The sequence below is a fragment of the Melospiza georgiana genome, chromosome 7 (genome assembly GCF_028018845.1).
Source record: "Melospiza georgiana isolate bMelGeo1 chromosome 7, bMelGeo1.pri, whole genome shotgun sequence".
In the NCBI taxonomy this organism is placed as follows: domain Eukaryota; kingdom Metazoa; phylum Chordata; class Aves; order Passeriformes; family Passerellidae; genus Melospiza; species Melospiza georgiana.
The window spans coordinates 5,155,751-5,267,309 of record NC_080436.1 but is presented as its reverse complement, the minus strand read 5'-3'; the positions used below and the strand labels follow the sequence as shown (position 1 = coordinate 5,267,309).

General features: G+C 47.5%; 1 protein-coding gene across 1 annotated transcript; it reads left to right on the top strand.

Annotated features, from left to right (window-relative positions):
* Positions 1 to 4,901: 4,901 nt before the first annotated feature.
* On the top strand, positions 4,902 to 62,272 carry COL6A3 (collagen type VI alpha 3 chain). The gene is made up of 46 exons (XM_058028233.1): positions 4,902 to 4,984; positions 13,468 to 13,615; positions 18,866 to 19,468; positions 23,410 to 24,012; positions 26,236 to 26,835; positions 28,084 to 28,650; positions 31,416 to 32,011; positions 33,002 to 33,008; positions 33,180 to 33,794; positions 34,374 to 34,976; positions 35,370 to 35,972; positions 37,615 to 37,961; positions 38,440 to 38,518; positions 38,858 to 39,003; positions 40,218 to 40,310; positions 40,707 to 40,760; positions 41,685 to 41,756; positions 42,641 to 42,667; positions 42,784 to 42,828; positions 42,936 to 42,989; positions 43,155 to 43,217; positions 43,623 to 43,688; positions 44,373 to 44,426; positions 45,198 to 45,233; positions 45,748 to 45,810; positions 46,092 to 46,154; positions 46,845 to 46,907; positions 47,359 to 47,421; positions 47,594 to 47,644; positions 47,767 to 47,802; positions 47,899 to 47,961; positions 48,097 to 48,159; positions 48,788 to 48,820; positions 48,913 to 48,949; positions 49,063 to 49,074; positions 49,221 to 49,714; positions 50,245 to 50,344; positions 50,841 to 51,539; positions 52,612 to 52,720; positions 53,441 to 53,721; positions 55,050 to 55,304; positions 56,776 to 56,850; positions 58,314 to 58,493; positions 58,609 to 58,662; positions 61,470 to 61,640; positions 61,750 to 62,272. Exons 2-46 carry the CDS (start codon positions 13,528 to 13,530, stop codon positions 61,788 to 61,790), a joined length of 9,027 nt encoding a protein of 3,008 aa, XP_057884216.1. The 5' UTR covers positions 4,902 to 4,984; positions 13,468 to 13,527; the 3' UTR covers positions 61,791 to 62,272.
* The last annotated feature ends 49,287 nt before the right edge of the window (positions 62,273 to 111,559 follow it).

Genomic DNA, 111,559 nt, shown 5'->3' with positions numbered 1-111,559 from the left:
AGACTCCAGCATTGCTGATCCCCAGCTTCCATCTCACCCTACTAACGGGCAAGAAAATCCATGGAATATTCTATCATGTAAAAAAAATAAGACAAAAGATAAAAAATGTATTTTTTTATTTCTTTATTGGGGAACAACTCCCTGGGCTCTGCATTTCCTGGGCTCTCCTCTCCCTTTTGCCATTACACATGATTTTTTCTCTTCAGCGCTGGGACACAATGACCACAGGTTTCCAAGGAACTGCCTACAGCAAACCCCCCCAGGTCTATTTTTCCCCTCTGCACCTTCCCAAATAACACAACACTCATTCATGGGTATGAATAATTCCTTACAATTCCTCCTGGAGTACAAATAATTCCCTGTAACTCCTCTTCGGCTCGTCTGCTGTTACATCATCCTGTCCGTGTGGGCAGTGAGTATTTCTGGCCTCTCCGTTTTTCTGACTCCAGCTCTTTTCAAGCCACCTCACCTCTCTCCCTGTAGTTAGTAACAGCCTTTTCCATCACAAAAGTTGGAATTTTCGTTGAACTGTTGAAATCCAGCCCATTCCTAACAGTTCTTTTTGTGCAGCACAAGTTGCCACAGGACACTGAGGCCGAGACTTGGAAAGGTTTTTTCACTCCCTGGAAGGGTCTAAAACAAGAAAACAGGAGTAACCCAAAGCAAAGGCTGGCAAGGTCTGTGTTGACCAAAATGCATTTCGTGCTCCCTGAGTTATCTTTTACTCTGAAAAAGAGCTGAGCTATCTTTCCTAGAAGCCAAGCATCACAGTTCACATTAGAGTTTACTGACCTACAGGCTGTGCATTGTGTTAGAGGGGAAAATATCCACATTATTTACATACTTGAGCATAGTTTGTTCCCTGTAATCACTGAAAATCCCTTCTAGCAGGAGGGCTTTTTGCAGGATGTGGTTGGTTTGAGCTCCAAGCTTCACCTTCTGAATTATGATCTCTTTTGCAGGCTGTGGATTAAGTGTGTGTATATACACTCAGATAATGCACACAGCCTGGTGTGGGCTTGTTTTTGTTGCTGAGATTTTTTTTATGAGAGGGAGAAAAAAAACCCCCACAGAATCAAAAAATCACAGAATAGTTTGGGTTGGGAAGGACTTGGAAGTTCATCTTGTTCCAACTACCTGACATGGACAGGGACACTTTCCACTAGACCAGGTTGCTCCAAGGCCCATCTAACCCAGCCTTGAGCACTCCCAGGGATGGAAGATGGGAGATTTTGCAGAGATGTTTTAAATTCTTGGCCAGTGCTGCAGGATGGGAAGGGCACATCCAAGTGTCTCTTATCTTTTCTTAATTCCCACTCTGACCTGCCCATCTAGAGATGCTCTTGCCCCTTTCCCTGACTGTTCCAAAGCCATTTGATGAGACAAAAAACCATCAAGAAATATTTGCATGAAGGCAGACAGACCAACAGAAAGCACAGGAGAAGAGCAGAACCAAGAGAACTTCAGGAAAATATTTCCTGGACCACTTCCTAACCAGGGTGCTGGGGAGGCATTTGGATAAAAGCAATAGCAAATCCTTTGGAGCTAATGAAAACCATCTATTGCAAGCAAAATTAAAATGCAATCTGCAGCCCTGCCCTCTGTCCCAGCAGAGCTGCTCTTTGCCTTCACTTCCAAGCAGCACAAAGAGTTTGTTCTTTAAAATAGGGCTGTGAGAGGTGGGATCCTGCACCCCTGATCTGCTGTGCAGATGGGAAAGTAGTGCAGCAAGCCTGGGGTTTGGTGGTACTCCCTGATTTCAGAGTAAGAAGCTTCTCTCTCTGCAGGAGCAGCTTTTATTTGAGGGGGAAAAGGTGACTTTGGGTTTTGCAGATGCCCAAGGAGTCCCTGGAGGAAAAGCCAGTAGATGGTGCTCAAGGATGGAGCCAGGATGTTCCTGGGTGTCACCATGTGTCCCCAGGGACCCGCAGCCAGCCAAGCAAAATCCTCAGAGGTTTCCTAAGTCAGGGTGGAAATTGCCCAGCTGAGGCACATCGGAAAAGAACTGCGAAATTTAACCTCTCTCTGCCAGTTTCATTGGATGTTCTTTTAAGCTGGGACCCTCCTTCTGGCAGTGGGAGGACATCAAAGCCACCTTTGCATCCTGGGGATGATGTAGCACACAGGGCTTTTAATTTTTTTTCATGGGTAGAAAGAGAATTCCTCAAAACCCTCTTCCTGACTCATAGCATTAATCACGTCTAGTTACTAATGCACCAGGGAGGAAATATTACTGAACTTAGTCCCAGATGCCTCTAGAAATTACCAGTGGGATGTGATCCAGTCTTCAACTAATTGTCAGAGGGTTTGTTTGGTGTCTGGGGGTGGAAAGTAGACTGTCCCTGCAGATGTCACCCTCTTCCCAGGGGTGTCACCCACCCCCAAAATGCCACAGCAGCCACAGCCCAGGTTCCCATGCTGGATGGGAATCATTTCTCTAGGAGTCACCAACACAAATTGTAAGGGAACTGCTAAAGGAAGGCTTGTAAAGGGTTGTGAGTGAAAGGGGGGGAAAAAATAACCCCACCCCAAAATGCCCTGAGCATCCTATCTGGCTGCTCCCCTGCTATGTGTCAGTGATAAAGCCCCTTTTTGGAAAGGAAAATCTTCCAGCTTGGTTATTACAGCCATGAGGCAGTCAGATGGGAATTGAAGAGCTCTTGCAGCCTCATTTAATTACTGGAGCACTTGGTAAAAGTCACTTCAATATTGAAACCATGTTAAGTCAAAGGAAAAAACAAAAAAAGAAATGCTAACAGCACGAAAAGAAATCAATCTAACTCCCCAGTTAATCGTGTTCTCAATTGAGCTGTGATAGGCACATTACACTGCTCACACACATTTTCACCAGTGTTGTTACATTATTTATCTGGAATTCTCTGACTTGGCTGTTTTTCACCACTGTTCTGGGGGTGCGTGGAGCTTTCCTGTGGTTTGTTCTTTTTTTTTTTTTTTTTTTTTTTTTTTCAGCCAATAAAGTGTTCCCCTGCACTCCCTCACTGCCACGCAGAAAACTCTGGTTTTCCAGGCAGATCTGAAGAAAAGGCCACGCAGATCCCAGCTGCATACTGGTTACCACTGGTGAATATAATTCTTCATTGCAATAGCAACTGTAGCCTCAAGTTCTTGCTTTGCTGAATCTCAGAATAGCCTGGGTTGGAAGGGATGTTGAAGACCACCTTGTTCTATCCCCCTGCAATGGGCAGGGACATCTTCCACTAGGCTTGGTTGCTCCAAGCCCTGTCCAAGCTGGCCAGGAACACTTCTAGGGATGGGGCATCCAAGCTGAGCTCTGCCTGACAGCTGAAATCACCTGGAAAGGCCTTTGGTTTGGATCCTTCTGCCTACATAATGCTCCTCCATCACATGTGTTTTATTTTTTAGCAGCTGTCCCTCACCCTGGGTGAAAATAAAAATAAAAATTTTTTAAAAATTAAATAAAAATAAAATAAAATAAAATAAGCTTATTGTCATGGCTTTCCAGCAGTTCCTGTTTCCACCACCCCCAGTTCAGTGCCCGCTGACACCCAGTGAGGAGCTGCAGCTCCCTTTGGCCAGGCTCATTTGTTATTTGGGAACTCCCTGCCTGTAAGCTGCAGCCTGACAGATTTTGGAGGGGTGGCATAATGCCCTGCTTGCCTTTGGCCACAAGGCTGGGGAGTTTCTCCACTCTGTCTCCAGCCTCTGCCAGCACCAAGCCAAGCACAATTTCTAAAAGGAGTTATTGCCTCAGTCCAAGGTCTCAGCACTTCCCTGAAGCATTCCAGCTATTTCTTTATGTGGCTGCTCTTTCAAACAGCACCAACCCAAGAGCAAACATCATAAATCCCCCATTTGAAAAGAAAAGAACTTGACTGTTTGGTTCCAGGGACTCCATCTCCACTCCAGCCTTATATGGAACCGAGCAAGAACAAGAGATAAGAGTTAAAGTTTCCATACCAGTGCTTATTGCAAAACACAGCCCAGCCCAGCCTGAAATCTTTGACTTTGGCCAGTGGTCCTGCTAGAATACAGGAACAGAAAACAGGATTAAATTAGCCCCAAATTTATTAGGCTCTGCTTAATGAAAGGTTAAAGTATTCTTTCACTTCACATGTGTGAAAAAATTTTAAAAAAATTTAAAAAAAACAGCCAGTCAGGAACTTGCAGACTGGATTGGCTGCCTTTTAAACTTATATATATTTTAAAATACATATCCTTATGCTAAGGTGTTCTAAGTTATGAATAACATAAATCCTCCACTTCTGCCTGCCCATCTGGGGATGTATAAATGCTTTATCCAGCCTCTCTCCCCTTGTGCTGGTGTTAGAACCATTCAGGCAGAGATGCTGTGCTTTACCCAGCCTCGAGCATCTCCGAGCGGCGCTGCTCCGTCGGGATGGTCCTTGGCACATCCCTGCTCCTGCAAACATCCAGCACCCAAAGACATGGTTCAATCAGCTTCCTCCAATCCCACAGGGCTGTTTTTTAAAAATCTTTCCTCCTTCTTTTTTTTTTTTCTGTTTGTTTTTTAAATTTTAATATCTATTTCCCACCAACGAGGGAGGAGCAGCGCTTCGAACGCGGCAGGGCCAGCGCGGCGAGGGGGAAGCCGCAGATTGCGGAGGCGTCCCCCGAAGAGAGAAGGGGGGGAATGACTTTGTGTGTGTGTGTGTGTGTGTGTGTGTGTGATGAGCAGCTCTGACCTCAGCCCCGGGAACGCCAGCACCAACCATCTGGATCCCATTTGCGACGCCCGGCCCCCCGGCATTGCCGAGCCAGCCGCCTCCTCCGGCCGCGCTCAGACCCACGGCAGCCGCCGCGCAGGGACCAGCGTCCCTCCAGAGCCCTGTCCCGCCGCTGCTCCCTCATCCCAGCGCCGCCTGCACCCCGCCAGAGGGGACCGGGGAGGCTGAGCAGCGCCGCACGCCATGAAGCAGCGGTGAGAGGCGCTCCGGAGAGGAAAATCCTGGAGTAAGGAGCTCTTCTGGAGGTTCACTCAGGGGTAAGTGCTGCTTACCCCTCGGCAGCTGCTAAGGCATGGCTCTTCTCCTTGGTGGGGTGGTATATCTGGCGGTTTTTCAGCCACCCCCTGGTCTCCATCACTCTCAGGAAAGCTGCCGGCTCGCTCAGCCCGTGAGCTCCTCCTGGAGCTGATGCACCGCAGGTGTGTGGGAGCACTCCTGTCCCCACCACTGCAGGGGAACTGAACCCATTCAAGGCTATTTCCCCCGTTGCCTCAGCGTGGGTTTTGGATTTGGTGCCTCGGAATTGCTGCAGCAGCAGAGTGATGGGATGGGATGGGATGGGAGCAGGATGACAGGGGAAGCAGTGCCCCAAGGAGGGCATGTGGTGGTTTTTGGGAAGATGTATCAGGACAGGGAGGTGGAGGCGTCAATGGGACCTTGCAAGGAACGTGCTGAGGGGGTATCTCAGTGCCCCTTTCCTGCTCCCAGGGCTAGGGGATGTTGGATAGCTGCCCTCACCCCTCCTGCCCCGAGGTGAGGTAGGATGAACCCAGCAGAGGTGTTCAGCTGTGCCAACTCAGGTTCTGCTGCCAGGCGTGTCCCCACTGCTCTGGGGTGGGCCAGCATATGGCTCCAAGGATAATCCTCATCCTCTTGTGGTCATCCACAGAGAGGGAAATTACCCAAACAGCAGCTTTTCCCCTAAGGGAAAGGGCTCTCCAGCCATGCATGGAGCTACTGTCCCCCTCCACAGCTCCCTCTGCTCTCCCTCCTGCCTTCCCCAGCCCTTTCCCCCTGCAGCCCCAGTTGCCCTGAGCCTCCTGGGACGTGCTGAGGGGGCGGCTATGACTAATCTGGAGACACCCTGCCACCATCCCTTCCCAAGCAGAGCTGGGGCGAGAGATGCTTGTGGCCAAACTGGTTTCCTGACCAAGCAGAAGGACCAAAAGTGGCTGGAATGGGGGTAGCCAAAGCCCCTCTGGTTCCAGTGAGTGCAATGGGAAACTCTCTGCTCATTTCTGGTTGCTGTGATGATTCATGTGCATGCTCTTGGGGGAGAGGAATCTTTCCGCTGTTTTTCAAAATTTTGGTTTTGCCCCATTTCTTGCTGGTTTAGGGAAAAAAGAATCAGTATTTGTGGTTGTGTAATTATGGTGCTTATATAGTGATATGTATTATGTTTGTTCTGGGGCACAAATGCCCAGTTTAGGAGGTTTGTAGGGAGATGCCTCCAGACTAATGCTGTTGCAGGGAGCTGGAGAATTCCTTCAAGGTCATGTAAGAATGCAGTGGTGGCAGAGGAGAGACTCAACTCCACTTCTCCCTGGCACCATCCCTTCAGTCAGAGCTCAGGCAAACAGGCTTTTCATCCCCAAAATTTCTCTGTCTTTGCAGAGGGGCTGACCGTGAGCAGGGCTGTGCCAGTGTTTAAGACAGGAGTGCAGGGCTGTGTGCTTGCTGCCACCACACCACGGTTCATTCATTCCCTCTCCAGTTTCCAGCACCCTCCCCAGTCCCCTTTCTGGTTTTTCAAACATCTCTACGACTTTCCATTCAAACTCAGTAACTTTCCCTGATGCCAGGGTGAGCTAAACCAGCCCCTGCTTTATTCCCACATGTCAAGGAGGGGGGAAAAATTAAAAAAAAAAAAAAATCACGTTCCTCCTCTACTTTTGCTACGTGCCTGTCCAGGAACAGGAGAGAACATCCTATTCCTTCCACCAGCGCAAGCTGTGGTAAGTGCACAGCCTTGCCAGCCTTGGATTGTGCTCCCCACAGGATTTGCAGCAGAGGGGTGAGCCTGCCCTGTGCTGGGCGTGCACGGCGCCGGGTGGCACTGTGTGCCTGCTCCCTGCCCTGAATCACAGCCAGCCTTACTTACCCCTCCACATGCCCATCACTTTTTCCACCTTTTTTAAGTGATCTGTGTTCCACATTAAGGAGCTGATTTGTTTGGGTGGGGAGGCTCCGGGAGGCTCTGGTTACTATACATAAAGAGTCATTGATCTTCAAGGGTGTTTCCTCTTTTTTTTTTTTTTTTTTTTATTTTAGCAAATACTCCCTTTCCTCTTATTAACGACTCTATTTTGGTCTCAGTCTTTGGATGGAGAAAACAACTGGATTTTAAGCCAACAGCATGCTTAGAAGGACAGCAATGAATATGTGATTCATATTAAATTCTAGCACCCAGGGAACTTGCCTGGGTAGGACATGGAAGCACCATAACTCTATTGCTTTGCTGAACACTGGTTTTAAAAAAATCAAAGCTCCAGTGGCTTGCAAAAGCAGGGAGATTTTTTTTTTCCATCCTTTCTGTCTTCTTTTTTTTTTTTTTTTTTAATGTCCAGGTCTGCCTTGGTAGGAATAAATTTTTTCAGGGGCAGCCCTCAACCCCACAAGCCTCACCTTCCCAGTAGCACTTGGCAGCAACATTTACACTTCAAAAGAGATGAGACAAATCTTAATGTCTCCACCTGGAGCCATGAATAAATCCAGGATCTGTCCTGTTCAGCCCATCCTGAGTCTCTAGAACCAGCTTTGCTTCTCCCAAGGGCTGTGGAACCAGGCAGAAAAGTGTTCTATTCTTCTGTGATGAAGGGGTGGACAGGCATGGGACACTTTTGTCCCTTGAAAAGGTGACCAAGCTTCTTTTTTTTTTTTTTTTTTTTTTTTTTTCACGGAAAAACTCATGGCATTCAGCCTCAGAATCCGGGAGTGGCTTTTGGCTAACGTTTTCCCCAGCTCAGGGAAATATGAGGGGGAATTCGTCCAGGCGAGAGAGGAGCATGCCTCGCCTCCAGAGGGCAATCTGCAGCTCCCTGGCTCCATCCACATCAGGAGTTTGGGAGCTGCTTCTCCCAGCTGCTCACTCCACAGCCATGACTGCAATCTTATCCCCACTGCTGGGGATGCAAAATAAATTTAGTTGTTCTGGGTGCCTGGTGTCCACTTCCAAGCCACTGGCAGGGCTTACAGCTGCTGTGGATGCAGCAGAGAGCAGCCAAGCCAAGGGAATTTGAGGCTGAGCAGTTTGGTTGGGAAAATCCCCTCAAAGCAAATGCTGGTGAAGGCAGAAACCTCTTTTTTTTCGGCTCTGACATCCCCGTGAGAGACTTCTGGAGAAATCTAGAGTATTCTCACAGCATCCTGCACCAGCTGTGGAATGATGCTTTGCTCTCCCAGTCCCCCTTTCAGAAAAGCTGTTGAGACCCAGCTGCAAATGCACCTCTTTTTCCATGAGAAAAGCACAATCCACCCCACAAGCACAAGGGAATTTAAGAGCTGCCATTGCTCCTCAGGTTTTTTAGTCAATATATTTTTTGGGGATGCTGCATGGCTGGGCAGGAAAACTGGAGCAGATATCCTGTGATTTGGGGTAGTGGGACATCCCAAATGTCCCTGGGCGTGCCAGCTGGGAAAGCTGCACAAGGCCAAGCCCAAATCCAGGCCATTTGTCCCCAGAAAATGTGCCAGCTGTGGCTCTGCCTACCATGCTTGCCATGCTCTGCTCCTTCCCAGAGGCTGCTCAGCTTTCCAGCAGGAATGTGTCACAGGAACAGGGAGATTATGGGAGCAAATGTCATAAATGCAATCACAAAATGGTTTGGGCTGGAAGGGACATTAAAAAGCATTTTGTTCCAGTCCCTTTCAACACTTGCAGGGATGGGGAAGCCACAACTTCTCTGGGAACTCTGTGCCAGGGCCTCAGCACCCTCACAGGGAAGAATTTCTTCCCATTATCCCATCTATTCTATCTTAACTACACTCTAGTGAAAAAACCCACCCCAACACAAGCAAACAAGAGCTTAGCAAGTGAATTTAAAACATCCACTCAAAGGAAAAAAAATATGTAAAAAGTCAAGTTTTATGCGCAGAGAAGTATGCAATATATGCAAAAAATAGCTGCTGGGGAAAATATTTAAGGAAATCACTTCATTGTGTCGGAGGTAGAAATGATTGCTTTTTGAGAGTAGTATTAGGAACAGATGTATTGCTTCTGATGAAATACTGTAATATTAAGAGGTCAGCACAGACTATATAAACTCTAGACAGACATAAAACTTTCAGATTATTGAAGGCTACAGGAGTTAATCTCTTAGCACATGAATCATGAAGAAATTGGCTCCCCAGGCTTTGGTGCTAACTTAATTCAGGAAAACTCTTTCCTCTCCTAAAGGAAAGGAGTCAGGTTTTTCAGCATATTTTTCCCAGCTTGAAATGGATATAGCAAAAGCTTCACCAGAGCTTTCACCCCACAGGACTGCAAGGAACTTTTCATTTAAAAAATGAAATAAATCCACAATTAAATTGCCTTGTTGAAAATACATTATTGAAAACGCAACAATGCCAGAGAATAAAGTTGCAACACAAATACTTACCTTAACCAAGTATTAAAATGATTTCACATCTCTGGTTTTATCATCCATCCTCTGCAAGCTGGTGCCACCTCCAGCTCCTGTGACTGGTGGTGATTTGGGACGCAAAGCAAGAACACATTGAGCAACGGAAATTACTTCTTGTGCCTCGCTGAGGCAAGCCAAGCAATAAAAATCACATTATTCATTGTTTCAAACCCACTTTTCTCACTGAGCCAGAGACTTAGACCACTCAAAACAGAGCTGAGTGGAGTTTTGGGTGAACTCCCCCATCCAAGGAAAGAAAATACAAATTACCCCCACCCACCCAACCCGCACTAAATTACCTTTGCAAAAAAAAGTTGCTGTCTTGCTGCATCTTCTTCTACAGGAAAATCATCTCCTTGCCCACCCCTTTCTGCAAGCACTGAACTCTTCCTCATTAGCTAATGAGGGGGCTATAAGAGAAAACCCTGCTCAGGAGCAACTCTTCTTAAAAGCTTCTATTTTCCTTAACTTGTCAGTCTCTAAGAGACATCCATCATTTCTTCCTGCAAGACTTTGCTGCCTTTTTCCTTCTGATGGCTAATCCTGGCTCCTGTGACTTTGGGATGGTTTTGTGTGATGCTAAAACTCATCTCTTGTTGATGGACAAGTCCCCCTGCTTGCACAGAACTATAAATACCGTGATGGGGGTCACAGAGAAAGCTGGAGATAGATCTGGAGTGCTCCTAAAAGAGAAAATGGGGAATGAGGTGAAATCCCTGGAGGTGTCCAAGGAACACCTGGATGTGGCACTCAGTGCTCTGGGCGGGGTGACAAGGTGAGAACCAGTCCCCGGGTTGGACTCGGACTTGGAGGTCTTTTCCAACCTAAGAAATTCTGTGGAAAATCTCAGCTTCCCACTGCTGTGGGAGTTCATGGGTGATCCTGTGGGCAGGGGGGATTCCACAGCCTCAGGGAGTTTCCCTTTTCCCTTTGGCTGCATCTCGTGGCTGTAAACAGGCTCCGAGCAGCTGCTCGACATTAAGACCAAAAAAGCCCCCAAATGTTTGCTTCAGTCCTGTCACTTTTTAGCCAGCAAGACATCAATTTTCACTGGTTTATCTTGGTGCTCTGCTCATCCCCAGCTGTTGTGTCTGAAGAGGGATTGGCTGCCAGCAGCTAATAAACAGGATGATAACATAACTTCCTGCATTTTGGGAAAGAAATATGAGCAGCTTTACAGCACACAATTACTTTAGTGGGCTGTTTTCCTTAGCACACATTTTATTTCATGTTCTCCATTCAGTTCTAGCAGCCTTTTCACTCTGTGACATCCCACCCTTAAGGGAAAGGGGGCTCCCAAGGTTTGTAGGTGCTTGTGGCTGAAGGAAAAGACAGAAGTGAGAGGGCTTGCAAAAGCTTACAAAGTTTTATTAACAAATTACACACTTGGCAAGGAATTGGGTGTGTTAATCACTGATCTCCCTGATTTCAGTATAAGCACGTGGCAGTGGCTTTTGGATAAAGGACAGAGTGAAAGGGAAAAGAGGGAGGGTGATGGATTAGAGAGGGAGAGATAGAGATTAAAGGAAGGGAGAGAGAGAGATCACCATTCCTGACTCCAGCATTGATCCAGCTGACAGGGTATCCAGGGGCACAGATGCACTTGGGCTACATGGCTGTACCTTTTATAGTTGCATTTCCCCCTCCCTGGAGAAAAATTCTCACTTTTTATGTAAATTAGCCAACAAGTTTTTCCTAGTTTTCCCATTTCTTGAAATGGGTCAAGGGGCTCCGGAGGCCTTCCTGCTTCTCAACACCGTCCCTGTGCTGTGCTTATCCTCCCTAGCCAGAATAAGGAAGTTTATCCCATAAAATGCTGCCCTATCTCCATGTGGCCTCTTCTCCAGCCACATCCTGCCCTTTCCCAGGGTGGGCTACTGCCAACAATCCTTGGTTGTTATCACCAGCAATCCTTGGTTGGCTGCACAGCTGTGAGGATTTGAGACGTACACATCTTGAATCAGAGAGCCATGGGATATCCTGAGCTGGAAGGAAGCCACAAGGATCATCTAAATCCAAGTCCTGGCCCTGCACAGGACACCCCAACAACCCCACCCTATGCCTGAGAGTGTTGTCCAGCACTTTGGGCTTTTCTAGGCTTCTATACAATCCCAAAGGATGCTGCAAGCGAATCCCACTCAAAAACTTGCAGCTCTTCCGTAAATTTCTTCCCAGAGGGAAGACTCTCCCATGGGGTTGGGTGGGTGGTTGTCATGAGCTTGGTGCTTTTTGCAGAAAAAAAAGGTCTAGGACCTACAGACCCTTCTGTGTTTGAAACTATTTTTTGGGTGAAACCATTATTTCTGGGAGCAAGATGCCCACCAGGGACACAATCCATCTGAGCAGGTTTGCTCCTGCTGGAGGCACTGGGAGGTTTGGCTTGCACTGGCACATCCAGGGGGATGGATGGCTGCCAGCTCACAAAGGTGATGGTTTAATCTCTTCAGGAATGACAGTGATACCTCTGGGCTGCTGCAGCTGCCTCTATAAACTGAGGGGTTGCCAATAATAGGGAAGACTTTGCCATGTCTTGATTAACATTGTGCGCTGGCTCTGGGGGCCTGTTCAATGTCTCTCCATTTATTATTATTATTATTATTATTATTATTATTATTATTATTATTATTATCATTATCATCATCATCATCATCATCATCATCATCATCATTACTATTACTATTACTATTACTATTACTATTACTATTACTATTACTATTACTATTACTATTACTATTATTTTGGGGAAAAGGCAGAGGAGAGCTTTTCCCGGACTCATGCTATAGGGCAGTCATAAATTCCACCTGGAGCACAGGAAAGACCAAATGCTGCAAATCTCTTCTCCCAAAAGAGGCCAGACCCCAGCCCAGCTGTGACACACAGGGAGCCAGAGGAAGTGTCAGGATCACATTGGATTTCAGGAAACCAGGTGGAAGTTGTTCCTTCCTTTCCACAGAGCTGCCCTCTGATATCCCTGAGGAGTGTCTCTACAGCAGAAGTGGGATTAGCTCCTTATGTCCAGATGTTCCCATATTCCCAACTCTTTCTTCTGTTTCCTGCCATACCATCAATAACCATCAGTGTAATTACCACAGTTTTCCTCAAAAATAATAGTTACTCTTCCCTTTAGCCCTTTTAGGCTCTTGTTTTGGTTGTAACTGTCTGGATTGATGGAATTGGCAAGGATGCTAACAAGAAAATGGAATCACTTTTTTTTTTTTCCCTTTTATGATGACCTGGTTAGCAGTTTGATGTATTGGAGTAACTTTTGGCTGATTTGAGTGATTGATCCCCTCTGGGGAACGAAAGGTATTAAATCACTGTGTTCCCTTTTGGGAGGATATTTTCCCAGTTAAGCAAGCCTTGCTGCTTTCTGCTCTGTGGGCTTGGAAATGAAGATTAAATAATAAATTGGTCATCTCTATGACAACAGAAACACAGCCTTCATGGCGGAGACGTTGTTTCAGAAGGCTTGCCAGGTGGATCACAGATAAGAAACTTGCTTAAATTATATTTTTGGCTCCAGAAGATAAAATATTATTCTTGGTGCCTTTCCAAAATATGATCAGCCCAGCGCAGGCTATTCCACAACCGGGGCTCTGAGCCTGGGGGAGTCCAAGGGCTTTTTGCTGTGCAGCCAGATCATGTGGCTCACTTGGGTCTAGAGTGCTTAAATTTCCATTTGTATGTTTGGGACAGCTGAAAAGGTGAGCTGAGGCAAGGGGGGATGTTCAGGGCAGTTATTGTGGTGTTTGGAAGAAATAAAGTGAGAAAAGGCAACAGCAAGAGGAAGTGTGTTGGCAGAGATGCATCAGCTGGTCATCCATGGATGGGGAGGGCAGGTGGGAGGCCACTGTGTATTTTGGTAGAGAAACCTAAGCATTTTCCTACGTATTACATATTGCCTGGGACAGCACAGGTAAAAAAAAAAAATCATCTAATTCCACAGAGGTGATTGAAGGTCAGTTATGTGAATTGTCACTCTACCCAGCAGCAAAGAAAATTTTCCTGCCAAAGTGCCACAAAAGCCTTGTAAAACCACATGGTTTGGCTTTTCTATGTTGTGCTTCATCTGGCCAGCACTGCTGCTATTTCTCACTCTCCCTGTTTTCCTCCCTCAGGTCTCACGTCAGGTGCTTTGAAACAAAAGAGAATAAAAGGAAAACTCCTAAAAGGGCAAAATGAGGAAACATCGGCATTTGCCCCTGGTGGCAATGTTCTGCCTCCTGCTCTCAGGCTTTGGCTCGGTTGGTGCTCAGCAGCAAGCAGGTAAGAGCCCAGGCTGCTTCACCTGACTTTGGCCCTGTACAAGCACTCCCTGGCACTGTTTGGTGTTTGACGTGCATGTCCGTGGGATGTTGTGGATGGATGTGTTCTGCTCCTCAGCTCCCACCTTGCTGAGGCTCCTTGGGACACGGGCCTTGGCCAACACTCACGGTGCCTCCCCAAGCATGACACTGGCTGGTGCTGTGCCATGGAGGATGCTCTGCAGGGCACCAGGGTGTGGGACCTGCACTCAGGGTGGTCCTGAGAGGGTCTTCTGGGCAGAGCTGTTCTGCCCTCCCTGCATGTGTAAAGGAGTTTTTAGCAGTGAGAAGAGCACTGCCACTGACCTGCAGAAAGGCTGTTTAGAGAGGTGGTGCTGGCGCCTTTGAGACCAGACCTGGTGTCACCAAGTGTGACAGCAGGAAAAATGCAGGAAACTCATGCCAGCACCCAGGCTGCTTAAACCAAGCTGTCCTTCCTTCCTTGAGCATTACCATGGAGCCAGCAAAAACCATGCAAGAGACACGGGCAGCTGGAGGCTGAATGAGCCTGAACTAACAGGTGGAGCTGCCAGTGTCTCTGTCTGGCTCAGGGCTGGTGTCCAAACCCATGGGTGAGAGTGTAGGAGGGCAGGAGCACCTCAGCTCCCTCTCTCTGGGCAGGGCAGGTGGCATGCTGTCCCCCAGCACCTGCGGGGCTCTGGTGGCTGCGTGGTTGTTCTCCAGCGCTTCTCATTTTGCTGCGGGCGATAAGGGGAAGCTGAGCTTCACTTTCACCGTGCCAAGGAGGCTGTTGGTTGTTTGGGTGAGGAGGAGGAGGAGGATGAGGAGGAGGCATGCTTGTGCTGACCGATAGAAAATCCTAAACCCCCATCTGTTTTTTTAAAGCTGTCAAAACCATTGCCGCGGCTGATATAATATTTCTAGTGGATTCCTCCTGGAGCGTTGGGAAGGAACACTTCCAACTCGTTCGAGAGTTTCTGTATGATGTTGTAAAGGCTTTAGATGTGGGAGGAAATGATTTTCGCTTTGCCCTGGTCCAGTTCAGCGGAAACCCCCGCACAGAGTTCCAGTTAAATACCTTCCCCTCCACCCAGGACGTCCTGTCCCATATTGCCAACATGACTTACGTGGGGGGAGGCGCCGAGCCCGGAAAAGGATTAGAGTACCTAATCGAGAAGCACCTCACTAAAGCTGCGGGAAGCAGAGCCAGTGAAGGCGTGCCCCAGGTTATTGTAGTGCTGACAGACGGACAGCCCCGGGGTGATGTGGCTCTGCCCTCATCTCTCCTTAACTCGGCCCGTGTAAACCTGTTTGCGGTCGGCGTTGAGGAGCCGGTGGAAGGGCAGTTGCGGGAAGTAGCGAGCGGACCCCTCGATGCGCACCGCTTCAACCTGGAGAATTTTACCGCTCTCCACGGCATAGTTGGGGACTTAGTGGCGAGTGTCCGCTCCTCCATGACTCCAGAAAAGGCTGGGGCCAAAGGACTGGTTAAAGACATCACAGGTAATGCCTGGCTGGCTGGTGGTATCTGCTGGCGCTGCGCTGTTTGGCATTGCCACTCTGGAGGGGCAAGACTGAGATGGACGTTCAGAGGTGTAAAAATAAAGGTTTGAAGTGTGTGGCCCCGTGTTTGCAGCTGCTGAGGTGCTGTTTGCAGACTGAGCCAGGGCTGCCAGGAGCCAGGGCAGGAATCCTTGAATGGGCAGTGGCACCTTGTGGCCATCCTCTGGCACATATGGCATGGAAGTTCAAGGGTAGGGAGCTCTGCAGAGTTAGCAAATTGCCATGTCCTGTTTACTTCTAAAGTGGGGAAACAGAGGGTGAGCACACCAGACCTGGTGGTGACCCTGACTGAAAATCCTGTGGAGACTGAGAAGGTTGCTGCTGGTTTCGGGACAGCATGATGGATGTCCCCTTAGAACCAGGTAGGGGGACAGGGAGATGTGCAGTGTGCCATTCCAGAAAGTCACACTCTTGGCCAGTGTGCCATTCTAGAAAGTCACATTCTTGGTGAAGACAGCAAAAGAAGCTGGGTGGGGAATTTCTCTGCTGAAAGCCCACCTCTGAGCTGTCCCTTAACCTCTCTCCTCATGCACCTGGAGAAGGTGTGTTGTTGAAAAGTCTTCTCTACAAGCCCATGGCTTCCACCTGCTGGAGCACTGGACCCTTCCCATAACTGAAACCTCCCTGCAAACCACGTTGGCTTCAATGGATCTGCACTGACTGCAACACAGGGCCCAATTTCCCTGAAAAAAAAAAAACCCCAAAACAATCTTCCTCTGTCCCTCCTCTGTTTATGAAATTCCAGCATGGCAAGAGCCTTCTGAGCAGCTTTGTTGTTTTTCAAAACAGAAGTCCTGGGGATCAAACCTTTCTTTTTATTCCTGAGGCTCCATCTGAAGGTCGAGAGCTTGTGGGGCGACGTAAGGCCACAGCAGTGTGATGAGGCAGTGTGACATTAATCCCCCTGTGTTGTCTTGCCTGATTAACCCTCACGCCAGTGCCACTGGGTGCTCTCCATCACTGCATGGCACCGAGCAACACCAAGAGGCCGTGCTCATGTGTGTTTTTTGTCGTGCAAAGCGCTTGACAGGGCAAATATCCAGGTCACAGGAAAGCCACAGGGGAGTAGCTGCCCCACAAACGCAACAAAAGGCTCTCCAGTGCTGAGGAGATGACACCAATATTGGTGGAAAATCAACCTGCTGGCAGCACTCTGGTGGCTGTTGGGCATCTTAGTCGTGAAGGAACCCAGTGAAATTCCCTGTTGAAATCAATTGGGAAATTGGTCTCTGGAAGCTGGCTGTCCTCCTCTGGGCCATGCCAGCAGGTAACCCCATTGAATGGAAACATCTGGAACCACAGACATTCCCTTAAAAGCTTTAAAGCCAAATTCCTGCTTTGTGTATTTTGTGCATTTACAAGTTTGTTTCTGATTAAAGGTATTTTTTGCAAGCATTTCCTTCCCATCCTATAACACAAATTTAAGTTAATCCTACTGTTGTAGTGTTGTCCCTGTGTGACTTGCATGGGTGATATACAGAGTATTGTTAAACATGGGAAAAGATGTTACAGGTCCTAAACCTTGGATGATAACAATGTGCAAAACATGGTACAAATATCTGCATAAGAGTTTAAAAAATAATTTATTCATCTGATTCCTACATGTGGCATTAAAATGTCTAAAACTGCCATTGATGCTATGTTAGAAAAGAGCCCTAATATGAAATGGAAGTGTAAAAAAGCCCCAGTCCTGTAGTGGTTCTAGTAAAGAGAACCAGAACTGCTGGTCTGTGGCAGTCCCTGGAGCTGACTCACGTAAGTACAACAGTCAGCCCCGAGTTTGCCCTGAAGTATTTGTTAAATCTGACCTGTCTGTCTCATCTGACCCTCCTCGCTTAGTTGTGTAACCAGCATGCTTTTTATTTGTTCTCCACACCAGCTTGTTCCATAAATGTGCACTGAAGTACAAGGGATTTTTTACAGTGATGACAAATTATCCAACGCATCTGTTTCATATCTATTTTCTCTTCCGTGGGAGCAACCCATTAGTGCCTGGAATCTTGTTCCTCCAAAAAAGATATCCAGGATTATCTAAAGCATCCCTGGGTAAAACCACTGTGAGGTTTCCCTTTCATTTTTACGATGAAATGGAATGTGTACATCCCAACTGATAATGGCTCAGTAAAACCAAGCCTAAGCAGCCCTAAATTTTGCCTCCATGGAAAAATAAATCCTGGAGCTCCTTGAAATTCTGTACCCTGGTGATTTCCTCTGAGCCAACACTGGCCATTGAGTTGGCCCAGGGGAGTGATGGTGACTTGGACAGCTTCTCCTTTGTCACTGGAATTGCAGCATTATCTTAATCTCCTGGTTTATGAAAACATGTACTAGAAACACAACTAAATTGGCAATAAATAAATATTTTACTGGCAGTGCTGATTAATAGCAAAGATCTCAAGTTTATTCCTAGCCTTGCTAAACCACACGCCAGCTTTGCTGTTGGTTTCACCTTTGGCTTTCCAAAGTTGAGAGCTGACAGAGAGATTTCCGAATGTTCCTTGTCAGCCATTTGCAAATAGTCTGAAATTTGAGTTCTTAATGTGAGTGGAGAGTACCAGCATGGAAACATCTGAGCATGCTTTGGGGTTTTTCCCCCCACTCCTCTTTTTTGCATGCATAGAGCTCTTGATGATGTTGATGGTAACATTAGTTGAGCAAAAGGAGTAAGAGCAGACACCAGGGCATTTTGGGTCTCAAAAATACTGCCATTCAAAACCAGGTTCAAACCATGTGCAAGCTTTGTTTGATGTGTGTATATCTCAGCAAATGTTGTGATCATCTGGGTAGGGTCAAACAACTAGAGTTGGATAATTTTGTCATGACTGATGTCATCACCCTATTTTAACCTGATTCTGCATTCCTTGATTGAATACCCAGATTCCATATGAAAAGTACAGACCAGACCCCTCTGGCAATGATCAACCCGTCTTTGTGCAAAATGTTTAAAGTGACGCAATTTTTGCGTGGCCTGGGTTGAGAACTGTGTGGGTCAGCCTGCTAGAGACATAACTTCAGGTGGATGCTGGCGACTGGTAAAAGAGTTACAGTCAAGGAAAAGTAATGATAACCTTTTCAATTGTTTCTAACAAATGTGTTTTAAATAATATTTATTCATGGTGGGAGAAGCCCATAGATTCAGCTTCTGTGTTTAACCAGCAAAAGAGCAGAATCGTGACAGAGAAGCTGAAATTTTCCCTGCATCCAGTAAATGCTGGCTTTTTTCCTTCCAAAAAATAGAAGGCAGCAATGATGAAAACCTCCTCACCCTCTACCTTCACCGTGAATTGCCACCAAATTCCACCTTTTTCTTTTTGCTCTGTCTAAATATTTGGACAGTACAGGCCACTGATGGAATGTACCTAGATTTCCAAAAACTGTATTTTGCTGAGGTTTCTCCTTGCATGCCAGTAATGCTGACCCCATGTTACTACAGCCACTGGCTCGTGTTGTGTCCACTCAAGCCCGCCCTTGATGGGCTGTGGATGCTGCTGGGAAGGGCTTGAGAGCTCATATTCAATCAGAATGCAGAACTAAGAGGCAAAAGTCATCTCCTCAGTGATCATGTTGTTTTGTTTTCTCATTTTCGTGTTTCTCACTGGTTTTCCAAGAAACATGTCAGAACACTGTTACAACTGCATGTAATCACCCATTTTAATGCTTTCACCTTTTGCATTTCTTTTTTTTAAAGCTCAAGAGTCCGCTGACCTAATTTTCCTTATTGACGGATCAAACAACATCGGAGGTGTCAATTTTCCAGCCATACGCGATTTCCTTGTAAATTTGATTGAGACCCTCAGAGTTGGAGCTCAGCAGATACACATTGGGGTGGTGCAGTATAGTGATCAACCCAGAACCGAGTTCTCTTTGAGCAGCTACTCCACAAAGGCGGATGTCCTGGATGCCGTGAAGGCACTCGGATTCCGCGGGGGCGAGGAGGCGAACACCGGTGCGGCACTGGAGTTCGTGGTGGAGAACCTCTTCACCCAGGCGGGAGGCAGCAGGATAGAGGAAGCGGTGCCTCAGATTTTAGTGCTGATAAGTGGTGGAGAGTCTAGTGATGATATCCGAGAGGGCTTGTTAGCGGTGAAGCAAGCTGGTATATTTTCGTTTAGCATTGGGGTCCTGAATGCTGACAGTGCAGAGCTGCAGCAGATTGCTACTGATGGAAGCTTCGCCTATACTGCCCTGGATATCCGTAACCTTGATGCTCTTCAAGAATTATTACTGCCCAACATTGTTGGAGTGGCCCAAAGACTCATTTTGTTAGCGGCCCCAACCATTGTGACTGAAGGTATGTATGCCTTTCTAGACCCTTGCATTTCGGTGAATCCATGAATGATTAAGCTTTTGCACAATTTACAAGCATATTTAAAGCTTTAATTATTCTTTTTTTTTTTTTTTTTTTCAATTAATCTCTCTGGTCTGGTTATGGAGAAGCAGTGTTTCTGTGCAGAAACTCACTAACCCACTGAGTTATCTCTCAAAAACCATGAGATCTTGTTGCAATAACTGGCATGATATATGGGGTGTTTTAAAAGACAGGAGCAGAGTATAAAAAAAAGGAGTATAATAAAAAAACTCACATAATCCTTATTGAGGTATCTAAGCACCCTGGGAGTAAACACTGCAGCACTGCCAGTTGTAAAAATATTTATGCCATGTAAGCTTACATTATATGTCAGTTGGAAGTGTCATGACCATAAAATGTGGCTAAGGAAGGCATCAGGAATGCTAAATGGATCCCTATGTACCAGAGTTGAAATTATCTCCTTGCTAAAACAGTAAAATTCTACAACTCACTGAAGCTCTGGGCTGCTCTTGGTAAAAGGGTGGCATTCCTGTTTGTTGAACTTAAAAATCTGAACAGCCCTTCGTTCTTCTGAGTGAAATCCCTACTTTTGATCCATCATCTAAGTTTACTGTTTCCATGAGGCTGTGGGAATTAAAAATGCAGGTGTTAATATTCCACTTAGGTTACTTTGTCACCCATAAGTCCCATTTGCATTATTTCTGGACTAGCATCAGCTCAGGTGTGGTAGAATAATGAATATCTGGATTTATGGGGCTAATAGGTGACTTATGAAAGACACAACATGCCATATTGCAGAGGCCCCTGGAAGGGGCCAGCCTGGAGCTGCTGCACTTAATTAACAGGATGCTTAACGCAAGCAGCACTTGTGGGATCCCCTTGTCAGTCTGGAGTTCTGTACACACTGTTCCTCATAGTGTATGTTGACATATAAAACTGCATTCCAGATGTCTTTGCTGATCCATGCCTAAACATGGTTGCTGTCCTGTGGCTCAAATCAAAGGGAGGAATTTGCCTTAAAGATCATTTTATGACCTTGCCTTGATTATTCCAGGAAAGAACATGAAGAACTTCTTGTAGCACCCTACAAGAGCCATATTTAGCCAAATAATATGAAGTCAGCATGTGTAGCTAAAATGTGAATACTGGGATCCATGCAACTCAGTGGAAAATCTCTCTTTCCTCTTGTCTGATTTTTAACAGTTTGAATGGTAAAATTAAAAAATTTTGGTACCTTTTTTTTTCATCTCCACTTGTATATTTTTCACTTCAAGTTCCAGCTCATTTGTGGAAGGTGCTAGGTCAGCCTGCACAGTTACATACAGATGGATGTTAAATGGGGAAGTAGATTATTTCCAAAGGATCTTTAGGGAATTTCCTTCCCCTGACACCCATGGAAATAAATTTTGACTGGTTTGCTTGATTGACATCGACAACTTGGAAGGCTGCAGTGCAAAGCAGTTTGGGAGACACTGCAGCCCAAAAGGGATGCCAAACCCTCTGAGGTGCCAAGTGCTCCTATGAAGTGCTGAAGTCATCTCGCTTCACTTTAGCTTGCCATCTGTTCATCCTGGGCTGAAGGGGTGTTCCAAAGTGGCTTTCTGCTCCTTCACCCGCTGGGGAACCTGGATGATGGAGTTAGATGAGGAGCTTCACCAGACAGCTGACATGGCAACGAGGATGGAACTATGCAGGGCTGGGTTCAGCGCTGACACCCTCCAACTTTCCCAGCTTTGAGAGTCAAAGATACAGTGCTTTGATCCCAAATCCTTTGAAATTCTTGGGAGGCTTGCCATCAGATTTACAGGGCTTTGGATTAAACCCTATGAGATGTGCACAGCCCTGCTCAAAGGCTTTTGCATTAATTGTGTCCATGCAAACCATAACTGTGGGTTGTTTCTTCCTGTGTGTTTTGGGTTTGATTCTTGCATTCCTCTGAGGGAAAAGTACTGCAGGATTTGAGAGCTGCAACAGGAATGAGAAGCTGAGAGAACTCTTCCTTCCCAGCCTCCCTCATCTTTCCAAAGCCCCTTTGATGTTTCCCCCAAAAGTCAAAAGTTTTCAGGCTCTCCACTTTTGTGTTTCTAGCTGCTGGGATGTGCTTTGGACATTTCTCCTGGGTCACACAAAGCAGAGATTTCAGCCCTTGCTATCCATTTGGAAAGTTTCCTGTTTTCAGCCCTCTCCTCCTTGGAGTAACTGAGGAGGAAAAAAATCTGCCTGGAGGGATCAATTCTGGAAATCATGGCTCCGGGAAAGGGATCATTTACACAAACCCTCGTTGCTTTGTGTGTAGCTCTGTTCTGACAGCCTGGGCAGCCAGTTGCAGACCACTGTCAGCTCACTTGAGGTTGTGGCTTGAGGAGGGCACCACCACGTTTGCTTTGTGCATGTCCTCATCATTTTATGCCTGACAGCACCATGGCAGGCAATTTTAAACTTCCATTTTTTACAATTGGTGCCTTATTATACTATTTCTAGCATGACTCCATGAGAGGGGTATTTGCAAAGATGCTGCAAGGCTGGCAGATCTTTCAGGATCTGGGGGCAGAGGGGCAGCTGAGTCACAAATGTCAGCCCCAGCTCCAAGTCACCCCTCGGGGCAGCCCAGTCTCGTGGCACTCACCCCTAGTGAGAAACCTGACAGCACCCAGCCTTTGGGAGCACGGCTATCCATGGCCAGCTGGTGGCTGGCCAAGGAGGACTGCAGCCAAAGTTTTGTTCTTTGTTGAAATCCAAAGTAAACAGACTCCATGCAGAGGAGCCCTGATGGGCTGGGGGCTGCTTTGCTCCATCCAGGCAGGGCAAGGCAATGTTTGCTACCGCTTGCCCTAGGGGTGTGAGATCCCCGTGGGAGCAGGCAGTAAGCCTGGGAGGCGATGAACCTGCCTCCTTGGATCCTGAACCCATCTCAGGAGCCCTTAGATGGGTGGGTGATCTAAGGATACCCCAAATCTAACATAACACCATGATTCATCGTGCTCCAGCATTACTTGGAAGCAGCACAAAGTTTCCTTTCTCACGTCAATAGCATGAAATCAGGGAGGTGATGATGTGAGAGGATTTGTCTAAAAGATGGTATCAAGGTTAGGCATCATGATAATCATGTATAATGCTGTTATCACAATCATTTTGGTCTTGTTAATATCTACCTTTTAAGAAAATATATTTGCTGTATTAAATATCACGATGCTTTGGTTCCAATGCCACAAAACAGGGTTTTTTTCCTCCCTGACTATATCTTTCTTCAAACTTAGCAAGGGCACTGGAAAGTTGGTTGTGCCTTTTCTGTGTCCTGTGCCATCATCAATAATAAAGTTTTGGAAGTTACAAGCCAGGAAACCTGTTTGTTAAAGACATGGCCACCAGAACATAATCCAGCTCATCCATGACTGGGCCAGCCGTGCCAAGAAATAACAAACTTATTTTTGTTAGAAAAGGAATAAGATTTAGGATGCAAAGACCCAAAATCCAGGTATGTTGAGTAGGTGGAGACTACTTGTGTCATTGTTCTCAGGAACCTAATCCTTCTCACACCAAACCACCACCATTAAGGTGGTTCCTCTGCAGATGGAAGGAGCATAACCTGCTTATTTTATCTCATGTGCCCTCTGAGTGCCTAGATTTTTCCTTCCTGCTTTCCATTTATGCTTTGACATGTACATATATTTTAATATTCAAGTGTGTAAAAAAATCACAGTTTTCACAACTCTCCAAATCTTTGGTGTTTTAGAAAGGGGAAACAGTCAGATTTACTATTAGTCCTCTGCTGGAGTCTAAAAAAGTAATCTAGGCCTTTTTAAAGGCGTTGAGAGTAACAGTACTCCACGTAAACAGGACGTCTTGAACATTGCTGAGCTGTTGGCACAGAACTGATGCAGAGTGTTTTGAAGGCTAACATGATGTTCATGTGTTACTTGCAGTGATTGAAGTGAACAAGAAGGATATAGTCTTCCTGATAGATGGCTCAACTGCTTTGGGGGCCGCCCCCTTTAACGCAATCCGTGATTTCGTTGCCAAAATTGTCCAAAGGCTGGAGGTTGGACCCGACCTGATCCAAGTGGCCGTGGCACAGTACGCAGACACTGTGAAGCCAGAGTTTTATTTTAACACCTACCAGACCAGGAAGGATGTGATGGCCAATGTGAGGAAGATGAAGCTCATGGGTGGCACGACACTCAATACTGGCTCAGCACTGGACTTTGTGAGGACCAACTTCTTCACCAGTGCTGCTGGGTGCCGGGTGGAGGAAGGGGTGCTCCCCATGCTGGTGCTCATCACTGGGGGTAAGTCCAGGGATGCTGTTGACCAAGCTGCAGCAGAGCTGAAGAGGAACAGGATAGTGACCCTTGCCGTTGGGTCGAGAAACGCTGACCTGGCAGAGCTTCAAGAAATTGCTCATGAACAAGATTTTGTGTTCAACCCGAACGACTTCCGCCTCCAGTTCATGCAAGCCATTCTTCCTGAAGTACTGTCACCTATCCGGACACTCTCTGGAGGACTGCTCGTCCCAGAGCCACCCTCAGGTAATTACAGGCCTTTTTCTAATTAAGGAGGTGTGGTTTATAAGTTTGCCAATTCTTATTCTGTGACATGTACAGATAATGGGGAAAACCATACCAAATGCATGTTCCAGCATGGGTAAATGTGAGTGCATGAACAGGTCAGTGAACTCAGTAGCATGGTTGTTGTTACAGATTTATGGTTCCTTCCTAGAGATTTTTGTCCTGTTCTCATTTTGTCACCAACATTTAAAGGCCTGGATGATGTGGAAGATGTGCTTTAGTAGTTAGGTACCCAAATTGTTCAGTGGAGGGCTTTGCTCCTCTTAGGGTTTGTGTAGCCTATGAATGGGAAACCTGTGAGCGTTAAAGTCTCTTCCTCAGTTTGGGAATTACCCATAGTGGGTGTTTGCTCAGGAAAGTAGAGGTTTCTTTGGAGTGTAAAAACAGAAGCCAGTTTGTTTGTGGAGATGTTCAGAGCTAACGTTGGACGGAAACTCATCCTTTAAGAACATATTTCATTTTCTTATTATTTACTCAGCTCAAGCCCCAAGAGGCACGCAAAGATGTTTCAGAGTTGATTTTCATTTAATCTGCTTGGAAGATGATCCAAAGCTCCACAAAGTCAGTGGACTCTTTTTAGTTGTCCTTGCCATTGACATCAGTAGACTTTGGAAGAAGCCAACTGATAGGGTCACGGCTTTTGAGGAAGTTCCCCCTGCATTTCAAGAGTTGTTTTAGGTGCACAAAGATTTTATATCAAATTTATCAGGATTTCTTCACAATACAGATGCTTGAGGTGAAATCCATGTTGCACTAGACCATATTTGAGCCTTGTATTTTTGTCTCATGGCATGTGAGCATTAGAAAACCAGGATTTCTTCCAGCCCCCAGTAAGATCAATAGTGAGGTTCCCACTGGCTTAAGTAGCTGTTGAATTGTGTCCATCTTTTTTCTAGTTTCTCACGTAATTTAAAATTATAAACCGCAGTGGAAAAGAAACAGAATGTTTGGAAAGAATCCTGAAAGAATTAAAGCATGTGTCTGATTTACATGAAAAGAAGACATTTTGAAATCAGTTTGCCAATACTTGTCCTTAATGAAGATGAATATCACAGGACCTATAATTTAATAAGCTTTGTTTTAGAGTGTGTCTCCAGCTAATACAGTTTTGCATGGCTATACACCAATGCTGATGTGCTTATTTTTCAATGTAAATTAAAAATGTTCCTGTGTTTTCTTGTTCTTCGAAAGTCATTCATGCAGCTTCTCTATTTTTCCAGTACTTTTTTTGTGCTTACAGCTATTCACACACACAATAAGCAAGGGATCGTATCCTGCCCCTACAAATTATTATTGGTAGCAACAAAACTGATTTTGACACTGGCCAGTTTTAACTGGCTATTGTCTCATCATGGGCCTCGAATGGCACTTTTCTGGGAAAAATTTAAAATACAGAAAGCCAAGACAATCTGTAAAATCTGAGAGCAATCCCTGTATTCCGAAGAGCCCTTTATTTCCTTTTTGTTCTGAATAGCTCAGTATTTATATATTTTATATACAGGACAGCAAGCTTACAGGGACAAGGCAAGCTAGAGGGTGGATGAATCTAGCCAGAAATGCTTTAAACATAAATATAATGGGCAGAATTAGCAATGGGCATAAATAAATTCTTGAATAATTCATTTGGAGGAAGGCATCTGGGGGGATGTCTTGGATGACATCAGTTCTCCAAGATTTTATTTAAAAGGTTGGCATTCTGGTCTGTAATCTGGACATGTTTAGAGCAAAAAAAGAGCACAGGGTGATGACCCTGTGGTGTCTTTGGGGTGTAGACCTACATCCTGGAGCTCAGATGCCTGGAGATAGCTCAGGAAGGATTTAACCTTAAAAATGGAACTAAGAGCTGCCAAAAGTGGGAAATTTCTCCCCCTTCAACCTCCGCAAAACAGATGTCTGTAACAACAGACAGTAAAGTGCAGCGCTCAAGTAGGCAGGTATCCTCAGGTAGCTGTTGAGCCTGACATTTAAAAGGGTTGCTGATCCTTCCCTGCTCAATTCAGTCATTTCCAGCAAGGCCCTTGTTACTTCTGTGCTGATCACACCTTTGCTCCTCTCTCTCTCTCTCCACCCTAACACGGTCCACATGCGTGTACGGCATATGCTGCATGCACACATGATAAAAATACAATTTTCCATTTTTCGTTTTGTGCCATGTCTCATGTTGTTTTCTGTGCTCTACCGCAGTTCAAGTAACCAAAAGGGATATCATCTTTCTTTTGGACGGATCACTCAACGTCGGAAATGCCAACTTCCCCTTTGTGCGGGACTTTGTGGCCGCCCTAGTTAACTACCTTGATGTCGGCAGCGACAAAACGCGAGTGGGCTTAGTGCAATTTAGCGACACCCCCCAAACCGAGTTCTCCCTGTACTCCTACCAGACCAAAGCTGACATAATCCAGCGCCTGGGGCAGCTGAGGCCCAGGGGGGGCTCGGTGCTCAACACCGGCTCCGCGCTGAACTTTGTGCTCTCGAGTCACTTCACGGAGGCCGGTGGGAGCAGGATAAATGAACAAGTGCCCCAGGTGCTGGTCCTGGTGGCGGCAGGGAGCTCTGCCGATCCCTTCCTCCAAGTTTCCAATGAATTAGCTCGGGCCGGAGTGCTGACCTTTGCTGTGGGCGTTAGGAATGCGGATAAGGCAGAACTTGAGCAGATTGCCTTTAATCCAAGAATGGTGTATTTTGTGGATGATTTCAGTGCCCTGGCAGCTTTACCCCAGGAGTTAAATAAGCCCATAACAACATATGTTAGTGGAGGTGTGGAAGAGGTTCCACTCGCCCCAACAGGTAATGCCTACCTTCCTGCATGCTGACTGCATGAAGTTGATCTTGTTTAAGTGAATTTCTTGTTTCCACAGTACAAGTGTCCAAGACCTGAGTCATCAAAGTGGCAATGGCTGTGCTTAACTTGATGATCTTTAAGGTCCCTTCCAAACCAAACCATTCTGTGATTCTATGAATACATGGCTTGACACTGGCAGCACTTAATTTTGTTCAAGTCATTGCTACCACACCTTAAAAGCACAGTTTTAAGTCTTTTGGTAGGTCAGGACCAAAGGAGGACCTGAGTGAGTCTCTGCCCACCAGTCACTGGCTCTGGTGTTCCCTTGCTGTTCCCGTAAGAGGGCCACAACCTGTAAATGCATCATGTGCACTAAATCAGGCAATGGGAGCATGAGATTTTGACCACAAGAAGTGGCGTGGAAAAGTTAAAATCATGCCAAAGAGCACACAGGAGCAGAGGTCTAGCCAGGAACAGGTGGACAAATCCATCCCCACTTGGTCAAAGTGATGTTATCAGGCTGTCACAGAGGCTGGATTTGATTCCAGAAATTCAAAGCTATCCTCCAATATTAAACCCAAAGGCTTTTGGCAAGTTTAACCCTTTTTAAGCAGGTCTTTTCTCACAAATTCCATTATTATGGCTATGTGCCCAGGAAGACCTAGGAACAACTGGGATGGGTTAGTATGGAAAGGAGACCATTAAGATTAATGTGAAAGTACAAGAGGCTTGGGTTTGCCTTTGGTATTCAATGAGATCTAAAGGGCATCAAACTGAAACAGGTGAAAGGCCTTTATGGATTTAGATGCTCCTTGTGATGCAAATGGGAGAAGATCCAGAAAATGCTTTGTGTCTATGTGCATGAACTGTCTATTTGTTGTCTACTGAGCCTTTCAATAGGAAAAAAACCCCAACCAATCCTCCTCTGCTGCTTTACTTCATGTCTGTATTGTCAACATATTGCTAGAGCTTAAACATCACTGAACCAGCCAATTCATGATGTGATACAATATATGATATTTCTGTCTGGTGCCTGAATTTATTGAGTCTTAGGATAGACATGTGCTTGCTTTCCCTTCTTCCTCAGATGCTGTATAGTTCTGCAGACTTTGAATACTTTGGTAAATAAGAATACTGAAAGAATGAAACCCAGCTAACTTGCAGACAATTTTCTAGGATGGCATACGAGAAGAAAAACCCTTTCATTTCTTTTTTTCCCTCCCCTCCCCTTTTCATTTGTGAATTTATTCTAGAAAGCAAGAAGGATGTTTTATTCCTGATTGATGGCTCAGCCAACCTCTTGGGCATCTTCCCTGCCGTCCGGGATTTTGTACACAAAGTAATTTCTGACCTGAACGTGGGTCCCGACGCCACGCGAGTCGCCGTCGCGCAGTTCAGCGACACCATCCAAATTGAATTTGACTTTGACGACTACTCATCCAAACAAGATATGCTTACCAAAGTGAAAAGGATGAAGATTAAAACTGGGAAGCAGCTGAACATCGGAGCTGCACTCGATGAGGCTGTAAGGAGGCTGTTTGTGAGGGAAGGTGGAAGCAGGATCGAAGAAGGGGTTCCTCAGTTTTTGGTCCTCCTCGTTGCTGGGAGATCGACCGACAATGTGGAGGATCCATCAGATGTTCTGAAGCATGCTGGAGTGGTAACCTTTGGTATCAGGGCCAAAAATGCTGACCCTGTAGAGCTGGAAAGGATTGTTTACGCCCCACAATTCCTTCTGAACGTCGAATCCCTCCAGCGGATTTCAGAGCTTCAGCCAAGCATAGTCAACCTGCTGAGAACAGTCCAGCTTCAGCCAGCAGGTACAGGGAGCCTCGGGGTTTCCAAGAGACTGAAAGACATGGCTTACATGCCCTGCTCAATTGGTAACTGGAGCATCTGGGTCTGGTGGTGTTTAAAATGATTGTGTAGAAACTGCTGTTGTACTTGGAGTTTCCTCTGCTCACACTCTGATCCGGCAAAGCATTAAGTGCCAAACCAAATTTTGATGATGAGTGGGGAAAATGCTTTTGTTCAGCTGCAAGAGCTGTAGCTGATGCTGTTTCCAGTGTGTAGAACACAGGACAAACCTGAAATAACAGGACATTGTTGCCCCAGAGATGTTGCAATAATTGATGTGCAATGCTGGGTGAGAGATAAAAGAAGCAAATACTGGCTTGTCTCAATTTCTCTTTCCATCTTCCCTCTTCTGGAGGAGTGGATTCCAGCACACTGGATTCACTCTTGCTCTGCTATCTCTTCCAGGATATGATGGCAGTTTCTACATTTTCTACATACACACCAATAAATCAGATGCTCTTGACTCAGTTACCATTCAAACTCAGTAGATGAGATGGATTCATTGAAGAATAATTTTTAAAAGGTCTTCAAAAGAATTACATGGCCACAACAACAAATTCACACTGCAGTACTGGAAATCATGCATGTCCAGCTGTGTGATTTCCTGAGGCAGCCCTAACTGAAGCATTAGCTCGTCTCCCAACAGGAGATGGAAACAAGGAAAAGTGTGATAACGTCCATCTCTTCTCTTCCTAAGGGGGCAGATGGACTTAGAATCATAGAAACATGAGAAAGAAATAGGGCTGGAAGGAATCTCGGGGTGCCATCTGCTACACGCCCTTGTCCCCAGCAGGATCTTTCTGTCCAGAACTGTATGACATTGATCTAATCTGTTCTGGAAACCCTTTGGGGGAGACTTCCCAGATTCCATAGCCAATCTGCTCAGTTGCTTTTTTCACGTCACACTTCTGTCTCTCTAGTCACAGTTCAAGTCTTCTACATCTCCTTCAACCTGAGGAGGACACAGATGTCAGCTTGCTCCCTAATGTTCATCTTTTCATCTCCTTTAGATAGATGAAAATATTTTAGATTTTTCTGCAGCCTTTTCATCTACTTTAGGCTTGACATGTAGGTCTTGTTTCGGTCCTTGTGTACTATCTGTGTACCCAGGTCATTCAATCCTTCCTTGTAGGTCTTGTAGGTTTTCTTCTACATTTTCACCCTTGCCTCCCCAACATCAGCCTGCTCCAAATGTTCAGAGCGTGACAACGGCATCCCCTGGTCATCTCTTACCCCATCCTTTCCATGAGGATTCATGACCCTTCCCATATTTGTGCAGCTTCTGTCTCTTGTCTCTTGCAAGACTTGTGCAATCAGAGCTCTTGAATTCCGTCCTCCCTTTTAAAACCATTTCTGTCTTGTCCAGACCCGTTTGGAATTCCTTTGGCCACCAAGGACTATTAATAATTGTGCTATTTGCTCAGGGACAGCAGTATCCACCCAGTTTTCCTAGTATTCTTGGCTAAAAGACATCCATTCCATAGGAGCAACTGTATTCTTTTCCTTCTTTACATTTTTTTATCTTCTTATTTTATCTTATCTTTATCTTATTTTTCTTCTTTACTTTTTTTCTTCTTTATCTGCTACACAGGGATTTTTAATAGGACTTTGCCATTGTTCCTGAACTTTAGAGGAAGTATATGAAACTGGGAAACACCAGGCAATGTCTGTTCCCTCTTCCCACCTATATTAATATTCCTCTCCTCTGCAGGTTTCCAGCAATCCTCTTAAGAAATATATTTGATCTGAAGTCTGCATTAAGAGTTCAACTGCCCTTGTTAACTCTTTACATGGCTAAGCATTCATAAGTAGATAATTAATATTTTCTTCAGAGGGGCAGATCGTGCTCCTGCTTGTCCCACTCGACCTTGCTCTAAGCAAGCCAAGAGTACTTTTTGGGATGTCATCCAGCAGTTGCTGTGTTTGAGAGGCAGTGATGTTTTCTGCTTGGCCTAGCCAAAACTTTGCAATTCTATTGGTCAATAGGATAACAGGTCAAAGTTCTCTGATCTTTGACACTTCATGGTCTTGATTTTGAGATTTTTTTGTTTGTTTCTTTGTGGTTTTTGTTTGTTTGGGTTTGTTTTTTTTTTTGAGAAGAAGTGTCTGGCCGCAATTAGCATGTTTTTTTCCTGCCTGAAGATAGTAAAGAAAAAAAACCCCCAGAGATCAGTATCTAGCATTTTAGAAGAGCATTTCAGCATTTTCAGCTGGACGTCCACTCCAGCAATTTCTTAATTTCTTTTCAGAAATATTTATTTCTAAGTTCAGAAAAGCTTTTCTCTCCCTCTCTTCACCATCTCCCTGTGAGCACTCCCTGTATGCCATTTCATCCAGGAACTCTTTGTTTCTTGGGAACATTATATCCCTGGCTCCTGTTGCATGCTGCAAAGTCAAATGCCAGCTTCCCATGGCCCTTGGGAGCTCAGGTAGGAGATGGCACCCAGAAATCCCTTGGCACCCCATTTCCCATGGGTCTGTGATTCTATGACTTGGTGGGTAAGGCACGGAATGCACTGCACTCCAATTTCCACCGGCTTTCACCCATCTGCCCCCTCAGCAGGGGTTGCATCCAGTGGCAAAGGAACCGAACCACCTTTCCTGACACCTCGCCCTCCCCTCCCCGAGCTTTATTCTCCTTGGGTTCAATGTACGAGGAGAACATTAACCACTGCAAAAGAGAATCTCACTTCTCGTCCCCCATTCCCTTACTTGTCTCAAACTGTAGTTGAGAGAGGTGAGAAGAAGGATGTGGTGTTTCTGATCGATGGCTCGGACGGTGTCAGAAGAGGTTTCCCTCTCCTGAAGACGTTTGTCCAAAGAGTTGTGGAGAGCCTGGACATCGGCCGCGACAAGGTGCGCGTGGCCGTGGCGCAGTACAGCAACACCATCCAGCCCGAGTTCCTGCTGGACACCCACGAGGACAAAGCAGATCTCATCAGTGCCATCCAGCAGCTGAAGCTCATGGGAGGGTCTCCTCTGAACACAGGGGCAGCCCTTGACTATCTCATCAAGAACGTGTTCACGGTGTCAAGCGGCAGCAGGATAGCGGAGGGCGTCCCGCAGTTCCTGATCCTGCTGACTGCTGACCGGTCCCAGGACGATGTCAGGAGGCCCTCAGTGGTCCTGAAGACAAGCGGCACGGTGCCCTTTGGCATTGGGATTGGAAATGCTGACCTCACAGAGCTGCAGACCATTTCCTTCCTCCCAGATTTTGCTATCTCTGTGCCGGACTTCAGCCAGCTGGACTCAGTGCAGCAGGTCGTCTCCAACAGAGTCATCCGGCTGACCAAGCAAGAGATACAATCTCTGGCTCCTGACCTGGTTTTCACATCACCCAGCCCAGGTGAGAAGATGTTTGTGTCTGCACCGAGAGCCAGTGGCAAAATATGATGTTTAGAAACATCATGGCTGCAACACAAACTGAGAAAAGCAAAGATGGTCATGGCTAAGACTCCAATTCTGAATTCTAGAATTCAGAATTAGATAGAATTCTGTCATGGTCTCCCTGTTGGTGCACTCAGGGTTGGTAGGAGCTATGCAGTTAAACTGAGCCACCTTTAAGCCCAGCCCCTCAAGGTGGTCCATGCTGCATTCACGTGGAAGACCCACAAAGTGAATGTTATCACCTTAATCTTATTTTAAGTGGATGGATTTTAAGTCCGTGCGGTTCCTTCTGGAATGGAAATTGTGTCCTTTAGATGCTACAGGGGCACCTTCACACCAATAAAAATCAAGGTCAGCTTTCTGCTAAATGTAAGACATGCTGATTTTTCCTACTTTTGCCTCCCTCATTCACTGGGGAAAGGGAAATTGGAGGCAGGCATCAGGAGAAGGATCAGATCTTAAATTTCTGGTCTCCCTTGGAATGAAATCCAGCCAGCATATGCCTGGGATGAAGAGTATCTACCCCAGAGAAGTCCCTTAGAAATTCGCTGTCCTACTCTGTTCATTCCCTTCTAAACCAGACCACTTTCCTCCATCCCCATTTATCAGTGTGATGTTCTGTGATAATTCAGGCTCTGAATTACCTGAATTACCACTGCAGAAAATACTTTTTAGGAATCAAAAAATCCTCCTGGAAAGGCAGAAGCTGAGAGAATAATAGGATTGAATCTTTCCTAGAGGGCAAAGCCAAAGAAGGAGGGGTCGTTCTGAATGTAAAGCAATTTGCCCTGAGTAAGGACTACCACCAAGCTACATTTTCTTGGGTGGAGATCTCACAAGGAATTACTGTTCCTGGTGTCCTATTGCTCCCTCTCACTTCCTTTGCTCTGGAATCTACTGTTCTTACACCCCCTGGGATGTGCCTAGCAGCCTGGTCGTGTCTCTGGGTTGAACCCAGAGCTTCCTGCTGAGGCTCCTAGGAGTTATCCCAGGCAGGGAAAACAAGGAGCACCATCCCCATGGCCAGAGGCATGGGTTTAGTGGTGTAGATGATGAGCTTAGCTGCTCTCCATGAGCAATTCCTGGTGCTTCTTCCTGACCAAAGCCTTCTCTCCAGCAGCGGGCGTGAAGAGGGACATCGTGTTCCTGGTTGACGGCTCCCGCTACGCCGCCCAGGAGTTCTACCTCGTCCGTGACCTCATCGGGAGGATCGTCAACAACCTGGACGTGGGCATCGACACCACCAGGATCTCGGTGGTGCAGTTCAGCGAGCACCCCCACGTGGAGTTCCTGCTCAACACCCACTCCACCAAGGACGAGGTGCAGAGCGCCGTGAGGCAGCTGCGGTCCAAAGGCGGCCAGCTGGTGAACGTGGGGGAGGCCCTGGAGTTTGTGGCCAAGACCATCTTCACCCGGCCCTCCGGGAGCCGCATCGAGGAGGGCGTCCCGCAGTTCCTGGTCATCCTCTCCTCCCGCAAGTCTGACGACGACTTTGAGTACCCATCCCTCCAAGTCAAGCAAGTGGGGGTGGCACCTATGATGATAGCCAAGAACGTGGATACTGAGGAGATGATACAGATTTCCCTCAGCCCTGAATATGTATTCCAAGTCTCCAGCTTCCAGGAGCTGCCCAGCCTCGAGCAGAAGCTGCTGACTCCAATTGAAACCCTGACTGTGGACCAAATCAGGCGGCTGCTGGGAGATGTGCAGCCCCCCATAGGTAAGACACTGGCTCTGTCTGGGCTGCCACTCAAACAAATGTTGCCCAAAAGACCTTCTCTTTAAGTCAAGATTTTCCTTAGTTAAAACCAAAGTGATAGCACATGTACAATTTTAGAAAGAAAGCTTTAGACAGATGGCAGTTCTACCCAAGTACCTAAATACATTATAGCCTATGATTTTCAAGTCAAGTACTTTAAACATGACACCTGTTTGGGTCAATTTCAATTCAAATACACAATGTATGCTATTGCCTGTTCTCGCTTAGCAGCTCTCTAGGAAACAGGCATAAATCGGGGCAAAAGAAAGCTGGAAACATTGACAAATCCAGAGAAGAGTATTAATGAATAAGACAGATAAGGCTGTGAGTAATGCATGCTTCGAATTCTAGGCAGACACACATTCCCACTTGTACACAGGCCCTTTTGGAGAGGCTCCCTGAAGCACTGTGCCTAAAAGTTGGCCAAAATATGCCACATGGTTCTGCCTCACATGACAGGAGATCGCACAGAAATCCTCCAGCAAAGCTTAAGCAAAGCATGGCACCCCAATAATTTCCTCTCTTCTTGCTTCCCCACAGATGATTCTGGAGATGAAAAGGACATAGTCTTCCTCATTGACAGCTCTGACAGCGTCCGGCCGGATGGGCTCGCTCACATTCGGGATTTCATCAGCAGAATTGTCCAGCAGCTGGAAGTGGGGCCGAACAAAGTGCGGATCGGGGTGGTGCAGTTCAGCAATAGCGTCTTCCCCGAGTTCTACTTGAAGACCCACAAGTCCAAAAATGCCGTCCTGGAAGCCATCCGCCGCTTGAGGCTTAGAGGTGGGTCCCCCCTGAACGCTGGCAAAGCCCTGGACTTCGTGGTGAAGAACTACTTCATCAAGTCTGCGGGGAGCAGGATAGAAGATGGAGTGCCCCAGCACCTGGTGGTCATCCTTGGAGACCGGTCCCAGGATGATGTGGACAGACCCGCCAGAGTGATCACTTCCACAAGCATCAAACCTCTGGGTGTCGGAGCCAGGAATGTGGACAGGGACCAGCTGCAGGTCATTACCAACGATCCTGGGCGCGTGCTTGTGGTGCAGGACTTCACGGGGCTCTCAACCTTAGAAAAGAGGGTGCAGAACATTCTAGATGAGCTCCCAATACCTACAACGGACTCACCCGGACCAATCCTACCTGGTAAGGCTGCTATTCATCCTGAAGACTTTCCTGAACAGAGTACAGATGGTATTTGTATAAAGTGAAAATGATGCTGTAATAACACCTTTCGATTCTCAAACCTCTAGTTGCATTGATTAAAAGAACTCTTTGAAGTTGTTGAGTTAGGAAAGAATATAATTAAATCTGAAAGGAGATGAGGGTGACTATCAAAAGTAATGCTGTATGAAATATTGTACAAAAATTTTCTTGTATGGATGTAAAATCCTGCCAAGGGTCAATGAAATTAAAATGGTAGAAACGGGAGAGAAATTTCATTTGCAAAATGCTACTTCACGAAGCCCTGAGCAGCTTAAAAGCTATAGGTGCTGCATGCAATTACTAACAACTGTGTTTTCTTTGTAATATTTTCAGGAGGCAAGAAGCAGGCTGACATTGTGTTTTTGCTGGATGGCTCCATCAATCTGGGGAGAGATAACTTCCAAGAAGTCCTCCAGTTTGTCTACTCCGTGGTGGATGCCATTTACAGGGATGGCGACTCTATCCAGGTAGGGCTGGCCCAGTACAACTCGGATGTCACTGATGAGTTTTTCCTCAAGGACCACTCCACCAAAGCTCAGATTTTAGACGCTATCAACAAAGTCATCTACAAAGGCGGGCGGGTGGCGAACACCGGCGCGGCCATCAAGCACATCCAGGAGAGGCACTTTGTGAAGGAGGCCGGCAGCAGGATTGACCAGAGGGTGCCCCAGATCGCCTTCATCGTCACGGGTGGGAAGTCTACGGATGATGGGCCGAGGGCATCCGTGGAAATCACGCAGAAAGGCGTCAAGGTGTTCGCGGTCGGAGTGAGGAACATCGACCTGAAGGAAGTCAGCCTGCTGGCCAGTGAGAGCGCCATGAGTTTCAGAGCAGCCACGGCCCAGGAGCTGTCAGAGCTGAATGAGCAGGTCCTGGTTACGCTGGAAGCTGCCATGGAGGAGAGATTGTGCCCAGGAACAACAGATGTGACAAGAGGTAAGGACAATCCCTTCATGACGTTCTCAGGGCTTTTAATGTCCAGTGTGTTTTGTTGGACTTGTCTGTCTTACTCTTGTACTTTGCCTATGGCCTGAGGTGCAGGATGGGCTCATTTCTCCTCCAGGAGTCTGATGGAGGCTGCAAACTTTTGGTACAAGAGCTGCCTGTCCGTGGCCTTCAGCCCGTGAATGACTGGAGTAACATCACCACAGAGGTGCCACCATGGTGGAACTCATTTCAGATGCGACAGCCAGGCACTAAATCACTGGCCTCCTACCACCACATTTAGCCTTTGGACTAAATCTTACTTTGGACTTTCTCACAGGGACATGATACCAGTATTCTCTTGACAGACCAACTTGTTTCTTTGCCAAAATGAAAAATGATGGCCCTTGTTTCCCCTCCCTGTGTCTATTACAATATAATTGGAATTTTTGGCCATCCAGGCATGCATGGTATGCTGGAAATCACAGAATCATAGAATTCTAGTATAGTTTGAGTTGGAGGGCACCCCAAATACCATCTCATTTCAACTTCCCTGCCATGAAACACCTCCCACTATCTCAGGTTGCTCCAAGCCCTGTCTAACCTGGCCTTGAACACTTCCAGGGAATGGGGCTGCCACAGCTTCTCTGGGCAACCACTGCCAGGGCCTGCCCACCCTGATATCTAAGAATTTCTTCCCAATATCCCTTCTAACCCTGCCCTCCGGCAGTGGGAAGCCATTTCCCCTGCTGTCACTCCAGGATCTTGTCCAAATCCTATGTCCAGCTCTCTTATAACCCCTTTAGACAGTGGAGGGGAAAACCAGGGAATTTCCCTTGCCAGATCATCCAGGATGCCCACCTTATCTCATGACAGGTATATGAGGAAAAACCAGGGCACGAGTGGTTGTAGTTCAAGGTAAAATTGCCTTAAGAAGGAATCCCATGATTTGGCTACTTCAGAAGCCAAGCAGGGGAATTGTGGTGAGTAAGTGAGCTGGTATTGCTGTCGGATCAGGCTCCCAGCAGCTGGTTTTACTTACTACATTGCAGCCAGTCCTACTCCCAGCACAGCTGATCATGCCTCAGCCCTCTGACTTTAAGCAGAGGCGTCTCCTAAACCTCTGGAGAAATGGAAAGATAGGCACAACAGCCCTGAGCTGAGCAGCAGCTCCAGCTGGGAAGAAAAACTGAGTGCTGGGAAAAGCAAACCACTGCTGGTGGTATTAGCTTATCTCGAGTGTGGTTAAGATATTAACCAGGCTAATACCAAAGAGAATCCAAACCACTCCCTGTGATTCTCTGAGTGTCACTTCCAGCACAGGCAGAAGGTGCACAATGTACAACTACTGACAGGTTTCCATGTGCTGGAGAGAGAGAAAAGCAGTCTTAGCTGCCTGATGAAAATGCAAATTTCTCTTGGACTTGGTTTAGGCAGCCCGTCCCAGTGCTAAAATTAAATAAAGAAAATTAATGAAACGCAAGTTTTCCCAGGTTGTCACTGCTATGGTGAAAGGAAACAGAAGGCACTTGTGCAGCAAGTGGTGTCAGTTCTTGTTGCAGTGTCCTCATTAACTGCTAAAAGAGTAATTAGAAATTGAAAACCAATAATTGCATTGCTCCATGATGCTCTTCTCTCTGTCTTCCCCTTTCAGACTGTGACCTAGAAGTGATAATTGGCTTCGATGTCAGTGATGTTGGGCCCGGCCAGAGCATCTTCACTTCCCAGCGAGCCCTGGAGTCCAGAGTGGAGTCTGTGCTGAACAGGATAACACAGATGCAGAAGATCAGCTGCACTGGCAACCAGGCACCCAATGTCAGGGTGGCCATCATGGCCCAGGCCCAGGGGGGACCCGTGGAGGGGCTGGATTTCTCTGAGTACCGGCCCGAGCTCTTGGAGAGGTTCCTGGACATGAGGACCCGCGGGCCCTACTACCTCAGGGCAGACACACTGAGGTCCTACCTGAGCAAATTCCGCTCCTCACCCGCTGGCAGCACCAAGGTGAGCCAGGGCCAAGGCCTCTGGGGTGGTACTGGCCAGCAAAGCTGGCTTCTGGTGTCCTTTAGTTGGTAAAGAAACTCTGAATTAATAATAATTTTTAAAAAATTAAATTGAATTTATTCACCATAAATGTAGTCACTTAACCCTACTTGCTTGCAGCAATCTCCCTGCATTGCCAAGGTCCTGACAATTGATGAGCATCACTGCAGCCAGTTCCCACAATCACTGCTTAGCTGCAAATTATTGCTCTCCAGATATTTCCTGTGTTGTTCTCTAGCAACACCTGCATGATGTACAGGAATGGGAAGGTACAGGAATCTGGCACAGGAATGCAGAGCTTCATTGCCTGGAAAAGGTGTAAAAGTCCCCTCACCTTCTCTCAGATGAAGCATTGGAAAAAGGCCCTTCAGGTTGCATGCTGATTGTGTTTCACACCTGAAGTATTCTGGGTCCTGACAGAAATTTGTTTCTCTCCCAGGTCATAATCCATTTTACTGATGGTGTAGATGGGCCAATAAGTCAGCTGGAGGCTGCTTCGTCTGCTTTACACTCAGAAGGTAACTTTTTTTGCTCTTCCAGGCAGTGATTATAGTCCATGTTAACATGTAGCCCATTTTACCATCACTTCTCCTAAATCCATCTGCTTTTGATAGTAAGAGCTATGGATTTTGTGAGCTCTACATGCACCTGCTATTCTTCATTGCCTTCCTGTGATGTTTTACCTGCCTGCTGCCACCTAAGCATGTGGGCAACTTACACTGGATGTGTCTGAAGAAGCTTGTTCTCTATTGAAAAGGAGAAATCAAAGATGTGGGTGTGGATATCACAGGGGAGGGTGACAACACACGGTTAGCACCTCTCCCCATCACAAAACCCCCTCTGCTTCTCCCTGCCAGGAGTCAACGCTCTCATCTTCGTCGGGCTGGAGCGAGTGGCCAACTTTGACAGAGTGATGCAGCTGGAGTTTGGCCGTGGCTTCACCTACAACAGGCCACTCAGAGTTAATCTGCTGGACCTGGACTTTGAGCTGGCAGAGCAGCTTGTAAGTAACTTGGCACGGGCAGTGCTGCCTTGTAATGCTGGAGGGGAGCCCACGGCTGGACGTCCTGCGGGGCTGAGCCGTGGCTGGATTACACCCTCTTGGCTCTGCTCCTCTCCCCTCCCTGCCTCACGTCAGCTCCTTTCACGGATGCCACAGCAAACAAAGTGCAGAGCAGATCACGGTCTCTTCCCACTCCTGAAGAAACCCTTCTCCAGCCAAGGCTTTAGGTCAAATGGGATGGGATCAGATGCCATCAAAAGCTGCAGTGCCAAAAACCCGCCCTCTGCTTGTGCTTACACTGTTGGTTTTTTCAGCCTTACAGTAATGCCCTGTCATGCCTGGTCAGTGCTAAACCTCTTGTAGAAGCCTTGCTTTCGAGGTTTCTTTCGCTGATCTCATGCACTGCCTGTATTTTAGACATGCTTTTAAGAAGTGTAGGAGTTACCCTCTAAGTCCCTTCCAACCTAACCCATTCCATGATTCTTTCCTCTTCATAGATTTACTTCTTTCCCAATGCATAGTCCCTCTCGAGTGTTGGGTTAATTTGCTGTCAGCCTCAGTATGTCCAGTTCCTCCCAACTTCTCAGCTGCTACCAGCACTATTGAGCTCCTTTTCCAGTAGATTTAATAAGATTGGGTTTAACCACTGCTCCCTGTGGTAGCCTTGCTGGGCCCTTCCCCACAAATCAAAGTGCAGCCCCTTGTGAGTGAGCCTTGGGTTTTGGGATAAGAGTTGGTCCTCAGCCCCTCCCCAGGTAATTCAGCCCAGAAAAATCCTTCCAAAATGTAAATGTGCAAAGCTGGCAGGAAACATTTGCAGCCAACAATGTACTTGGCAATGAAAGTGATTTTTTTACCTCTTTTTTCTGTTGGATGATGTAAAACCAAGCTGTGGTTTCTCTGAGTCCATATAATTCTTTTTAACCTTTTTTTTTCCTCCTTTACTGTGTGCTTGCAAATCGTTCTCAGCCTGTAGGTTGCTGCTGAGCTGCTCATTGCAGCGACTTCCTCATGGCCTGCTCCACAGCCTGGATCTTTTCCTTTGGAGATGGGATTTCTCTCTTCAGTGACAGGCACAGCTCTGGGGACTGATGTCCTACTACGTGCACTCCTGCCCCACGCATTTTCTGTTTAAACCCTTCCCTCTGATGTCCAAATCAGCTGTTGGGACTCTGGCAGGTTTCTAACGCTTTCATTTCCCATTTTTCCTGCAGGACAACATCGCAGAGAGGACGTGCTGCAAGGTCCCCTGCAAGTGCTCAGGACAGAGAGGGGACAGAGGTGTGCCAGGCCCTATAGGACCAAAGGTTTGTCACTCCATCTGGGGATGAGGGCTCCCTGTGCACAGGAACCTGCTGGTGATGTGCAGGTCCTGTAGTTGCAGTGGATGATGTTAATGGGGAGATCAGCTCCATTTACTCTGCCTCCCTTTGAAAACTGATCCTGGGACATGCAGAGCAATTGAAGGCTGCTCTTCTTCCCTTTCCCCACAGCCTCAGTGCTGCAAAACATCCAGGAGGGCAGGGATAAACATCTGGAAAGACAGGGTGAAACATCCTGTGAAACAATTTAGGGACATCAAAAGATTATATCTCTCATTAACACATATGACCAAGCAGCTGCTTTGTCCTTATCTAAGAAAACCTTGTATATCAATCACAGAACTATGAAGGGAGTTAATAATTTTCTTTGTTGTCTTCTAGGGTGTCACAGGGGATCTTGGCTATGGAGGCTACCCTGGTGATGAAGGAGGACCGGTGAGTGACTGCCCCTGTTCCAATGGGAACCTCACCATAGTCAAGTGTTTGGAGGTGTTTCCACTAAATGAAAAGCCTCCAAACGTTTTTTCCTGCTGGGAATGTGGATGTGGGTTAGAAGAGGCAGCAGAACTCTGAGTTTCCCACACCTGACATGCTGAGTTGCTGGTCCCAGCTTCTCCTGAGGGAAAGTCAGTAGGGAGCTTCTCGAGAGCTGGAGAAGGATAATGAGGGAATAACTCCCATTATTTGATGTGACCCATCTCTGTGCTATTCCCAAGGCAAATAAAATCCTCAACTTCATCAAATCTGCAGGCTATGCCAAAGTTATCCACACCACCTGCAGCTGGAAGATTTGAGCTAGTCCAAAAGTGGAACCAAGAGTGATGTTCCTACCCCTCACCCGGCTGACAGTGTGAATCCCATGAATTCTTACCAGCACTCTTCATCCAAACTCTGCATGAATCCCACGTCAGCCCTGGAATAAACATCCCTGCATGCATCACTCCCAAGGGCTGAAGCTGAGGCCAAGGGGCTGACAGAGCTCATAGCTTTTCCAACAGCACAGGCAGGGGCCAAAGGCTGCTGTGAGACATCCCGTGCCAGGCAATGCTTTCCTGGGGCTTGAAGGTCAGGATGGGATTAGACATCTGTGCAGAGCTCTGAGGGCTTCATCTTGTCATTTTGGTTTTGGAAGAGAAGCTTCACAAAGCTCTTTCACAGCTGAGGGACTGGGAAGGACGTTTCTCTCGATGATGATGAAGACTTGCAGTTGGTCTCTACATGAGGAATGTTGTAGTGATGGTGGGGCGGCCAGACAAAACCTGCTGCTCCTGTGCCTCCAAGCCACCTCCTGTGGCAGGCAGCTACAGAAACAGGCTTAGCAGGCAACTCCTGACTTGTTTTTTCCCCTCTATGCACCAGGGTGAGCGTGGACCACCGGGTGCGAATGGGACACAAGGTTTCCAGGGATGCCCCGGGCACAGAGGCACAAAGGTATGTGTGGAACAAGCCTGCAAAGAGCAGACCCAGAGTCCAGGGGTTGGGAGTCCCCCAGGGGTAACTCCTGCTGCTTCAGGGAATCACACTTGAGTGGTTGTGTCCACCTGGCCAGGCACCAGGGCTTTCAGAGGCTGCTGTGGCTTTGGTGCTGCTGTGAAGAGCAAAAAGGCAGCCCAGAGAGCCAGGCTCAATCCACAGACGAGGATGATCTATCCTCTGCAGTCTGGCTCTGGGGGAAAGGTTTGGGAAGGGATGGATGTGCGTGTCTTGGCACAGGGCTGGGACAGTGAGTGGGTGGAACTCTGCTGCTGGGGAACAGGGAGACAAGTGAGCCATGGCTGGGGCTTTGAAGAGGAACCTTGAGCTAATGCTCCAGGACAGCAGCTGCACCCCATGCCAGAAAAGGTGGTGAAACATATAATGGGAAGTACTGAAATTAAGGGGATGTTTCCTACCATTTGCTCTGACTACATGATCCTCTGGCAGGGAGAAAAGGAATGCATGAACCAAGCCCATTAGCTGAGATACTGAGTTTCATTAAAAATCTGTTCAGCCTTGGACAAAGGCACTAAGTCTGGCTCTGGATTAACATAAAAATGGGTGCAGGGAGAAATGAAAGTCAGTGAAGGAAGAGTTGTGGCTGAGGAGTGAGATATTTTATTGGATCAGCTGGATTAACTCCCATGCCCCACATATTTTATCTTGGCACAGGTGTTGGGGAGGCAGCTGAAGACAAACATTGACATAGGAGAAATTAGGGAAAGTCCTGTCCTGGTCATGGCTCTGGGTCTGCCACCAAGCCCAGCCCTCCTTCTCCACTGCTCCCTATGGCAGTGAGCTGGACGAAAGTGGAGTAACTCTCTTTTTTATCTCCTCAGGGTTCTCGGGGATTCCCAGGAGAGAAGGTAGGGAGCCATTTCCTCATGCCACAGCAGTGGATAAGAGTGTGTGGCACATCAGTATCCCCCTCCCCATTCCCCTTCCTCTCAGTGAGCATTTGCCCCTTGCCTCCCTTCCACAGGGTGAACTGGGAGAAATGGGTCTGGATGGCATTGATGGAGAAGAGGTCAGTAATTTTAATTGTTTTTCTCTTAATGACTTGATGCTTCAGTCAAGTGTCTAAAAAGCACCTTGGAAGTGGCAAATATTCTAAAATATTTTTCTTTTTTTTAGGGAGACAAGGGTTTGCCTGGCTCCTCTGGAGAGAAGGGATATTCTGGCAGGAGGGTAAGATTTAATCTCTTTTACAGTGGAGCTAAATGATGGTGTAGTTGTGGATTTGGGCCAGGGGAGGGTGGAAAACCATTGTGCTCCCCTCAGGGCTGAGGGCTGGGCAGAGATGCTTTCCACAAGCAAGAGTTGCTCTTCCTAACTCTCCACCTCTTCCCACAGGGAGATAAGGGAGTCAAGGGAGAACGAGGGGAACGAGGCGACCGCGGGCTCCGTGGAGATCCGGTAAATACTGCTCAGGCATCTCCTTGATTTTCCACCCACTTCCCACTGATCCTGGGCTCATCACAGAGGGGGGCTCTGGCCTATTAAATGCTGTTTGACAGTGGCAGGCCCCATGACAGAGCAAGGACTCAGAGTTGACACATGAGTACCATGTTATACCAATCCATCAATCACTGCTTTGCCATATTAAAATTCCCCTTCCTCTTCTTCTTTAGTATTACTTCTCAGTTGAAAAGCTGTGTCTGTCTGAAAACACCAGCAATACTCGATCTATTTCAGTCAAAAAAGGGAAAAAAATAAAAGAAAAGTTGGTTCTCAGCTCTAGCTGAGAACTCTCTCAGTTTATGAGATTTGATTTTCATGTCCCACTTACACAGATGTTTCTCATTGCTCTGTTGCTTTCAGGGAGATTCAGGAGCTGATAATACTCAACGGGGCCCCAGAGGACAAAAGGGTGAAATTGGACCAATGGTAAAATTTCTTTGTTGTCTTTGTGTTGTTTTTTGGTTTTTACAGCAGAATGGGCCAAAGAATGGGAGAAAAAGGGATGCTGCCAAAAAGATGCAAGTTCCTTAAACTCATTGTGCCTTGTCAGATGGAATATTTTTTTCCACTAGAAAATGTTGTTGATTTGGGACCAAAACTTTCTCTGGGAAGATGTCAGTTTAGAAGATGTTTTGTGTAAAAAGCACCTTTTAAATTTTTTTTTTATTATTTTACAATGCCTTTTTGGGATATTGCCTCTGAAAAGAACTTGGAAATTACCTTTGTAAGTACTCATGGGTCATATACAAAAGCAGAGAACTGATTAGATTACACCAAATCTAAACCTCCTGATGCACCTGAAACCTTTTCAAGGAAAAAAACCCCACACACTCCTTGGAAAATTTCAAACCCCATCTGTTTTTGCGTCAGCTGACAATAAAAAATGCACTTAATTTGTCACAAGGCATTTCCCAAAGAATAGGAATGTTGACTTCTGCTGGCTCAGGAACTTGATGGAAAGTCTCTGTGAGTTGTTAGAAGGATTCCCACCAAAGGCAGGACTTGTAACTTGTGTGGAAGCATGAAAGGAGCCATTTTTTGTGAACTGAATCTCTTTTCCCAGTGCCTGCCCATCTCAGGGCTCTCACTTGAGTTTTGTTTTTCCCTTAGGGAGATCCTGGACCGGCAGGGCCGGCGGGCCAAAACGGTGAAGCGGGGAGGAGTGTGAGTAGAGTTGCCAGACCTCCAGTCAGCAAGGCCCAAGCTTAGATTGACCATAACTTTTCCCCTCCTTCCTTTCCATGTATTTTGATTCAAACAAACAGCAGGAATTCAACTTCAAAACCCAACAAGCCACCCCCCCCCAACAACAAGGAAAAAAAAATCTCAAAAGGAAGATGCCTCCTGGCTTGCTGGCTTGTTGTAGAGACTTTAAAAGTCAAATTTATTCCCATGCAAACAACTCAGTGCTCAGATCAGTGGAATTACACATGGTTTATATATAAGGCCAGGTTGGATGGTGCTTGGAACGACCTGGTCTGGTGGAAGGTGTCCTTGCTCATGGCAGGAGGTTGGAATTAGGTGGTCTTGAAGGTCCCTTCAATTCCAAACCAGTCTGTGATTCCATTATATGCATTTGCATTTGGCTGCTGGTTTTGGAAAGGAAAAAAGGCAAAGGCATCTGGAGCAGGGATGTCTGGGATATGTTCCCTGTTGCGTGTCCCTCCTGTCCCAGGGATGGTGACACACTTCTGACATGCTTGAGGGAGCAGCTCACCTACGTGGGAGATGTGAGGTGGGAGAAAACATGCCCAAGTCTGATTTAAGAGATCTGACCACGTGGATTTCCCTCTCTCTTTCCCCCGGTAGTTTAAAACAGCCAAATGTAATTTTTGGACTATAAGAAGCATTGATAAGAAGTATTTATCTAAAAGTAATAGGGAAAGGTGTACTTAGATATTAGATCAACAAGCCTCATTGTTCCTTCCTTTGCAGGGCATGGCAGGACGAAGGGGGCCCATAGGAGTAAAGGTAGGTGGTGATGGGACAGCACATGGGGCTCCTGCCACACCATGGGCCAGGCAGCCTCAGCACCCAGAGGGATGTGCCAGGAGAAGGCAAATGCAGGCTCTGCTTGATCCTCTCTGCCTCCTCTCTCCTCCAAATTTCCCAACTCCTCCTCAGGCTCATCTCCCTGTATGCTCCTTGCTGGACTTGGTGCAGAACCAGCTGTCCACGTGCCTGCCTGTCTCCCACAGCATTCCCTGGTGAAATGTTTTGTCCCTGTGTGCTGCTGGAGCAGTGTAACAGGGCCAATGAATGATGGTTGATGGCCATCAATTGCAGGAGGCAAATTGCCCCCACCATCACTGTGCTTATTGTCTGCTATCACCATATCTTGGAAAAAAAACAAAACAAGGAAAAAGCCTGACTGAAAATCCATTCTTCCCTGCTCTTTGTGCAGCTGTGGATGCCCTGATCTCCCCTTTCCCTTCCCATGGTGCTGACCACATCTAACCTGCCCTGTGCTGTTTTGTACTTGCAGGGCACCAAGGGCGCGCCCGGCCAGCCAGGGCCAGCTGGAGAACAAGGCATGCGAGGGCCACAGGTCAGTGAGGGCACAGCAGAGGGAAGGCCTTGCCTCATGGTGCTGGGTGTTACCTCGTCACAGCCACTTCCCCAGAGACCCTCACCCACAAAGGCTGTTGGGATTTGGGTATTTCTGGGTGTGCTGTGGCCTGGCTGTCCTGCCTGCCACTGTGTTCACACCAGCCAAGGTGTGACGTGTTTGCGGAGCATCCCTCAGACACTGCAGAATTTGCTCCCCCTTGGATCTTGGTATGTTTCTGCCCACGTGTGCTGACAGCCTTCTCTTTTCTTCCCACACAGGGTCCCCCTGGCCAGGTTGGCACACCAGGCATCAGAGGAGAGCAGGGTGTCCCTGGACCCAGGGTAATCCTTCTGCTGCTTCCCAGACATTGGCCCAACTAAGCTGTTGTTGAACTAATAAGATTCCAATGTGTCTTCACATTCCCCTCTCCTAGGGCTCCAGCTCTGCTCTAATCTCTTTTAACACTCTCTTCCAGCATGATTCTCCTCTCAACTTATGCTTAGGACTTCTTGATGAAGAGTTACAGAAGAGAAAGAGCTAAAAGCAACCACAGAGGGGTCAGGAATTCAGTGTTTGGCTCATTATTGCAATTTTAGTTAAAGGGGATCCCTGAGTGACTGGTGGGGCATCTCTGTGACGTTTCATCCTCTGAAGCCAGAGCATGACCATCTCACATGCCTGCAGGGGCCACCCCATGTATTTATTTCTCCCTCCTGCTGCATTCCTCAGCCACATCCTTTGACACAAAACCACATTGCATTTCCCCACCCTCAGCATGATTTTCCCCCTCCTGCTTTCCTGTGGGTGTTCTCTTAGGGACAATATAAATTGCTGCTGGCATTTGCACTGAACTGAGCTGGACCTCCAGCTCCTCCCAAACATGAAGCAGACTTCTGAATTTCCTGAGGTGTTTTGAGAGACACCAGCCCAAGTAGTCAGTACATGATTTCTATGGTCATCCAGTTCCCTAGTTCCAGGCACCTGGATTTCCCTGAATGTTTCCAACATGCCTCTCCCCGTTTCCATTCCAGGCTGGGAGTGGACCTCCAGGACCCCCAGGAGACCGTGGCAGGATTGGTCCTCTGGGAAGGAAGGTATGTCTTCAGGAGCACTGGGCACCAGCAACTAAAGCTGCATTGAAAAGCTGCTGGATTTTGCATGGGCTTAAAGAAACACATGAGGTGAACCTCTTGGGCTTGCAGTGTGGGCAGAAGCAACTCAGTGCTCATTCTCTCATGAGGCTCCCATTTCAGTGAACAGAAAGGCAAAAGTAGCTGAGTAACTGAGATTCCCAATGAACTTTCCTGGGCAGATTCTCAGAAAATGCCCATGTGGGAAAGTTTTATCTTTCCTGAAATCACCAAAGGTCCCACTAAAGAGTATGCACGTGGCAGCATTTCGGGCTGTGTAGGTCCAGTCATGCCTTTCTGCCACAAGGAGGGCTGCAGACTGCTCTGTGAGAGGAAACCAGTGTTGATGGGGTGGGGAAGGCTCAGAGCAGCCTGGATTTTCAGAACATGCTTTAACAGATGCTCCTGTTTTTAGGGTGAGCCTGGAGACCCTGGACCCAAAGGGCCGAACGGACAGCCAGGCCCACGAGGAGAGATGGTGAGTGTGGCCATGCCCTCCCACCTCTAAGGACACTTCAGGAATTTTAAGGAACATTTAAGAGTTTCACAAAGCCCTGTGGCTTCAGTGGGTTCTTTCTATTGGTGCTGCTGGACCTGTGGGGCTTAAGTTATTCATTTTCATATTCATGACTCTGGCTTTCCAATTTTAGGGTGATGATGGACGAGATGGAATTGGTGGCCCAGGTCCTAAAGGCAGGAAGGTAGGTGTATGCTCAGCATTCCCACCTCCTCAACAAGGACAAGGAAGAACCCAATATCTCCAGCACAAATGGATGAGGGAATTTTCTAGAACATATCCAAATTAACCTTTCTGTTGTTTCAGGGAGAACGTGGCTTCGTAGGTTATGCAGGGCCAAAGGTAGGTGCAGCCCATGAGCTGTGCATTTATTTTCCAAGCAATTTTCCATGGGCCTGTGCAGGTTTAGAGCTGCTGTTTGTGGTTTTCCCCTCCTAGGGTGGACCTGGTGACCGTGGTGTTGCTGGAGGCCCTGGCCCCAAAGGAAACAGAGGCCGCAGAGTAAGTTGGACCGTGGTACAAATTTTCCCTTCTGCATGAATGCCCTGAAAGATGGACACATCTCTTCCTCCAAGTGTTCCTGGGAGTCCTCCTGCAGATGTTCATGGAGGGGATTTCTCTGCTCTCTCTTTCCAGGGAGATGCAGGAGTACCTGGGATACCCGGTCAGAAAGGAGAGATTGGATACCCTGGGCCATCTGTAAGTGTTCATTGCATTGCTGATTGGCTTCATGTAATGGTCCCTGTGGGTGCCAGGGGTTGAAAACCAAGTCCATCACTGTCTCCTGCTGATTTCAAGTTGAGGAAATCCCTCCTTATTTGTGTTGGATGTGTCTCCATAAATTTTTAAGCAGCTGTTTATCGCTGACAAATATTTACCCTTCCTCAAACCAAAGGAAAAACTCAAGGGACATGCTCTTACGAGTTCCCCATGGCAATATGCCCCTTAAAATTCCTTCTAGGAGATTCTCATCTCTTTATCATTCACCACCCCATTCAGGATAGGGCCATGACCAAATCTGGCTGGCAGAAGGCTTCCTAGAAAGGCCAAGGTGGCTGGGCTTGCTTTGCATGTGAACCTGGAGCACCATAACTCATGGAATGGTTTGGGTTGGGAGGGACCCTAAAGACCATCCAGTTCCAACCTCCCTTTTGGGTTTGGCCTCAGCTAGGTTTGCTCCTCACACAGAAGAGGCCTGCACTCTGTTGCTGGAAACACAGCTGAAAACAGACAGATTTCCCCGTGGCTCAGTAGTTGTTCTGACAGGTTTCATAAGGCACCCTGGAGATACACTTTGCACTCAACTTCTCTTCCTTCTTTGAAACAGGGCCTTAAAGGCGAGAAAGGAGAATCCAGAGATGTAAGTGTGGCACAATTTCACTCTTATTTTGAAACACCCCTGGGTTGACTGTGTGACATATCTCTCTCCCCCCCTTTCTTTATCTCCTTAAGCAATGTGCGCTGGTGCGGAACATCAAAGACAAATGCCGTGAGTACCTCCTCAGTGCCTTGCTGAGCCCCCCTCTCTCTACCCTTATTTGCCCATCATGTTACAAGAATGGCACTGACCAAGCTGTCCTTTTCTGTCCATCTTTTCCACAGCTTGCTGCTATGGTAAGTCTCATTCAGTCCTTTAAACCCCAGGGTGGCTGCATGTTGGTCTCCCCATGTATGGATGATTTACCCCTGCTGAGGACATTGTCCCTGCATCCTGACAGCTGCTTGAGGCATGACTTGTTCCCAATGCCCATTCCCAACAGGTCCCAAGGAGTGCCCTGTCTTCCCAACCGAGCTGGCCTTTGCTATTGACACCTCCTCGGGCGTCGTGAGGGAGGTTTTCAACAGGATGAAGCAAACTGTGCTCAGAGTGGTCAACAACTTGACCATTGCTGAGAGCAACTGTCCCCGGGGGGCACGGGTGGCCCTGGTCACCTACAACAACGAGGTCACCACCGAGATCCGCTTTGCTGACGCCAGGAAGAAATCCAGCCTCCTGCAGCAGATCCAAAACTTCCAGGCAACGCTGACCACGAAGCCGCGCAGCCTGGAGACCGCCATGTCCTTTGTGGCCAGGAACACCTTCAAGCGTGCCCGCAGTGGCTTCCTGATGAGGAAGGTGGCTGTCTTCTTCAGCAACGGGGACACCAGGGCGTCCCCACAGCTCAACGATGCAGTGCTGAAGCTCTACGACGCCGGGGTTGTGCCGGTGTTCCTCACCAGCAGGCAGGATGCAGTGCTTACCAGAGCTCTGGAGGTTGGGCTCCTTCACCCTTTCTTTATTTTCTGCTCGTGCCCTCGGTCTGGTTTCATGGTGTTGGATGCCACAAGCATTTGAAGCTTGGCTTTCAAAGGCCTCTCATATGTGGAAGGCTGGCCAAAGTCATCCATCTGTTAGGAGAGAAACACTAATTTTGTAATCCCCACAGCACATGCTGGGAAATGCTAGTGAGACCACTCCTTTCCCAGGCCATGGCTCCAGTGTGGGATGAAACAGAAGGAAAAGTCTGACAGAAAGGCAAAGGGTGGGAAGGTGGGAGTACATTAGTTTTGCTGGCAGAGGGAGAGTGGACAGACAGCCGGGAAAAAGCCCTAGATAAACTCCCTGAGCACTGGTTCAAGTGGTCCCTTTTCTTGGAGTTTATGGCTCTAAACTGAAATCGGGGACACGAGGCTCCTCCAAAAGGGATCACCAAGAGCATTGCGCTGAGCAGAGAATTCCTCAGAGCTGAGAGCAGCAGAAGGCAGTGTTACTGACTCTGTGTCTTTCTGTTTCCATCTCACCAGATCAACAACACGGCGGTCGGTCACGCCATTGTTCTTCCAACCAGCGGCGGTCAGCTGAATCAAACCATTCAGAGGCTTTTGACTTGTCACATTTGTTTGGGTAAGCATCCAATTTCTCCTCTAGACAGTTCCAAATCCTTCTGGCCAGGCAGCAGTGGCTTGTAAGAAGGGAAGCCCAACTTGGGAGTCAGCCCTTCTGTTGATGGATACAAGGGATTCTTGGGTTGAGCGGAAAACATTGGCATTGTGAATGCTGTTTGCTGGGCGTACTCCACTTTGTAAAGAGAAGCTCCTTTTTTTGTCTGGTTGCCACTTTTACAGCCCAGATACTGATAGCTAAGTGCTCTAAAAATGGCCTTCTGCCACTTATGACAGAGTGCTTCAGGGATCCCCTTGGACAAAGGAATACATTAAAAAATACTGAACACATAACTGAATGTGTTGTGGGATGAAATTACTTTGGTATCCAGTAATGGGACCAGTGAATTTCCAGGGCTTGATGGTATTTCATGTGACACAGGAGATGTTTACAGTGATGAGGGAGGGCTGTGTTTGGGTCCTGCAGGTGAAACCAACCCCCTGTGTTTCTTCCCCAGATGTGTGCGACCCAGATCCCAGATGTGCTGGAACTGGCCAGAGACCTTCCTTCCGAGACAGAAGGGCAGCCCCCACTGACGTGGACACAGACATAGCCTTCATCCTGGACAGCTCCGAGTCCACCACCCCCCTGCAGTTCAGCGAGATGAAAAAATACATTTCCCACATTGTAACCAACCTGGAAATCAGCTCAGAGCCAAAAGTATCCCAGCACCATGCCAGAGTGGCCGTTCTCCAGCAAGCTCCTTACGAACACGAAATCAACTCAAGCTTCCCACCAGTGAAAACTGAGTTCTCACTAACTGATTATGCATCCAAAGAGAAGATAATTAATTACCTCCACAACCAAATGACCCAGCTGCATGGCACGAGGGCTCTGGGAAGTGCAATTGAACACACAATCGCTCATGTCTTTGAAAGCGTGCCAAGCCCTCGGGATCTAAAAGTCATCGTTCTGATGATGACTGGAAAAGTGAACAAAAGAGAACTCGAGCACCTGCAGAGGGCTGTCATCAGTGCAAAATGCAAAGGGTACTTCTTTGTTATCTTGGGCATTGGCAGGAAGGTGAATGCCAAGAACATCTACAGCCTCGCCAGCGAGCCCAACGACGTGTTCTTCAAGCTGGTTGATAAACCAGGAGAGCTCCATGAAGAGCCCTTGCTGCGTTTTGGGACACTGCTGCCATCCTTCATCAGAAGTAAGTGCAACATCCTAGCAGCCCAAGTGTCATGGAAGGGGCAACACATGGCCTCTGAAAGGTTTTTAGCAGCAGCACCCACTGAAGTTAGACTATTTTTTGTTTGGTGCAATTTGGGCTGCTCATACTTTACCTAGTTGAGTATCTCTGGGTTTTCTTCACTTTGGCCTCCCCATCCCCTTCCATGTTATCCACCAAGTAGAGTTTGCACTTCAGTGTGCTTTGCCTTGGTCTCCATGGGCTCACCTGTGGGTTCTGATCTCATCCCACCTGGCTTGCCTCTCACATAGATCCCACTGAGGCCCTTTGCAGCACTTCCTTGGAGCTGCTTCAAAACCCAGCAGATCTTTCTTCCCAACTTCACCATAAACATCATGTCCAGCAGGCCCTTGGCTGGCTCAGGCTGAAATCTGGAGTTTCTCTATGCAGATTGAAGGACCAGATGTACAGGATTCTTTGCTCAGGGATAAATAAAGCTGCTGTACTTGGGATGTGCCGACTGTGCCTCGAAAATCTACATCTCAGCTTATCTAGAGAACCCTGGCTGGACCTCCAGATCCTAAACACACCCATCCAGCAAGGATAAGAAGTAGAACTTCTTAGGAAATCTAGTTTTTAGCAAAAATTCCTGAAAACCAGATTAATGGGCTGATATACCACAGATTCAGGAATGTCTTGCACTAAATAGAAAGCAAACATCTGAAAATAAATGTTTAGGTTATCTCAGTTTGCTTTTTCCATTTACTGCTTACAGCAGTCCTGGAAATTTCTAACTCTTGATTACCTGTGTGGTTGGAAGTGTCCTGTTACAAGAAATGTGTTTATAAGTGACAGACTCAGGCAAACAGCCCTCTTGTAGTTAAGGCCCTTGTGTTTGTAGACTGCAATAACAAATCTCCCAGCCCAGGATGTTGCAGTAACTAAACATCAAACAAGAAAAGGAAATTAATTTCCTTTTTTTTGGTTTTAGTTTTTTTGTTTCTTTTTAATTAAGAAGACATAAATGTAATATGTTGGCGGTGGGTATGAACCATCCTCAGCTCCAGTATTTAATGTCTCTCTCCATCTCCAGGTGAATATGCGTTCTACCTGTCTCCAGAGATAAGGAAACAGTGTGAGTGGCTCCAGAATGGTCAGCAAGTCCAGGGTCAGCACCCCGTGCTCGTTGGGCAGAAAGCAGTGTGAGTAATGCTTTGGGGAAAAGGAAAGAAAAAGCAACTTCACTTTCAAAAATCAGGATTGTCTTTTAATTAATATAATTCTAATAGTATTTCAATTAATATTACTGGTTCCCTCAGTGCTGTGTGTCAAAAGAGCAACAGAGATATCTTATAGAGAAGGGATGATGTATAAGTTTAAATTTGGGGTAAATTCCGTATTTATATATGCTTAAAAATATGAAGGAGATATATGTTGACTTTGATTGTGTAGGTCAGAAATTCCAGAAATTACTATGAATTTGGGGCTTTCTGCTTCAAACATTATTTTCAGAGGCTGGGCTGCCCTGGGTTATCTGATACACAGAACCCAGCACAGCAGCCATGCTAATATTTTCTGAAGAGAAGTGAAAGCCTGTTATCACCCAGACACACTGGTGGCACAGAGCTGTGCTGGCTTTAGAAGGCCAAGCCCCTTGAAATCAGGCACGATGCAGATCTGTCTGAGTTCGCTTTTTTCAGAAAATCACAGAACAGTTTGGGTTGGAAGGAACCTTAAAGAACATCTTCCAACCCCTCGCCACGGGCAGGGACACCTCTACTAGGAACACATTTCACTGCTTGGATCTAAGCACTTTTCACTCACTCTGGGCAAATCTAAAGCTGACAAAGACTCTCGACCTCAGGTGGGTTCCTGCCAGTGGTTTTTACACCAACTCACCTCCATTTCCAAATTCTGCCCAGGTTTGTGGCTCCCAACGCGACTTCCAGCCGCGCCTTCCCTGCCAGCACCACGGTCAGCGCCACCATCAAGCCAGCGGCCAGTGCCCAAGCCAGAACCACTCCTGCCAGCACCACGGCCCAGGCCAGAGCCCCCGAGACCACCCCAGCCAGCTCTGTGGCCCAGGGGAACGCCACAGCCCAGGGAACAGCCAGTGCCACCACCAGCCACAGCAAAGCCAGCGGCCGGGCTGCCACCACCAACGCCACAGGCACCGCGGCCGGCGGCAGGAGGAGACACAGCGGTATGTGAGCAGCTCTTCCCGTGTGGGCAGGGCTGAACCACAGCAGGCTGTGGCTCTTCTTCCCCCTGAGAGGATTATTCCTGTGGGAAATGTCGCCCAGAGGGCAAATTTCGGTTTTAGGTATAAATCAGGAAGGCTGTGTTGGGGCATTGCCAACTTGTGTTAAGAATTGTGTGCAAAAATGGGTGCTCCTAGGCAAAACACAAGCAGGAACAATCCATCGAGCTACAGAGAGCTTCTCTCTCTAGTGACTCACTCTAGTGGCTCATTTGTTTCCATGATTTCCTTGGAGCGTTGCCCCTTGGCCAAGTTTTGCTACTGATGGTGGTTCATATAATGGCATTGTTTGAGCTCGCAGCTAATAGGAATTGTTAGTTCATCAATGGATCAGTGTGTGGAGACCTGTTTGGGAACACCAAGCCTCTTTCATGTGGGCACAGTTCATAAAAAGGGATATTTTTGCAAGGGGGTACAGGCAGATCTGCACTAGCCGAGCAAGGATCAAAAAATGTGTTCAAAAAAATGTGTCAAAAAATCAAAAAAGCACAGGGAAGCTCATCCAGTCACTGATGGCAAGTCCCCGCATAAATAAGAAGCAAAAAGCAATAAATAAAAGCAACCAGCTTTTGCAAGGCTAATGCTCTTATCAGCTTGAGGGGAAAAAACTTTTCTGGGTGTTTCTTGCCCCACCAGTGCTTCAAACAGTGTTTATAAAGGTCTCATCCAGTGATCTGCCAGAGTAGGAAAACCTTTCCATAACAACTTCTTTGACCTGTTAAGGTTATCATCCCTGCAAGTGTTCAAGACCAGGGCTTGGAGCAACCTGGTGTAGGGGAAGGTGTCCCTGCCCACGGCATGGAGGTTGGAATGAGATGGTCTTGAAGGTCTCTTCCAGCCCAAACCAGTCTGTGATTTTATGTTCACTCTTAGGCAGGCTTGGCGTGAAAATCTTCAGCAGCTCAGTGAATCCATTGCACCCTAGAGAAGGAAGGATACGACTGGGCACATTTACAGTTGTTGGGAAAGTACTGGGAATTTCAAGCTGTGAGAATCTTGGGGAAAAAAAGTCTTTGATTTGCTAGATTGCAACAGATTATTAAAGATAAATAAACCACTTGGTGAATCATCTGAGCTATGGAAAACAAAGCCTCCCCTGCAGGGGCATTTGAGACAGCCAAGTGCCAGCCTGGCTTGCACTTGCTGTGGAAAGAAGATTCTGCAGCACTGAGGCACTTCTTCCTTGAGATCTTTTCCCTCTTCACCCACTGCCTGGTGTCCCTTCTGAATCTGATTCTGATTCTGATTCTGATTCTGATTCTGCCCTGCAGCAAAGACCCACGACATCCAGATCACAGATGTCACTGAGAGCAGTGCCAGGCTGCGCTGGGCCAGCCCTGAGCCCCACGGCACCTTTGATGTCACTGTCACCTTGGCACAGGACCACTCCCTCGTGCAGAGGCAAAACCTGACCGGCACCGAGCACGTCATCCGGGGGCTCCGGAGTGGGCAGAAATACGCTGTTGTCATCACTGGCTCCCAAAAATCCCAGCACAAAGTAACCTACACAGGGTCATTCAGCACGAGTAAGTGGCTCTCAGAAACACGTGGGCATTTATTTTGTTTCATTAAGTGGGCACAAAAAGTGGGAGGGGAAAAAACAATGTAGGGATCGGGAATAAGTTGGTACTAGCAATCCCAGCGTGGCGAATGTGTTTCTTTGAAAAATGGGAGTTTGCACTTCAGTGGGGTTAAATCAGCACAGAATGTGGGATAATTAAAGGCAGTCCCAGAGCGGGTTTGTTACATGCTGGAGGGTTTGTACATCGGTGCAAAAGGTCTTGGTGGGGGCCCAGCCTGCACTATTGCAATTAATAATGAGTCAAACTGGTAAACTCAGTCCAGCCTGATTTCAAAATAAGCAAGAAAAGCTGCTTTCCTAATAGCCAGTTCCATGGCTACTGATCTGCTTCCCACACTACCCAGAAAAACCCACAAAGAGGAGATGAAAGGGAAGGTTTAGTCCCTTGGGGATCCAAACTCCATGTGTGCACATCCATCACCAAACTCACTGCCATGGCCAAAAGTTGCTAAGACACAGCCAATGTTTTTTTTAATACAGTTGGCACAGAGGTGACTTGGCTTGGTGGTGTGAAGTTTGTGCTGGTCCTGCCAGTGCCGTGTCTGGCTTCCTCTGGCACTTCCAAGACAATTCCAGTGCCCATGGAGAGCCTTTCCTTTGGCTTCAGTGGGTTTGGACCAGTCCCTCACCTTCACAAGCAATTAACATGCCCACAAAAATGTTGAGAAAAGACATCAGTGGGTAGAAGTAACATTTGCATGTGATGAATTGGAGCTCCCAATGCCCAGAGAAGCTGCTTTTCCCATGGAACAAACCTTGAATGGGAATAAATGGAGTAGGCAGTGGTGGCAAGCTGTGACCTGGACACTGAGTAGGATTGTCCCCTTTAGCCACACCCAAACCATGCACTAAAGAAAAGCAAATCCAGCACTTCCCATAGCTGCAGACCCCTCCATGGAATATTTTTCACCTGTGACAATCCTCACCATAGAGGGACGTGAGGCCTGATGGGAGGAGTGTGCTCCAAGAGACCCCTTGGGGGAACAAGAGAGTACAGATCCATCATGGATTGGCTCCATGGGGGGATGCCATTGTTGTTCTGCCATCTCCAAGGCCAGGAGACCAAAGCTAAAGTGGCTCCAGAGAGGCCACATCCAGCATCCCTGTCGATGCTGTGGGGTGAGTGGGGCCATCCAAAGCAGCCCCATGGGGCCCTGAGGATGCTCCTCTGTGGTGATCCCCGAGGATGAGCTCAAGCAGAGACACTGGGGAGGGAAGACAATCCCACCCTAGCACAGCCAGGCATTTGGGGATTGCTCCTCCCATCAGCTGCCTCCAATAAGCATTTCTCCTCTGTGTGTGCTGGGCTAAACACAGACCTGGCCCCTGTGCTGTGGCTGGGGGTTGTTTGTGACTGTCCTGAGGGTGCTGCTGCTGCTCCCTCCCCCTGAGTGCCCCTCTGCCTCTCCCCACAGAGACCCAGGCGCAGGCCCAGGTGTCCCTGGCCAACATGATGCTCAACACTGAGCCACTGGAAGGGCCTGAGAGTGGTGAGTGTGGGGGGATTGCTGGGCTGGGGGCTCTCACAGTGCCACTAACACCAAGGGATCTGAGCATGGCCCTGGTGACACCCTTGCCAGAGCCCTGCAGTGGGGTCTCTGCCTCTTTTCGTGGCTTTGGGTGACACCAAGCTGATCACACCAGTGCTGTCACACACCATCGGTGCCACAACCCCTCCTCCAAGGGCCTGGAAGGGCTCTCAGCCTTCACCCAGCAGCACAGCCACTGCAGCCACACCAACAATGGCTCTGCAATCATCGTTCCTGTGTTTTCCTTCAGACATTCTGCTTGTGCTGGGGCTCATTTTCTTCACAGAGTGGTCTGAGAGCACAGGGAAATCACAGGGAAATGCAGCCAGGAGCTGTGGAGCTGCTGTGGAGCTCTGGCTGCTGCTGGTGTTGAGTGGGATGAGCATGGATCTCAGTCATGCCTGGCTGGTGGCACCACTGGAGCTTTGTGCAGCAGAGGGGCCAAGGGCTTGTGCTGGACCAGCTCGTTTCTCCTTCCTGCATGATCCATCATCCTTCTCTTCCCGTGTCATTTGGCCCCTTTTCCCTGCCACTGCCATCCCCCTCATCCCTCCTTGTTCCCACCAGGTGACAAGCACCCCCTGCCTTTGTTTAACCCCTTGTTTAACCCCTTGTCTAACCCCCTGGCACCAGCCCTTGGCAAACCAGGTGTGTGGGCTTCTCCTGCCCCAGGGAAAAGGGATGTGCTGAGTGCTTTGCTCTGCACCTCCACACAGACCTCTCCATCTCAGCTCCATTTGCAGCAAACACCTCTGCCTGAGGATTTATGGCAGCCAGCGATCTGGGGGGGGCATTCCCCAAGGATGCTCATCCAAAGGTTTTTAACGGGATGAAGACTATCAAAAGGGCAGGGAATTGGGGATGGGTTTAGCTGAGCCTCCTCTAGTTCATGGGAGATGCCCATGTGCAAATCTTCAGAGAGATTTTGGAGTAAACCCCACACTCTGCCCTCCTTGTATGGGTAAAATAGCATGGATGGCCCAGCACAGCTAATAAAAACTCTGTGATTTGGACCTAAATTATCATTTTTGGGGCAGGAAAGGAACATATGTTTAAGTGTTCATTGAGCCTTCACATATGCCAGGTGCAACTTGCTTTTAGAGATAAACACGCTTAGGGACTAGAAGTCACTGCCAAGATGAAGAGCTTCTAAAAGAGGGTGGGGGGATTTGTGTGGGGAGTAAGGGGTTCCCACTATGCTGCTCCAAGGATCTGGGGTTTGAATCTGTGACAAAACCAAAGCAAGAAGAGGTAAACTGGAGGCTGAGGAAGGTTTGCATCCAGAAAAACACACGAGAGGGAAATGCCACCAGTCCTGAACCAGACTTTATTTTTCCTTTTCCCCCCCCTCTTTTCAATCTCTTTGCTTTTTCAGCTTTTAACCCCCTCAGGATCACTTAACCTTTGCACCTTTTGCCATGCAGATTGGCCAGACCCTTGCTTGCTGGATTTTGACATGGGCATGCAGTGCAAGGACTATCAGATTGTGTGGTTCTTTGACTCCAAACACAAGTTCTGCAGCCAGGGTTGGTATGGTGGCTGTGGAGGTAATGCCAATAGATTTGAGACCGAAGCTGAGTGCTATAACAAATGCTTAAAGCCATGTAAGTACCCCATGAGGATTCACCCTTTTGCATTTTGTCCTACTGTCAAATGATGTTTGGATCAGAGGGAAAACACCATTTAAAATCCAAACCCGTGCGCTTTTTCCTCCTCCAGCAGCAGATGAGAAAGCCATGCAGCAGCCACCCCTTGAGAAAAGATTCTCATCAGGTAACACACCCCCCCCCCCAAAAAAAAAATGAATCATCACAAACAAAGCAAACCCATTCTTCCACCCTGACCATTTCACAGCATGCATCCAAGCCTGTCCAGCCCCAGACCAAAAGTAGCACAGATTTAGTTTTCACTTGCTCCTTCACACCACCATGCCCTTCCATCTGCTTTGCATGAGCCAGTCACTTTGCATGTGTGTTGTCCCACCAGGATGTGCTGTGCTGGCACAGCCTGGGTGGCAGAGCTCCCTGGATTTCACCAGGGACCTGGGGTTGCTGAACTGGAGCCTGGCATGGTCCCAAACCTGTTTGTGTTATCTCTGTGTGACCATGAAGTGCCACCCCTCTGCTGGAATGCAGAGAATTCCCAACATTTCACTGCCTGGAACCAAAACACCTGATGGAAAGTGACTCCATGGGGCTTGGGCATTGCATGGAGACGTTTTGCTTCATCACCAAAAGAGAAAAGCCAAGCATGAGGGGGGAGCCTGTGGGAAAATGGAGATGCCCTCCTCTCCTCAAGGATTTTCTGAGGTTAAGGGGTTATGTTTGCAAACCTCTTTAAGACCTGGGAAGGGAGAAAAGGCTTGAAATCACCTGTGTTGGTTCAGCCAGGGGTTGGGATGGGAACAGAGCCCAGAAAATCCTTATCAGAGCAACCTCCCCCTCCCAGAGGTGCTTTAGGGCCCTTTGTGTAGCTGGGAGGGAAACCAAGGAGTGAAGACAGCTCTGGTACCTAGAGGCAGGGCTTTAGTCCTTGCAGTGGCATGGCAGGGTTTGAAAAGGCAAATTACAGGCCCTTCCACCTCATTTGACTTTCTTAGGTTCATTTTAGGATCCTTAAATGTATTTGGGAATTTTTGTCTCTGGCAAAGATGCGCAGGCAAGGGGGAGGCGGCCACCACCAGCCACAGAGATGCCTGGGGTGGCCAAAGGGGATTTCAAGGTGCTTTGGGGATGCAAATGGGCACCATGGCTCCTCTGGCTGTAGTCTGAGCACTTTGCTGCCAGAGGAAGCAGCTCACAGCTTCACTCCAGAGCAGGATTCCTCCTTGGGAGAGCAGAGAAGCCTCCCTGATGAGGATTTCTCTGGAGGGCAGGAGTTTCTGCTACCCCTGTCCCACAGGCCAGCCCCTTCTGATCTCTGTCACATGCTTTGATGATGTTTCCAGCAACTGTTTATGAGGCTAAAGTGGTATTTCATCAACTTGGCACTGCTCTGCCCTGGGCACAGAGTCAAGGAAAGCAGCCTTGGGTCCCTGGAGGGATGTTCAGGTCTCTGCCCGCTGCGCTCTGCTCACTTTATTCCCTTTCCATTTTCTGCAAAGCCAGAGCTGGAATCCACATGGAAAATGGACACAGGACTTCAGGGCAGCTCAGATTTTGAGGTGCTCAGGCTCTGGGTTCAGTCCTCAGCAGGTGCAACAATGAGAAATTAGTTGAGCTCCCAAACTTTAAGGCACTTTGGGTGCAAAAACGTGCACCAGACCCATTTCCCTTTGGAAGCCTTTCAAATGCTGTGATCCCCTTTAATTAAGGACTTTTTATAGATCATTTTTCATGTGTAGATGTGGAACATGAGGCATAGTTTAGTGGTGGGCTTGGCAGTGCTGGGCTCAAGGGTCTTAGAGGACTTTTCCAGCCTTAATGGTTCTATGGTTTTATTTTTTAATTGTTAAAAACTTTTTCACCATGACAAAAGTAACTCTCAAATGTAACTAAGGAGCCCAGGCATACATTTTCTCTGTGGGATGTCTTAAAACCCTGTCTCTCCCCATCTTTTCAACCTCCTACAGCTTAAAACATATTTTAACTCCCTAGTTCTTGCTCTCCATCAATTCTTGGAAAATTTTGGGGAAGATTTGTTTCATTTCAGACTGAAAGCGGGGCAAATTAGGTTATATACACAAAAGAAATCCTTCTGTTTTGATTAGTGTTTGGATTTCATTCTTGTGCAGGGTTTGGGGAAGAGTCATTCCTGTGTTCACATCTGCTAGATTTCAGTGTTTTGGAAAGTGGGGAAGAAAGGAGATGTCTTTGGAAAAAGAAAATCTGAATATAAAAAAGGCAAAGAGCTTGCCCAAGGCGTGGGGAAGCTTTAGGCTGTAGGAACCCAAAAGCAAAGCTGAACTGGAAGGTCAATACTGATTTCTGACTCCCCCTTATCTGTGGTGTTTAGGCTGTGCTGAGCAGAGGTGGCATAAGCTCCTTCTCCTTTCCTGTGTGAAGGGAGGCGTGTGACCTGATGGCAAATCAGTGGCTGATATCAGATATTTTTTAAATTTTATTTTTTAAAAATTATTTAAAAAATAATGTGGCGATTTCGTTTTGCCACAATCCAAGCGCTCTGTTGTTTTGTCCCCCGCTCACCCAGCCAGGGATGCAAGATGCAGTGTGGTGCACCCAGGAGCATCTTCACGTGGAAAATTTCTCTTTTAAGTGAAGTCAGTCATTCTGGTGGTGCCAGTACTTCTTGCCTTGCAGCCCAGCCAGTCCTCTCCCAGTTCTGAGACTGCCAGCTGATTTCCTACAGATCCAAAGGATTTGCAGACAACCACTGCCATGCATCACTCCTCCTTCATCACTCCTGGATGCATGGCAGCAGCACAGGAGACAAACAAACTGGTGACCTCCAGGGAAAGAGGTTCTCTTTGCAAAGAAGGAGATGGGATTTAGTCATCTAAATCAGGAGACTGCGCACTCTGAGCTGCGGATGCCCTTTCCCAGCCTGCAGACACACTGAGAAAAGGCAGTGCTCCACCCAGGAGTGCCACTGACCCCTGTTGCTCCTGGTTTTCCCCACAGTGATGGATGTCTGCCGGCTGCAGAAGGACGAGGGCACCTGCAGGAACTTTGTGCTCAAGTGGTACTACGACCCCGAGACCAAGAGCTGCGCCCGCTTCTGGTACGGCGGCTGCGGCGGCAACGACAACAGGTTCAACACGCAGAAAGAATGTGAAAAACTCTGCACCCCTGGTAAGAGAGCCAGCCACATCCCTGGCATCCCCCCTCTGCTGCTCCTGGCTGTTTATCTTCCTTTAAAATCTTGCATCAAAACCTTATTTGTTCCTTCTTCCCCCTCCAGGAGCCATCAACCCCGGCGCGGTGACGGCGATGGGGACATAGAGCCAGGGGCCGGCCAACACTTACCTCTGAGACAGCATCACCTTTGCCACCTTGCCCCTATAGAAGCTAAGGGTATAGACAACCTTGCACTGTAATATTTCATGCTTTTAACTCCCAGGCAAACCCCGAGGAGAGGGTTTTGCTGCATGACCTATCAATATGGTGCTAAACTGTTTGTGGACTGAGTGCTACACGTGCCCGGGTTATATTGTATAGCTTCAACATTGCCAAATATTTACCCAAGTGCAGATTGTTATTGTCTCTCAACATGTCTTCTAAATTAGCCTTTTTTCCCCCCAATTCTGGCTGTCTGCCTATACAAGGCATCACAAAAATGAGTCAAAAAAAATCAAATCATAATAATTTCACTGCAACTTGTTACCTGCTTGCTTTTATCCTTCTCATAACTGAGTGTAACTTTACAGGGGAAGCCTTTTTGTAAGAGAGTGGCTGATTCTGATAAAAAATTGGTTCCATTTCCACTCTTCCTCTTTTTTTTTTTTTCTCCTTTTGCTGGATTCAGTCTCAGACTACATCTCTTGTATGCATTTGTACCACATGTGGCCAACCGAACTAGCAAGGAAAAGGAAGCAAAGTTTCCAAATGCAAATGCACTGCTGGGACCAAGGCCTCAGTTAACAAATCTTTAAATTGTGGTGTAGGATGCCTCTGGCATTCTTCTGATGTTGTATGTTTTATAAAATACAAAGCAAAGCAGTCTGGGGAGGGGGAGCAGTGGAAGGGAGGGGGGGGTTTATTTTTATTGTGGATTCTGTGTCAGGAAGTCTATACAAAGAACTTTTAAATAAAGTCTAATGGAGGTTTTGAGAAACTTGTGGGTTTGTCTTTGTTAAAGCCAGTGTGGGCATCAATGGAATAATTTTCCAGGGTCTGGAAAGCAATTATTTGGGCGGGGGGGAAATCCCACTGTTCCTCAAAGGGAGGATAAATGTAGTAAGGGTATTCAGGGGGACAGCACTGAGAGGCTGCTGGCAACCTGGAGATTTCCAGCGTGGAAAAAAGGTGGAAACAGAGATGTCTTGGTTGTCAAATCTCCATCCTGAAGGAATTTAAACTGAGCTGGACATGGCCTTTAGCAACTTGGCCTCAGCCAGCCCTGGGTGTCCCTGTGTATTATTATTATTATTATTATTATTATGTGTATTATGGCACAATGACCATAAGTATTTTCATCTGTCTCCTTCGCTTTCCACAGCCATGAGTTTTACCCTTCCTCTCCTTCTCTGAGCTCACCCAAGGAAGATAAAATTCCCAGAAACAATGCACATTTCCCTGCCCCTCCAAAAATCCCCCCTGAAAGCAGAAAGCAGATAAAAGCGGCCATCCCAGGGCACAGGGCAGCTCTGGGTTTTGGGGCTCCGTTGCTGTCCCCAGGCAGGGATTGATAACACTTCCCATGGCCTGCTGGAGATGCCTGGAAGGAAAAGGGGAGCCTTGCCATGGAGAGGGCAGCTGGAACACCAAACCCAGGGCATTGCTGAGGGAGAACTGGGAGAGGGCACTGACTCCTGGAGAATTGGGCAGGATTGGTTAAACCTTGGAAAGGAGACCCTTGCCATTCAGAGCTTATCCAGGTGTTCTTCCAGGGGTCAGGATGGGGCTGGCATGAGGACAAGGCCACCTGGTACTGTCCTGCTGCTTGCTGAAGCACTTCAGGCAGGTCCCCATGAGTCGTGACAGGAGTTATTCCACATGTGCTGCACACACAACAACAATTCCTTCAGAGGTGTCTCCCAGGAGGATCTGCCCTTCACCACATCATTTCCAAGACTGAATTATCGCACCCCCTTGGATCCAGGGGGTTCCAGGGGCGCAAGAAGAGCCCACAGGGCTGCTCTGGGCTTTGTCCTAGCGGGGATTCACAGTTCAGGCATCCCATTCCTGGCAGGAGGAGCAGCCCAGAGCCCAAAACTTCCCGCCAGCACCGAGCCGCTTGCGTGGGGACAGAGCGGGGACAGCTCGGCTGGGGACGAGCCAGGCCGTGGCAGCTGAGCTGGGGAAGCTGAGCTGTTTGTTTGGCACCTTCCCCTTAGAGCACACCACTTCATTAGAAAAAGAGGGGGACTGGTCGATTCCGCTTATTTGTTATTTATTATTGTAACTGGCTCTTGCAGCGGCTCTGGGGGACTCTCGGCATCTCACTGCCAACCGCGCACGGCCAAGCCCCTCACTTTCTGCTCCCAAAAGCTGCACTTGGGTTAAAGCGATCCCTCCCTCCGTCCTCCCAGCCCTCTGCAGCACGGGAGAGCTTTTCCCGATGCCTGCGCCGCCTGCGTTTCCCGGGGCAGCTGCTTTCCATGGAGCGCTCCAGGATGCCGGGGCGCGTCCCGGGATGTCACAGCGCGCCGGGGGGAGAAGCAGCAGCTCGGGCAGGGGCCCCTCATCCCCTCCATCCCCTCCCATGCCGGGGGCGTTGCAGGCGCCTCCCGAGCCTTTTAAGGAAGCGAGCTACGCCCCGGGCCCCCGGCCAGGGCCACGAGGGGCTGCACATGGAAGTCATCTGCAGCCGGGAGCGCATCTGCCAGCGTGGCTGCGGCAGTAAAAATAGCCCGAGCCACGCGTGCCGCTCCCGCTGCCGCTGGGGAGCCCCCAGAGCCGCGCCCTGCTGCTTTTGGGGTGGCCCCAGACCCACCTCTAAGCAGGGTTTCTTCTGCAGACATCACCTCCTGCATCAGACACGCCCCTGGAGTTGGTTCAGAAGGTCAGTCTTACAGCCCTGCCCCGGGCCAGAATTTCCCTTCAAGCTGAGGGCACGTTGTGAGATGGAAGTGTGTCCCTGGAATTGCTCTAAATCTCCGGAGGTTTCCAGGATTGGGGCAGGGAAACCTTCACAGGGCTGTTGTAGGTTGAGGTGACCATGCCTAAAGTCCAGGTGAGCCTCGAATGTGATGCTGTGTCCTCAAATCTGAGTGCTGATTCTGTCCCAAGGAAAGAACCACAGAATGGTCTGGGTTGGGAGGGACCTTAGAGCTCATCTTGTTCCACCCCCTTTCATGGCAGGGACAGCTTCTACTAGCCCAGGTTGCTCCAAGCCCCATCCAGCCTGGCCTTGGACACTTCCAGGGATGCAGGAACAGCCACAGCTTCTCTGGGCACCCTGTGCCAGGGCCTCCCTACCCTCACAGGGAACAATCCTTCCCAATATCCCATCTAAACCCTTAGCTGGAATTCATACCCCCTCGTCCTGTCACTACATCTTTCTTGCACTGCCCCTTCAGGTCCTGCAAGGAGATGGGTGAGGCAAAATCAGCAGAGCCACCAGCCCTTATTGTACCAGGGAATTTCCTCATGGAGCATTTCCCAGTCGGGCTGCCCAGAAGAAGCCACAAAATCCTACACTTGCTCCTTCACCCACACTTCATCCTTAAAGAGTGATAGTGGACAGCCCCTGGGACAAACTACTCCAAAAAGTCACTGTCAAATCTCACTTTTCCCAGTTGAAATCCAGAGGGTTCTGGATGACTCTGCTGCCCTTGGAGACCAGAAGGCTACGAGCCTGCTGGTGAGAACTCCAGGGTTCAACCCTAGAGCACAGACATAACCACTTATGGTACCAGTGGTGTCATAAAAACCAAGAGCAGGACGTGTCCTAGAGTTCAACACTGAGGCCAGACCCTTAAATTTAGGACAGCATCAGCATTTAATGCTTGGTTGGGTTCCCTCAACGCTGCAGCTTTGCATTTAATCACAGCCTTCCAGGGAGACCTTTACAAGGAGAGGCAAAGTGGCTCTGACACATTTTATTAGCCACTATTAAATTTATTGCATCGCTAAAAGAAGCCAGTCTAGAAGTCCATGGATGCTCAGATGTACCTGCCCAGATCCTTCCTGGGTTTCCCAGCAATGCCAGTGTTGACATTCCAAGGTCAGGAGTTCAAGGAAAACGACATCCTGCCATGCTGGGCATTCCTGGAAATTAGGAATGTATCCAAGTGCTTCAGCAGAGATGCAGATAAACCTGGAGCAGCTGAGCCTGCAGCAAAGGATCTTTGGGAAACAGGGACAGGAGTGTGGGCATTTCCTTGGCCAGGAGTCTGCAGCTTGTGGGATCGAAATACTGCAGCCCCCAACCCCAAAATCACTGCAGTAAGGTGGAGATGATCAGGTAAAATGAGGGCATCTGGAAGATCCTAGATTTTCTAGGTGCTCCATTGGTTTTTGACAATGTTTTGCAGCCCCACAAGTGTTTTGGGGGCAGAATAGTTGGAATGTCCTGGGCAGCAGCACCTGGCAGGGCAAGCTCCATTCCCCTGAGCCAAGCTGAGCATCCCGGGTGGTTCTAAATCCCAAAAAACTTTGATCCACGGCAACTTTAACCTTGCCAGACCCTGCCCAGAGGCCGGGGATCACTCAGAAGGGCAGCAGCAGCTCTGGGGAAGCGCAGCCTTCCCAAAGCCGCCCCCAGGGCTCAGCGGGACGTGGCGGGACAAACAGCCCCGGCGAGGGCCGGGAGTGCGCTCCAGCTGCGGCAGGATTTATGGGACAGCAGCAGCAGCACGGCTTTTTTGGTGTTTTTTTTTTTTTTTTTTTTTTGTTTTGGTTAAACAGAGCAGATCCGAACCAGATGTGTAACCTTTATCTCCATCGCTGCGCGGAGAGACGGGGGAGCAGACAGGGGAGAGGGAAAGACGTTTGAGTTTCCATGAGCCCCGCATGCTCCCAGAGCCAGCTCACCAAGAAAAATGAGCCCCGGCAGCCAGGAAACTTCAGCAGCCAGGCTGCTCCAGCCCCGTGTTTTGTTTCCTCCCTCCGTTGCCGCGGAGAAATAAAAGCGCTGCTGCCGGCTGCGATGAGCTCACCGTAAAACCCGATATTGTAAAGATGTGACCCGGCAGGGGCTGGGGATGAGCCCAGGGCTCCGCTCCTGGGAAGGGCAGGAGGCTCAGACATCCATATTTTGGGGGTTTTCCCTCCCAGGCAGCAAGGTGCAGGGGGCAAGGGATGTGGGAGAGTGGTGGGGGCTGCCTGGGGATGCCAGGGGAGAAGGGTCCCTGAGGGAAAAGCACAAAATGGGGAATTCTGTATTGGATTTATGATGGCCCCAGACGCAGGGAAGAATGATGTGCATTTGATTTTATGATATCAGAAGATTAATTATTCCATTCCATTCCATTCCATTCCATTCCATTCCATTCCATTCCATTCCATTCCATTTTACACTGTATTGTACTAACAAGAAGTACCTCAAACTGAAGAAACTTGTGGCTGACTGCTGACTGTCCCCACACCCACGCGTGGATCCAACTGGTTAATGAATTAAAACACTCTCACCAGAATCTAATTAAGTGACCACCTTGGGTGGACAACCTTCCAACACAATGCCACATGTCCACGTTTTGAAAAAACACAGGAGTAGCAGATGAGATAAGAATTGTTTTGTTTGCTCTTTTCCTTTTCCTTTTCCTTTTCCTTTTCCTTTTCCTTTTCCTTTTCCTCTTTCCTTTTCCTTTCTTTCTTTTTCTTTTCCTTTCTTTTCCCCTTTCCTATCCTTCCTTTCCTTTCCTTTCCTTTCCTTTCTTTCCTTTCCTTTCTTTCCTTTTTTCTTTCCTTTCTTTCCTTCCTTCCTTTCCTTCCTTTTTCCTTTCCTTTCCTTTCCTTTCCTTTCCTTTCCTTTCCTTTCCTTTCCTTTTCCTTTCCTTTCCTTTCCTTTCCTTTTCCTTTTTTTCCTTTCCTTTTTTTCCTTTCCTTTCCTTTCCTTTCCTTTTCCTTTCCTTTCCCTTTCCTTTTCCTTTCCTTTCCCTTTTCCTTTCCTTTCTTTCCTTTTCCTTTTCCTTTCCCTTTCTTTCCTTTTCTTCCTTTCCTTTCCTTTCCTTTCCCACGTGAGTACCCCAGTTCTGTGTCCAGATCTGGGGTCCCCAGGACAGGAAGATCAGAGGGATGGAGCAGCTCTGCTGTGAGGAAAGGCCGGCAGAAATTGGGATTGCTCAGCCTGGAGAAGGCTCTGAGGCAACCAAACTGTGTCCATCCAGTACCTGAAGGGAGCTTGCAGGAAGCACAGAGAGAAATTTGTTATGAGGGGCCTGGCGTGACAGTACAAAGGGAATGGCTTCAAACTGACATGGAATGAGCTCAAACTGAAAGAGATTAGATCTACTTTAGTTATTAGGAAAGAATTGCTCCCTGTGAGGGTGGGCAGGTCCTGGCACAGGGTGCCCAGAGCAGCTGTGGCTGCCCCTGGATCCCTGGCAGTGCCCAAGACTGGGTTGGATGGGCTTGGAGCAGCCTGGGACAGAGGAAGTTGTCCCTGTCCATGGCACAGGGCGGAACCAAGATGATCTTCAAGGTCCCTTCCAACCTGAACCATTCCATGTTTTTTTCTGATTTCCAAAACTCAGCCCCATGCCTTGCAGCCAGGGAAGCACTCCTAGGAATAACACCCAGCTCTCACTCCCCAAAAATTAGCTTCCAAACCTGGGATGAAAGCACTCCAAAGTGCTGCTGGGGATCTCCTCTGAGATGGGGAGTGGGCAAAGGCCAAATAAGCCATTGCTCTAGAAAAAAAGGCAGAAATTATTTAAGTGGGTGAAAGTTAATATAAATATTATATTATGTATTATGTATTATATATATGTATTATGTATAATATATTTTATATTATATATTATATAGTATATATTATGTATTAATATATTACTATATAATATATAATATATAATTTATAATATATTATATATTATATATTATATATTATATATTATATATTATATATTATATATTATATTATATATATATACTATATATTATATATTATATATTATATATAATATTTAATTTAATATATATTACATGTATTTTATAGATATAATAATATATATTATTATACATTATTATATATTATACATATCTAATAATATATTTAATATAATTAATATAGTTTATATATAATTAAATATAATAAAATATATATTATATATTATATATTATATATGATATATGATATATGATATATGATATATGATATATGATATATGATATATTATATATAATATATAATATATTATATATTATATATCATATATCATATATTATATTATTATATTATTATATTTATGCCTTACAAATGGGCTCTGCAAAAGCATGCTCAATGAACTGGAGTGGAACAGAAAGGCCTGAAGAAAAAAAAATTGGGGGTTGTTAGGACAGAATCAGTAGTTTGTTATTTCTAAAATACTCCAGCAGTGATTAATTCAGCAGATGGGAGGTTGCGTTGGAGGTCAATGAAACAAAATGAGCATTGCATTAGATTGACTGGAATATTGCAGGGGCCATGACACAGCTGCCTTTGGAAATCAGTGCAGCACTGTGGCTGCCCCTCTGCAGGGTTTGGATTCCAAGCTCCTCTGCTGCTCCCCTGTTGCTCCATCCCTCAGAACATCCCTCCCTTTACTGGTGGTGAATCTGGGGTGGCAGCATTGCCACCCACTGTCCTGCAGCTGACAGCCTCAGCTGGTGCCACTGGGGAGGGCAAGCCAATATTCTCACTCACTGCTCACATATTTATGCCTGATTTTAGGGGCAAGGATGGTTTTCTAAGTAAAAAGTGTTAAAAGAGGAGTTTTGCAGTAGGAGGGTTACATACAGTGAGCCTGACCTTTCCCACAGCTCTCATGGCATTGCATTATGCTCCAGTTCTTTTTTTCTTTTTAAGCTGCTAAAAATGAGAAATTACTTTGGAAAAGCCAAAATGCTGCCCTGGGTGCTGGGGTCCCTACATGGCTTGCTGGGTGAAACATCCAGATCCCTGGATGTTTGGAGTGATGAAGGGATGGATTTTGGACTGAACACCCAGCAAAAAGTCAGAGATCCAGAAGCTTTTTCCAGAACAATCACTCAAAATCCCCACTTGCACCATAATTCTCCTTCTTTTCTCTGTGCTTTCTCATCTCCCATCCCTTTTTTCCCTGGGCTTGTTAAGCAGCTCAGCTCTGCAATGGATGCAGGTGGCCCAGAATGTCAGGGGCTTTACATTTAATGCTATTTCTCCCTCAGGATGGACCGTGGAATGTTTTTTCTCCCCCAGGATGTATCATGGAATGCTGTTTCTCCCCCAGTTTGGAAACAGCCATGGGAGGAAGGCAGAAGGGCACCCCTAGAGCTGCCTGGAGGCTGCACCCCCTTTTCCTACCTTCAAAGCCTGCAGGTTGTAGGTGTCAATCTGGGATCAAAAGCAGCAAGTTGGGCAACGGGAAACTTACATATGGAAATGTTGCCCTGAAAATCCACAGGGGACAAGCCCCTGGGTGTCTGGGGACAGCCACAGATTGTCACACAGGGGTAAGACACAGACTAAGCAAGGAGAATTAGAATTCTCTCCTCACTGTGGGATTATTTCTTGAAGTTGGCCAAGCCAGAGCATCCTCCCAGTGCAGCCCAGAGCCCCTTTTTGCCCTGCAGGACAAGGCAGGTGAGCCAGGTTTGACACCCAAGTGCAAAGGCCTTGTTAAGTGCTAGAAAAATACAGGCAGCTTGGAGGAGCTTAAGGAGACCTGAAGTGTTTGGGATTGAAGCCAGCTCCACCCTGGAAGTGGGAGCTGAGGGAGGAAGGGAGCCAGGTGCTGGCTGTGCAGGGCAGGGGCTGCAGGGATGGGGTTAATCTCAGATTCAACAGCCTGGGGAGGAGATTGGGGTCAGATCTCCCAGGGGACAGCTCCAATCTCTGCTCCCTGTGACAGGGACAGCACACAGGGAATGGCTGGGGCTGGGCCAGGGGATGTTTAGGTTGGATTTTAGGAAAAGGTTCTTCCCCCAGAGGGTGCTGGGCACTGCCCAGGCTCCCCAGGGAAGGGGCACAAGCCCAAGCACATCCAGAGCCCAAGGAACAATTGGACAATGCTCCCAGGGATGCACAGAGTGGGGTTCTTGGGGTGTTGGACTCCATGATCCTCGTGGATTCTTTCCACTCTGGATGTTCTGTGATTTGACCATTCTGGCTTGAGGGTTACCTCCCAATTTTAGCATTTTCTCCCCTAATCTGGCCTAAGCAGCCACATCTGCCCCATTTTCCTGCCCCAGCTGCCTTGGGAAGGGCTGTGGGCATAGGGAAAGGGATGGTGACTCTCCCTAAGCAGGGCTTGCAGCTCCCCATCTCTTTGGGAACCAGCAACCATCCCCTGCACACCTGCATTAACATTCCAGAAAGTTTTTTTCTGCTTTTCAACAGCTTTTTTTAACCCCTCCCTTTGACCCCTCTCCATTCAAAGCCCCCACTTTGAGCCCCCAGTTCTGCCCCAGGAGTTTGGGCATTGCTGGGTTGGGAAAACTGAAAACTGCTCATCCTTTCCACCCCTCCTCTCCTGCTGCTGCAACAGGCAGCAGCTGGAAGGCTGCCTCCCTTTTATAATCTTATTTTTGGGAATAAAAAGGCAGTTTTACTTGCAGCCTGCAGCCAAGCTCTTTGCAAAAGAGCAGGCTGTGCTCTGGTCAGCCCCGTGCGTCGTCCCCACAGCTGTGTCCCATCCTGGGAACATCTGATGCTGGTGGTCACGTAAGGATGGGGAGGAGAACATCCTCCCTGCACGTTTCCTTTGGCAGGGAATGCTTTTCCAAGGGGGCTGTGCTGATCCCTGGATGCCCACGAGGCAGTGTGGGCTCAGATCTTTTCCCAGATGGGTTTCCCTATGCAGGGGCAGCTCATCCTGACTCACAGGATCACAGGAGGCTTTGGCTTGGAAGGGACCTTGGAGATCTTCTAATTCCATTCTAATTTCCCTTCCTACACACCCCAGAACTGTGCATCCCACCAGGCTCCTCCAGGCATGCCAGAGGTGGACGTGATGAGTTTTCCCAGCATCAGCAGCAGCATGGGAGAAGCCCACTGCCAAAATCCACCACCTCCCCAGGAGTTTTCATCGTGCCTTTGCTCCCTTGGTATTTCCAGCAGGCAGGGAGAGCTCCAAGCCACATTTCCAACCTGCCAGAGGCACAAAACAGCCAACAAAAAGTTGGTGCAGCAGCGAATGCTTGAGCCTTCCCTTGGGTCTGGGGTACCACAGGGTGAAAAACCCTTTGGTGAGCAGAAAGGATTCATTTCTGTGGAAAATGCACCTCCTGAAGGGCTGCCTCCTCCTTCCCTACGTGTCCATCCACAGCAGAAATCTCAGGAATTTCCATGGCAGCGCTCTCAGGAAATCTCCGCGTTTCTCCCAGACATGTCTACGATGGGACACGGATTGCACAAGAAGCTCTGAGAGCTGGGCAAGGTTGAGTCTAGAAAAAAAAAAAAAGGAGAGGCAGAAATCCTGAACAACAAAAAAGCAGCTTGGAAAAAGCAGTCAGAGGTTTGAAGCACATCCAGACCACTGCTCTGGAAATCAGGCTGAACAGTCTTGTGACATCAGGCTCTCTCAGGAGGTCGCTGCTATTTCCCAGCTGTAAAGGCCTGGGAATGCTGCTAGCAGCCCATGCTTGACTCTGGAAGAGCTGGAAAGGACAATCCTGCAGTGGCCAAGCAGCAAATCATAGAATCACTAAGGCTGGCAAAAGTCATGAAGGTTGGAAAAGAACTCCAAGACCATGGAGTCCAACCTTGAGGCCCACCTTGTCCCCAGCCCAGAGCGCTGAATGCCACGTCCAGGCCTTCCTAGGACACCTCCAGGGATGTGGGATCCACCACCTCCCTGGGACCCCTTTTTCAATGCCTGACCACTCTTTCCATGAAGAAATTCTTCCTGATGCCCATCCTGAACCTCTCCTGGCACAGCCTGAGGCCCTTTCCTCTTGTCCTGTCCCTTGTTCCCTGTGGGAAGAGGGCAACCCTGCCCTGGCTCCTCCATGCTGCCAGGGATTTCAGGCTGGCAATGAGCTTCCCATGGACTGGCAAGCTCAGAACTGGGAAGCACAGACCACGAACATTCTCCACAGCTCCTGGATTTGCCCTGAAGGTCCAACAGGCCCCTCAGTGCAGTTTCACCCGCTCTGGCCTCAGCAGAGAGCTCCAGGGGAGCTTTTGATCTCAGACACGACCGGCTCCTGTGAGTTTCATGTTTGAGGAGATAAATATTTGGGCACACACTCATTCCAAGGGGCATTGCTGGAAGTTTATAATGTTGGATAAGTTGGATATGTTGGATAGTTGGATATGTTGGAAAGCCACTTGCAAATGGATTGGGATGGTTATCCCAAATGAGGCAGCACAACCTCTTTGCTTTTCCCCTGCGCTCCTCCATCCAGAGAAGCTGGGTCTGACCCCAAGCTCAGAGTGCAGCCATCCCTTCCCAGAGGCACGAGGAGCACTTGGATGTCGGGATCAGCCCCCACAGACCCCAAACGTGGCCAGCCCTGGGCCGAGCAGCCTCCCTGCCTCCCACGCAGATCCGGGATCCAGCCGGGAGCTGCGTGAGCTCATGGCTGGGGCGGCGCCAGCTGCAGGGAAGGGACAGACAGGGAAAAGGGAAGGGAAAACCAGAAAAAGGAGGATTGGAGAGGAAAAAAGAGGGGGAAAAGAAAAAAAGGAGTAAAGGAAAAAGGGAAATGTATGTGTATTTAAATAAGGTGTATGAAAGGGAAAGGGGAAAAGGAAAGAGGAAACAAAAAAAAAGGGAAATGGGAAATGTATGTGGGTATAAAAGGAAGGAAAAGGGTAGGAAAGAACGGAAGAAGGGAAAAGGGAAAAGGGAGAATGGACAAAGGAGAAGGAAAAAGGGGAAAGGGAGAATGGAGAAGGGAGAAGGAAAAAGATAAAGAAGAAAGGGAGAAGGGAGAATGGGGAAGGGAGAAGGAAAGGGAGAAAGGGGAAAGGGAAAAGGGAGAAGGGAGAAGGAAAAAGAGAAAAGGGAGAGTGGAGAAGGGAGAAAGGAGAAGAAAAAAGAGAAAGGGGAAAGGGAGAATGGAGAAAGAAGGAAAAAGAGAAAGGGGAAAGGGAGAACGGAGAAGGGAGAAGGTGAAAGAGAAAGGGAAAAGGGAGAATGGAGAAAGGAGAAGGAAAAAGGGAAAGAAAAAAGGGGAAAGGGAAAATGATAAAAAAACCAAAAACAAAACAAAAAAACACACACACACACAAAACCCCAAACAAGCAAACAAACAAAAAAAAAACAAAAAACAAAAAACAAAACAAAAAACCACACACACACAAAAAAAACCCCAAGCAAACAAACAAACAAAAAAATAAAAAGAAAAGAAAAAAGAAAAAAAATTTAAAAAAAAAGGAAAAGAACATCAGGAAAAAGGAGCAAGATAAAACAGAAGAAAAATTTAAAAGAAAAAAAAGAAAAAGAAAGAAATATCTTGAGGCCAAGTCCACACGGATCAACATCAGCTCCCAGAGGGGACAACGAGAGGGATGGGGACAGGGCAGGGCAAAAGCAGCCTGTTCTCTGCTGAAAACAGTTCCTTTGCCAACTCCACAAACTGGGGGGAAAATCATCTTAACTCCATGCCTTTTGAGCCCCTATGAATGCTGTGAGCCCTGTGTGTACTGAACACAAGGATGAGCAGGGAAATCCCTGTGCAAGGGGCCGGGAAGTGACTTCTGGGATTTCAGGGATCTCTCTGCTCACTGGTGGGGGGGCAACAACAGCAGCACCAGCTCAGATCGTGAGGAATGCAAGGAAATAACCCATCAGTGGAGAGCCAAGTGTTTTTAGAGACCCTGCATGGCTGGGCTGCCCTCTGGGCTGGTTAAGACAAGGGGATGATTTGTGGCTGTGAATCCCTGTGTGAGAGATGGATGAGGTCCCTCGCTGATGTTATGGCTGCTGTCCCTGCTCTGGTGGAGAAAAAAGAGACTTTTGTCAACAGCCCCAACAAGTTTAGCCCTCCTGAGATCACCGCCGTCTGCTCTGGTTCCTGCACGCTTGGGATGGCATCATGGAGCAGGATCCCACGGGAAAGCTGATGGGGCAGCTCATCCTCTACCTCTCCACGTCACAGCCAGGCCATCCAGGGAAAAACACCATTACATTTTCCATAAAACTTCTCCAGATTTGGCAGAAATGTGGTTTTAGTGAGCTCAGCCACCAAAACCCCACCTACCCCACCTTGGTACTCCAGCAGTCCTCCCCCCACCTCAGGATAGACATCAAACATCCCCTGGGAATTGGGAAAACAGCTGCAAGACAGGATTTTATCTGTACTGTCCCTGTGGGAGCCAGCTCAGAGGACACCCATCGAGGGGATTGTACACCCAAAGCTGGTGATGCCAACACAGGGGGACTGAGAAGAACCCAACCCTGGTGTAGCCACATCCCAGCTGCACTGTGATTTTTCTGGAATGATTTTATGAGCGAGGCAGGGTGGAAAAGGAGATCTTTCTCCCCAAAGGAAGCCCTGTTAATATCTTGAAAAATGGGTGAGAAGTGAGGCTGAAGCCTGTTTGGAGCCATCTGCCATGAGGGTGGGAATCAGGGATGTGCTGTGGGGAGCTTGGGGTGGGGTAGGGGGCTGTTTCCCCATTCATCCCCTGCAGGCTTTTTGATCCTGAAGTGTGAGACTGGCACAGGGATGGGGCTTTTCCATCCTCCTTCCCTTGACTTTGCAGCTTTCTCCCCATGCCTTTTTAACTCCCAGTGTTCCCACACTCTCCCAGTCCTTAACCAGGCTGCTAAATGAGCTTTGATTCCCTTGCAACCCTACCAACGTGGCCAATCCTCAGGAAACAATCCAGGAATTCCTCCAGCACTCCGAGCCCTTGGCTCTGCTCGTTTCCAGAAGTGCAGGGGTTGGTACCGGCTGATCCAAGGCAGAAATTTGAGTAATTTCCTCCAATTAGTTTCTTTTTCCTTTACTTCAGTGACACAATTTTCTGCAGAGAGCTTTTCTGCAGCATGTGGTGTCTCGTGTTTTTGAAACACCTTCTTGAAACAGCCCAAGCTGGGCTTAAAGAAACTCAGCACTTTCTAGTAATACTTAAACCTAATAATACCTTAATATGGGAAAAACCTCAAGCTTTAATTTAACTCTGCACCCTCTGATTCCCTGGGAGAAAGGGAGAAAACTGCCTGTCCAGAATTCCTCCTCCATCTCCCGGTGGCACAGGGCTGGCTCAAAGCGTGTCCTCAAAAGCTTTGCTCTTTGGCTGCTGTCCCTGTCATTTCTTCAGATGAAACAACATTCTGCAGCAAATCAAAGCCAGGCGTGAGAGCCCGAGTTTCCTGGCAGTCACTTGGGGCGTGAAGCTGGCAGGTAGCTGCACACTCTGCTGGGCTGTGCTGGATAAAGCACCCCTGTCCCGCTCCTGATCCCACCCAGCGCTGAAAAACGGGATCAGCCCTCCCCTAGCAGGCAGGAATAAACAAGTTTTGCCATGAAATACAGCTTTAAAGCAAGCAAATCAGGGGGGCCATGCTTCTCAGGGGGGCAGGAAGATTCCCAAACCATGAGGAGGCAGGGGAGATGCCAATCCCATAACGGCCAAAGATAAGAGTCAGGCAATCCCCAGGGATGTGTTAGCAAGGCCAGACTGATGGGTGAAGGAGCCAAACATGCTGCACAGGGGGATGGCATGGCTTGGAAGCTGTCACTGTGGGTCTCAATGTCACCCTGATCCAGACCTCTCTTCCCACCCATGCAAAAGATCCTGTTTCACACCACTGCAAAAGTGAGCTTGCATTCTCTGGTGGCTGGAACAGACTTGTGCAGCTCAGCTTTAATGTTGCCAGGTGTGTGGCAACACAACAGTCCTGCAAAGGTCTTTAAAATGCATTAATTTAAATTTCATTAATTTAAAATTCATTAATTTAAAATTCATTAATTTAAAATTCATTAAAACCCTGCTCCTGCCCGGAGCCACGTGGGTGCTGCTCGGTTCCACGTTCGCTGGGCACCAACTAAAGCAGGGCTGCCAAGCGTTGCTGAAACACACCAGCTCTGCCCCAAAATGCTGTGTGAGAGCCAAAGCCTCTCTCCTGGCTCCTTATCATCCTGCTGTCCCATAAATGCAGCAGCTGGCCCTTCGCTTCCACTATCACCAAACAGCAGCAGGGATCAGAAGGAATTTATTTCCATGGGAGCCTGATCCTATCCTGGCAATCACTGGGTAGAAAAGAAAGACCCCAGGGAGGGGTGATGGTATTTAGTGATTAAAGGTGCTCCACCATCCAGTGCAGAGCAGCAATGCCACCTCCTTGCTTTAGAGCACCTTCTGTCAAAGCTGCTTTTATAGCACTCAACTGCTTTCCTCACTTATTTTTCTGCTGGGATTATGTTATTGAGTGGTTTATTTGCCTGGCACAAAATGCTCACACAAAGTAAAAAAAAACCCAAACAACACAAGCCAAAACTAATTTTTTCTATTTCTGTGTTTGCTTTTTGGCCACGTGCTTCCAAAATAAGAGTTTTGGACACCTTGGGTGGGGACTGTTGGCTGTGACAGGTTTGTTCAGCCCCGAGGGCACGCAGGGACATCCTGCCCCATGGCTGGCAGCACCAACAAATCCCTGCCACCAAGGGGGAGAAGATGGCCCAGCTTGATCAGGGTGAGGGGCACAACTCCCTGAGATGAGGGGCAGCTGGGTGGGTTCCAAAAGGGATTCCAAAAGGGTGGGAGGTGGATGGTGAGAGGCACAGATGGTGCTGCTGATGGGGCAGTGACTATCTAAGCATGGCAAGAAAGCTTCCCCCAGCTCAGCCTCCCCACGTGAGGGATTGGCAGCAGGCAGAGAGGTGTCCAGGCAGTGGGGTGACATGGATTTTTTGGGTCCCCATTTGGGGATTTTCTGGGTCCCCATTTGGGACCGTGCTACTAAACTAAGAGGAGGCGATGCTTGGCCTTCCTCTGACTGGTTTTTGCCTTTTCTCTCAGCACATTCCAGAGCTTTCTGCAGTGTTTGCTGAGGCCTGAGCTGGAGCCAAGCCACTGGGAGATGCAGAGGTGGGACTTGGTTTAACATGGAAGTGCCAGGATGGTGGTTTTAGAAGCCTTCCATTGGTTTTTAGGGAAACATGGACAAAAGGCAGGCCCTGGGCTGGCATCAAGGGATGCTGGCACATTCCTCAAGCCACTCCCAAAGCTCTCTGGAAGAGCTCAGAGGAACTCAGCCCCAGGAGGGCCAGGATGTGCTACTTACAAGCAAGGTCAGGTTTGTCTCAATGCCTTGGCATTCCCCAGCATCACCAGGGAGAAGGGACAGAGGGATATTTCTAATAAGCACTGACTGCAGGAGTTTAGAGCAGGGGCTCTCTAGAGTCACTAAGCAGTGCAGAAGTGAGGTACCTACTTTATAATGCCTGTGACTTTGCTATCAATGCCAGCCTTTTCTTAATTTTTTCTTAATTTTCTTTATTTTCAGGTTGCTGCTAGGAGATCTTGCACCAGCAGTTTCCATTGGATCCAGCTTTTTTCCCCTTTGAATTTACCCTTTGCTCTTGCTGCTCCTTCTGACCAGTACTGGGAAGGGCTGGGTGGTTTTTGTCCCCTGAATTTTGCCTGAGGTTGCTCTTTTTCATCCCCTCCTTTTTCATGTGAGAGGCCTCAGCGTTTCCTTCGGCCCCTGAACCTCTCACATGGTTGCACTGGCACAGAAACCAGAAAAGTTTAGTCATGGCCTCTGTCCATCCTGTGCCAAGGAGGACAGAAATGAAAACAACCCCATTCAGAGCCCCTTGAGGGAATGAATCCCAGCCCAGGGCTAACGAGCTACGGGCACAATTAGCCCAGGAATCCCATTAGCCACACTTTCAGTTAAATAAAAGCAACCTCCAATTCAAAAAACCTGAAGTTTTAGGGCAATGATCAAAGCAAAAAACCCACAAGTTGAGGACTTTTAAAAGAAGTTTGTGTTATTGAGTATTTCCCAGTTTTCCCAATTTCTGTGAGTTCTGCCTCAAGGAAATGGCAATGATCCTCCCTCCCTGCAGCAGCTGATGCTGGGGATCTCATCTCCCCCTGGTCTCCTGCTCCAGCCTTGCCCCTGCCCCTCAGGGAGCTGTGCTTCCACCTCTGCCTCAGCTCTTACAGAATAAAACAAGTCAAACCTCAGCAAAATCCTGATGTTGCCTTGAAAATAGGAGCTTTAAAGAAAAATTGATGTCATCTTCGTTCTGCTTATTCCTGTGAGTGTTGGGGGATTCATGCTGAAACTCACCTGTGAATCCTTCCCCAGGAGGGCTGGAAATTCCCCACAAGCTGGGATTTCAGGGAATCCTTCCCCAGGAGGGCTGGGAACTCCCCACAAGCTGGGATTTCAGGGCAGATCCCAGAGCTCTGTGTGAAAAGCAGGCAGCTCCACAACCTGTGGCTGCTGCGGCTTTCGCTCTCGTTTTTCTTGTTTCTGACAGAAGAAACAGAGCAAAAGAAAAACCAATTAAATGTTTCCCTTGGTTTTCAAGCAGGAATTCCTACTTTGGTGACACCACCTGAGCCAGTCACTGCTGAAAGAGGGCTGAAATGAAGTCTTGCCATGCAGCAAAGGCAGGCAAAATTCAGGTTTCCCAACCCCTCCAGCCGCATGCCCAGCTCATTGTGCTGGAGGGCAAGGCTGCAAATGTCCACTGCATGAACAGCTGTGGGCTGGAGGTAATTTTCATCAATTCTGTGTAAAAAAACCACTGCTTTTTGAATGTCTTGAGGAGCTCCAGTGAGCCACTTGGAGGGTGCAGGAGATGTAAGAGCTGGGGGGACTGACATGGATAAAATGCCAATCTGAGCTAGGCTGTAGGGGCAAGCCATGAATCTCTCACAAAAGAGAGGAGTTTGGCTCCAACAAGAGGTTCACAGAGGTTCTTCAAGGATCTTTCAGGGAGAAAATGAGCAAGAGAGAAAATTCTGGAGTGTTAAATGGACAAGTCATGGTCGGAGAGAACAGATGAATGTGGGGAGAAGTTCACTGCAAAACAAGAGCTTGCATTGGTCAAAACGATGGGGAAACTCACATGGAAGGAGAAGCAATCCAAATCCCGAGCCCTTAAATGGATAAAAATGCTGGGATGCATTGGAAGCAACATCAGGACAGATGCTGTCCACAAGCTCTGGCAAGGCAGAGAGCACAGGATTGATGAGCTGTGGGCAAGACACTCTGCTCCTCCAAGGACATCTGGGAGGAACTGGTGTCCAGAGCTACTGCTAAACAAACATGCCATCTGGATAAATAACTCCTCTGGAAAAACCTTCAGGACACAATCCAGCTGTGGCCATTTAAGGGGAAAAAGAAAAAAGAAGAAGAGGTAAAAAATGTGGGAGCAGAACACGAGCAGCACCTCAGGAAGGTCACAAAGCTTTTGTGACAGGGCTAAATGGTGAGTGTAGTTAAAACTAGAATCAAAATAAACCTGCAACCTTAGAATGCCAGGCTGCATGCTCCTTTGGATGGAATGATGGCTCATTCCCAGGGTGAGGAGTCCCATGGTATATTTGGGGTTCCTCCACTGGCACCTACCAGTTGTTTCCCCCACTCTCCATGGATGGACCTTGACTGCTCTCTCCCCTTTCGAGGAACAGCCTTTCGCTGCTCAACTGTGCAAATAAACCCCAAATACAGGATTTTACAAGCTCCCATTTTAACTTGCTGTGCTAGCAACATGCCTGAAACATTCAAGCCCCAGGGAATCTAACCAGAAGAGGCTGGATCCCAGAGAACAGCATCTCCTTTTCAAGGAGGATGCATTATTTAGGTTTAAAGTGACATCAGGGGGATTTTATAGGGTGCAAAGTGCCCTGGCATTGTCAGATCCGTGTCAAACAGTGCTGTTCCCCTTCCCTTGGGCACTGTGGGGGCTTTGCAGCCACTGCCACCCCCTTGCTGCTCTTGCCCCCAGCCCTCAGCCAGGAGCAGGATACAGGGATATTCCCATGCTAGGAAGTGAGCTGTTAATTCACTTCTTCTGGCCAACATTGATTTGTGCAATTTGACACTGATGAGGGACCGAGCCCTTGCACAACACGCTCCACTGTCTGCAGCACTTTCAGTTTTCAGCAGATCTTCCTCTCCCTTTGTGCTCAATGATGGTCAGAATACTTAGCAAGGCAAGATGCCAGGACTGGTTTTAGTGGGAAGTGTGCCTGATCATGCTTGGAACAAGAGGGTTTTTAAGAAGGAACTTTTTAAGAAGGAACCTTCCAACCCAAATGACTGTGATCCTATAATTTCAGAACCATCCTCTGAAAAAGCACTGTGGGGATGTAAAATACTGCTTTGAAGCGTTTCCTCACTGGAAAAGGACATGGCTTTGATGTGGGCTGCATCACAAGCCAACCCTGAGGGCCAGCGGAGCTGGAGGAGCCTTCCCAAGTGGATTCTTCTATCTTCCTAACACCGTGTCCCAAGGCCACCCCCCAGCACTTGCCTGCACAGAGGCACCTCAGAGGAGTGGCAGCAGAGGCCATGTGCTGTGGTGGGACCATCAGAGATGTGCTGCTCTCCTTGCCCCCAGCGTGGAAGGAGAATTGCTTCCATCACCCGCAGTACTCCGGCAGCGGATGTGGCTTCCAGGCCACCGGCACCACGGAGCTCGGGAGGGATTGTCCATCCCTTAAACTGCCCATAATGAGCTCCAGAGGGCCTGTGCTCAGCCCCAGGCATGCCAGGAGGGAGGGACAAAGGGCTGGGAGCTCTGGGATCAGGCTCTTTGGAGGTAGGACATGCACGCTTGGCCCGCTTTGATCTCTCTGTGAGCGCATTAATGTGCGGGGAGGAAATGTCTGGTGGTCAGCTGGGACAACACACAGCACAGCTGGGGACCCTGGAGGAATCTCGGGCTTTCTGAACTCCTCTGAACACTTCCTTCTTCCCCCCCCCTCCATACTCCATTTGCTTTTTTCCTAAAAAGTGTTTCTTTTCCCAGGGAGAGATATCAAGTTCATGATGTAATAGCTTTGTGGTGAGGGCTGTTCTTTAAGTCAGAGAAATATGAAAAACCCTGCAAAAAGTACCTTTAGTAAAATCAGCCTCCTCTCAGCTCAGCACACAGAGCTGGTCTTTAAATCCAAGCTCTGCCTTCAGATCCATTAACCCCAAATTTGCAAACATCATTGGTATGCGCGCAGATAATTGTGCCTGGCTTAAAACAAGAAGTTCTGCATGTTTTGCTCTATTTACTGCATTTCTGGAGAAATCCTTCCCTGTGAGGGTGGGCAGGCCCTGGGACAGTGTGCCCACAGAAGCTGTGGCTGTCCCTGGAGCCCTGGAATTGTCCAAGGCCAGGCTGGATGGGGTTTGGAGCAACCTGGCATAGTGGAAGGTGTCCCTGCCCATGGCAGGGAATGAGATGAGCTTTGGGGTCTCTTCCAACCCAAACCATCTATAATTTTGTGATTCGTTTTATGATGAAAGCACAAGTCAGCTGCCCAGGAGCTGGGCTGGCCATTACCAACCTGAAAAGAGAAACTGAGATACCACAGAGCCCTTCAAAGATCGTGGCAGTGAAATGCCCATCTAAGCTACATGTGCAGGACTCTGCGACTGAAGGAAAGAGACACAGGGTGAGTCAGTCTCTCCAAAGATAGGTGGAAGGAATGCATACTTGAGCCAGCCTGCCATTCCCTTAGGAAGACAAACCCCACTTTGCAATATTTTACATTTTATCCCAACAATACAGTAATTTCCAGGAACCTTTTGCCTTTTTTTTTTTTAAATTTTTTTTGCAACATCTGCAATGTCTTTGGGAGCCTTCTGGAAGAAAGGGCCTCGTATCCCTGAGTCATTTGGAGGAAAGGGAAGCCCCTTGGACATCATGGGGATGTGGCTGGTTCACAGGGCTGCTTGGAAATCTGGAGAAGCCATGGATGGGCAGCTGTGGGCATGGAAATCCATGCAGGGACTGGGAACAGTGATCCTGAGCCAAACCAGGGCAAGATTTTTGCCCAGTGACTCTGAGGAGCCAAGGGGAGGGGGAATTTGACAGGAATGTCACCAGCATGACAGCCATGGAAATTGCTGGCAAAAGGCACAGAGCCAAAAGGAGTGGGAAGAAGGGAGAAAGTCCCCACAGAGTCTATCCCATGTACTCCCTTCCCATCAGGATATTAAATGTCCTTCCCAAGTGGGTATTTAACAGGCTGGGGCTTTTCCAACCTACCTCTTTTCATCTCTTGGAGAATACCACAGGCTTTTCTTAATTCAAGCTTTCCTGACAGAAATCACAAGTTCAGGTTACATGGGAACATGGGGACTGAGGTTTCAGGGCACCCAGAATCTTGCACAAAATACAGATTTTGCCAGGCTGGAGACCCACAGTGCCTGTGCCAAGGTATTTCAGTTACACACAAGATTTGGGAGAGAAAGCCAGATTTTTTTTTTTTTGGCTTAAGTTCTTGCATTTCTGAAGGCCTGAAAAACCTGCAGATGGCCTCTACAAGGTCACTTCTGGACACTGGGAGAGGAAGTGGCCAGGAGCAGTGGCTGCCCCGGGTTTGTGGCTACATGAAAACGATATTTTCCCAGAGATGAGCACATCCCTCCATCACTGCTGGTGGTCCCCACCCCGACAAGCAGCTCGAGGCTATTGAATGACAAGAGGTGGAGAGGCAAACCACAGGGCTGGCTGGGCCATCTGAAATGAGATTTTCAGCCATCCTTACCTCTGGTTCCTCATCCTGGGGAAAACAAGGATGTGGCAGCACCAGGAAAGGCTTTCAATGCCGGGGAACTTCCATATAAAGTGTCTGGGGCATACATTTTCTGCAAGATGTGGTGTTTGGCATCTCAGTGATGTGAAGAGGAGGTTGGAAAGTCAGATAAAAGCACTGGGCCATGTGCAAAAGAAAGCAGGAACATGGATTTCTCTCCGGGGAGAAGGAAAACCCCAACAAAACCCAGCAGGTCTCAGAAATAGAGGTAAAGACAGCTCTGGCCAGCTGATATCCTGTGCAAACCTTTACCTCCCCCTCAGGTTAAATACCTCTGGCTCCAGCCAGAAATGATGTCTGAACCTAAGAAACACCCAAAAAACTCTAGGGCTTAGGGTTTGGGGTTTCATTTTGATGGAAAAATATATTTATAAAATAAAATTGTTGTCCCCGGTTACATCTGGGAGCACTGCAAAGATGTGGATGAGTGTCTTTGTGCAATCCACTAGCATGAATTAGTTCTTTGTGGCTCAAAGAGCAATGTCAGAAGTTAAAACTGGTGTGGTTTTGTCAGGATAATTTCCTCTTGGCTTTGAATGGGGGCTCCAAAGAGATGGAGAAGTCTCTTTACTCATGTCACTTGACCTCCTGTTTCTCCAGGGTTTTGTTAACAGAACCCTCCTCCGATGGGTTTGCTTTGAACAGCAGATCAAAAGTGCTCTTAGTGGAGCAGTTAGAGCCATATTTGGTTGCAAAGGAAGCTGTTTTTCCTAGAAAGCTCAGGGAATGGTAAAAAACAAAAACAAACCCCAAAAAACATAAAGAATGGAACTGGCTTGGCCCAAACATTTGGTGGGTAACACTTGAAGGAAGCAGCCCCTGGCAAGCTGACTGTTATCATGTTATCTTAAACCTGATTATTCTGAGCCTGGGGAGCTGCAATATGGGCAAAAAGCTGGAGGATGGACTGCATTTCTCAATACACGGAAAGGGCAAGTCCTTTCCTAAGATCCTTCACTTTAGGATCCACTTTACATGTAGCATCTAATGGTTCTGAAAAAGGAAATCACAAAGCACAAAGGCCAGTCTGAAACATCCCCAGATTTCCTCCTGGATTTCCATGGGGCAGGGGAAGCTTGGGGTGTGTCTCCTTGGAAAAAGTAATAGATTATTATTATTATTATTATTATTATTATTATTATTATTATTATTATTATTATTATTATTTTACAGCATTTTAAAAGCTGCAAACCCAAACATGTAAATCTGTCCTAAAGCACTGGGTAACTCCCTCTAACTCCTCACAGGGGACAGCAGGATTTCTCCAGGGCAGGCAGGGCTTGCAGTCTCCACCTCAAGCCAGGCTCCAGTGCACCAGATTCCTGCTTGGCCATTCCACAGATACCCCAACCCCTGCCCTCCTGTTGCAATCTGGCTGCCCAGCCCTTGCCATTCCAACCAGTTTCACCCAGATGGGGTCAGAACTCTGCTGGCAGAGAGACATCAGGCTCTCCTCTGGATAAACTGGAATAGAGGCCATGCATGTGCTGCAAAGATGCACTTCTTTACCTGAGCAGGACCAAAATAAACTGGTTTAAGCCCTGTACCACACCCAAGCTGGGCTTTAAAGTTTGGAACAATCTTGGTGAGCTGCTAACTGTGAGCAAATCCAAAAATATGCATGTGCTGTCCATCTCTCTCCTCTTCAGAAAGCAAGGATTTTGGATGGGATGAAGCTGTTAAAAAATCAGTTTTATGCAGGATCAGGTCAATTAATTTCCTGTGATGCTTGCTACAGCTGAAGAGAGCACGAGTTTCAAGAGAGGGAGCAAAAATTATGTTTCCTCAAGGACAGAGCAAAGCTTTAAACAGCACACACTGGATGCTCCTGAAAGAGACTTACAAGGCCTCTCTCTGCAGAAGGCTGGGATCTGGGAAAAACATTGGCAAGACGAAATGGAAAACACAGGTAGCACCTGCTGGACCTGCTGGGGGTGCTGGTGCTGTGTGGGAGTTCTGGCACCAGCGCTCATGGTTTCACCTCCCTTTGATTCCCTGCACCACCTCTGGAAAATAATTGCTGTCCCAATTCCCAAATCCCCCAGGTTATAATGGGAGGATTAACAAAATCCCTCTGGCTGTGCATGGCATCCAGCCTCAGGGTCAGTGAAACCCCCCTGGGGGAAGTCAGGTACGTGTAATAACAGATATAAAATCAGCAACATTAAATTACTGCAGGTTCTTATTGCCAGACCACTTGGATCATGAAATAGGCTTATAAAGGGACTCTCTCACCAGTGGAATAAATGCATCCTTACAAAGGGATGCAAAAAATGCATCCTGCAAAAAGAATCACACTCATGTGGGCTGGGAGGTATAATTTCTGGTCTCTGGAAAGCCCCAGTATTTTTCTATAAGCTCCTAGAAAGGCAAATAAAATTAAAACTGTGGAAATTATTCAGTGAATTGCTAAAAAACCACCCAGAAGTATCAGTATAGTTTGATTTATTAAAGCTAATTTTTTTTTTTCTGATAGCATAAAAATCTCTTCTTCTCAAAGATGCAGAAATAGATTGGTGCACTAACAATAGATCAAACTATTAACATACTATAAAAATCACAGTCTATAGCATACTGAAGTTAGATTTTAGATAAAAGCATCCCCATCAAAAAGGCAAATAAAAGGAAAAAATAAAAGATAAATGTTTTGACAGTGTCAAAACAAAAACTGTTCTGTCAAAGGCTAAGAAACCCACGCCAGCCTAGAAAAACTCAGCTCCCCTTCCTGGCTGCAAATGAAACATCCAGACATTTCTATCACCATGCCTCCCACTCGATCCAGATTCCTGATAGCTGATCCATGGATACTGATCCTGAGACAGATGTTGGTGAGCAGCTGCAAAACTACACAAGCACATCCCAGCTCTCCCCCAAGCACCCACAGCTCCCTCCGGACCACCAAGGATTTGTGCACAAGTGACAGCAGCACCAAGTGGCCTTGCCCCATTAAAGAAAGGGCTCCATCAAGGTTTCAGGGCGTGATTAAATCCAGGATTGAGACCCTGGTGCTCCTGGTAGGATTTGCTTCCTGCTTGGAGACTCTTCCTAACCTTTAAGCAGCCCTCCAAGGGATAGCGTGAGGATCCCAAAGCAGAGTCATTCCACTGGCCACGGCTCAGCTTTGCAGAGAGCAAATGAAATCCACAGCAAACCCTGGAGCATTTCATGGAAAGGTTCCCACTGGCTCCAGCAGGCTTTCATTTGGATTTTTGGGCCGCAGCCCAAAACACCCAAGGTCTCCAGGTGTGTTTGAGGGCTGAGGTAACACCTCTGGGTGTAACTACAGGTGGAGGCAGTCCCAGCAAGGGGCAGGAAGGGAGCCCTGCTTGGCACAGGGAGGAAAAGTTGACTTAGACAACAAGATTGTTTTTGCCTTTGTCATGCAAATAGAGCTCATCTCCCCGGGAACAGCTGTGCATCTTCCTAAAGGCAGAAACTGCTGGAAGCCACCCCACTGGAATATTTCACAGGCCCCTACACCCTGCTCTGTGCTCCTGCACATGTGAGCGTAGTGTCTGCTTGGTCACAGGCTGCACAAGTATTTTCTATTTCCTGGCCATCCTGGAAACCATTAGTGACCTCAGAGCACCACAGATGGCCTTGCCCTCATTGAGGGGAAAAAAAACCAAAACCTACAAAAGCAGGAAAATTTGCAACACCTGTTCAGAGCCCTGGGGCCAGCCCTGCTTGTGAGAGCCCAGCAGTCCAGAGGGACCCAGCTGCTTTGGGGACAGTGTGGGATGGGGCAAAACCTTCAGGGAGTTCCATCTCCTATGGCTTTTTGTAAGTGTGCCTGGCTAATCTGTGCTGGGATCTGTCAATCCAGAGGCAAATCCTGGCTCCTTGTCCCTGGTGCTCTGAGCAGGGAGAGGAAGAGGCTCATTCCCTCATTAAAAGGGATTTCATGGAGCAGCTCCAGCCAGGAGCCAGCATGCTGGGAGATGGAACTGCCTCTCCTTTAGACAGCTCACAATGCAAACAGCTAAAGAGAAAAGTAGCACCCCATTTAATTGATGGAAAATTGAGGCAGAGAGGAGTTTAAAAGGTAGGCTTAAGGTTGCATGGAAAAACCTCTGGCAGACCACGATGTGAACCTGCTGTCCTGAAAGAAACCCATGTCCCATCCTATCCCATGCTATCTCTGTGACCCCCAGCACGACTCCTGTCCTGCTCAGGGTGCCAGCAATGCTGGGGAAACAGGATTTCTGGAGAGGAACTACAGGGTGGGGTGAGCTGAGACTGACTACGAGGGAATTGGGGATTATTATTATCATCATTGTGGTACTTCAGACTTTTTCTTGGTCTCTCTCCATCTCCAGCCTTGCAGATGGAGGAGAAACTATGGCTATCAGCAGTGAAAGTTCTCCCTGGCACTTTGACTGCTGCCCTGGCTCTGACCCCTCCTGGAAGCAGAGCTGGGAAGGGAGGGATCAGCAGCTGTGAGCAGCACAGCCCTGCAGCTTCCTGAGCCTCTCTTCCTCTCCACAATTGATACAGGATTTACAGGGATACAGCCATCCTTGGTCCTAACTTCTGGAGCAGCTGAGCTCCTTTTAACCTTATTAAAACCTTTCTTAGACAGTCAGCTCATCCAAGGAGGCACCTAAGAGCAGCCAGGGGAGCCGTCAGCCCGCACATCTGACCAACCCTCCTGTTTCTTGTTTCAAACTTGCAGCAGCAATTGCTGTTCCTCGTTTCTCTTGTGAGCAGTTTCCTGGGGGCAAGAACCCATCCCTTTGGCCTCTCCCACCAGCACTGCCCAAGCAGCTCCAGGAATTTCACAGCAGAGCTCTCCCAGACTCAGCCCTGCCGGTCAGGATTGCTGGTTCTTGGGATTGCTGTAACATTTTAAGGCCTCACCACAGAGCTCTTTTACCTCAGGGATGTCACATGGATTCAATCATCTCCCAGTAGCCACCCCCAGTTCTCCCAACAGCTGCGCAGAGAAGAAAATACCCGCAGCCATGAGTCAAACAACAACAGTTCTAAACTTCCAAAGTCTCATTTTCTCTGTCATTTGGGGCTTTTTTCCCAAATCTGCTGACTGCCTGGGACTCTTCCCACTGATCTAAAAGGTCAGGGATTGGCTAAATGCAATTAGGCAGGGACTCCATCCTCACTAACAGCTGAAAAGCTCTGTCTGCAAGGTGAACATCTTGCTCACCACAGGGTTAATTCCTGCCCTCCCTTCTCCCCACCTTTCAGGCACAACACAGTCCTCCACCAGAGCACTAAATTTCTTTGGAAAACCTCCTTTTTTTCTAAATTTCTTTTTAAAAATCCCTCAGGGAAGGTTTTTGGTCGTAGCTTGATGGTTTTGTTTGTTCCTTTCTACTTGGAAAAACCCTCTGACAGCGATTCCAATTCACTGCGATGCTCACGGTCCACTCAGAACAACAGCCCGAGGGCCAAGGAGCAAAAAAGATAAAAGTGGGAAGCTGGAACCAAGTGTCAGGCCCTGTGGAGCCTGGGATCTTGCTCAGGGAGCCACGGGAAGGTCAGCTCTGCCTCTGGCAGTGATGGTAAAGAGCATCCTCAGGAGAGGTGATTTCAGCTCCTGGCTCCAGCAGCAGCCTCCTGCCTGACTTGGCCCTCTCCATCTTTTCTGCCTTTATCCAGCATTTCTCTTGCTGTGCCACAAGTTTTATGGAGGAAGGGTGAAGCTGGGCATGTGCTTTCTGGAGCGTGGCTGTGGTCCCCAGCAGCTGTGATCCCAATGTCTGCCTTGCTGGAAAACTGCAAATGCCCCTTCAGCCCAAAGAGGATCCTGGCTCTGCTCAGGTTTTGTAAAAATCATTATTAAAGGCATGCCTCAGCTATTAGCGTATAATTAATCAACGTATCTCAAATAAAGAAGATTTTTTTGCTACTTGGGGGCCCTCTCCAAGAAATTATTCTAATTCTTGATGACTACTTGGCCTATATTCTTGTGGTGTGCTTTCTTGCTGTGTGTTTTTGAATGCTGTGTTCTCCCACTCCCCTCGTGAAAAATCTTGTTTTGTCAGAAAAATAAAATGTGTTTTTATTAGAAAGGAATTTATCTACATTGGGGAAGAGTTTTTTTTTTTTTTTCAGATCTGGAATAAATTTTCAGTTAGGGGAAAGGAACATATCCCAGCACGTGCAGTGCTAACCTGGGGATCAGCATAAATTTTGTTTTACACATCCAGTGACACTCAGCAGCACTTTAAAGAAGCCTTTCCAGACCCCACAAAGGGTTGGGGTTGACTCAGATATTGGCTCCGGAGTGCCATTCTCTGCCCCCAATTCCATCTGGGAGAAAAACAAGCCCTTTCCAGGAATATTTCTGCGATGACTCCTATTACCATGGTACAGAAAATATCTGTTCTGAAAGCAGGACCCCATTTGGTGTTGATTAGCCTGAATACTAACAGTGATCAAGGCACTGTGGTGAGCCAAAGAGTGCACCCAGAGAGCAGCTCTGAGCACTCCTTCAGTGGGAGAAATGTCCACCACGCTGGGAATCGGGCAGCTGAAGGGATTAGGGCAGCTCTGGGGAAGAATTCAGCTCAGTCTCCTGAGGAAAGGAGGCTCAGGGGAAACCTCCCCACCCTAAAACAGGAGCCAGGTAGGGATTGGCAGCTTTGCCCCACAACAAGGGACAGGACAGGAGGAATCGGCCTCAAGCTGTGCCAGGGGAGGTTCAGGAAGAATTTCTCCATGGAAAAGGCTGTCAGGCATTGGAAGGGGCTGCCCAGGGAGGTGTTGGAGTGCCCATCCCTGGAGGTGTTCAAGGAAGGCCTGGATGGGGCACTCAGTGCTCTGGGCTGGGGACAAGGTTGGGATCAGGCACAGGTTGAACTCCACGATCTTGGATATCTTTTCCAACATAAATGATTCTGTGATTCCATCACTCTTTAAACTGACAGAGGCTAGGTTAGGGTTTTGTATTAGGAAGAAATCCTTCCCTGGCTGTCCCTGGATCCCTGGCAGCGTCCAAGGCCAGGTTGGATGGGGCTTGGAACAGCCTGGGACAGTGGAAGGTGTCCCTGCTCATGGCAGGGGGTGCAGTGAGATTGGTTTTAAGGTCCTTCCCAACACAAACCATTCTGGGATTCTTTCTGGGATTCTGTGGCTGCTGCTGTGGTTTCCCAGAGTCAGCCTGGACACAGCAGCTGCAGTGGAAGGTGTATTTGGGAACCTGTTTCACTCACAGCCACCTGCTTGTGGCATCTCCCCTTAATGTCACATTCCAGGTGGGATACCTGGAGCCCTGGCTTTCCTTATCCCAGCTGAGGGAAGCAAAGACAAGGATCCTGTAGATGGTGTGACCTTATACCAAGCAAATCCTTCATCTTCCTTGTTCAAAAGGAACATTGGGCTCACCAGTTTTCAAGCAGCTCCTCTTCCTGGTGTTTCATCCTTCTCTCCCACTTCAGTGTTAAACACCTCATGGCTAATTCCAGCTGTGACCTAAAAAACAAACAGAACTATATTCCCTTTTTATGCATTTCTTTCCCTGCTCCTGAGCCAGCAGGCAAAGCTTTAGGAGCTGGTGTTTTCCCCCTCCCAGCTCCCACGTGCCCTGAGTTCGCAAGAAGTATTTGCCTCAGGATTTCACACACTTCAGCCCACGAGAGCTGCTTGGTCTCTCCAGGTCTGTACACTTTTCCCTAGAAAAGTGGAGCCAGGAATTGCCTCTCAGCTGTGATAGGAAAGCAGCTCCCACCAGTTTTCCAGTGCACATCCCCAGGGAGCGATTCAGGCCTTCAAAAGTGACGCCAAAAACCAACAGACGGGAAGCAGAAGAGTTTCTGTTTAACAAAGAGAATGCTCCTGAGGCAGGCTGGGGTGAGGAGGAGGAGGAGGAGGAGGAGGAGGAGGAAGGGAAGGGCCTTTCCAAGACTCTACCATGGAAAGGGAAGAGCCCTTGGTGTTAACAGAGCAGCCTTTTGTCTCCTTCCTTTATAATTTCTGCAGGCTCTTTGAATGGAGACGAATGCAGAGAGCTGAAGGCTCCCTGGCAACCCTGCTGCCTTCATATTTCTGTTTCCATCACCACCAGCCCAAGGAAATCCAGATTTGCACCTTCTCAGCCATGTATACATTATTAACAGGGCCCTGGGGATGCACAGCCTCTGCCATGAAAGCAAATGTCAGCTAAGAACAGTTAATTCTATTGACTAGCAGGGAGTAACAGCACTTATTTTTGTCAGCTGGCAATATCTAACCCTTTAAATGATATCAGATGGGCATGAGTCAACAACCTTGCCTCCAACAACAGGCCACTCAGACTGCCTAAAAATAGATTTTTACTTTCCCTCTCTCACATAAAGCTACGCACAGCCAAGGGGTCTGCTGGGGACAGGCACTCACTCCTGCCTGGAACAAGGGGGTATTGAAGTAGCTGCAATTCCCTCTAATCCCTTCCTGCCAGAGGGACCACTAAAAATGCAGGAGCCACGGAGCTGCTGTAGCTCTCAGTGTGGCTGGGTGGTGCAGGAGCAGGGAACAGCAGCCAAATCGTTCCTATCTCCTCAGTCTCAGCTGAGGAAAAAAAAAAAAAAAAAAAAAATCTCCAAAGCAGATGATAATTAAGCCCTTAATATTTCCACTTAGATTTCACAGAGGGTTATTTTTACCACGCTGACATGCAGAGCCAGGGGCTGCACAGACTGGGAGAGGCAGCTCTGAGCTGCTGCTGCTGCTGCTGACACAGCTGGAGGCCTCACATCTGGGACAAGGGAGAACTTCAACAAAAGTTGGCTTTTCACTCAGATTTCAGTGGGGTTTTTGCCAAACCAGGTGATATTGAGGACACTGCTTTATTTTAATAAACTACAGGAAAAAGCTGTGTCAACTCCTTTTGAGAGGATGCAACATTTTCTAGCTGGGACTCAAGAAGAGGCCCCTGGAGGAGTGGAATTGAAGTTCAGCCTTTCTCCAAGAAATGGAGAGCTCAGTCACACAGCATTCTGTGAAACCAAAGCCAGCCAAAGCAAGGAAGTGAAACAGCATTCCTCAAACCAATGGAGAACACAGCCTTAGGCTGATGAATCAACCTGGGCCGAATTCTGGTGGAAATTCTAATGGAGTGACCACTTGGAGACTTATAGTTCAACCAACTATATCATTTTATGCCCCTCTCCCACAGCACCACCTTGATCTACTTACATTACAAATATTTCAGATAGGACCCACTCACTTCCTTTACCTGCAAATCACAGTCTCACATCGAATCATTGATCAGAGGCTGAAATTCCCAACCTCTGGATTAAAATAAGTAAGAAAAATATAAATTACCAAGTTTCGGGTTTCTGTTGTTTGGATTCTTTTTTGTTTGGATTTTTGTTGTGGCTGCTCCATCCCTGGAAGTGTCCAAGGCCAGGTTGGACAGGGCTTGGAGCAGCCTGGGACAGTGGAAGGCATCCCTGCCCATGGCAGGGGGTGGAATGAGATGGGCTTTAAGGCCCCTTTCAGTATGATTGTCATTGTGATAATTTTGGGAGAAATCTGTTCCTTCTAATGCCACCAATGTCACTCTCTGCACACTAGAGCCAAGGTGATTCATAAAATGTCCTGATACTTCAAGACCAAGGCTCACTTAACTCAAGATCACACAGGGATATATCTGAAAAGAGCCCATCTTTTGTTCAGATTCCATCTTTGAACAAAAAAAAAGGAGGTAGGAGCATTCAGGCAAGTTCACAAGAGGTCTCTGCTCCCACACTGTGTGCTGAAGCAAGCAGGGAAAATGTCATGTTCCTTTGGGGTCTCCTGTTGGGATTTCCCTTTTTGTCCTTAAAGAGAATTCAGGATGGAGATTGCTCAAATCTTGGCTTGATCTGTGGGATCCTACAAAAAATCTTATTGTTGCTCTGACCCCGCTCCCACAAAAATTGTGGCTGCTCACCACTTATTTCCACAGAAGGGCTGTTCACAGGGTGAGTGCTTTGGAAAAATCCCATCCTCCATCTCACAGCTGCTAAAGGGTTAGGAAAATCTTGTTCCCATCCCTTGCAGGCCATGAGGGATGAGCTCATAAGAGATGAGAGATGTCAGAAGAAACGTCCCACAGAACCTGGGAATGGTGATAAGGAGGAGACTGAGATGATGGAATTAGGTCAGAAACTTCCTATTCCTTATCAAATGTTGAGGGTAATGAGGGTCCAGCTTGCACCATGAGGTTTCTGGGGGGTTAAGAGTACAGGATTTTGCAACATGCCACAGAAAAATTCCCAGTGAGCGAGCCAAGAAGAATCAATCCTTCCAGTGTCACATACTGTATGTACTGGGGCAGGGTGACCAACCCAGCTGGGAGTTGAGTCATCCCAACCTGTTGAATGGGATCCAAAGGTTTCCCCACTTGGCTTGACAGAAATAGACACATTTTTAACAACTCTCTGATTGCAAGGCAAGTTTCCTTCTGTTGCAGCTCAGGGCAGGGTCATGTTGCACCACAGAATATAAATCAGTCACAGCTTAGAGACTGTCAGATAAGGTCATATTTCTCTCCATTTGTGCTTTTTTTCCTGCCCACAGGGTGATTTTGAAAAACAATTAAGATTTTCTGCATTAGTCAGAGATTTCATTGAGTGTCTGAGAGACCTGCACAACGAGGGATGGGAAATCCAGCTCTCAGAGAGCTGTGCACACGTTGTTTGTGCATCCAGAGCAGACATGGCCCTTCCACACAAGCAACAGATTAATTTCTGCCCGAATGTGCTGGGAAATCCCAGTAGCCACCCCAAGGAGGGGAAACCCCACGTTGCTGGAGATCATCTGCTCCAGCACGTAAGGAATTGCAGAGCCAAGAAATCCTCAGGGAGGTGTGGTTGGCACGGAATTCCTCACTACTGTCAGAGTGAGGAATTCCCTTAGAGCTGAAGGGAATGAGCAGATTCCACTCCTGCAATGCTTCATGCATGGAATAACAGTGCTCTGAGACACTGTGCTCCCACCTGGAGCAGATTATCCCACCCTGCTGTAGGAAATTGTCTCTCCTGGGATTCAGCACTATCCCCCACATTCAGCCCTGACATTGGGCTCTGCTGGGCCCTCAGTTATAAATTCAGAGGCCAAGGCCAGAAAGAAGCATCACAGGACCACAATCAAATGCTGGTTTTAATCCAATTATCCCCCATTATGCCTCTGTTTCCCTCCTATTCTATAGTCCACAAGGGGTGAGGAATAACACCTGGTGAAATGTAAAATGCAGTGCACGGTCCAAAGTCAAACAAAATACAAAAGTCAGTAAAAATATCATCTTGTTTTACTCCCAAGCGAAAATCTTTTTCCTCCCATAACATTATAAACACACAATTACTTTGGAAGCTGTGGAGTGACTCTGAGATCTACCAGACCTATATATAAAGGAAAGGAAACAAACACCTAAGGAGAAATCCCAAAGGAAGGAGCAGGAGACACCCTCAGGAGGAGGGAGACAGGCAGACCTCTTGGGACACAACCTGCTCAAGAGAGCTGGAGGCTTTTTGACGAGGAAGCTTGTTTGTTTCTTTTGAGGTCATAGCAACAGAACATTGCAGGCATGGCGTGTGAGGAAATCATGAGTTTTCCAAGGAATACCTCCCTCCAAATAATCGAATCAATTTCTCATCTTAATGGGAAAAAAAAAGCCCCAAACCTATACAAACCCGCCAGGCCAGAGAGACAACAATATCTTCCTCCAGCACATCTTCTGTTTTTCCAGAAGCATTTCCCAGCTGTAATTCCAAGGTGGTGAGTCCTCTCATCCTGAGAGTTGAGCAGCCTATTCTTGAGAAACACAAATCACAGATAAGGAGGTGACCCAGACAGTTCTCAGAAACAGTAAAAACCCAAAGTTTGTTTGCTTTCAGCTGCTTCCTGCAGGCCATCCCCATGGCTGCTGCTGGGAACTGATCCAACACTCTCCAGCTCAAATAAAAGCCATTACCCCACAGCAGCTTTGCAGGTAGCTCTGCTCACCCTTACCTGTTACAGCCCAGCAATTCCCCAAACCTGGGCTAGGGTGGGGGAATTTCAAGGGAATGGGAGCTCTCCTCCAGTTCTTGGCTGGCTTTGGTTTCACAGAATGCCAGGATGGGTCAGGTTGGAAGGGAACACAGTGGGTCAATAGTCCAACTTCCCTGCTCCAGCAGGGTCATGCCAGGGCACAGGATTGTGTCCAGATGGCTCTGTAATATCCCCAGTGAAGTGTCACCAGCTATCCTGGTGGGCTAGTGGCAGAAAAACATCCTGACATGAGGAGCAACACTCCTGAATACTCCTTTCCTTTCCTTTCCTTTCCTTTCCTTTCCTTTCCTTTCCTTTCCTTTCCTTTCCTTTCCTTTCCTTTCCTTTCCTTTCCTTTCCTTTCCTTTCCTTTCCTTTCCTTTCCTTTCCTTTCCTTTCCTTTCCTTTCCTTTCCTTTCCTTTCCTTTCCTTTCCTTTCCTTTCCTTTCCTTTCCTTTCCTTTCCTTCCCTTCCCTTCCCTTCCCTTCCCTTCCCTTCCCTTCCCTTCCCTTCCCTTCCCTTCCCTTCCCTTCCCTTCCCTTCCCTTCCCTTCCCTTCCCTTCCCTTCCCTTCCCTTCCCTTCCCTTCCCGTGGCAAACAGGAAGAAATAAATGTTGTAGATAAATGTTATAGATATTGCATTCTCATTTCATGGAATAATTTCAAGTGACCTCTTGAATCTCTTCAGGGACTTCTTTTGGAAACAGCTACAGAGGGGTAAATCCCATCACAGACAAAGCTGCTGCGGCCCTGCTATGTGGGAAAAGTGAAAGCCACATTAATCAGCAGCTTAATTAACATATAAGGGGGGGTAAATGATAATTAGGACGGGTCATTGATACCACATGCTGAATTATTCTGTCTGCTGGGGTTTAGCAGCAACAAGGGATACACAGAAAGAGAATCAGGGAGAAGTTTTTCATCCTGTGACAACACATCCCAAGTGATGGCTCAGGTTTTATCCTTTATTATTATTTCTTATTCATTCCCACTTGGTAATTAAGGAACTGATGGCAAATAAGCCAAGCACCAGTGATGCACACACTTCACTTTGTTTCTTTGCTCCCTGATGTTTCAGAAAGCAAAAGGTCATGACACAATGTTGATTCAAGGTTGCACATTGAACAGATGCTGCTCTGCAGCTGATTTGTTTGATGCTCATGATGGCTGGGAATCAATTATTTAATTGATCAATTTCAATTATATTGAAAAGTGCATACAATTAACATTCCCAATTAGGGATATTTCCCTAAAGCTATGCTATATCTTAACTGATGTTCCACAGCATCAGTTTGATTCTTGCCTCATCTTCCATCCAAATCAAATAAACACACAGTTTAGTGGAGTAAGCCTGGATGATTATATTAAAATGAGACTTCAATAAGTTTTTGGTTGAGGATTTCCATACTGTATCCAGATGCTTCCATGACTTCATAAACATGACAGAACTCATCTAGCCTCATCTCTGAATGCCCTGTTCTTAATGACATTAAAACTATGAAGAAAGTAGTGTCTAAATTAAAATCTTGATTGTTTTTGGAATATAAATGGAGGCTTTTTAAATTTAAGTTTCAAAACTTCATGTTCTGGAAAAAAACCCAACAGAATAGACACTTCTTGGTAGATAAAAAAGTATTTTTTCTAACTAAACATACTGATAAGAATGTGTTCAGAAAAGACAAACATATGCAGACGGACTTTTTAATGGCTGCAGTTACTTTGGGAAACTAATTCCTTTGAGCCCATTTGTTTATCAACACAACAATTTGTCACAAACTCTCCATCCTCACTCCTCTACTCCAATGATTTGGGGAAAAAACCCCTGTGTGCTATGCATGGTAATGTGTCTTTTACTACTGAGGTATGAGAAAAAAAAAAAAAGACAACTTTGAGTTTGCAAAAATAATTGCTGCAAGCAGAAACATTCCAAGAGCAGGTTGAAATGACTGACTACATTGCTATCCAAGATGAAATATTTTGTAAGGGGAAGCCAGGGTTCATTAGTATAGAGCTTCAGAAGTCCAAGATAAAAACTATCTCTGGGTGGGGAAGGGCTCAATTAGGAACTCATTTTTTAAGTCTTATCTCAGGCTGACTCCAGTCAGATGATCAGATTTATGTCTGATCTTGCCAAAATCCCTTCTCTGCCCTGAGGCATGTGCTTAAATGCCTTGTTAAACTCAAAGGAAAGCTTCCCAATGGGAACCTGACTATTCCAGAGCATCCACATTCACCGTGGCTTTGGACAACACCTACTGACTGCAGGCACCTTTTTTTGTTGGGTTTTTGGGCTTTTTTTTTTTTTTTTTGGCTCAGGACCCAGCCTTGTTATTTATCCCACTCTTACTCAGCATTCCCACTGTTTTTCAAGGCCAGGAAGGAGCCTGTTGGCTCTTCCTGCAGTGGTACCCAGAGGGTGGTTGGTGCCTGAGTCAGGGATGCTTTGGGACAACGGTCTGTGTGTGATTACCCACTGGAATTTGGTGGGAGACTCTAATTTAATTACATCCTTCCCTCCAGAGAAACAGGCAGCCAGAGAATCCCTGAGGAGCACAAGATGCATTACAAGCTCTTTACACAGCTGCACAAGTGTAGCCAGCAAGGAGACGGACAGATCAGCCCCAAAAAATGAAGGATAGATGGAAGCAGGAGGGCTGTAGTGCCCTGATCTCCAGAAAGCAGTTTTGCTAAAAATAGTTAAGGGTCTTGTAGGAAACTCAACCAATGCCAAAACTCTGCTTCCCTCCAGTGCTGTCACCAGCTTCTCCCAGCTCATTCCAAGCTAAACAGATGAGGATTACTGTCTGTTCATGATCCAGTTTTCCCACATGAAAGAGGAGGATAACTGTCTATAACTTTTTTGCTGCACAGGGGCCGAGGAAGACATAGATATTACGCTCAGAGATGCTCAGACTGACCCTCATCCAAGAGTTACCACGGTCAAAGGAGGATTTTCACAGGATTTTATGTTTTTAGTCTAAAAACACGGGAAAAAGAAATTGGCATCAGCAGAGACACATCGATGTAGCTTGATGTCACAGAAGAGACATCTCCCAGTGATGAAACTTGTTCAATATTCTAAACAAATCTGAAATGTGTTTAGTCTGGAAGTGATTATTTTGCTTATTCTGATGCATTTGATGTTTAACCACACATTGCAAATATGGCTAGGTGGCCCAGGTCCAACACAGGAAGGGAGATCACAGCACCACAACCAAAAGTGCATTACACAGGGCTGAATAATACAGATACACCATCATTAGAATCCCACAATTTAAACCATGGAGCCGATGTTTTATGGTGGCTGGGACAAGCATGATACATGTTCTCCATTTTCAGATCCTGCAGTGTTTCAGGATGCATGGGAAAACAGATGTTTTTAATAGCCTGAACCCTAAATAAGCTCATTCTTCCACAGCAACTGCATGCAGCCAGGAGAGAGACAGTGCTGCACGAGTGGGCACAGTGTTCCATCTGTTTCAAAGTGTCCTGGCTCCAGTGGAAAATGTGGATTCTGAACAAAACAGAGATTTTTATATTGAGATTGATTTTTTTCCCCAAAATGTCCTACGCCAGGTTGGAGCAACCTGGTCTGGTGGAAGGTGTCCCTGCCCATGGCAGGGGGTGGATTGAGATGAGCTTTAAGGCCCTTTTCAACCCAGATGGTTCTGGGATTCTGTGATATTGCTGTCCTTACACAGGGTAAATCCATGGACACTGCCTGGCCATGCACCCACTGTGGTGTCACCTGAGGTGGGAGAACCAGGATCAGAGGCAAGGAGAACCCAGATACCTTCTGTGCTGCATTGCCTTCAAAGTGTTTGAGGAACATCAGTCACACCAAGAGCTGGGAGAGGCTCGAGCACACCTCAGGCTGCCACAGAGGGTGTTCAGAAAGCAGGAGGAGAGAGCAAATCTAGAATCAAACCAGCAAAGAAGCAGCCCACAAGGAAAGAAACCAGAGAGGAGTATCAGGAAGCCCCATTTTGCAGGCAGGACCACAAGCACCCGACACAGGAAAGCTTTTGGAAGAAATGTGGCGTGGGCTTAGACCAGAAACTGTAAAGCACAGCTGCCCTGATCATCTTACACTGTTAAGGGAGAAGGGAGAGATGTTTGTTGGGAATACTGCTCCTTCCCACTGCCCAGAGGATGCAGGCTGCACGGATGATCCTCCCCTCCTGCTCAGCCCACAAAGCAGCAATCCCTCCAGTTCAGCCAACAGAGCCTTCCCAACCAGGAAACCATTCCCAAATGTTACTCAGGTTATGTCAGCTGCTCACAGATCTCTCTGTCCACATCTTGCTCTGTGGCAAACCCCTGGTACACCTGTGCCACTCAAAAGCTTCATGGGGAGAAGATCATTATGTCATGTCAAATCCTCATGGCTGCTTCTCAGCAAGGAGGCCAGTGTTGAAGGATTTGGATCTCCTTTATCCCTCTTCAGCTTGGATGCTTGCATTCTTTTCTAAGTGGCTTTGAATCTCCTCTGTTGTGTCTGCAGCCCTTTTTGTGAGCACAAGTTAACAGATTAAATAAGTTTAAACAGTAGATTCTAGTAAAATTGGTTTCTACTTTAAGTTAAATTTCCTTGTCTCTCTGCCTCTCAGCTCCTCCAGGTGCAGGAGTTACAACAACATTGAAAGTTCTGCTTCTGAGGTGAGGCAGCTCCTGCACAGGAGGACTTGACGGAGATCTCAGTTTTGTGTTCAGCCCCTGCTGGCTGCTCTCTGGGGAACACTGTGCTCCTGTGAATGCCAACTCCTCCTCATCTGGAGGTGTATTTTCCGAGGATTTGTGGGAGCTGCACCTCTCAGGTGCCACAGGACACTCAGAAGTGCTGAGAGGACTGTGCGTTGTCACAGGTCACAGAGATGGCAGGAAGAGAGTGGGGAGCACTAAATCCCATTTATTCCCTTTCCCAGGCTCCCACTGAGCTGTCCAGTGCCACGCATGAGGTAGGTGCTCCATTCAGCAGAGCAGCAGCTCCACTCCTTGATTTCCTTAGGATTTTAACTGCAGATGGATTGCAGAGGCTGGGAGCAAGGGGCATGTGGCCCTTGGGGACAATCCACATCAGATGCAAGCAAGAGAGACACCAGCAAGGCCTCTGCCTCCCAAACCCCAGAAAAGATGCACTTGCATAATGTAAAATCTCTTTAAAGACATTCCCAGTTTTCCTTCACAGTGACAGCAAGGAGGGAGGAACTGGCAGAGTCCCCTCTCCCAGCTGCACACAACTCATCCAGCTGAAGTTTTTTTTCCATCCTGATTCACGGAAACATTTGCTGTGGAAGAAGCCAAGCCTTTTACTGCTTCCAGCTCCAAAGATGCTTCTTCTGCATCATCCATTTTCTACCAGCTGCCTGAACTAGCAGCCCAAGTCAGCCCAGAGCTGCAGGAGCGAGCCTGGTCCCTTCCACAGATGGAGCACAGGCTGCCCCCTCCATCCCAGCCACTCCGGCCTTGCCCTCCCTCTTCTCCGCACTGATCAATCCCTGCCTTTCTCTTCTAGGAACTTCCATCCACAAACATCTGCCAAACTGCTCTGAGCTTCCCAGAAATGCCCTGGCTTCCCTGAAAAGCCTGTATCCAGCTCAGAAATGCACTTCCCTTGCACAACATTATGAGAAGCATCATCTCACTCCCTGCCATGAGCAGGGACACTTTCCACCAGACCTGGTTGCTCCAAGCCCCACTCAACCTGGCTTTGGACACTTCCAGGGATGGAGCAGCCACAGCTTCTCTGGGCAACCTGTGTCAGGGCCTCACAGGGAAGAAATTCTTCTATATATCAGTTTTCTCCAGGCTAAACAGCACCAACTTCCTCAGCCTGTCTCCATAGGGAAGGTGCTCCTGTTCTCTTATCAACTCCGTGGCCTCCTCTGGACTTGCTGCAACACTTCCATGGTCCTTCGTGCATTGGAGGCACCAGAACTGGTCACTGTATTCCAGGTGGGGTGTAGGAGAGCAGAGCAGAGCAGAAGATTCTCCTCCCTGTGCCTGCTGCCCACTCTGCTGGGCGTTCAGACATCCAGTGACTTGAGAGAGCTGTCCTCCCACCTCTTTCCAAGGAAAAATGGGCACAGGAGAGGGAAGATCTGCTCCTCTGGCACTGATATATCCAGCCTAGCCCATGGAGAGCCTGCTCTGGCACAGCCCAGGTGTTCCCAACCTGCTGATGTTCCACCCACCAGGAAACAGCACTGCTTACTTTGGAGCAGGAGCTGGAGCTGCTGGGAGGGACACAATGCCAGGAATCAAAGCAAAGCAAGGAACCTCTGCTTCCACCTTGTCAGGTCAGCGCCCAGTACAGCAACACCTTCACACCTACCAGGACATGACAGGCAAACCCTTACCTACATGATCCAAACCCCAGGAAAACACACCAGTTCCCCTGAATCCCAGCTCCTCACCCCATTTGCCACAGGAAACCTGAAGTGCCAAGTCACATTTTCCCCCTAACTACCAAAACCAAGCAATAACAGTACAAATTATTTTTCTCTTCCCTCCTTCTCCCCCCTCCTGAATTCCCACTCACAGCCCCTCATTAGGCCTGGTGTTAATTAGAACAGGCTGTGAAGTTCATTACATCTGTGCAAAAAAAGCAGGGGTGGACAGACACATGACATGAGCTCTTGCGAAACCAGGTCCCAGAAAAATGACCCATATGATGGTGACAGCTTCTTCAATAATTTCTTTTGGTATTTAGCTTCCCAAAAAGCTTAGTAAAAAGAAAAATAAAGAAGAGGCTGCAAAAAAATAGCCTCAGGCATTTGGAGGGAGAGGGAGTTATTTTGCTTGAAGGCCTTTCATTAATAATCCCCTTAATAACAGCTTTTATTAGTTTGTAAATGTTCCCTTTCACTCAGCCATTTGATGGCATCCTTGGCAGCAACAGCCCATAATTCTTCATTGCATGTGTGTCTGTCTGCTGTTTAAAATTTAAATTAAAGCAAGGCTTGTGGTTGAGACTCTGGAGCACAAAAAGGAGAGGAAGGCATCAGCCTTTAAAGTAACAGCGTTGCTATCAGCGTGTCAGCCTAAAACACAGAAAAATCCTGCAAAATTTCATCAGCCTCCTGAGAACAGGATTCAAACTCTGGCCCAATCCATCCTGGTCTGGAGCACTTGCAGGGATGGGGCAGCCACAGATTCTCTGAGCAACCTGTGCCAGGGCCTCACCACCCTCACAAGGAAGGATTTCCCCCCCCCAATATCAGATCTAAACCCACTTTTTTCCAGTTTCGTGCACTGAAATTCATGAACTTCCTCTTACACACTGCTCAGTTTGGTGGTGTGACCCTCTCTGGTCCTCCAAAGCCTCTTCATGGTGCGCACACAAGGATGGGAGCTGTATGACTTTGGCCCATCTCCTGCTGTCCTTCCTGCTCTCTCCTGGCTTGGTTATATGGAGGCTTCTGGAGAAGAAGCCTGGATGAATATTCTCAGGATAAAAATGAGTAGGAGGCCTGGCAAGCAAGTTTCCCCTCTCCCCATGATTCATGAGGAAGTCAGACAAGGAATGTCTCCATCAGGAGACAAATGGGCTAGGTTTAATGGCATCTCCCATGGTGACATATTTCTTCAGGAACTGCCAGTTAGTTACTGGAAGAGCCTCAGCACAGAACAAGAGTGACTTCTAGTGCAACCCAGGGATATGGCAAGAGTTACTGCTTGGCATTGTCCCTGCATGTGTTTGAGCTCATCGGCCCTGATGCAAATTAGGCTTGGTCTGAGCTGCAAGGTGCCTGTGAAAGTGACAGGGATGTGGCTGCTACAGCCTTGTCACGCTCCATCTCACAGACACGGAAAGCCAGGGCATCCAAGGTGAATCCACGAGGAGACAGCACACACATGGATGCTGGTGGCAGCAAACTGGTCTTCCTAACTCAAGAGCTCACTCAGCCTCTGCAGAATTTCCAATTCCAGTGATAGACACAGTGACCAGTGTAAGAGCTGGGAGAAGTCAGACAGCTGACAGCAGCCTGGTTGGTCTAAAACTTCAAGAACCACAATCCCACTGTTTCCATCACTCCCTTTCAGAGCCTCTTTCTGCCCGCATTTTTATAGCTTTACACTATCCTCAACCCATGTCAAGTAAAAACAAGCCCTCTCCCCACTTCTACTCCAAGTGTTTTAGATAAAATAGTACACACAGGAATAGAAAAGGATAAAATAGGAGTGTCAGAGGGTGGTAAAAAACTAAACTGTTAATACAGTTCATACTTGGTGCAGCCTTTGTGCAAACATGTCAGCTGGAAAATGCTGGCAAGCAAACCCAAGAGGGATGCATGTCAGCTGAGCAGCACATATTCCCTGGGAAAGGGAACATGGAATTGCCTGTGAGTGCACGTGGCTGCCCTGTTTGTACAGGATCAGATTCCTCCCTGTGCACGTAGCAGCTGTCCAGGAACCGCAGCCCACGGCTGCAGGCACGGTGCCAAACGTGCTCCTCGTGGCTGGGCTTCCAACAGACAGACAGACAGACAGACGGACAGAGACACCAGGACAACCTCATGGACTCAACAGGTCATGTGCAGCCACTGCAGGTGAAGCCCTGGAGGTCACAGAATCCCAGAGTGGTGTGGGTTGGAAGTGGCCTCAAAGCCCATCTTGTTCCACCCCTGCCATGAGCAGGGACACCTTCCGCTATCCCAGCCAAGCTCCATCCAGCCTGGCCTTGGACACTTCCAGGGATCCAGGGGCAGCCACAGCAACCAGTGCCAGGGCCTCCCCACCCTCACAGGGAAGAATTTCTTTCCGATACCTGTTCTAAACATTTTGTCTTTGAGTTTTAAATCATTCCCTCTTTTTCTATCGCTCCATGCCTTTCAAAAATTCTCTCTCCATCTTCCAGCATCACCCAGCTGGTCAGAATGAATGAAGGTATCCTCGTACTTCAGGCTCTCCCTGTTGCAAAAACACCTTGACACATCTTCTCCCTTCATAGAAAAGGTTCCTTGAACAACAGTTAGGTTTAAATGCAGGGAAGAGACACTTTTTTTTTGGGCATCCATTATTTAGGAATATTTCACTAGAGCACTGGAGCAAATAGAGACCTTGTTGAAAATTAAAATATTCATAGGAAAGAGTGACTCCATATGAGTTTTAAGTTTCAAATTTCACAAGATGTTTCGCTGTAACATTTTTCAAGGGAAAAGTTCCAAGTTTAGAACTTGAAGTGGTTTTATTTAAAACAATGTTTCTTTCTTCTACTAATTTTCTTTTCCAAGCTCAGCTGTTGAAGCTGAACTGAAATATAAGACATTTTTTGTGTCCTCAACAGGTCCAATAAAATTCTTTCTCTTTTTTTTCTAGAGGCGCGATTTTTTTGCCCCCTCAGACTCCAAACAGAAAAAGTTACAGCTCATCTTTTCTTCATTCTTGTTAAAAAAACTCTTCCCCACCCTAACACAGTGAGGAGAAAATAAAATAAAATTTGTGGCTCCTTCTCCCACATATAAAAAACCCAAAGAACAACAGAGTGCCTCAGGCTTTCTAATTCAAGTGCATGACTTTTCCTGGAGCAGTGGAGCACGTTCAGCCTGGGGAGTGGAGTTTAAGGCTAATAAGCAGCTGGTTTGGTTTACAGAAATGCTGCCGCATTCCCCCACGGCACCCATTCCCCATTTCACAGGAAAACTCCAAGAATCACTGGAAGACAGTCTCAAAGACTTCCCTGCAATGGCCATAAGAAGAAGCTTTAATCCCACACCCAACATAAGAACTCGGTGTACGTTCCAGGCTGCTGCCAAGGCCCTGACTCTTTTCTCCTGCAGCTTTAGTTCCTGGGCAAAGCTACATTTCTAATCTGTACATAATGTTCAGCTTCATCTCTTGCAGTTTATGGGCTTGAGCACAAAGGCAATTCTCACTGCCACTGGAAGGAATCCCTTCCCCTCATTCCCTGGAAAAAGAAAAGCAATGTCTGCCAAGGCAGACACTCCAGCCCAACCTTCTTTTCATATAACACAAGGAAAAAGCACCTCCAACTCCCTGGCAGTGATGAGATCAAGTCTTTGGAGACATGGGGTTTATTTCTAGCTCTGACACAGATACCTGGTGTGAACCTGCAGGTGCTTGAAGACCCACCTCTGGCTGAACCAGCTCTCTGAAATCTTATCACATTAGACAAAGCTGTGAGGAAAGCAAAATGCTTAAGAAAAATTCAGAACCACGTCCTGAAATTCTCTGCAGCTCAGTTGTGAACAGAATAAGCATCTTGACTCTTTGTTGCCTAATGCCAAATTTCTTTCCAAAAAAAGCAAATGTTCCCAACCCTTAGTGCCAGCCCAAGTGAAGAGTGGTTTATCACTGAGCTGCAGTGGTTTATCACTGGCTCCGCTGCCAGTCTGCCCAAGGTGGTTCACGAAGACAGACAACGTTGTGAGGCAGCTCAGATGTTGATGGAGCTGAGTCACCCCCTCTCTGTAGCCTGAACACCCCAGACATGACTATAAAGGCAGTAATAATCACCATTTTGGGGGACAAGGCCAACTTTTCATCCATCATCTACTACCCAGACTGTGACCTCACTGGGGGTTTAGTCCCTGCTGTGTTTTTTTAAAGACCTGAACAGCACAAATGGAAGCTGCCTCAATGCCTGGAGCCTCAACCAGAGCCAGTGGTAGCTAAATTTTCCATGGAAAGCTTTAGCTGGAGGACGGGGAGCAGGGTGGAGCTGGGAATATCAGTTACACAGTGACAAACTCCTGCCTGGCATTTCCTCCTCAAACCATGAGCCAGCTGCAGCCACTCCTGCCAACCTTCAGCATCCTCAACCAGCTAAAGGGGCTCTGCTCACATTGGAATTCTTATTTTACGGAGCAGAACAAGCTCTGGGAATCTCCTTGAGGTCAAGATAACCCTAGTGGGATCTGGCCTCTTCATGCCTATCCATTTTAGAGGGTACCCACACACCAACTCAAAGAGTATAGGAAGATAAACAGGCAAGAGACCATCCTTACTTCATGGATGTGGGAAAATAAAGAGGAGGAGAATACCCTTACCACGCCAACACATGGTAGAAAGGGCAATAGATGCCTGTACCTTCATGATTTATATTCCAGCAACAGAGTGGTTTGCTTTCACCACTCCCCACCAGCAAGAAAATCCCTATCTTTTCCTTTCCAGGCACTGCTAATATCCCAAAAGCACAAAAGCTTTGGGTGTTTCCTGAATACTCCCACCCAGGTCCTCCAAACCAAGCCATTTTAGAGTGCCCTACACCAGTCAGTACATGCTTTTAGGTGTTTCAAACAGTCCACACTGCAGGAAATCCCTGCCACTAGCTAAAGACCCAGAAGAAATCTCCTCCTTGGCCTACCATCAAATACACATCCCATGAAAAACGAGCAGAGTCCCTCTGGAAGCTCTAGGAGCTGAGAAAGCTTCTCAAGGCACCCACTTCGAAATCGAGACTGCTTCTTGTCCAGCTGCAAGATATTCCTACAGCATGGACTGGTAAATCCATCCTCTTCCTGCTGTCACCTGTGTTGGTGGTGGCAGTGGCAGCAGGAAGAGGGGAGATCAGGGGCCACTGGATGCAGCACACACATTTATTGCTCCAAGTCAGCTCTCTGTCCTTTCAGAGAAGCCCTGGATTCTCTCATGTCCCTTTTGCAGGGCAGCCTGCAGGACAGATGGGAAAGATTCTGGAGTACAGGTGGGATGCGGTGTGAATAAGGGTGGAAGTATTTTGGCCAGGAAGCCGTGGGTATGCAAAGGCGTGGGAGTTGTGATTCATGAAATGCCTCCCTCCCCCAGCAGCTCCCCACCTTGCAAGGAGCCAGCTCTTGGTGCTGGGAAGCAGGGACTCAGTGGCCAGGCATTTGGCAGGAGTGGCTCTGGAGCAGGCTCCAAGGCTGGAGCTGAGTGTCAGCCAGAGTATCTCCTCAGAGCAGCTCTGATGGAGCATCACCAGGAACAAAACAACATTTCCTGAAACTACTGCAGGGGGAGATAGAAAACGCATCCAGCCCTTGATCCAAGAGGATGTAAAATGCACTAGGATTGTGTTTTCTCTCCAGTTCCAAATAAAATCCCCAATATGGATGTGTTGAACGGTCCCAAGGAGCAAATTCAGCAGTAGCTGTGCCTGGAGAGATCACAACCAAGAAGACTGGAGGGCAAACTGAGCTGCAGCAGCACAGGATTTCTCTCTCCCTGACATCAGGGACTCTTGTACCTTTACATGCCCTCAGTCCAGCACTGAGAATGATCTTTTCCAACCACACTGACCTCACTTCCTCAGTTAGGAAATGCGTAAGTAAAGAAGATGCTCCATGCGCTCCATATAGAAACTAGATTTTAATCCACCTGCCTCAAATCCAGCCCAGGTACTTCCCTCTTCCACAGACAACCTGAGGATGAGCACATCAAAATTTTAATCAGATTCTCAGCGATATCCAACACCACTGAAATGTTTAAAATCAGCACAGGGGACAAGCCAATAACACTCTGCACAATCAATGCTGTAAATTCTCAGATTATCCAATATTTAATTCAAAATGCTGTTCTGGGAGTAATTTTGTGAGAAAAAGCACTTCAGCAGCTACAGTTCAGCAGGGCCTGGGGAACAGGAACTAACAAGCCTTAAAAGATTTAGAAACAGAAGATGAGGAAAAAGTAATTTTTATTTTATTTTTCAGTCTTTGAGGTTCTGACTTACTGTCTCTAAATCACTAGGGAGCAACAATACTTACTTAAGACCTTGTTAGGAAAGTCTGTCAAAAGGCTGTCAAAAGTATGAAGGAGTCAGCTTTGAATTGTTCCTGAGGGGAAACTTCAAGATCAGGAAGAAAAAATCAGTTTCCTTATTAACTAAGGGAGTTAACCCATTAAGCATCAATAACTTTGCAGAGCAGAACCCAAACAGTTTGGATTGTGCACATGAACTACTGAGCATGATCTGATTTCAAAGTCCATGAAAGCACAGGCAAATCCTGAGTGAAAAGGGCTTCCATGCCTTTGGAAGGAAATGTGTGTCTGCTTTGCAGGGATCTTGCTTTATAAAGAAACAAGATCCCTGCAAAACCAGAGTTCACATCCATGCACAAAAACCAGTTCTCCATTCTCCTGAGCAAAGGGATGAACCTTCCATTATCAAATTCATATTTCCACTGTCCCAGTCCAGCACATAAGTGGGAAGGCCGTGGACTCTTGGTCCAAACCAGAACCAACCACCGTGGAAATTACAGCTCCTGCCACCATGAAATTATCTGGGAACCAACTGATCCTTGGCATTCCATTCTCCACTCTCTCCTGAGCTATGCAGGGCTGCTGTGGAGGAAATCTTCCTTCCTAGTGCTCTGGGAAAGCAAGTGCCAGAGCAATCCCAGCTGTCCTGAGCACAGGGCACTGCTCTCAGCCAAATTATTATTAATGCAAATGTGCTGAGCAACCACAGGCCTTTGTGGGGATGGGTTCAAGGGAGGGCAGATGCTGAAGGAAACATTCATCTCTGTGGCGTGGAAAGAGCAACAAAAATGTCCTAAGAGCAGGGAAGATCAAACAGGAGAAAAAGTACAGGAGGGAAACTACTGTTTCTCCTTCTTTGCCTCCACTTGTAGTTGAGCTGCTAAAGAAAAAGGATCTCAGAAAAAGAACCTTTTCTTTCCTCCCAACCTCTAATGAAAGGGTTTGCTGAATAATGAAGTATTTATTTATAAAATGGAGTTAAAAGCCCATTATGATCATCAGTGGCACAAATGCAGCAGATGGAACTTGAGGCTAGTTGAGAGACAAGAGAGGAGATTGAAGTGGAGCCCTCTCTTCCCCTGGTGATGAGGAAGCCGGTGTGCCATGGGAGATCTCCAAAAAACAAACTCCTCCTCAATCTGACATAAAACTAAAGCTCAGGTTGGATCTTGTGTGCCCCAGAAGGGCTGTTCATACATCTGAGATGTTGTTCTGGCCTCTTTCTACAGACTTGGAAGCTCCCTGGATTATATTTTAAAAATAGGATTAAGAAAGCTGTGCTTTACTGAATCGTGGGCTTTGTTTTTAGCTGAATATGCTCCCAAAATGGCTAAGTGATCCATCTGAGCTGTTATGGGAAGAATTTAGTTCAGTTCAGTCAACACACAAAACTCCACCAGTCACCACTACCTGCTCCTCATGACTGTGAGCAAACCTGCTGGTCAAAAGCCAGTTCACAGTTTCTTGGTCCAGAACAGGAACAGAAATAGAAGCATTAAATAAATGTGTTTGCCCTGCCCTGTTCCTTGGAGCCTTTCTGTGCTCTTGTTGCAGCACAGAAAGGCTCCAAGGAGCTTGTCAGTGAATTCATCATAATACCCATGAAATTGCTGGGACATGGCAGCACTCCTTGGCAATCAGCTTGGAGGGGTAGAAGGTTGTATTCCTCTCCTCTCTCCTCTGAAGCCACTCTGAGTACATGACTCACAGCAGATTGGCGTTGCAAGGTTCCCAGGTTCCCTTCAAAGGGAGGGGTGGAGCTTCCCACTGCTCCAGAAGCAAAGCCAAACACCACACGTTAATGGATTTTTTCCACACGCTGAGACCCAAGGGCTTGAAGGAGCTCCTAGAAATAGAAAGCTTCCTTACCTGCCTTGGAAAACTTTGCTTGGTACTCCACAGCACAGTCCTGCCCATGTTTGTGAGGACACCTGAGGTCGTGAGTAAAAAACATCACTGCCTGTTCCTGTTCAATTCTGTGAGGAAGGAAACGGTGTTTAAAGCAGATTTATGACCAGATTTGTAACCAGAGTGTCCCACAGCCCCTGTGACCACCCTGGGCAGAGTCCCTTCCCAAGGAGTGAAGGTGGGCACAACACATCCAGGATATGAAGAGCCTCACCAAAGGATTGCCACACTCAGGGGCTGCAGAATCTCTCTCTCCAAATTAGTGCCTCATACTGTAAGTTTTAAGTGGTAGCAGATGTTGGCAGAGAGCTCCAGACCTTTGTTTCCCAGATTCCCAGATAACTGCTGCTTTTGTGCAAGCCCTTTTCTAGCAATAACAATAATTAAGTGTCATTTATGTAAGGTCTTTCATTCAGCAGTCCCAAAGGGCTCAATAAATTTAACAAACCATTAATACTCAACAGATTTACTGGTTTGCAATTCCAAAAAGGCTGCATTCTTCTCCAGGATCCTTCACGTTCCCACAAATGGCAGGTACCCTAATTACCATAATTACCACAATCACTATAATCATCTATCAGTTTGCAGAGAAGCAGAATTAAGGGATGCCAAAGGCCACAGTACATTCTGCTAATAACAAAAGGATTTAAGCAGAGTTCCTGGCCTTTAAACTTTATTCCCACTGTGAGCAGGAAACCACCCTGCCTCCAGAAATTCACACGCACTGATAAGTTCATCAAGCCAGAACACTGAACTGAAAGGCAAGGATGGATTCCCAGAGCACATGAAAAACCCACTGGTCAAAGAAAATCCAAGAAAAATCCAAGTCCAATCCAAGCAACAAGATTTTTTTTCACTAGGATAAGCCTTAAGCTCACGAAAATTGAACTTAGTGGCCCAAGCAGGACACTGAGAGAGATGCAGTAGTCACCAAGAAACTGTAATCTTGCTTTCACATCCCTCTGGATTGCCCCTAAAAAAATAAATAATGGAAGGTATTGCTTGAGAGGACAAGCCTTGCCACAACAACATTGCCATGTCTTTACACCACCTAGATCAGATATGCAGCTGTGGCCTTTCAGTTCCTTAAGGAACCTGCAGGAAAGATGGAGAAAAGCTATTTCCAAGTGCCTGATGTGACAGAAAAAAGGGGATTCAACCTGTCAGAAGGCAGGTTACACTCTCCCAAAAACTGACCTCCCCACCTAGCAAAACCACAGGAGCTGAGCATCCAAGCCTGGGCTGCGCAAAAAATCATGAGCAGCTTTTGGCTAAGGCACAACTCACACACTTATCAGCTGTGAGGGTGTGGACAAGCAGCAGTGATTCCTCGAGCTTTGTCTGAACCTCAGTGCAAAGCAAAATACTTTTTTTCTTTCTTAATAATAGAATATTTTGAGTTGGAAGGGATCCACAAAGATCATTGATCCAACTCCAGACTTGACAGAGTCTGCTTAACTCCTACTACATTTATTATGCTGCTGCTACCAAAGGCAGTTCAAGATCCATCACAATATTTGAATTATATTGCATTTGTTCCTATTTTAGGCAACATAAAGAGGCATTTGCAGAAATCTCAGGTAGTTTGAGGCCATGGCTCAATAGTCACAGCAATGTAAACTGAAACTTAGCTGTGTATTTCAGTTTATAGTTGGAATAATTGGAGGTTCAAGGGCTTTTTTGCCTA

Bases quoted from the DNA above. Each gene is read 5' to 3' on its own strand.
- COL6A3 (XM_058028233.1), top strand. From the start codon at position 13,528: ATGAGGAAACATCGGCATTTGCCCCTGGTGGCAATGTTCTGCCTCCTG. The intron at 37,962-38,439 runs GTGAGCCAGGGC...TTTCTCTCCCAG, and splicing joins CACCCGCTGGCAGCACCAAG to GTCATAATCCATTTTACTGA. The intron at 50,345-50,840 runs GTAAGCATCCAA...TTTCTTCCCCAG, and splicing joins GACTTGTCACATTTGTTTGG to ATGTGTGCGACCCAGATCCC.